We start from the raw sequence: 144,179 nt of genomic DNA on the forward strand, positions 1-144,179 counted from the left end.
AACAGGCACGAATGTGTGTTCTGACAGCTTATTCCCCCGTATACCACTAACAAGCAGATGTTGCTGCCTTGCCTGTGGGCACTGGTAGAAGTGGATGGGAGTGCTTTTTATTACTGCTGGCTTTATGGCTTTATTACTGCTTGTCTGAGACACTTTGCAGTAGTTGGGGTAGTTTCTCCACCCCAGACATCTTGGGAGGGCAGAGACCATAAAGCATCAACTGTCATTATGCTTTTCATGGGCACATGGGCTGAAAACGGGACGGGTGCCTGTGTCTGTGTAGGCCGAAATAAATGTACAAGTGCTTTTAGTATGCCAGCAGTAGCTAACCGTCCATCTTTTCTTGTGCTGGGTTACATGATATAACCAAGTATTGTAGTCAAGTATTGGCAATGCGCAGAAGAGAAGAGGCTATCAGGCAGTCCTTCTGGAGGAAGTAAGGTGATGAGGATCAGGCAAATGGGCAGTGGAAGTGATGGAGGTAACATCAGCTCTTCTGAGGGGGTATGTTAACTTGTAATTCAGAAAATAGCAGTAATTTTAGATCCTTAGAAACTGTTGGCTGATGCTGTTTCAGATGTGACCCAGTCAGCTTCTGCTGTGTACCTCTTGCTTAGACAATGCATCCTTTCTTTTTGGACATGTATTTTGTCATTGCTATCCAAGTCATGGGATGTGAATTACTGTATCCACATTCTTCGGAGACTAAAACTGGTACAGAATGCTGTGGTATGTCCCTGCTATGTTAGTTTATAGGAATATATGCTCTAATTGTAGAAGTGTGATCTTTAATGTGGAGTGACTGCAAGCCCTGCAGAATTAGCTGCCTTCTGCTCCTTAACTAATCAAGATAAAAGGTAAATTACAGGAAAAGGAATGTTTGTGTGGAGATGACCTATGCTGCTAGTGGAGAAGGAGCTGATTTTATTCAGTAGCACTTGATGTGACAAAAATTTTAGAGAATTTTGCAAGTTCAAGGCTTTGCAAAATGGGCAGATCCATAGTGTAATTTGTGTGACCAGAGAAACCTGTCAGGCAGGAGGTAGTAGCAGTGCTACTTTAGGAGAAACTGCTATTTGAAGAGATTAACTTTTCTTCTAGTCATTACTGGATGATAAGAGAAAGCTTGTCCTTCTTGGAGTGGTAAAACTGTCAGCTCAAGATCCTGTGTGTAGTGGTAAGTATGTCTCTCCCCATGGAAACACTTGTGTGTGTGTGTGTGTATGTTTTCTCCCTTCTAGTTTATTTTTGTCAGTGGAAGTTTATATCTGGAAAAAGATCTGAATTGAATTGTCAAGAAAAGAACAGCGATTTCTTGGTAAAGAAGACAACGCTTATGCTTGTATGGCTGTGATTTGTGCTTTATTCCTGGTCTAAGCTTTAGCCTTCCTCTAGATGATCTTTAAAGCAGATTTTTTTTTCTTTTCCTGTCTATAACTTTAAAATTATTATCCTACTTTTGACTTACTGAGAATGCCTTCCATTGTAAATAACTGATAATAATAGTCTACTACTATCTACAAAGTACCTTTATGGAAGAGAGAAGTACGGTGGGAGACAAAGCTGCTCATCCTGTCTGGGGCTTCTTCTGAAGTTTCTCCCAGTTTTCATTCTAAGCAGTTCTTTTTAGTCCATGTCTTTATCCTCAGCTGTAAAATAGTGCTCTTTGATAGGGCTCTTCAGATTGAGCAGAGCAAAGTGCTTATATACCACTGTACTCCAACAGCATGAATGCCACTCAGAGTGTGTCCCTGGTGTTTCCCTTAGGCTTGCTGCAGGTTGTTGGAGGCATGTAGGCAATCGAAGGACCGTAAGGACTTGGAGTATGGTCCACGGTGGCTTATTCTGTATCACTGAAGTTGACAGGTTTTTCCATCAACTGCTCCGTGTGTTTGTGTGCATTTGAGTGTATGAGAGAAAGATACCTTTAGTAATAGGTATTTACAATTGTTTTGTATTAGTCTGCTGACCCAAAACCTCTATCTGGGAAGCTCAGAAGGAAGGAAAAGAAAAAAAGAGTTTATTCTGCCTTTATCCTGAAAGAATACATAGATTTTTCTAAGTACAGAGCCATCCAGGGTTTCTCCAAGACATGTGCCAAACTTTCAGATCAATACCTTGATCTATTTTGTGGTCTCCCAAGAGATGAGACTTCATACACAAACAAACGATGAAATCACATCTAAGGCCACAGTCATTTGTAGTCCAAGTACCAAACCTTCTGAGTATTTTTCTCTAAGAAACAGGCATCAGAATTTCTTTTAATATACAATTGTCATCTTATGTTCCATAAAGTACCATATTCAATATCTATTTTTCTTCCACCTTGTGGCTTGGGTTTAGCACTTTAACAGCAGTTGCTATGGCAGAGTTAGCCATGTTTATTGGGTCATGACAAACGGGAACAGCTGAAAGGCAAATATGGTATTCTGTTTTAAGTATGAGGTGGGCCCCGAGCCAGAGATCAGCAGCTTCAGAATGTAGCTAGCCACAAAGCTGGATCCTAGGGTCCTGACGCACACTGTAGTTACTCAGGCATAATGCTTAAATTTAGCTTACGCTTTAAGTATTTTCCGCGTTACAATTTTGATTTCTTTCTGCTTGTTAAAAGGACACTGTCAGTTCATCCATGCCCATGGATTAGTTTCTTAACAGTGAAAGAAAATACTGAATGGAAGTAAATAATTATGCATTTCACACCTTGCCCTGATTGGATTTTCTGCTTGCTTTTGTTCAGTGAATGTAGGAGTAAGCGCGCAGGTTTGAGAAAACATTTGCAAGAGCTGTCTGTATTGTGAGAAATGATACAACTGCAGCAGGGACCAAAACAACAGAAACTTAACTAGGACAAACTTCTTAGTTTTATTGACGTGTAATTACTGGATCTGAAATGGTTGATGTGAAACCTGTTAGATATGCATATACACAGTCTTAAAACTGGTATTCATGCATCCACTATTGCCATCCTCCAGCATGCGGGGAGTTAATATAATTCATACCATGGCTGGGAACTTTTGCTCCTGAAGTTTCCTAGTACTGTAGAAATCCAGGCCAGAATTTGAGTGTAATCTCTCCACAGCTTTTCAAAGGATAATCCTCTCTCTACAGTGTGAAGACAGGTAAATCATGGTATATATACAGCTAGTGCTTTGAATGTGAATAAACCTCTCCTAACAATAATCTTTCTGGAAATAAAGATCTGGAAACTGTCTTGCTTACAATCCTTACCACCACCCCCCTCAAAACCAACCAAACAAAAAAAAACCAAACCCACCAAAAAACCTGAAAACAAAAACCCATTCAGAAACACAAAAAAAGCCTCCCTGAAGGTTGAGGTTTTTCTCTTGCCTGTCCATTGCATTTTAGCAATTTCTGGCTTGCACTTCCCAGAGCTTAAAAGTAACTTGCCAGAGTCTCCTCAGGTGAGGGAATGTGAGGATGTTTAAAGTCAGGACCTTCTAACCAACACTGGCCGTGTGCTGTGGGAGCTGTTAGCCAGCATACGTTTTCAGAAATGGCTTGACTTCCCATGAGCTTGCCATAGCAGTTTGTGTCGTCCCCTGTCGATCTCGCTCTTTTCTCTTCCTAGTCTGGTCTGAGTTGAACGGTTGCTTTTCTAAGGCTTTCCTGGGGAGACAGCGCTCGTGGAAGCACAGGGTGTGTGTGGTGAAGGAAGAAGGCTGGCTCTGTGAAATAGGCTAAAAATCCAGTTTCCAGCATTCTGGTCTCGTCTGCCTCCGATGTCCCAAATGGACTGCTCTTTCTCCACCAGTAATCACCCTGCCTCTCTGGTTTTTTGGGTTTTTTTTGTTTGTTTGTTTGTTTTCAGGGGGGTGGGGTTGGAACACTAACTTAACCTGTGTTTCTGAAACATCTGCTGATCCTGTATCTAAGGTACAGGATGTGCCTGTGAAAATTATAAGTAAGTGACACAATTTATTTTAATCTAGTGATTTCCCCCCCCCCCCGGTATTAAAGTGATTAAGACCTTAAAGGACCAAGGTCCTCTTAGGATGAGTGCTGTACAAATAAGCTGCAGAAGGCTGATTCCTGTCTCAAAGCCTGCACTGTTTATGACCACGCGATGAAATAGATAGTGTGTTGCAAAAAAATAAAGAGGGCTTGGAAAGTAAGCACTAGTTTCAGGATGCTACCGTTTACCAGTGATGCATGCTACTGAAAAGTCAGTTTTCTGTAACAGCTTAAAACCCAGCAGTTTTGTAATTAAAACTGTGATCATCAGAAATTATTATCTGATGCTGACGTAGGCTTCGGCCAATTTCTTTCTCTGACTGCTCTTCTTTGGAGCTCCTTTTGACTTAAATGGTAGGTACAAAAAATGTGCACCCCTCTATAGCAGTCTGCTCGCTTCAGAACATAGGTGTGGCTTGGTGGCCAGTAGAGGGGTTTTTTGTGTGTCCCAGATGTGTCCCTGTGGTTTTGCTGGCATGTGGCTTTCATACTTTCTGCATCAGGTTGTGTGTAGTGCTGCTTTGTGCCTTGTACCTCAGAGTCGGCTGCAGGAGCAGATGAAGTGCATCTATAAATAGTTCCTACAGCTCTTCAGTGGCTTATAAGTATTGCCCGCTACTACCTCAGGCATACGGGACACACTCATTTGTTCTCTTTTACGGTCTAGGGAGGGAGGGGCTGACTCTCACCTGTTCAAATATTTCCAGCTACATGTGAAAAAATGCCTATCTATAACAGATGAATCAGTGGTAGTGTAAGAAAAGCCTTTAGTGGGACTGGAGCCAGCCAGTATTTGTACGTGTTTCACATTACAGTTTGGAGCGTTAACCTGGGGAAGCGTGAGCTGGGTCACTGCATGCTCGGGGTTTATCTAGCAAATCACAGTGACAGAAGCAGTGCGATGAGCCGCTTAGAACGACATGTTCTGTCTCTTCAGCGTTCCCTGTCTGCAGTGCTGGTTTCAGTTGTATGCTTAACTGTGTCGAGAAAAAAAATCGTGATGCAAATGACTGAAGGTTTGATTATTATTTTAATGCAACAGTCCACTTCCTTGGTTCTTAAGTGGCACTTGCAGAAGGTCTTGAAATAAAATGCCTCCATTTTATTTTAATGTAAGACAGCCAAAAAAGTCTTAAAGGACCAGATCCTTTAAGATATTTAAATAGCAAACTACTGTTCAAATCAGTTGGAGCTAGAGCTAGGCTCCCAAAGTGGACCCACGAGAATACAGGACCCTCTCTTGCAAAGGGAAACAGTGGCTTGCACCAGAGAAGCGTATCCTCTCCTTTTTGGAGGGAAGTATCAAGACTCACTGTGTGTAACTCTCTGGTAATTCTTCACTGGTAGAAATAAATAATTACATTATTCTTGGGGTATTTGAAGTGGTTTACTGATATCTCTGATGGATGGAAAATGTAGGAGGATTACTTTGCTATGCTTGTATGTGGGGGGTGAAATAATGGCGTCCAAGTTTGTTATTTGTGTTGGCAGCAAGAAATGTAAGTCGTTGAGATGTGAGGATCTGTACTGAGGATAAACCTAGCAACGCATTTCTGGTTGTCAGTCAACACTTCTTCCCCTACGGTGTCACTTGTGATGTAATGCTGTTCCGCTGAAGCGGAACCCTCGCTGCACGTGATCTGTAGTTAGGTGTGACGTTACTATGCTAAGGCTGCTCAAAAAACTGCCATGGGATAGTTATTATGGGCATTAGAGCTGTTTTAGTAAGAGTGCTTTCTACTTTCTGGTAATACTAAATAGTCTGTTAACACAGAGCTTTGCTCCTTCTCAATGACTCTTGAAGAAACAGAAGTTAAATACTAGAAGGCATAATTCTGTAAGGCTTTATATATGGGATTCACACTGATTCAAATGAAACAGGAGCTGGGCATTTTGGGTGCAGAGCTGCTGAAGAACTATGGTGCACAGTGTAACCAGCCAGCAGGAATACACTAAAAATTGTGTACCTGCGGGATTGTTCAGGCTCTTCCCTGGTTTCATCACTGCATGTTAACCTGGAAACTTCTGTTATTCTTTCTGTGTTTCAGAGGTGACACAAAATAGGTGAGCAAGAGCCGATATGTCACCAGGATCACTTTTTTTGGCCTAAATAGTATCTGACTCAGGGTAGTGCAAGCAGGAATTCATTCATTCATTCTTTTGTTTCCCTGTCAGTGGATTTCTGTCATATTCTGCGCATATATATATATATATATAAGTATTTTTAATTTTCAAAGGAATGTGACTTTACTATATTGATGAGAATAATAGACTCTCTTGGGCAGTTTTTAGCTAGGACTTAGGAACTTAACAATCTGGCCATCGGGGGGAGGATAAAAGTAAAATGGCATTTTTTGTATCCAGTCAAATAAATAGCATGATGTTGATTTGATTACCTGTAGAGTTGCAGAAGAAAGCCTTATTAAATTCATCTTCCCTGCTTACTGTGTATGGATGAGGTACCAATTTCTCCATGTTGGTCCGGCAAGTTCCCTGCTCTGTAAAAAGGGTGGATTCAGATCTTGTTCTGATTGATATTTCCTGGAGGTAATAAGGGGTTCTGCTGTATAAACGTGTTTAAAAATTGAATTATTGACTCTCGCAATATGCTTTTGCAACTCTGGAGCCACGTATAATTTGACTTTAAGCTAACTTGCCAGTTAGGTACTAGAGAAGGAAACTATCTGCTGTGCAGTTAAGAAGCGGTTGTTCTCTGCCTGCACTTGTACTTTTCAGTGTAATAAAACCAACCCAAACTGGACATTCAGTTGCTTCAGTGCTTCTCTCTTGTGCAATTTTCTTTTCAAGCTAACGCAGAAACTGTATTACCAGTACTGTGGGATCTGTTGACTTCAATGGCGTTTGCTGTGAACCGGAGCAAAGGCAGGGTTTCACCATGCAACTGCGAATGCTGTAAGGGAATATTCTTAGCGATGACCTAAGGGCCTTCTAGAGCTACTGACTTCATGTTTCGGCCTTCCCATTGGCTCGTGCGCTGCTTTTTCAAATGCACAGGAAGCACCTCGTGTTCCCCATCAGCATGTAAAAGGCAACTAGTAAATACCAGGCACGGCAGAATGACGACATGCCTTGCTTTGGTGCGGGTGACAGAAAGTTAAACCTGCCGGGGTGACCCTGCGCTCAGTTTGGGATACAGATCATTACCCTGAACTGCTCATGAGTTGGTCTCCCTGGCTTGTTGGTGTCTTGTGGGGTTTCTTCTTTGAAGAAGCCTTTGCCTCAACAGCAAACGCACGGCTCGCTGCAGGGTAGGCAGTGGCATCTATTGGTTTTTTAGGGACGCTCTGGTTATGTTACCTATTGATCTGTAATGTAGCACAACTCTGCAACAAACTTGATTTCATGTAGACTGGCACAGGCTTTACTTAGTCTGCTAACACAGCTGCCATGTCACAGCATTAAAAGAAAATCCTAACAGAAATCAAAATGCATGCTACATACCCTGACAAGGTAAAGGGAAATTGGTTTGATACATCATTTGCTAGAAAAATCTGCGAGTATCTGAGGCTTTTAATTGATTTGTTCTGGTCTCTTCCTAGATATTAAACTGGCTGGCCTCTAATTCCCAGGTCTCTTTTCCTCTGGCTTTAAGGACAAAGCACTGCCTAGGCCTGTGGGGTCTCCTTCACGAATTCCTAGGGGAGTATACAAGGATTATACAAGGAAGTTCAACAAATCCTTCTGTCTGTTCCTTAAATAGCGTAGGTGGGATTTCAGCAGACTTAGCTGATTTGAATATATTTAGTTTACCTGATTAGAATTTTAATATTTCTCTACTTTTTGACTAAAACATTAACACTACAGCTTTTCCTGAAGTGTCAATGACTTCCTATTCTTATTACAATGACCTGGCTTTTCCCTTCTTTCATCCCCTTTGCAATTAGCATTAGATGCTATTTCACCCCTTAGACCCTTAGCCATCCAGCTTTTTTTTTTATACTAGTGAGACTACACCACCCAGTTGATGTTATTAGGCTAGCTTTTATAGAAGACGACTATTAAAGCGCAGTACTTCCTACTTGTTACAGCTCTTGCAGGTACACGGCACAAAGCAGGGCTTCGGTGATGTCCCAGACCCCACACCGGGTCACCCGGAAAACAGAAAGGACAAACCACGCAACGTGTGATTGTGTATTGCAGTATTTGGTTGTAGGGCTGTAAGAAGAGATGCATGCGGTGGGTTTAATCTCACTGAGCACTGGAAGGGCACGTTTACCTCGGTGATAGCAGTACTGACTAAATTAGGCCTTGTCCAAACTGAAAGCACTCCTAGCACCAAAATGTTTATACTGACAAAGGAGTTTCTCTGGAGTTTTAACAGCAGTCCCTGGTCTTAACCTTCCTGTAGACAAAGTTAACATTTTAAGCTACATACTCGTGTATTTATTTAGAGGTGTTGGTGGTTTTGCATTTTCCAGCCCAGCTATTGTAAAGACAAAACTGAGCATGAATCGGACTTGAAGAAACAGGTTATTCCTGCCCAAAGGCAGGTTGCCGTTGGGCTGCAGTCTTAAGTGGTAGAAGTAGAGCGCACGCAGCGCTTGGGAGGGGGCGGCCTGGCAATGGCAGCCAGCGTGGCTTGGAGAAGAAGGACCAAAGCGCTGCTCTGCTTGCTTACTTTGCTGCTTGTTGCGTTGTGGGTTTCTTTGGGGTTTTTTTTTTTTTTTTTTGAACAGTTGTTCCTTGCCAGACAGAGACATGGGATGGGATGGACATAATGGGGGAAACAGTATGGGATAATTCAGTTTTGCAGGCAGAATCCCAAGTGTAAGATGCTCCCCAAATACCTGTCTTTTCCTTAAATCTTGCTTCTATGCTGTCACATTACAGAGGAGTCCTTGTGCCTTTCTTAAAGGAAAGGATTAGGGCGTAGGAACTTTTGCCAGGTATAAAGGGCTTACTGTTGTGTATTTTACCTTGGTGCTTCTGGAGTGAATGGTGGCTCTGGCAACAGAAAAATTACCTTAAATTAGCACAGTCAATGCAGAAAGCCCATAACGTTGCTTTTGGATTCAAGCAATTTAGGGAAGTGGCAAGGCAAAACTGACTATTTGCATATGAGCTCAAAGAGTTAAGTGCTTTACAACACTTACTCGTTAGGTGTACTTTGAGAAATAATGGGGGAAACAGCTGTGTACTCCAAGCAAAATTTATTAGAAGTCTATTCAAGAAAAAAACCACAGAGACCTTTTGCTTGTAGGAATTCAAAGTCAGTTACCTGAAAGCCAGGTATGAAAAACCTGTATTTTTCTGAAATCGGATACAGAGTAGAAACAGTACTTTTTAAATATCACAGGCAACAGATATTTAAGTCTTCAATCATAAATGGCATCAGATAGGTATTAATCTCACAGCAAAGCTGCATGCAGATCTAGTTTAAAATCGAAAGCCTTTGAATATAAAGCTTTTGCCATGAAATCTGCAATAATAAAGGTATGCCGCACAAAGATGTTTCTTTACCTTTGTCTTAATGACATTTCTCAGTAATAAAGACATATGTACATTTAGATTTGGCTGGTAAACCATATTTTAATTAATAAAATTTTGCATAAAATGCTATCTTACAGAATTGCACTATCCAGATGTGCTTATGGTAAATAGAGCAAGAAAAGAAAAATGCATTGAAATGTTCTGTATGCGAAGAGGGCAAAGATCAAATAAGGAACTTAATTTTTTTTAAAATCAACAACCAAATGGCTCTGTACAAAAAAGCAAACATATGTACAAAATACTACAGAGACTACATACATTTTGATAATTTCAATCCTTTAACCCATGAGAAACGCAATAGAAGCTTTTGCCATCTATAAGGTGCTGAAGGAACCAAATCTGAATTTTTATTTTTATAAAGCCATAGTCATTATCATCCTGTGCCTTAACTTCATTTGCTATTTATGCTTACTTTTGCTTATGGAAAATGTATGTTTTCGGATACTTGTTTCATTCAGGAAAAAAAAACCAAAATGCCTCTAAAATGTATCGGTTTTAATACTTGTGACTCTTTCTTCTGTACTAAATTCCTAAAAAGAATGTGTAACTCAGGTTTGATTAACATACATATATATATATATATATATAGTGAAATAAATCAGTACATGATAGTTGTGAATATTTTTCAGGTGGCTATGTTAGAGAAAAAAAAACCCAACCAACCCAACAACCCTTTGCACTAACACTGTTTACTTCCTCCTTCTCAAAATTCCTGGGATGCGTAAAAACACTAACCTCTCAGATTTCATGTTGCTTACTATTACAATGTTTTGATTACAACCATTTAATGCCAGACATCAGCAGCAAGTTATTATTGTCTCTGCTTATATCATTGTCTGTCTCTTCATTAAATCCTCTTTCCTGAGGTTTTATGCCTCTTGCACTTCTTACCTTTTAACAGAAAACACTATAGCTTTATTAGGGAAAAAAGAAAAAAAGGTTTAGCCACTACCATTGCACCCGTTCAGAACACTTGCAGTTCTTCCATTTTTCACTATGCTTGCTTGAGATTTTACAATCACTGTGCATATGTTACAACATACATGTGCAGGCAAACAATTCTAATTATTATTTGTCATACATTGTAAACCAGTACAATAGGCAAACCTGTGATACGGCAAAGTGAAAGTAACAAATGCTGCCAAGCTAATAAGGATGTGGAAACTCAAACAATTTTTTAAAAGATAGTAAACAGCAACTTCCCCCTGTATTACGTGCATGCTGAAAAAATCCCATCAGACTTCGCGATAGTACCACTAATGTCCAAACCAAGAACAGTTTCTCCCCCTCCCCGCCCCCCATGGCAATGCCTCCGTGTACCTGTCATCAGGCTTCTCCTATTGTGTTTCAAGTGAAAAGACTACAGCAGGGAGTATTTTAAATGTTGAAACGATTCCTCTTGTTTCAGCAAAGCTTAGTTATTCACACCGTGGTCGTTGCCGTAATACTGCTGGAACGGTCTGGCGGATGGGATGGGATGAGGATGAACTAGATGGCCTCTATTTGAGACTGCAAGCAAGAAAACAGAAGGCCAGCGTAGCATGTTTTCTAGCAGCTTTATGCAGATGTGTTGCAGAGATGCAGCATAAATAAGTAGAAAAAAAAAATAATTCACAGCCTCTTGACATAGTTTCCAGGGAAAGTACCAAAGAATTTGGTTCTTCTCGAGGTTCCTGAAATTAGAAGCAATAGATGAAAGATGGGAATAACAACAGGAGATCACTATGTAAGCATGGCCTTTACATTTTTATGTTTAATACTGCACAAACAGAAATATCTACAGTTCTTTATAATATAAACTTCAAAAGGTTATTTTGAATTTCATTCACGAGTTGTGAGTTTTAACACATTATAACTGCAGGAAAGAAAAAGCAAATAGAGAGGCATATTTGATTAAATTGTTAGGCCTGATTAAAATCTGTGCTAAAATTTTGACTTGGTACACAGAAATAATTTAATTTTAACAGCATCAAGTCTATTGAAATAATTTGAATTTTTGAAATGCTGAGGACTAGTTAGATGATTGTTAGCCACCGTGTGCATGAGGGTTTATGGAATGGTTAAGCCACCTTATCTAGGCCTAGTTATGAAATCTCTGTTCAGTAATACTTGGTTCTTACAAGCAGTCGATGCTGTAGATGTATTCATGCGAGTAAGTCTTATGTTACCCGGTCTTTATGAAGAGAGCAGTGATACGTAGTGCATTTTGTGTCACGTGAGAATGACAACAGTGCTGTACAACCAGCTGGAGGCCCATGTCAAAGACACAAGCCCACTAATTTCAGTGGATTTTGTTTGGGATTTCTCCTGATAAAGCCAGGTTCAAGTTTATTACACTGAATACCAAAATTAATTTGTTTAAAAGACACCAAGCAAAGAGGGCAGCAAAGGGGGGGGGGAGGAGGGAAGCAACCAAATTAAAACATACCCACAAACCATCCATCATCACATTTTTCCATCACATCAATGACATCTCCCTCTCTGAGCTCCAATTCATCTTCGTTCCTAGGAGTATAGTTATATAGAGCCTGAAACCTTAAATAGGACAAACGATGCATTTTAAAAAGAAGTAAGAGTTCTTTGCACCTTTGCTCAAGTAAAGGACCTGGTTTAAACATTAACTAATAAGTAACGGTTCTTGTAAATATAGGGGGAAAGGGTTTATTTTGCCTGGTGGACTTCAGGGCTAAGTATGGATTGTAGTAAATAAATAAAACTTCATTGGAAAGGTAACTCATCAGACACTGAAGACTGGGGACTCAAGGCAAGCCTGATGGCTCCTCAACCAGTTTATTTAATCAGTTGCTTTGAACACAGAATTCTAGTTTGTGGGGTTTTGTTTGTTTGTTTGTTTTTTGTTTTGTTTTTTGTTTGTTTTGTTTTTTTTTTAATCCGCCACGGTCAGCTCCTGAAACTGTGGCTCTGCCTTTAAGCTGCAGAAAGCTGAAGCTGGTGTGCGCGTTCTCTGCCCCAGCAGAGCGAGGTGCCTGGTGCCCTTTGGGAGGAGGGTGCCCAGCAGAGCGGCTCACACGCTGCCCCTGGGACTGGGGGACCTCCCTGGGCGCCTCAGTAGCAACTGCTGAGGTGAGACTTGGCACTAGAGGAGCTCCGCATGTAAAAGAGGTGCCTGCCTCTGTGGGGAAGGTGGAGAGTAATTAATTGCTATTTGGAAACATGCAGCAGTAACCCCTTCCCTGGTTAAAACTGCCCCTGCTACGTACGTACGTACGTACGTACGTACGTGTGTGTGTGTGTGTGTGTGTGTGTGTGTCTGTCTCTCTCTTTCTCTCTCTCTAAAAAATGTCTGAGAGTGAGGGAAAGGCTTGAATCGACTCAGGGGACATAAGGATGGAAACTCAAACAGTATTCAGACACTGACTTGTACCTCCACCCTGGCCAGGGGCTGCAGATAGAAGGATCTGAGGTGGATAAATGGAAAGAGGTACGAGATTACTAAATTTATCATCTTGCATTCCTTGTCAGCTTTTAATTGTGTTTCCTGGAATTGAAAGAATGGCAATAAACTTTTAATAGGGGGAACTGAAGGTGCTCGGGCTGACAGCCCACGGGAAGATTGCTGCAAAAGCCCCCGAGTCCTGCAGAGTCAGAATCTGCCTTTTTTTTCTAAACGTCTGTGCCCCAGCTATGACGGAGTGCGTGTAAAGGAGCAGGGTACAACTGCAGAAATTGTACAAGGAAAATAGTTTTAATTTCAAAATATTGAAACAAAACATAATCATGTCTATTTTTCAGCTCATTGGCTTTAAAACCTTAATGTCACTACACTTCCCCAAATAAAAACAAAATAACTCCCCTTTGCTGTGTTGGTAGTGAACACTTCCATCAGCTCTGTATCATTCAGGCAGAGTTTGCACAGCTTAAATGAGATGTTTATTTCAGTAAAAAAAACCCCTGCTCCTGAAAGCCCCATTTGAAAGTCCTATATACGGACTGGTGCTAGGCTCAGTGTAATGATGGTCTTTCTGAACAAACCACATTTATTTTTCACATTGCTGGTTTGGAGGAACAAAAAAGACACTGTTCCAAGAAAGAAAAGGATTTTAACTTAATTTCTCATGACTGGCAGTTATCTCCTCAAATCTAATTTTATATTTTAATCATACTAACAAAATGGAACGGGACTGGTTATTTGAGCAATTACATCTGGTAATTTGTGTAGCAGGAGTAAGAACAATCTGTGCAAAAAATTAAATGGCAATAACATTTTCTGTCATGCTTGTTGTTATTCCAGGAAAGCAGAGCTATGATGATATTCCAAAACTGATTTAATGCAGCTTCCAAAGGTACAGGAGCTGCAGATGTAACCTGTCATGAATAGGATTCAAGCCAATTACTCAAATACACTAACAAGAACTTCCCAATTAGCACTCGCTGTACTTTAGAAATTTAATCTTAGTAATTTATAGAGAATGCATTTTAAAACTCTTTTGTAGTCATTTAATTCTCTCTTTGCTAATCTAGGAATTTCTTAAATATGAAAACTCTACTACCATTTACAACGCTAAAAGAATACATATTCAAGACAAAGAATGGTTGGTTGGCAATTTAAATATATTTCTATTTTTAACTTTAGGAATAAGCAACTTTAGTCATGAACTATACTGAACAAAATTAGTTAGCTAATTATTGCTTACAAAACAGAGTTAGGTGCTTCAGTATGCTCAACAAAACCAATAGGAGCTTGAGAAAAATGGTTTTAGTGAGATTGAAACCAAAACATCCAATTTTTGTTATATGTTAACTGTGGTACAGTTATTTGGTGACTTTTTGCCCCTCTCTTCTCTCTTGCCATTTTTTCAAGTGGCTGACAGGTAAACTTCTGAATAGATGCTAAGCTTTAGTTATACTTAGGAGAATTCATCTAACAGGGCATGCGCCAGAGTGCTTTGATGTTAGCGGAAGAATGGCTGCCGGTTTCAACGGCCGCTGAGGCAGGACCCAAGTGCAAGGCGGGGGGGGATCACAACAATCTTGCACCGAACTTGCATTTCAATAATCAATCAGCACTGAAACAGCCTTCCATCCTTTACGGGTTTTATCCCAAATGCTTACATTGTTTGTGAAAATAAGAGACTTGAGATCTAGGTTCCTCTGCAGTTTTCAGAAAGGCTTTCTTGTATCTAATTTTTAAATTGCATGTGTAAATTACACCAAAAAGTGTGAGCCTGTGTTCCTGTGATCAACATTATCCAGTTATTTTTTTTCTCTCTGTTCACATCCAGAACGGTTTCTGAATAATTTGTGTCAAATCAGGAAAGCAGATGAGTTGAATCAGTGTTAAATCTTTAATTGGCATTCTGCTGAGATGCAAAAATGGAGAGAGAATAAAAGAAGTCAAACTTTATTTTTACAAAATTATGATCCGTTTTAAAAGTATAAGTGATGGAGAACTGTAAGTTGGCATGTCTGCCTGAGTCTGATGTAAATTAAACAACTAAGGCTTTGCCCTCTGGGACCTTCTTGGATATCTTCCTATATCGTGTGGTTATCTGTAAATTTCTGAAATCCCTTCGTAATTGTACTTGGCAGGTTAACAAATTATTTGACGAAGTGCTGGCTCTTGCTTAAATGTTAGGTTTTGGTTTAGTAGACAAGAAGTATACTTACGGTTCCCCCCCACTGTGTATGTTTTCATGAGCAAGCACGGGGCGCTGTGGCTGAAATGAAATGATTTGAAATGTAATAAAGATGTATAGTCTGAGGTCCAAATAGTTGGATAGGGGCATGATACACAGTTGCTTGAGTGTTCATATTCTACCTTGTGTAAAACACCCCCCCCCCCCAACTCGCAATAAATTCTTAAGAGACATAGCAAGCCACAGAATCTTGACAGGTTTAAAGATCTGATTTTTGGAGGACATAATAAAAACCAAAACAAAACTGTGAACTTTATCAACAGTCCATTCTATTTATAGTGGAGTAGAAACTTGGAATAGAACCCTGCTGCCTCTTTGCTGTGAAACAGAAATAGCGTTAGAAAAATCAGATGCAACTGATGAATATTATCATTCCTTGGGTGAAGCATATTTTTACATAAGCAGAAATAAAATCTCCTATACATAATGGCAGAACTTAGAATATTCATAGACAAACAACATACCAATTTACATTAACACACACACAGTACTAACTTGGCAGGCATAACATGCTATGCTTTAATTAATTCTGTTTCATCTCAAGGGGGAGCACAAAGCCATGCAGGCTGTTGGGAGGCGAAGAGCAGAAAGAATTTTTGAAAGAATGCACGTAATTGTGTGAAAATAACAATTAACACTTTTACTTCAGAGGAAAAAGTAGTTTGTATTTCCAGTGCAAAGCTTTATGAAAGGAACTACTTTCCTTCTTAATGGAGCGTTACCCACCACTAATATCGAATAAATCTGGACGCAATGGAAATGAAACATATTAACCTCCTACAGAAACAATATCCTGCTTAGGAAGACGTTGACTTATACCAGTTAGAATCTGGCTGGGGCCAGAAACAGCACAGGAGCAGCTGCTCGGGAGAGCTCTCGATGTGAGCAGTGATCGTATTCTCTGTTGACTGAGGACGCCCTATGGTCGCGCTGTAGAGACTGACAGTCTGATACAAGTCTGGAAACCGTATCTCTTTTGGGAGTGTGGGTATCAAACACAGCTCATAGCACTTTCTTTCATGAATTGAGTAAACTGCAACCTGATCTTGAAGCCATGGGATTTATCTTATTGCTCCATGGTTCTCTCTTTCCCAGGTTTGACTATTTCAGTTTGTCTTGCTTCAGTTTACTCTTGAGGATGATGCAGTCTTCCATGAGAGAAGGCTGTGGTAAGCAACCCACAGCCTGATGCTATCAATTGAATGTTAAAATGCACTATGTTTTTTTTTTCTCTGCCCGCCTGCCCTCCCCCCCCATCTCCAGATGAAACTGAAGCAGTTAAATTTCTTTTCATCATGTTTGTATGTGTACATGCAGAAAATATTGTGAACATTCTCCATTTCATCTTTACAGCCTGTAGAGTGTAATTTTAAAAAGGTGCCCAAAGATGCAGGCAGGTAGATTACAGAGCTCTTATTCATATTAATGACAGCTAGGTGGGAAAGAGGTTTTCAAAGTCCAAAAAAAATTGTTTATACTCTTTGACTCTCTTTTCTTCCTCATTTAACTCTCCTCTGCCAGTGTAAAGAAAGACAGACAGATAATTTTTACTGAAGAATCCAACAATAAAGACTACAAATTAGACGTTTCAGCTCTTGGTAACCCCCCCCCCCCTTCAGTAACTGGCTTGTCAAGCAAGAAGGGAATATTCCGCTGGGCAGATTGCTTGGTGCTTGGATTGGAATCTGACCTTATTCTCTGCTAATCTTTCATCAGGTCTGCAACTGAGCTGAATGCCAAAGATAGTCAGAGATGCAAGACGACTCAACTGAGGTTAAGGATATTTCTTGCAAACAACAAAAGTCAATGTCCTAAACAATACTACAAATGATTTAATGCTTTGAACATATACCAAGCCAGGAAGGAATTAGGTAGGTCAGTATTATCTTCTGTTTCTGCATATTCCTCAATGCTTTAAAATGTTTTTTTTTTTCTAGTTAACTACTGTAGAAACAGAGGATAGAAAATCAAGGTGAGTGAGGATTTTTAACTCTATGTTATTGCTACAGAGAAATCTTTGATGGAATTAGAATCTGGGAAAACTAGAGTGAAGTAATCTGTGCTATGTCTGAACAGGGGGACCTTGGAGCTCGCTCACTCTTTATCCAAACGCGTTCCTCAGTAGTACCCCAGCTGACATCATCCTCCCCGTTTTCTCTCCCTAAGCTCTCACTCCCCCCCGCAGTGGTGCTGGCTAGAACGGGGACTGTCGCAAGGTCTGGCTAATTGTGCTCAAGAGATATCATGAAATGCATCACCCTGTGGGTAGCTCTTGGTGCTTAGGATTTCTAGTTTCCAACTACAACTCAGTTCACTACGCTCTCCTGTTTCCTGGGAAAAATTGTAGGACCTAATCCCCAAAACATTAAAAAGCGTGCAGTCAAGTCAGTGGTCCCAGTTGTACACCTGACTTTCATGCATGATTGATATGTGCTTGCATATAATAGTTCTGTATAGGCCTGAACATGCAAATTAGGTGTACGATTTGTGCTCTGTAGTTTTGGAATTAAAGTCATAAATGCACTAAACATTGACCAATACAGTCCTCTTGATTACACGCCATTCATTCGGAGTAACATGCAAAATTAAAATAGGGCTTAATCCCTTTTTTAGGGATCTTATTCCCACTTGGGCTTTCTCTGGGATGGTGTTGGTCCGCTACTACAAGAATCCCAGCCTTCCTATGATTGAACTGCCTCTCTTCAGTGATGAAGAAAGCACTGTCCCCTCATACCTGGTAGTAAACAGAGGCCTGCCAAAAACCCAAGACTTTGAAAGTTACACAACCCTGCATATCTTAAATTAAAATTCAAATTTTAAAAAGGGAACCACCAGAAAGACGATAACCTAAAATCAGCAGCAGCAGCATGGAGAACAGTTCATCTTGTTATCAGTTTTAAGAGCCAAATGTTAAGAAACCGATGGAGGGAATAATTTAGTCCTAAACTGAAAGTAAAACATAGCCCACAAATTCTTACTCTCTTATAGTCCAGGTTGGTTTTTCTTTTCATAATTTAGATCACCTTTGTGAGCCAAACACATGCAAACTCCAAACAATCTGACTTTGGGGCTGGGTAAAATTGTTACAGTTATGTTACTGTTATATTACAGATATGAAGGGAAAGGCTAAAGAGTAGCACAGCCTGGAATAACAGTGCTTGGATAAAGAGCACAGTGTTGAGTGAACATAACATAGTAGCAACAAAACATTTTGAAAAGAAGGACGTGGATTCAAACCCAAGAATCCAGCCTGTATACAAAAGCCTGTATACATGCAATGAAGTATAAATTTTTGACTCTTAGAAGCTGTAATTTTAATAAACTAGGAATGCTTTGAAACAAGAGAAGTAATCTAGAAAAAAAACAGGCTAAATCTAAAGAACTTTGATCTCTTACATCTTGTAGCACTGGAAATACTATGCAGTACTGCAGAGGTACAATACACCAATGAATCTGTAAAATAAGTGTTGGCACACACAGACCTGTTGGCTTTACTCAGACATAGCACAGAAGCACAACAGGAAGAAAACACAACATACTGATAGTGTTGAGACACTTGGGCAAAAGCAAAATACTGAAAGACTAGACACTGAGCTCCTTTTCTATGGAAATGCGGTTATGGCACACTGGGCGCCCGTACCATACCCTGTGTGAATAGCTGTGCCCTCTGACAGGTGAGCTGCAGGATCTCTTAGTCATCACTGGGCTACGAGGAGGTTTACCCAAAACAAATATCTCTCTCTTTAAATTAGCCTAGAAAAACCACAAAAACTGTGTCAAGTGAGAGTTTAAGAATGAAGCGTCATGGGATTTTTGTTGCTTCGCTCATACATGCAAACTGGACGTGCTTTTCTCGATAACAAAAAGCAAGTTTGTTAGAGGTGCAAATAATGGTACTATTAGTATATGGGATTTTCATTGTTGCCACTGTATCTTTTTCCCAAGGGTTTGCTGCTCCGGCACATGCCCTTACACGTTACAGTTAAAAGATTAATCACGCACAGTGTATGCAGTTGGAGTAAGCAGAGCTATTGCAGCTGTACCCACTGAAGTAGCTCAGTTAATAACATAGAAAAGCTGAACAGCATAAATACTATCCTAGAAATACCAATGACAAATGTTGCAATTCCTTGCTGTTAAACAGAACACGGACCTTAAATTTGCATTTTGAAAGCAAGTGAATATTGATGGAAAGCATTTCAAGGAAAAAACCCTGGTTTGTTAACATCACTATAAATCAGCTAAGTATTTGTCAGAATTCAGCTCCTAAGGCTGTGTGTGTGCAGCAAATGTGAATTCTCAGGGGCAGGGGTAAGTCTGGGGAATGTGAGAGGAGTGGGGTGCTGACACTGGAAACCTTTTCATTGGTATTTGTGACTGTTTGCCAGTAGCATGTGGCAAGACAGAAGAACAGCCCCCTCTTAGAAGCTGAGAGGGTGAATAACAAAAAAAAAGGATACCAAGGGAGGCCAAGGAGGCCGGCAAACATCAGCATTTCTCCTTGGGAAGTGTCTTCAGAGTTGTTCCTTTGGAGGACACATCCCTCCCACCAACATGGAGCAATGTGACACTTGCCACCCATAGCTCCTTGTAGTCTGCTGCCCAAATCCCGGGTCATGCTTTAGATTTGAGCCACATTCCAAATATACATACATATGTGTATGTATTTTTACATTAAGAAAAATTATGAAGGTATCGGTATAGACTTTCAAGAACTCTCTGAAGAATCTCCCTTCACTTGTGATATTTGAGTCCTGGAAACGTCTCATGTTCTTTCTGCTGTAGCAGTTGAGAGGAGACTTGGACAACATGCACAAATAGAACAGGATAGGAACCGTAGCAAGAAGTGACGACAGCCAAAACCTGGCTACAATTATTTTAATGCAACTCTCTATCCTGGCAATGTAGTCAGTGTTGACTGCTGAAAAAAGTTCGCTTACCCTTGGGAGGAAATACATCTTTATCTCATTTTGTGCAAAAAATCTGTTGTCACTAGGAGTGTGTCTTAATAATTTCAATAATTTTCAAATAGATAAGGCTACACTGATTAAGTTTATAAAGAAATCTGTTCCCTAGACTTAAAAAATAATCCAGGTTTGACATGGTTTGAAAACAATAATTAAGAGCTAGAACTCTATAACAACCCCCCCACACCTCTAGTTCTTCTCAGTCCTCAGGCTCTTGCGTCTGCAAGATGGAGTCATCTCCCGTGGTTAGGTAGTGTCTTGCTTCCTGCCATGCCCAAGGAAGAGCAGGACGCTGTCTGGGAGGTTCCCAGGAGCAGATCTTTTAACTCTCAAAACAGATATTCCCTCTATTTATTTTCAGCTGGGATTAACATGCCTTGCTCAAACAAGAGCAAAGAATATCAGGGTCACCTAAAAAGAATTTCAGTGTAGATGAGGAATTTCCTGAATTTTGTCCATTAGGCTAAGCAAAAAAGTACCCATCAAAAAAAGCACTGAGCAACTGATAAATTATTCAAAGTTGCAGAAACAAATGCAATACTGCGTTTTACCCCTTCTTTGAGGTGAAGCATACCTAAGCCCATGACAGATTCATGCCCTGGAAAGAAACCTTATGTCTCTTCCCTACTTCAGAAAAAAACCAACAGATCTGGTGGACCTTAAGACTTCTTGAGGTCCATTATGTCTGGGTTTTCCATGACACACACTGTAAGATGTGGTAGATTAAAAAAAAAAAAAAAAAAAAAAAAAAGGCTTTTTTTTTTTTTTTGCCATAGATGTAATGATCACTCTTTCTAGGATAGTTTCTCAAACCTTTTACATGACTTTTTGTCCTTTTCTTTAGCAAATGGACTCTGTGGAAGTCAGCACTGGAAACTGACTTTGGGTCTAAACTACACTTTGTCTATCTAGAGCAACAGGCTTTCCAGGTTTCATTTTTCTGCTGCAGAGCTGCAATGCTGACACAAAGCCTAGTCTTGAAGAGGGAAGAATCTTTGTCCAGTCCTTGACTAACAGAACTGGTATTTACAACATGACCCTCTGCAGCGGTGCTTTATTGTGAAATTTATGACTGTTCTCCCAGGCTTTGGATTGAAATTGAAAACACTTTTAAACTACAAATGTTACTTAGTTTCTATGTATTTGAATATGAGTCTGTTTCTTTCAGTTATGAGTTACTGATGTCCTGGTATGAACCTGAAATTGAGTTGAAGGCTTTCTACTTTCCTATCACTGGTATCTTCTTAAGCTATTTCATTGTATCCTAACGGTTATAGTTTTACCTTGTGCTTCATTTGAAGAAGGCTTATCTTAATACTCCATGTGCTATGTTATTTAATATTAGTAAAGGAAATACATCTGAAAAGATCAAACTCGGTGTTAGCCTTGCAGTTATTTAATATACACGAAGATTTGCCACAATCCATACTTGAGAGGTGCAGTTACCTTTAACTTTGGTGAGTCTCTCTCCTGATGATGTGAGGGCTTAGGAAGGAGAGGAGGTGAGAGGGAAGCAGTAGACAGGGATGTTGAAGGAACAGAGTGAGAAACTGGTGCCTTGGCAGAGTGAAATGGAACATTAGAAGAAAGGTGGAAAGGAGGATCAGAGTTTCCCAATGTTCCCGTAGAAAGTAGAGCTGGCTTAAGTGTTTAAGAAAAATGAGAAGTAATTGTGCTATAAAACTAGCTGTCACGGACATAAAATGCTCAATAAGGAGTCATGTAACTAACCTGAACAGTCACAAATGCGATGCTAACTTTATTCTTAGTCAGTCTACTATTCTGGAAGAAAATTCTTCCCTCAGAAATCAAAACAAGTTGCTGTTTGTGGCAGTGGATTTCATCTCTATGCTTACAAGTTTTCTCCTGTGTTTTTCAGGTCAAGTAAGGGCAGAGGCAGCCTGCAAAACCTTTCTAATTTACATTTGGCCTAAAACATATTGTCCTAAGTATCTGATTTACATGTTTGCATGTGCTAGCCAAAGCAACTGCCTGAACAGTCTGTTGAAGTAAGTGCTGGACAGAAAAGATCTGTTCTAAAACTTTGCCTAGAAACCACACAAACTGTGTAGCAATATGTAGCATTTAATGGCTAGCAGACATTTGGGATAATTCAGTGTTGTACTGTCCCAAAGAGGAACTGGGGAGGGCTTTAGGGGGAAGCATTTGTTTAACAGCCAAACATAATCTGATCTGTTATTATTAGTCACATTCTCGTAACAGACCCTACTATAAATATGTCAGCTGGCAAAGTGACACATGTGAAGTACAAACCGCTGAGTCTCTGCAGGAGGCACGTCCCTCCCTCGGAAGGCTGCTGATAGCATTTGCTTGCTGGGGCCTCTGGCTCAAAAGGGGCAGCATGTAATGGGCCAGGGAGGAAAATGGTTCACTGGTTTTTCACATCCGAAGCTCGATGGCAGCTAACAAGGACAGAAGGGAAAGGACCAGCAGAATTGGCACACCATAGACCTTACAATGGTGTATATGCCTGCTTCTGAGAAGGAACTATCCCCTAACACTGACAATTTTTATCCAATGCAATAGTATAAAACTGTGCCTGTGCACAATACAAACATGTAAATACAAGAAAAGGCAGAGAATAATTACACTGAGTAAGCTACCTAAACACAGAAGCCAGTTTTTTCAGAAATTAAAATACCTTATCAATATTTGGTGAAGCATATCCTTCATAACATACCATGGAGTCTCCTCCACTCGCTATTGGGAATTCTAAATTGTCATGTCCCAGATCCTCCTCTATATAGAGTCTTGTCAGTTCTTCTGGTGTGTCTTGCACTCCTCTGTAGAGATCTGATTCTTGAGGCTTTGACTGATCCCCTATATTAACTGCCAGATCTGCAGTACAGATTTCCTCTTCGTTTTCAGCAGTTGCAGCTAGCACTCCGGAGACAGAGCCACCTTCGTGTGGCGAAGGGATGTTACAGATAGCGCCAACATGTTCACCTTCTCTTGTGGTATCTGACAAGTCTCTAGGTACTTCGGTAACTGAAGAGTCAAGTACACCTCTTAAGTCTTTATCTTTTCCTGGTTTGGTATTGTTGCTGGTATGCTTATATGCTATGTCATGAGATGAGCTGGCTGAAGATGAGACAGAGGTAGACACAAGAGAGGGCAGAGGAAGAGCTGTAGGAGAGCTGAGAGAGATCTCTGTGTTTGGAATAAAGTGGTCATCCTTAACTCGGTGAATGCTAGTACCTGGGGAGATTGCTACAGATTGGGATGTTGTTATTGCCAAAGAATTGAGTTCTTCTAAGTCACAGAGAAAACTGTCTGGAAATGGTGGAGGAGGTAAGATGCGCACGCTTGAAGGTGAGAAACCAACAGTCCTTGAAAACCAGTCACTAGTGACAGCCTGGAGAATCTTTTGATCAGTGTGTGACCAAGAGGAGGAAAGGTGTCTGGAAAGTGGGGACAGTGCTTGGGAAGGCAACTTCAAAAATAAGAAAAACATAGGAATTTAAATAAATAAATAAGCATGATAGAGAACTAGGATACGAGTAGATTGGAAAAGAAAAATGTGTGTGCCATCATCTGGATTATAGGGTATCGTTTCAGTGTGTCACGGGTGTCTGAAATCATTACTACATGAATCAGAACAGCAGGAAAGGCATTTGAAAAATGAAACTGTATCAGGTTCTGGCTTGGGGCTTAAATGTCAAACATTAAGACAGATCTGAATCATTACATTCATGAAGGCGACCTGCATTTGCTCTGCTAAAGTTATGGTACTTACAGCGCTCTGTTGGTGAGCGTGTCATAGGTTATTAAATACAATTAATATTCATGTAATCTTCCCCAAACCATTACTGTTATTTTGAGAATAGTATTTTTCAGAAGAACACTTCAGGTGTCATTAAGTATTTCTTTTAAGCCGTTACAACTGAGGTGATTTCTAATTAGCCTAACGTTAATACTCCTACTTTTTCTTTGTACTTCTGAGTAAATGTTTAAGAAACATCTTTAATACATTGCATACTTTTATTAAGGCATGAGCAGCTACAGAATGCATTTTTCTTCAAAAGTAACCCTATTAGTTCAAAATGACACCAACATTTGTGAAAGGTACGTTCAATTCTAATTGAATGTAGGCAGTCAACAATGCTTTTAAATAGCGACAGCACAGTACACAGCAGTACGTTTTGAGTACCGTTACATAATATTGATTGAAGTATCCTTCTGGTAAAAGAAACGTCCTTTTGTAAGAATGAGAGAGTGGTGAGTCATACGTACACAGCATCAGTAGATATCCATTGCTTCAGTAAATACTGAAAATGCATTTTTGTTACTATTAATCCTCAAAACTAAAACTGAATGAAAAATATTTTGATGTCATTGTTAGAATTATCCAGAATAATTAGACGTACATCTCTCAAGTTATCTGGACTACTTTAGACTTTAAGTATTACTCTAGAATAGGAAAATAATTTCAAAAGGCTAAATTAGTGTCGCAGAATAGGAAGGTTAATTTACTTACCATCTGCTTGAGTTTTCTTGAGGGAAATAGCTTTATTTTATAGTTAGACAAACCTTTGTTACAGAGTCTTCTGTACCAAAGTAAGCAGTCTATAGACTCGTACAATGCAGTCTGCTAAAACAGAGCTAGGCTGTTACAAGCAATGCTCAGTCTCTTTCCCTCATCTTTCCTCTTGACCAAGGGCCTCTAACCTGTGGTTTTAAGGTCAATAATACTGCCGAGGAGACAGTGCCATTTTTAGTTTCCCATGGCTACAGGCTGCACTAGAGCTAAAGATACAGATGGTCTAGGACAAGTTAAAGAGAGCAAAGCTTGCTCCTGACTCGTATTGTCTATTTATTTTTATTGCCATAAGGCCAGAGAAGTTTAGCGCAATTGCTCTACCAAGAGGGAGTGATACGTGCTAAAAAACCCCAAAGGAATAGGAAAAGCGGTATCAGTAATTGTGGTAAACTCCAGGACACCTTCAGGACTGCTAAGGTCCTTCTAGGTAGTCAGGAACAAGATGTCTTCTTACATGCTATTGCCATTTCTGAATACAGTTGAATTAAGAAACAAGATGTCTGTTTAAGAGCATCAGTAGAGGCTCTTTTTTTTTTTTTTTTTTTTTTTTGACTTATGCTAGAACCAGATGGTTGCAAAAGTTTCCTATGTTGCAAAGAAGGCTTTTTCCCCTTTCCTCGCCTACAGAACTAATCTAATAACAACTAACTTAATAATAGTGGCAGGACAGTTTTGTAATCAGAATGTAAATGCTCTGAAGCATCACCTATGCTAAACAAGGGTTACAGGGGTTACACAAACACGAGCTTTAGCTGCAGGATGCCTTACAGACAAGCCTGCTCCATAGAAAATGGGGAGAGGCATCTCCAAATACAGACAGACAGCTCCGTAATATGGAGCACCTAAGTTGCCTCGTACTCTTGACCTGCCTTCAGGACCCTCGATTCCTGTAATAATAAGGAGCCCTAGCTTATGAATACCTCAGTCTGCAGCTACAGAATTTGATGCTACTTCAATTCAACCGCTTTGTTGGCATGGAAGAGAGAGGAGCTCGTTCTCTGTTGTGACACGTTGTGGAAAAGCAGACAAGACCTGTTCTAGCAACTGTCCAAAACCAGCTAATATTGTTTAGTCGTAAGCAGTATTTTCAGAGGCCACTGTTGTTTATAAATGACATCTTTTGGTAGCTGTCGCCAAAGCTGCAAATAAATGTAGAACTTATCTCAAAGTTGAAGCATCTAAATGAGCACCAGTGTGCAAGTATATGAAAGTAGAAAAGGGGGCAAAACCAACTGAAACAAATAGAGATTAATAGCAGGATAAGAAGTTTATAATTCCACACAAAACCCACTGCCTACGCTGAAGAGATAAACAACAAAGGTGAAGAGGAAGATTTAGAAAAGTTTCCATCTTGCATGTTCAAAATCATTAGTAATACATTAATGCTGATCACAGTTTGCATGCAGAAACTGTCTTAGTTTCTATCACTGCCAAAGAGGTTATGTTCCTCACGCAGGTGACTGAACTGTCACGAGTGAATGATAAATTGGAATACAGGACTCTTTTTGCAGCATCATGTAGTATGATTTGTAGTGGTTATATAGACTAGGAAGGAAAAGAATTCAGAACCTACGATAGACATCTGGTGTGAAAAGTTACAACTATAAAGGTCTGAATCCAAGCTCACTGACAATGTGATGACATTTGCCTCACTACCAAAAGAAACAATACTGTCACTATTGTCATACCACTCCAAAGAACCTCCGTTGTACCAACAACCTCCTTCTGGAGCGTGAATGGCAAAAGGTTATAGTACAGAATCATTAGCTGTTCTCCTTTACTTTGAAAGGCACACAACTGGTCTTGGCAAGCTGCGTCCCCACACAAACTGCCCGCTCTTCCCCTTTGCATGTATGGGACTGCAGGCTTTTCGGACAGCTGTGTTATGGGAATGTCTTCACGTTGCACTATGAAAAGTCTGCTAGACATATCTTTATATCTAGACATATCTTTAATGCTCAAATTCTGTCTAAGATTCCCAAATAAATTTTGTTGGCTTGATTTTTCTGCCCAAATTTTGCCTGGCCCTACTCTCAATAATGTAATAGCTAATGAAGAAAAGAGCAAAAATCCTGGCAGAATGTAATGCAATCCCGCCTATGCAGGAAAGAAAATGTAGTGTACTTAATGCATGAATTATGCATTATCTTATGTTAACAAAAAAATTACAAGTCCTTCTAAACCCCCTCTATGGGTGATAGCAAAGAAAAAAATATCCTTACCTTAGTTGAACTTAAATGGTGTATTCTGTCACTAGAATAGCTTTGGGGTATCGGAGGATCAGGGTAGTCATCAACACTTTTTGATGCATTCTTTTTGATGACTTCTACATAGGAAACAGGGAAGATGCCTTGTCTGTTGGTTCCTGGTATTTTACCTTCATACCAGTTTTGATCAACTCGCTTAAGAAGAATTACTCTGTCTCCCTGAAATGCATTATGAAAATGAGTTATCAGCAGATACATAGTAAGTTAATTTTTTGAACAGCAGACATTATTTTAACACATAGTATTATTTTCCCTGCAGTGCTGTTTCCCATCAGTCTTGAGAATCCTCTCCATTTTCACATTTCTCCTCCCATTTATAATGACCATGTATTTGGAACGTATTCCAGCAGAACGGGGGGCTGGTCACGGACTGAAAATGCTGTTCTTTTATCAGAGGGGAATCTCATGTAGTCTCCTACTCTTGCTCGAGGGATTAACATTTAAACTTCTCCTTACATCATAACCTGTTTTAATTGTTGGCCAAACTACTAGCTAACACCGTAACTCTAATATGGAACAGTGACTGCTATGCCCATTTTTCCTTAAAAGTGATAAAAATTAAACAATGAAATCCATGAAAGTGCTTTGTTATCAGTAAAACTGCACTAAGCGGAGGTAGAAAGCTAAAAAACGAGTCCACGGGAAAGGAGAGAAAGAAGTGCTTTTCCTATGTAAAAAAGATGGGCAGCGGCTTTTAGAGAGCTTAGCAACCAAAATGGAAAATGTCAACTTCTATTTAAATGTTTCTCTGTAGTGAAACTTCATGAGCTCCCCCCCCATTGTTTTACATGATGTGCTTTTTACCACATCTCATTTTGTAACAAATCCTTCCCTATTAGTTTTGCGTTCTCTTGTAATTTCTGTAATTTTGTTTCTGTAGATGATTTGTGGAGTACCCTAAAATTATCTTTACTGGGATGGAACAAAAGAAAACCAGTGCAAGTTAACTTTTAAAAACAAATGAAAACTGGGCTGTCAAGATTATGACCACCACAAGAAGTACAAAAGAGAATTTTAAAAAGAAATAAATCATCAAACTACTCCCAACCCCTAGTTCTCTAAGTTCCTATTCCTGATATGTTTTAGACCTCTTTGACGTTTACCAATCTCAAATGAGTGGAAAACACACCCATTATTTTCAGCGACGCTGGATTAGGCTCTAGGTCAGCATCAAAAAACTGTATCCTTACTCTTCTTTCAAAAGAAAAACAAACCACTGAATAACTTCTATGAACTCTTAATTCTTAAAAAAAAAAAAGTAAGAGGCAGAAATTTCCAGTGGATAAAAAGTATATACTACTTACAACTAAGTATATAATAACTGCAGTAATAAAGTTTCTCTACAGCGGTAATATTCCAGTGTCTGACAAACCTCAGAAATTAGACATTTATTTTGCTCATGTACCATAAAGTATAACCACCAGGATGTGCATAGAAAGATAACAGTCTGCTTTTTATAACGTTCTCTTATTAAATGAAATATTTGCAAGAACTCGTGGCACATTCACAACAATGTGAGCCATTTTTTCTATATTTTTCTATTTCCTGTATTTTTCTATTTCTTCTACATTAAAAACCTTACTATGATAATTGTGACAGCAACAAATAATTATTAAAAAAAGGGAATGGATAACTGAAGTGGAAACTAGAAATTTAGGTGGGCAGTTAGCAGATGTTTGCATATGCTAATCTACCACAATCCAATTTACAGGCACAACACATTTAAACTATTTGCAGGCAGCTGTGAAAGACAGCAAGCCAATAAGCTGTGATGTTAGTAGTTTCCTACCATTACATTGCTTTGTGAGTAGCAAATATTGAACGCAGAGTGCACCAAAGCACAGGATTTACCTATACATTAATTCTGTGTAGCAGTGGACACTATAATGGCATTTTGATAAAGATAGTTCTAAGCTGTACCTTTCTAAGCGATAACTCCACGTTTGTGTCTGCACTGAAATTATATTTGGCAACAGCTTCTCCAATCTCTCCAATCTGTGCAGGGGGAGGTGGCCTGGCAGGCTGTGCTTTTTCTGGGGGAGAAAGTTTCTGAAGAAAAAGAAAAAACATGGATTTTCATCACTCCCATGCAGTTTGTGGACCTATTACCCGAACTAATTCAAGGAAATAAAACAGAGAACAAACCTCGACATAAGAAATTGGGAATATTCCAACTCTTCCATGGTGCTCACCCTCATACCAGTTTTGATCAATTTTCCTGACGATATAGACAGTATCTCCTTTCTTAAAGGACAGCTCTCTGTAACAAATTTAGATCAGACGTTTACAGTTTTACATTTAACTTCTCTACCTGCATAGTTTCTGAGATCTTTACAGTTTGGAACTGAAACAGAATGTAGCAACTAAACATTTGAAGAAAAAATGTCACAGCTGTGGTACATTTACCAGTTGATTATACCATATAAAATGAAATCATTCACATTTATGAATTCCAGGTACTATCTCTAAGTTATATAGGTTTGTTTTACACTGTGATTTCAAGGAAGTATTGCTAGTTATTACCAGAGCACTTGGTATAGGGTCTGCATGCAAGTATGATGTCTTCTGGATGGAGTGTTTAGATGCTGCTTTTATGACAGGCATCTGAGGGGTATTTGGTGCTCTTTATGAAATCAGTATATAGAATATATCCCACGTCTCTGTGGCCTATTACTACCTTTTTGCAGCAGCACAGCTTGGCATGCTTCTGCTCTACACATTTTTCTTTCAAGACAGCTGTTCAGAAGCTTGAAGAACACAGGATTATCATAGAATCATAGAATCGTTAAGGTTGGAAAAGACCCTTAAGATCACCGAGTCCAACTGTTAACCTAGCACTGCCAAGTCCACCACTAAACCATGTCCTTAAGCACCACATCCACCCGTCTTTTAAATACCTCCAGGGATGGGGACTCCACCACTTCCCTGGGCAGCCTGTTCCAGTGCCTGACTACTCTTTCACTGAGGAAGTTTTTCCTAATATCCAACCTAAACCTCCCCTGGCGCAGCTTGAGGCCATTTCTTCTTTTCCTATCACTTGTTACTGGGGAGAAGAGACCGACCCCCACCTCGCTACAACCTCCTTCCAGGTAGTTGTACAGAGCCATAAGGTCTCCCCTCAGCCTCCTTTTCTCCAGACTAAACAACCCCAGCTCCCTCAGCCGCTCCTCATAAGACTTGTGCTCTAGACCCTTCACCAGCTTCATTGCCCTTCTTTGGACACGCTCCAGCACCTTGATGTCCTTGTAGTGAGAAGGATATGTTCTCACCATTTCTGATACGCAGGGCCTGTGATATGCTTAATGTTGGCTACCAAAAAAAGGAATTATCCAAATCATTAAGAACATTTTCAGATCCTGGCCTGGGAGTTCTTTGCTGTATCATCCATTTGGTTTTTCAAGAGCTAATCTGCTGTTCTTATAATTCAGGTTGTAAATTTTCTACCAGACACAGCTGATGTAATTCCAGTGGCAAAGTCTGGCCATATCTAAAGATTGTTTAAATGCCCTGGATCATCAGAACAACAGCAGGGATGAAATACAGGCACTCGACTTTGACTTCTCATATCCTAGAACAGCGTTTCCTGATCTTGTTTTTCTTGTGGACCACTGTAGTTTGTCTCGGTATGGGACATATCACATCCTGCAGAGAGCCTGTGTATGTTAAGACAGACAGGAGGATGCTGAAGCATTATACAGAATTTTGATAAGCACACTATCTATGACAGTATTTTAAGCACTGTACCGTGTGTAACCTAAATACAGTTCACAATAAACAAGGAGCGTTCAGTGGGTGACCCTCAGGACCCTCTAGAAGGCTGAAGGTGCACAGCCATTCATGTGTTCAAACAAATACAATGGAAAAGATGATAATTTAAGATGATAATTTAAGACAAAATAACTTCTCACACAGTTTGCTAATGCAGAGGCTACTGTGACAGCAAGCAGGGTTCTCTGCTTCCATGGCATTTACTGTTGAAACAGGCTAGAACAGCAGTTAGCTGCCACAAGTGCTAGAAAGAGTTTTCTTGAATTATGAATTCTTAAATGAACAAAAGTCTAGTACTTACTTAGAAGTCTGAGCTTTAAAGTCATATACAGCTCTAGCTGGCAGTTTCTGAAAAGTAGGCAAAGTGATTAATACATTCAGGTAGTATTACTATATGGTAAAAATGTTTCAGCTTTTAAAAAGGCGATCAAGATCCAAAAAGAAAAGGCCGCGTGCCTTGCAGTGGTTCTTGTAGCAACAGGAAATTCAATACACAGCTTCCTTTAAGGCATTTAGGTGTTTGGACTTAGTATTTTAAAAATAGAAACTAAATACAGCCCTAAATAATAGCTAAATACAGACCACTTTGCAATTTTATGTTTAAGAGAACTACAGATGTAAAAAAGAAGTTAACTAAAGGCCAATGTGACTTTTAGGCAACTAGATCTCTAGGTACAATGGAAATTCACATGCTTAATATTCTCTAATACTTTAGATGCGTCTTCTGTTAAACTTGTTATCTTTAGGCTAATTTCAGCTGCAAATACTGCATCACACTCTCTCTCTCTCGGGAAAAAGTACTCTGACAGCTGGAAAAGGTTGGGAATATTTTACATTTCTATAATCACATTCATACTTTTAAGCAAGCCTGAGAAACACAGGACTGGAAGTGATCTCCTGACTCATCTGTGCAGTGCTTTTGCTATCACAGGCAATCACATCACATCATATCATTCGTTTCATACATTTATCAAGTTCTATCACCAAGTATCTGCAAGCTCCATATTGTTTCAAAAATAAAACTGTGAAACAACTCCACCTCTCCTCACCTGTGTGGCTGACACTTACACTTGCACTGTTTTCAAAGCTGTCCTGAAAACATGAACTGTGATCCAACCCAAGAGCCTCACTCACCTAGTGTCTGCCTCGGATGGATGACCAGCACTAGGCACGTCAGAGGAAGGTGCAGGAGGTGATCAGCAGTGATACGTGAGGATATTTGGTGAAGTGATTTAGTCTTCCGCTGCAAGTACTTGCGCAGATGAGATTGCTAAATTTTAAAAAAATCTCTCTCTAGGATATACTAGTGACTAGAATGAGCTGATTATGCTATTTCTGAGAGATGCTACTTGTAATGATGTAAGGGTGCACATCTTTTTATAAGAGGAATAAAAAGGGACGCTCATAAGTTTTGCATTTTACCTTTCTTCCAGGCCAGATGTTCTCGACTGGGCTCCCTCCCTTCTTGTCATCTAGAGGCTAGCAAATGTAGCATACCTAGAGCATTGTCTTTGCTATGATAAAAAAGTCCCCTAAGTTATTACAGGGATCCTGTCAACTTGCATTTTGTAATACTAATACAATTTTCCTTTACAGGTCTCCTTCAAATAAGATCGCCTAAATTTAAAAGCATTTTTCTGTTCCCTGCTGTTGTTAAAAATAGTCCTTTAGACGGGAGGAGATATTCATATCATCAACTGCAGCTAAGCCCTTTTCACTCTTTGCTGATTTTGGTACAGCTGGTGCTATAACTACTAAAGCAAATAATGGAAGAAGGGGGATAATATTAAAAGAACAGTGGAGCTGATTAAATACAAAATACTTTGAAGTGTACAAAACATACTGGAAATAGAGAAGCCTTTCTTCTTGCATCTTTTTAAATTACAGTGATTTTAAGAATGGCTTGTACTATAAGTATTTTACATATTTTCAAATTGAAAGATGACTTTCAGTGTCACAAAACTCTTTAAAAGGAACACACAATATGGCTCCTGAAACTTTTTTAACCTTTATTTTGTAATGAGTAGTCTTTTTTTTGAAATCAGACTCTGAATCGAATTGCAGCAATATAACTATGTTAGTGGGGTGTGAGTGGATCTGAATCCAGATCCTGTAACCAGTTCTAACCTGTACCACCATTTAACAAGGTAGATGGCCCAGAGCAAAAACTTAAATATTAGCGATTAAAATACAGTACTCTTATGCTGCCATTATTTTGTGCAATATTTTAATAAAAATCAATGGAAAATGTTAACAATCTATGGTCTGTACATGTTGGTTAATATAAATTTACTTACTTTATGATTGAATAAAATCCCTGAAGCCTGTTTGGAGAGCATTTATAGTTTTAGATCTAGAAATATTAAGATACTGAATTATATACTCCATTTTTTTGGGATACTTTTCAGTGGTACTTTGAGTTACTGTGAAGGTTGTATACCTGCTTCCGTTTTGCTCTTCCAAAGCATTATAATAGTTTATAATTACAATCACCAACTGTTACAGAAATCAGAGATGACTCTTAGGATAAGTGGTTTTGTCTAACACACTAACAGCAGTGGTTTTGCTTTTCTAAACAAAAATAATGGTGAAATACAGATGTTCTTTGTATCAGTTTTGAAACTACTGAGGCAGTTTCTTTGTGTAACACTCTGGTTCTCAAAAGAGCCTTCCCCCCGTCCCATCTGCTATTCTTCTCTGTCCCAAACACGCACTCCAGTCAGCTTTGACAGAGCCTATCAATGACTAGTAAACTCACGTCCATATCTATTTAAACATAAATAGAAGATACAGCTTATCTTACAAAGCTTGATATTCTTTTAACTTCTTGAAGTACCTATCTCCTTAATGAAAAAGAAGGATGCTGTCCCATCTGATGATCTGATAAGTAACTGTTCCTTTGGACTGTATCATTACAGTGTCTTAAAACCAACACAAGTCTTGTCTCAGATATGTTACCAATTTTCCATATGGATATTGCTGCATTATTTATTGTTGTTTCGCTACCTCTTTGTCTGTAGTTCCTCTTCTCTCCCTTGGAGTACATCGTCCCACATCAGTAAAAGCAGAATAGCTTCCAGGAGACTCCTGGTCTACTGAAAACAGAAATTATGTGAAACTATGGTAAATTAAACAAAACCATTCAAATCTGTGATGCTGCTTGGTTTCATTTTGGGGGGTGAAGAGATATTGAAATGTATTATTTTACCTTTAATAAAAAGAAAAGCACATGATATGATGGCTAAAGTGCACCTTTAAAACAACAAAAAAAAAAAGACACTGACTCTCAAGCAAAGGCAAAGGCTGTCTCTGATCCCCAGCAGAAGAATGTATTACACAGGATCGAGAGAGCAAAATTATGCCTTACTGTTCGAAGGGATGCACCCCTACTGGACCAAATGGAAGACAGGACAGCGGTACTGGGACTTCATCATGTTGCAAGAAACTGTTTCGGAATGCCAACAAAATCAACAAATAACTACATGCACAAAACATGATTAAAGCATGCTTCAATGAGAAAATAGCAAAGAAGAATTGTTTCCTCCTAAGTGATGCAAGATGCATTTCTACTTTACCGGGGCACTTGTCAAGTAGCACAAGGGAATTTAATAGGATGTTATTTCATAAAAACAACTCTATTTTAAGAGATGGAGTACAAATCGTTACTCACCAATCTATGTGGCAGATTTTCTCTAAAGCACAGTTTACCAATGTTTATTACAGGATGGTATGTTATAGGATGGTGAATACATCTTTTCATGTTTTAGTAAAAATAAAATCAAAATCTTACACTCTTTATAGCTCTGCAAGTTGCCAATGTGAAATGAAAATATACCGGAATTATTTCAGACCAGAGGACGAAATGAATTGCCTCTTGACTTCTGAGATTTACTATTTTAGTCTCCTACAGCCACAGTGATACCTGCTAGTGGAGACATATGACTGATGTTTGTCTTCCTTTGATTTCCTTCACGCAATCTGTTCTTACCAAGCCCATACATTTCTAAAGAAGTACAAGTGGAAAGAAAAGAATTGAAAGCATCTCATCCATTATGTTGGAGTCTTACAGAAGGAAGATGTAAATGGTCTCCAGTGGGCTGTTGGCTAAGCCACAAAAACTTGAGGCTATTGATAAATACAGTGGAGGCAAAAAATGAGATAATTGTATTATTCGTGTCATTGGTTGCAAGAATGTCATCACCAACAAGTATATCGCAGTCCCAGTTCTGGACAGCTTTCTTGATATGGCATGTGTCTGTGAATGAGGATCTATGCTCACTGCAAAAACCTAAAGATATAATGCTTCCAAACCCATCTATTATTTTTTTCTTTAAACTCTAGCAAAAAGAGAAGGACATGGGAGGGAAGGAGAGAAAATGCAGCAGCTTTAGGAAGAACAATTCCTTTATTTCTATACAGCTCCTTACGCAGTCAATATTGTAGTTTTCAGTGATTTTTGCCATGACCTTGGGGTCTCTGTGTGGATGGTGGCTGTCAGAGACACACACATCCAACAAAACATGAAACTTCATTAGAAGTAGAGCTCAGCCATGACTGGTGCTGATGGAAGTCAATGGAATATTCTGCTGTACTCATTCTCCACGCTACTTTAGCAATATTAACGTCAGGCTCCTTCATAGCTGCAGAAGCCATTAGGAATCCATGTTTACTCTGCACTGTGGATTTCCTTATTTTCAAGGACTGGAAAATTCTCATCTAGCAACTGTGATATGTGACCAGTGCAATTTCCCATAACTTCAGTCTCATCATGTAGTACTGCCTGCCAGGGTTAATCATCATCAGGCCTCAAGTATGACTAATTCAATTCTGAACTGCATTTTATAGCTGTTTTTTACCACATCCTCTGTTCTCAGTGTGTTTGTTTTAAGTAGTTAAGAGGAGATGGTAACAGCTTCAATTTTGATTTCTCTTGAAATACATACTTACTAGTGTGGTACTTGCAAAAGTTACAGAAAAAGATGTGAGATTAAAGATAAATAAGATGGGTCTGATCAAATATTGAATGATTGATATATTAAAGACATTCTCTCTTACATTTATTTGTGATTTCAAGAATAGCTTTGTAACATCATTAAATTCTCAAAGATGCTCTGTCACAGAAGACTGTACGTCTAGAAGCAGGATTCTTTAACACAGAAACGTTACCATTTAAAAAGAAAAATAAATGACAGACTTGTGTAGGACATTAATGTAAATCATCTGGGATACACCTTTGTGCACTCCTGCTAAGAATCTAGTGTGCTTCTTTTAATATTGCAACGTTAAACTTTAAAAACATTTTAAGCTCAAGCAATTTTTTTTGAGAAAAAGAGAAGCAGAGCAATGAACAACTCAAAGTAGTAACTTTAAAGCCAGATTATTGTCAAGGCAGACTTTTTAAAAAGTTATCCTCACCCTGACTGTTTCATTCAAGTTTTGATTATTGAGAATTTCCCTTCTAAGAGGATATTTCGCAAAATTTCATAGATATATTAAAATTCTATGAGAAGAACTAGTTTTGCTGCCACAGAAATTGGAAATTGTATTATTTGAACAGTGGAAATGGAAACTCCCTAAAATGACCCTAGGGTCTATTCACAAAAAGTAATATAAAGCAGCAGAATTAATGTATTTTCATAAGAAAACAGAATCAACTTTCTATGATACTGGCAGAATTAACAGCATTTTTATCAGTTACATGTAACAAAACTATACAGTACAACATGTTTTAGATGCAGGTTTTTTTTTAAATAATAAAGGAAGGGCTATCTGCATATTGTTTTCTGTTTGACCACCATCTTGTGATGCATGCATTCACTTTCTGTAAGGCCTCTTCCTTGGGGAAAAAACCCACATTGCTTAATTTAATAACACCATTGTAATTTATACCACTAGTAATCTATTGGTTGAAATACACTGTTACTCCTGTTGTCCACATTACTGTATTTTGTGAATAGACAGCAAATTTATCTCTCCTCATCACCTATGTAAAAATGACATCCTTCATTAAGAAGTTTGTGGGATGAAAGCTTCTTGCAGACGACACAAATAAAAATGGAACGAGAAAGGGTGGGAAATACAGGGAGTAAGGTTGGATAAGTAAAGCACAAGGATAGAGGAAGAAAGTTAATCCACCTTGGAAACACAGTGCACTATCATTGTTGTTAGTTGCGTCCATGTCTGGAAAAGAGGCACTAAGAGGTAATCTTCCACAATCGTTCTGGTACAGTGGGCAATGGATAGCACCATCTTGAGGCAGTGGATGAAAAGGCTGGTGCATGGGACTCTTTTTCAGAGCTTTAAGAGATGAATTCCTTTCTGGAATATCTGGGAGCAGCTCAGTAATAAGTCTGTGTAATATACTGTTGTCAGGCAAGCTTCCCCTTCTTTTTTCAGCTTTAATTTGGTCACAGATGTCTTTAAGTGCAGAATCTAGTGCTTCAAATACAGATGACTTGCATTTTTTCTTTTCAGTTTGTTTTTTAGGAGCTGCACTTTTTTTCCTCCGGAAAGGCACTGGACTGACTAGGAATGCTATCTTAGAGAGGCCAGATTCTGCCTCCTGTCTCCTTGGATCCTCAGTGGTTTCTTGTTTAGCCCTTTCATGTTTTAGCATGGTGGTGAAGCGGGTGTAGGATGCCGGGCATCGCCCTTTGCAGGAGCTGATGAGATGTCGGTGGTGGTGGTGGTGGTGATGGTGGTGATGGCCTGATCCATAAAAGCTTTCAGATGATGTGAAGGAAAAGTGATCAAAGTCACTTTCACTACAAAAGGATGAACCCTCTATCTGGATAAAGTCACTGAGGTCAGAAACCACTCCATCTTGATCACTGTCTGAAAAATCCAAATGCGATCGTTGTGGCTCATCACTGGTCACTTCAATATGAATTGGCACCAGGGTTTTAGACTTGTAGCTCCGTTGTACCTGAGAGGGATGTCTGCCTTGACTTTCCTCTTCCAGCAAGGATTCGATAGAAAATCGCCTCTTTGGACATAAGCCATTTTTAGGAGGCTCCAGTGTAACGGTTGACAACATTTCATCACCTAGGTTCGGCATTGATTTTGACTTCTGAATTAATTTTTCAAATTCAGATATTCTGGTTGGCACCATGTCTCTGGGCACCTCTTCAGTAGAAGACTCCCTCCAGCCCTGAAGAATACCTTTGTGCTGTTCTTTTTCATACTGCAGTATTCTGGACTTCACAGAACAAATAACCTCAGAATTCATCAGGTCCTTGCGATTGATGCGGTGCATCTTTTTGTACATTTTTAGGAAACCCGGGGCATCGTGTGCAGATCTGTGACGAACTCTTGACCTACTACTGCCACGGCCCTCAGGAACATATGGGGAAGCCCAGTTCATTGAGCAAACTTCTTTGGAGTCCTCCTCACACAACAGAGAGCCCATGCTTTCAGACTTGGCCTGTGCATCGGGAAAGCTATCGCGGTCGTCTGTTAACAGATCATCACAGCTACGAGATTTTCTCTTTGGAGAAGCAGTTTCTTCTGTGCTGCTCCAGACTTCTGCATTTTGACGAGTCATTTGCCAGCCATTCTTGTAGCTGATTGCCCTTCTTGAATCGTTTGGAACAGCTAAATGTTGTCTGTAAGTGCTACAGTAATCTAATTCATTTGAGGTGTTGTGGTTGTGCACTGAATAACTTAAAAGGGATGGATATACTTTGCTAATATCCCCACCTTTATAATCCACAGAGCAGCATGGTAAAAAAGAGACATTGCCAGAAATTAAAAGATTCAGAAAGTTGGAATTAACATTAGTAAGTATCAGAAAGACTAGGAAAGAGACAGCAATTAATGCATCTATCAACTTAGGTCAGTACATGGGTTGCTACAGCCTGGGGCAGCAGAGCTAATAATTAAGTTGCTTTCCAGCTGTAAAAATGTACTCATGATCATTTGAACATCAAAAAGAATTCCTTATGAATTATGGAGATGTTATCCCCTCCACAACCCCCCCGCCCCGGCCAAAGCAATGCAAGAAAACAAGCATTAATATTGATTTTGAAGCAGGTCAACAGACAATAAAAGCTGCAAAGGATATAAAGATGAAGCCAAACAACAAATCTAGCCCTCAGTCAAATATTGACTTTTCCACCTGTGCACGCTGAAAGGAGCTGTTCAGAATTTTTGAGCTGGATAATGCTCACAGAGTTCACAGCAACTGCATATTCTAAGATAATTAAGATAAAGATAAGTCTATCTACAAGATCAAATGGGAAATTTCTCCCAGTCGTTCATAGCAGCATGGGTGGCCCGCTCTTTCCCTGTGCGATAGCACTGAAGGGAGCAGTGTTTTCTACAGCTTAGCGGGCAGAAGGTGGCAGCTGAGGAGCTGCTGTATGGGTGTAAAGGAAGATGTATCAGTTTACTGAGCCTAACCAGCACGTAGAAGAAACAATAACCCTTAGCTTGACTTCCATAACAAAGCCTGAGTTTTCAAAAGCAAGTTTTAAGACATGTTTTTGTGCACATGCTGGATCTAAGAAGTGTCACTATGAGACAAATTTGGAACTGTGGTGTCTCGTACTTGCACTGAACTTTCAAAAATGGTCTCAATTGGCAACATTCAGTTCAGGACACATGCTTCAAACAGCTCAATCAGCTTTCTAGAAGAACAACCTGAATCTGAATCAGAAAGTGAAACACTTAAGTTCAAAATCCATGCTGATCAAACAGCTTATAATGTGCTGCTGCTTTAACAAAATTATTAACTCCAAGAAAAAGTAACATTCTAGTAGGTTTCATAATGCTGGGAGGGAACGGAGAGACACAGCTAGGTCACCTCCCAAAAGTTAATTAGCTGTGGTAGATGTTCTCAAGGGAAGGATTTTCAAACACAGAAGTGTTTTAAGTCATGGTAAGTGCCCGCTGTCGGTGCTGTAGTCAAAGGCAAACGCAGGTAAATGGAGTTTACCGACTTCTCACAGCCTGGCCTGGAACACCAAACGGCTGAGTTTACCCACTTTTTAAATTACTGCTATAACACTGGGTTTAAAATACATTTGCTTTTCCATTGCTTCACTCTTAATATTCCTCACTGCTTTTCTTTGTCTGACGCATTCTGTTGCAGCCTGGAAATTACGTTCTTTTCAGTGGGAATTGACTTTTACAAAGGTTTATGCAGTCCCTAATACAGCTATAGGCTGATTAGAAAGTATAGCTACAAAATACAGCAGTTAAATGAATAACAATAACTTGAAACAGAAGACGATATATTGTATACGATATTACTCTGTATATTACTTCCATTGGATGTTTTACTGGAAACCTTTTGTCTTGCTAAAAAAATCCCACCCTAAACCCCAAACCCAAACCAACAACTGATTCAATTCTCTCTTTTCTGGAGAGACACGGAGACCAGTAATGGAACGGTGAGTTACTTGGAAAGAGAAGCTGATCAGATTGTACCTACTGTACATTGTATATTGCTGTACTAAATACTTCAAGGTTTTACAAAATCAAAAATCAGACTATAGATGTTTGGTTGATTAAATTAGGTCCTGATAACTGACAATGCCTAAGACATCAGCTATAGATTTGAAAGGTCTACTATTCTGGAAACACATCTTTAATCTGATACGCTATTTGTCTTGATTTACTTTCTGTACATACTGAAAACAGTTTTAAAATCACAATAATCTAAGAAGAGAGTAGTGGAGTTAATAAAATTTATGGGTTTATATATTGTGGTACAAATCAGAGTCTTCCTTTAGTCAATTTTCTTTTGTTAGAATAAGCAGTTGACACTGGAAAATCCTTGTTATGAATCCAGCTTTTCAGCTTAAAATTACACACGTAAGAACAAAGAAGTTAGCCTTTCATGAAAGGCCCAAAGCTGTTGCTTCATACGGTAAATCTCCCAGTAAAGTGCACTGAGCAACAGTAGAAATTTGCATTTACTACCAATGTATTGTACAACATATCATCAGTGGTTTTCTGCTAACAAATACGCTCTCCTCTTACCTTTTGCTCTTGATGGAGAAGAAGGAGACGAGCTAGTTAAAGGCTTTCTAAGGGTGGTATATGGGCCTTGCATATCCGTACGGCCCGGGCTAGGCCTGTTTGCGTTCTGATCGCTGTGCGCCCTCTGATGACTTACAGCAGGTTCTGACTTCCTCCTTTTCCTGTAGTCACTCGCAGTACTTGCAGAACTACAGAAATAAGCAGTATTAGCAGCAGTCTAATTCTGAGATCAGAATTCAGGAATTTAAAAAGTAAGCTCATAATTGTATTATTGGTTTATAGATTAAACAATGCCAGAACAAATACAACAAAAAAACGTAAAGGGGGAAGCACTGGTCTCAGACATCTTACAGCATATTTCACAGAGAAAAGCTGAATTTCTTCTCCACCCGATTGATTTAAAGTTTTATACAAAATGGCTATGTCATTTTCCTAGTGAAGGCTTTGAAAGAAACGCATCAAGGTTTTTAGATTATTTTTTGGTACTAGAAATTCAGCACAAAGATAGGAAAAAGACAGAGACTGAGAAGAGGTGAGGTAGCATGCTTAGGGAAACAGCACCCAAAGTGCTGCAGGCAGTAAGGTTAAATGCTAGATCGCTGCAGATGAGACAGAAGCTCAGGGGTGTTAGGGAGAAGACCCAGAATACAGCATGGCTTATTTTGAATGTAAACAGTAAGTCCTTGTAAAACAAAAGTATGATTTACACTTTGGTATCAAAATGTGAACATCTTCTCCATGCATCTCTATTTCACCAGTAGCTCACAAGGTGAATGCTAAAATCTGACTCTTCGTAACATCTGCTGGCTTCAGGTCACAAAGAAAATCCTCAGGCTGTATAATCTGTATCTACTCAAATCATATGTTGTATTTCTTACCTAGAGGGCCTGTCCAGGCCTCTGTCTGTTGAATAGTGATGATATAAGGAAGTCTGTGAAAACAAATATATGAATCTGTTATATGTCTGTAGTTGAAAAAAGGGTGACAGTTTCTGCTTATCATGTTTGATTACGATTGTTACTCTGTGACAAGTCCTATAAAAACAGATTATGATGATTAACATCCTGGGCACTCCAACATAGATACTGCAATATTTCATAAGAATAGTTATGCAGTTTTTAAAAAGCATCAATACATTTCATTTCATATTCTACTTCAGTGATATTTTTTTCTTTTAAAGTGCTACTAAATAATGATCCAAAGTCATGTTTCTCTATACCCTTTCCAAAAATAGATACAGAACAGCTGAAACGAACTTTTTTCTATAAAAACATAAAAATCTGAAAATAATTCCTTCATGCACAAGCGAGGTCTGCAGAGCTTCTCCTGCCCCCCAATTACTCCCCCAAATCCCACAATCAATTATAGCCAGAAACCTTTGTAAACCCCAGGATGTTTGTGGCCAGTTGTTGACCACCTTATATTCCTGGTAATAACGGTTCTTACCACAGAACATTAGTCGTTGCTTACGGAGTTACGGTAGTAGCTACTGCACAAACTGTAGGAGATGGAATGGAGTACTGCTCCATGATTTTATTATTAATACAAAGTCAACCTTAAATGACCACTCATAAATCAATCATTTCATACATTTCAAGCCTGCAGTCAGGTAATACCACAATTCTGGTAACAAGGTATGAATCTAGAATGAGCTGCATGGTCCCTGGGGTATTTCTTCATGGGTACAAAGCAGTGTGGTTCAAAAGTTAAACTTGTTTTAAGTTCCTGGCGTGTCATTTCAGAGCTAACCTGATGGACTGGAAATAAAACTATCCTACAGCTTCGTAAGCTGCAGGAACTGTTCTTTTCTCTATAGAAGCCTTCTAGACTTTTTCTCTGCATGGAAAAATCTTTACGTGTGTAAGTGCTTTTTTGGTTAGGTATTCTTTTTTCCCAGTGATTGGAATTGCAAGTTCATTAATAGGACTTCACCCAGATTTGTAAACTGACACATATACTTCTAGAAGGCATCTGTAGTCTAAGAATATTTAGGAACAGATTTCATGAGACTGCATACTTTAAATGACATTCTGGAGTACCTGTTGAAACTGCTGTTATAGGTGAGGCACTATAAAGACAACACGATTGTTCAGTTAGAGCTTGTTTGTCAGTAGGCTTCGCTATTTAAGACCTGCATCACATAACTAAGTGATCCCATCAGGACACGAACTGAAGTTTTGATTTCTGGATTATACTGAAATTTATTATACTGTGAGGCAGGGAGAACCACACAACCATGATACAACAGGGATCACATGTTATCTAAAACTTGAGCTAAGATCATTCCGACTTTCTCAGTAAATTTTAACTGTAGTTTAATTTAAATCACATTAAAAATCAGGTAAAAAAACTTCCAGGCTTTTGGTAAGAATGGCGGCTGAGATGTAAACAGTTAGAAGATGTTAATAATTCAAAGACTTTAAAGTTACTTTCCAGAGAAATAAGTCCTCTATAACTTATTTAAGATGATCTCTGCATAGGGTTTCAAAATGTTTAATTTTTTCTAAACAGAAATTTCTTTGCTTTGTGGACAAGTATTCAAGTATTTCTTCTGTGTTACTACTTATTACTACTATTATTCTGTTAAATACTGTTACGTTCATAAGCTCCAGTTTGGATCAGAATCACTTGCTGTATAAGCACAAAGAGATTGCAAACCTGGGATAAGTGACCTATAAAGAATAAGCTCACTGCAAAAACCAGTAACATAAACCGGAGCAGCAGAAATGGCAGAATGAGGTTCCCGATACTTCCCTCAAGTCATCCTTGGCTTAACTTGTAAAACACTGTGGCAGAACTAGCTCTAACATGGATTTCTATTAGATTAAGCATTATGAATATGAGCTGTATCCTATTCGTAGTGTTTATGCACAGATCTTGTTCCTCTTGATTTCAACAGAAATTTTGAAGGCAACAAATTTTGAAAACAACATTGGGTTGTAACACTGGCAAACGGGTATGGCAACCCTGATGTTTCTCCAAGAGAAAGCATAGGAACTGGCCTGTAATTGAAGGAATTTAGTTTCTGGCCTATTTCAAGGCTTCTTGGTGATCTCAGACAGTTCAACATGGCATGTTTTCATCCCACACACTCTCATGCACATTTCATTGCACATGTCTAGGAAAAAAGGAAATCCAAGGTTTTGGTTATAACTACTTCTCTGTTGTCTTCCAATTTATGTTGAAATGAAAAAGGCTACTGGACTAAATCATGAAACCATGACGATTGTACCACTTCATTGTTTTAGTAATTTGTGTGTTTAAAATTGCTAGTCTTTGCATCTCTTCAGAATGGAAGCAATGCAAGACTCAGGTAATACCTCTAGCTAAGAGTCACGTGCTCGCCAAGTGATGCATCTTTGCAAGATTTTAAAGTCTCTTTTTTAATATTCTGTCACCACATTAGAGGCAAAGCTGAGGCAATTTCTCTGCTGCTGCTGAAATCCCTACCCGATGGAAACTGTTAAATTGTTCCTGTCAGAGCTCAATTAGCCCAAAATCTCTGAAACGGCTTCCAAACAACAAATGTGATTCTATTGTAATGTGCTACATTGTTCTGTATGATAAATATTTTGTTTTATAATAAAACAGGAAACCAAAAGAATAGATTTCCTCTTTTTCTTATCCTCATCCTTCCAATGCTGCACTGTATCATGGCTTTTCAGGTTATGGGAACTGATGCTCAAGTTCTGGCAACATACAACTCTGCTCCAGTGATTTACGCTACGGACAAAAGAGGGGAGGTAGAAACAAAAGCTCCAAAAATGACTTTAGTGCTATGTTACAAAAAAGGGCTACATGTCATGCAGTCATTTTCAGCTGATCCAATACAACCTCCAGACACATTGGAGGAGACGTGATCTGCATCTCCTTTACGGTAGAGAACGCCATGCATGCAACCCACAGCGTGTGCACTACAGTAGGAAGTAGAAAGTGGCGTTAAAAAAAGTTATCAATGGCAATATGTTCACCTGCTAGGAATTATTATTGTGTTCACTCTTTGTAAATTAACGTGTCCTCAAGCAACACTGATCTGCAATTTGCAGTCTGTGTATGAGAGATCTTCATGCAGTCTGGGAATTAAGCTGTTACCAAGGTGAGGTAGTGGTGCGTAGCCCACGTTCTCAAGGAACAGGGACATCAGTGGTCTCAGGAGGATGGCTCTCTCAGCGGGGCAGGTCTGCTGCAGCAATGGCCTGCTGGAAGAAGACTACCAACATTACTGATCGTGTGCCCAGCTTCTCCCAGCGCTAGGTGTTGCCATCAGTGAAGGTTTGCCTCACTCATACCATGATGTATCCCTTTCCCAGGTGGCTTTCTGTGCAGTCGTGCTCCACATATGCTTTTTTCCATGATAGGAGAGTACACAAGACTGTGGAATACAATCAAGTTTTATCACAGCATCTGATTTTTGTTTGCTAAATTTGCTAAAGCCAACCTATTTTTCTGCAAACAAATGTGAAGTTTTTTCTTACAAGTTTCATTTTCCTAGCAAAACGCAGATTTCAAGGTTTGGGGTTTTTTTAGTCATCTGACGTTGCATTGTTCTTAGGTGACAAATAAACTATGTATGACACTTTAAAATAAAAACTCATTTGTGAATTCAAATGTGAAGAACCCAGCTCGTAAAGCCAATGGACATCAGAGAGAAGGGGTACTGTGAAACAACCACACCATCTACTCTAGGAAAGGAGTAAAGAACCAAACCTCCTCTCCACAGGCAGATTAAATAGAAGCCTGTGTTTTGGAGTCAGTTCCGTTACGGAGGTGTGCTGATGATCATCACATTCTCAGACAGACCATAAACCTGCTGTCAGCACTTAGGAAATTATCCCTATTTTATTCCTCAATATTTGGAATGTGTATGGGGCTCATGATGAGTGTGTTACTGTTAACCTATTCTGTCTAAACAAAACATCATGGTATTTGTTTTTTAAAATATATTCTGAAGAAGGTGTTTACTCTCCCGAGTCTTTACTGTTCATACAGTTCATATTTTCAAGGTTTTCTTTACATCCTCTGAAAGCTGGAAACTACTTTATGACAATTCTCCCATCACTATCCAACTTCAATGATTTTACGATAAATATCTAATATTATGTCTGCAATAAACCCACAGAAGCCAGCAGCAGAGTTGCTCATGCCAACAGCTAGTGTGACCACAGTTCTCCTCACATTTCTACACAACAGAGTGAGGCAAAGGCCTCAGGTCTGTGTGCTGCCCTACACTACCCACCAAACACACGTTGAGCCTGTTCTGGAAAACGTCAGAGTCTTATTCAAACCTGGCCACAACTATCGACCTCATCTTTGTTGACCAGTCACTGCCACAGCCCGGTACAGCAGAGGAAGGAATCTCTGGCTCACAGGTGATCTCTGTTAGAACTGTTGCATGAGGTGATACAAATATTGCAGATTGATTTTCATTGTGGAGTTTCTTGCACAGGTGCCAAACCCTTCCATTAGCGACTGGACCGAGGCCATCTGTCATGATACTGGCCAAACAGCCATGAGGCAGTGACTACTTTCCACCACTTGTAATGGCCCCAGGGCTATACAGACCATGACGTAAATCCCAAGGGAGGTGGTGTAGATCCCCACTGCCTCCTGTGGAAGGCGATGGGTAAATCACACATATGAAACCAAACCATAGAGAACTTCTTTATCCACAGCATTCCCCAGGCCATAAATAGTGTGTTAGTGATCAGCCCAAGACAGCAAGAAGTGCGTGTCATGCCAAAATTGACTGCTGGGTTACTATACGGCTTTTGCTTTCCGTTAAGATACTCTTATCACCTTGTATGTAACTTGCCCTTTTGCCCTTTCTTTGATGCCTTCTTTGAAATTTTTTCTATACAAAAGATACTGTACGTTGCACATTCTACAATACTAATTTTTACCACAGACATATGTTGTTATATACAGGCTGTGTGGAGTTTATACCTTCTACCCACAGCTCGGGCCACCCTGACATGGCACATAGGGGAAAGGTGAAGGCAAACAGTGGTATGGCTGGTTTTTACTGCCAGGAGTGGATACCACTGTTTGCAGCTGTCCTGTCAGCTCCCGGGCATTTATTGACCCATGATCCCTCCAAGCCACTTCTGGGTGGCCCCACAGAACACATCGCCCCCCACTCCCCCATCTCCAAAGCTCATTAGGCATCTTCCAGAATATTCAACCCTGCCCTATATGGATAAAGGCTGCCTCACAAAAACAAATATTTGAGACAACCATCCCAAACTACCAAATACAGACTTTGTTGAATATTTTGATTCAGTTCTACTTGAAAAAAGATATATATTTACAATTAAGACAATATTTCAGCTGTTTTCATGCATCAAGGCTTTAATGGTAACTGAAAATGGTTAGGAAAAGTAGGCAAAAGCTGTAACCAAACAGGCTTGTTTGCATGATAGTTCGAATACTTTATCAAGTTATTTGGAATATTCCCCCCTGAAAATATTTAATTTGCTGTAGTTTGTGAACGTGATTTATCATATTCAAAGATTTAAAACGTCTCAAAATAAAAGATAAATGTCTTTGTAAATTAATCAAAGAGAAAACCAGTATTACTTAATAGCTGCTTTACCCACACCTACTGAACATGATAATATTTCAAATAATCATGCTAGGGCTTTTAAATTGTCTTCTCTGATATATAGGGTACTCTCAAGTATGAGTGTAGACCTAGAAACTTATTGTCTTGGAGAACTGGGTCCAAATTTCACAACCATGTTTTTTTCCACATTTATAAAGCTTAAAACCAAACCAGAGTAACTTGCCAACAATTAACAATTTAAGGCCACGATTTGCATTTAATTTTTGGAGAGGCTACAGAAGATGGGAGTGAATCATGAATACGAATGAAGTAAAGCCACCATATGAAGTGATGTTGTCATTACAGGATTCGCTGACTTTTGCCCTAACACTCTAAAAATGGGGAGGGAGAGGAGAAGGAATGAAAGCCTGAATCTCTCCCACTCAGAGTAGGGCAATGACAGCCCACCACCTGATCTTGATGCATTTTATTTGGAGTAATGACAGCGACTGTCAATCCTGCAGTTATAAATTCACAACAGGATTATTAATTGCTGTATTTCCTGATTAGCAACCTTGGTCATAAATACTTAATTGGAGAAATGATAGCTTAGCCACAAAGGCTTTCACTTGACATACAGAATTTGCAGTCAGATATTTTAATAAAAACCTACTACTGTCCTGGTCTATTAATTGTGTCTGAAAGCAATGCACTTGCCCAACTCTGAAGAAGTGGGAATTTGTCAAAGAGTTAGAGACATATGGGCTGTTGTGTAATTCTGAGCGTTAATCTCTGAGAAGTTTGGGGGATAAGGACTCACAGTTCCTAGGATAACAAGATCAACATCCAAATGCACTAGTGATCTGGAAAGATACGAAGACAAAGATACAATGATTGTGAATTAGAAACGTCTCACAGCTATCAGAAGGAAACCACTACATTTTAACAAACTTAAGACACAAATGGCGAGCACTCCAACCCTTCTTCCCAAGAGAATCATCTGAACAAGAATCATTCATTTACCTCATTGGAAACACCAGAAGAACTGTCTTGAACATAGTCCAAAAGCTTTTTAGGTGGCTGCATCATAAAAGCAGAAGTGTAGAGATGAAATGGAGTAGAATCAATGGCAGCAAGGAATGAAACATGTGGAGAAGGTGACACAGTTAGAAACTAAGTGTTGACAACGTCAGATACAAAGAGTGAGACATATGGGTTGAATAGAAGGAAGAATGTGTTACAGTATTTTTTAAATTATAAGCATCTTGATAAAATGTTAGTAACTTTAGGTGGTAAAATTTACAACTGGAATGGTTGAATCAATACTAGCAGTTTTTAATACTGATGAGAGGGAAGAATGTAAAGCATCACAGTTATGTTCTGCTGGGGAAATCTCAATATACTTTATCTTATAGGAGACACTACTCTCAGGTTACCATTATCAGTAAAATATTGTTGACATATTGTTCATCAGAAGAATGTATCTGGACTGTTTCTGCCCACCTAGACGGAGGAATGACAAAACAGCTTGAATGGCTAGATAAAAGGAGATAAAAGGTAATCAGTGAAAATGTGATACATTATAGACCACTGACAACAAATTAAATCCAGATATATTTAACTTTTTTTATTTTCAGGTGGCATTCAATGGGTAATTTTTTGAAATGTTACGATTAAAAAATGAGTTTTAAAAGAATGTTTGTGGTTTGCTTTCTCTTCTGCTCTCACTGAAGTAGCTGGGAGTTCTGATTTTGGCTTATGGCTAGCTACAAAAAGGGACTAAGGTTCCTGGTCCCCAAAGTGCCCTCCAGGGCCCTGTGTCAAGTGCTCAGGCTCCTCATGTAGCCCAGTATGTCAGTAATTAGCAACTGAGGGGGGCTCCAGGGAATTGCTAGCTGACAGGGAAAGATAAGAATGGGAACGTTTTAAATCCTGATACTCTCCAGCTCAAATGCCACGTCTATGGGGGATTTCCTGCCTGTGGGCAGGTGCTTTTGGTTTTTTTTCCTCAAGCTGCCCAGGATCCTGGGGAGCTATAAGAATATTTAACTAGACCGAGGGAATGCTGGCGTTTACTTCCCTCCTTTTTCTGAGGGGATATGAACTCGCATCTTCCACCTGTCTGGGAAGTACTCTAACCACCATGTTAGACATTCTTCTGGGATGAAGACATTTGTTATCCTTTCTCCTAAAGATGTTAAGAGTGTACAGGAAAGGATTTGAGCTGCACGGAGCCAGAGAGGGTGTGTGCAAAAGCAGGAGCAGGTGCATCTCAAACCTACTCATTAAGGCACTGTGCAGGGAGGAAGTGAAACCTAGTTCTCAGTCTTGCTTCCAGGACAACGTTACCGTTTTATCCTCGTATAATATATATAAACAGCCTTTGGTGCTTACATCCAATTAAGCCTGTGATATTTGCAGAAGAATTGCAAGTGTCTAGGCAACCAAGGTGAAAAACTGAGGTATCTCTGACGTTTAGGTGTTTCAACCAAATGGAGCTTTTCAGGTTTATAATTTTAAACGTAAATGCTAACAGAGGACTAAGGTAGCATCTGTTTGCCTAAGTCCTTTTTTTGGACCTGGCTATTTGTGAAAATCAGAGCAGAACTGAAGTCTGTTTGTTCAAGCAGGTGTCCAGCTTGAAAACAGAGTAAACCCCTAGCTCTGTGTTCAGGTGCAAAATATGTATTCTGCATGTATGCATATAAGAGAGGAAAAAAAGGAAAAAAAATCACAGTATTTACTGCCATAAGCAATTTGTATACGGCTGCATGTGTTTAAATTTAGACACATTCCTTGCATACATCAAGTAAAATACGTGATTTGTAACTTAGCATCTCTAATGCAAACTGACATGTTTTTCTGTTCTGAAAGATTGTTCAAAAATAATCCAGCCAAATGCAAGAGATTTAGGGAGACTAGTAAACAGCCCTGTTTAACATGCAATTTGTCTTGCTCTCAAATATTTACACACTACTATTTGTCTAATACGTAGTCTGTATTAAAGCTATTAAAGCCACTACTCTGGCAAGTTAAGGGTTCACTTGAAAAATAATAGTTATACGCATGAGATTACTTTATTGACCTTTCTCAAAAAAAAGATCATATTAAATTTACTGGCATATGTTTGCTGAATTTGGTAATGTGTAAATTCCTCATTATAAAAATATTTTTCCTAATGTTTAAATATTAATATTCTGTCCTCACTTACCGGACGTCCAAACTCCAGTTCTGAAAAGAATTTATACCAGGGTTCGTTTTCTAAATCTATGTCATCTGGGTTTATGCGATCAGTCTGGAGCAGTTGTGAAGGAAAAGGGAAGGAAAAGGCACACACTGAGCAAAGTGCTAGAAATGCCCTGTGACTTTAACAACACACACACAAACACAAAACAAATATGGGGAAAGGAATGGAATAAAATCAAAGAATGAAGATGGTATTTAAGACAGAGAATATTCTTGTTCAAGAGCTGTCATTGACTGGTAGCTTTTTCTTTTTGTTGCTGTTCTTCCAATGACTGGAAGATGTTAAACATTTTAAAATTACTCTTTTAAAGCTAAGAGGGCTCTTTGACCACTTCTGTAAACATCACTGCATTAACTTAAGTACATTTAATGCCACTAAAGTTTCCTTGTTAAGAAGATGGTTTAAATGATTGTCATCTTCAGCATAGGCAAGAAATTACCCGTCTGATCAGCAGTAAAGACATAATTTTATCAGTATTGCTTTTGGTCTTTCTGTGTCTTCTCACAAAGCGTGTTAATTCTGGATCTTGCTGTCCTGAAACAAGTGCTGAGCAGTTTATCAACATGCATCATGCAAGCATGACTATATTAAAAAGCCACTTCAGCATATGAAATGGAACTGGTATATTTGAGATCCTATGGTCAAAAAATAGGGAATAAAAAATTATGCATTCCATAATATTAGTTTTAGCAGTATTTTGTAATGCTTTATCTCCCACAGCCTTGTTGGCATAATGAAGCATTTTTTTTCCACAGTGAAATACATTGTCTTCATCTGAAAAGTCTCACAGCAAAGGGATAAAGTAGCAATTGAAGATAGCATTAAGAAAATTTTTCAATGAACAGAAGAATAATTGACAGATTTATTCAAGTAGCATGAAAACATGACAGTGCAAAACAGTAGAGCTCCCAATGGGATACCTAATCAACTGTAAACTTGGCTGCATTAATTATTTTCTAAATAGCTCCGGCTCCTTTGTAAATCTGATGTAAGCTGTCATGCAGCACAGAATTACAGTGAACTGTTGGCTTAAAGATCTCTGAAACAGAGAAAGTCTCTTGTTCAAGATATTTCTGAATTTAAAATTTGGTCCTCCACAACTGTAATTATCAGAACTTAGACACTAATTATGGTGTGACCTAGAAAGCAATCCTCAAAGAAGACAACAGGGTCCTGCATAAAGAATGATACTGGTGATTAAGTATGTAACACTTTTTCCTCCTGAGTCAAGCTGTCACAAATACATGAGAGCAATCACATACAGCTATTTCTGTTTTCTACAAGAGATAACACTGTGCTTTTGACCATTTCAGATAATTAAACATCTTACAGCACTTTTCTTGCTGCCTCTGATGTTACTGGAACAGACTGCCAATTTTGCTCTATTGAGAGGTCAACAGCCCTTTTGAACTACCTTGGTGCTCACATACCTATGAGCTGTTCATGCAATATCTGGACACCAACTGTTGTTTTATAGATTTATCCTCACAATGTCCCTTTCAAGGAAGGGAAGTAGTATTCCTATGAACAGAGGGGGAAGTGAATGCCAGTGATGAACAACTTGCTGTGCTCCATTGCAGGGTTACGAAGTGAAGCTGCTCTGGAGTTTTGCCCTTACATTTCCACCATCCACAGCCATAATTCAGCACTACTAATGACAACTGTTTCAACTCAACTATACATACCCAAGTCTTCAGTAGAAAAACACCACTGAAATTAGTTTCATGAACTGACCAGTAAAGATTTGTGACCTTAGTAGAGACTATAACTGATTTAAGGAAAACCACGAGTCTCTTCTACAGAGAGATGAAGGCATCAGGGCAAAAAATGACAGATTCACAATGCAGAAGATAACTTCATTATATATCAACTTGATTCCCATTACAGAGAATGCTTGGTGTATTCAGAGTTTTTTGCTTACCTTAAAAAAAAAAATCCACAATTTGGATCTGGATAATCTGAGAAGACAGTACTAAACAATTGCTTTTTCATCATTTCCCCAAACTAAGTTACAGTGTGTTGAAATATTTATAGCATGTTTTCATCTTTATATTATACCAATTAATTAATTTTCACAGACAGAAATGTTAATATCAACAATTGGGTGCATCTACATAAAATAAATAAACAAATCCCTTGAAATGCATATGGTGTGGAAATTGTGGAGCTGTTGGCACTACAAATCCAGGCCTACTGACATTACTTGCTTGGGTAGCCAGTGTCACCCTTGTGAGCCTCAAAGTCCCCTGGATAGCAGCAGCCCCACACCTACACATTGATGGACGGGTGTCCCTTCCTGCAGAGAGCCAGAACACACCGTCAGACAAGCTGGGCTTCCACCCAGCTAGTCAGGGAGATAAAAATGAGAATGGGAGCTGGCTCTGCTTTTATCTTCAAATACTCTTGCAATTAGTTGAAAGCTTAAAACCCCCCACATTTCTGCTTGTCAAGAAAAAGCTAGAAATAGTCTATTTTATGTAGTTTCTAAGTTCTTGAGTTCTCCTGTAGTAGTGTGCAAAGAAAATAAGAGCATAAGAAAGTGTGTAAAGCTAACTCCATGCACACAAGTCCTACTTTTATTTACAGCTTGAACCACAGAGGGCAGCAAACAAAAAGAAACCGAGCACAAAAGTCTGCAAGTTCACTGCTGCCTGGAGGTTCTAGGGAGGACTCTGCCTTCTCTGTGCTACCAAGATCAATATACAGGCCATTGATTTCGCTTGGCTTTCAGATTCAATTTTGCTGATGGACCTTTTTCTATTATCTCCCCTTCTAAGAGACTTAAAATGAACAAATAATCCTGACTTAAGAAACTGAACTTAGCTCGATCTCACAAAGTATCTCCCAAACTGCTTGAATAGAAGGTAAAAGCAATAAAATAAATTCCCTTTTTATGACTTGTCAGTCAAACCAAGTCATGTTCCTATTCTCTATCCTTCATCTAGTCATTTAGTAACATTTTCATCACTTGTTGAAGATACTACTAAAGACCAGTAAGTCACTTCACTCTTTTTCTCATTTGCATCAGATAATCAACACTGCACTGCATCAACATACTCAAGTATAGAAGAAAACTGATGTCATTTAAAAAAATTATATCTACAGTGTTGTATACAGCTTTACCTGTGCTTGATTTGAGATACACAGGTAGACATTCACAGGTAATCATCAAAAGAGTGCATTTAAACTGGTGAGTTAAACGGTTCTTATACGATCTGCATGCTCAAATTAATATTTTGCATTTGCAAGTTCAGACACGATACTGAAGACTCTTTGGAAAAATAGACTGAGAAGTCTGTTGTAAATTTGGCTTTGGCATTTTATCAGCTCTAAAGAGTTTGCTGTTGCTTTTTCTTTTTTTCGACTACTTTTAAATAGCTGTTGTAGCTCCAAGTGCACAACCAGATTGACTTAAGTCTCTCCGTATCTGTTTCAGAAGACATATTTTTTTAATGTCATATCAAAACATACCTATATGTAGAATTTCTGATTTCTTTTTAAAACACGCTGAGAAAAGTTTTTTAGTTGACGAAGTGTTACTCAAGTGACTCAACTAACACTGGGTAGAATATTCTGACAACCAGCTTGAGATGTCAAAGGTGACCAAACTTGCATGTTCTAAAGAAAATTTCAAATTTGCCACTACAGCTAAAAAAAAAAAACAAAAAAAACCCCAAACCAACAGATGTACATCATGGTGCAAGCCCAGTCTATTTCTGGTATTTGACAAAACAATAATGTTTTTTAATTTATTCTGATCATGAAATCCTCTTGCGTATAAGTCAGTAAAAAATTTGTACACTGAACATATATAAAAAATCTAAAACTAAATTTAACCTGACAGTTTTATCGGACTAGCACATGTGTATTTTCATGCTTAGACTAAAACACCTAATGAAAATAAAGGCATCTATTGCTTGTCCCAATTTTACAGTCTTTCTTCACAGTAACACCAAGATTTTTCCTTACTTGCTTCACTGCAGAAATAGAGAAATGTACATGTATGGAGGAATTACTTCACATATACAAGGTTAAAAGTAGCAAAGAATAAAAATTTAACTTCATATTCATATGAGTAAGATTAAATTATTACACTGCAATTTACTTATTTACTGAAAGTAAAGACCAATTTTGGGAAACAAATCCATGACTCTGATGATACTAGAGAAAAAGAAGAGTGTTTTATTGAATTGCAGACATTGGAGATGGAAACATACATCAGAACAACCTATGTACCATCCTACCAGTGCTATGTTATTACAAGAAATGGTAACGTTTTATGGGCTTATTGAAATAGGAAAAAGGGAGCTGCCACATCATTGCTTGGAAGACTATTCAACAGCTTAACATCACTTACTTTTAGTTGTAACCTGAAAGGACCAATCCCAAGCCTCTCCTTTTTGTTGTTGTTATATACTCTTACAAGTAGTACAAATTACAGAAGAAAAAACATTAATTTCCTGTTTCATGACAGTAGGCTGCTACATGATACTGCAGCTTGAAATTACACTCATCTTTTTATATCCATAACAAAGATAATCATCTATCCCTAACCAATCTAGCCATTTAATGTTTATTACTAGGTCATTTTTTTAGGTTTATTATTTCTCACATTCTTTTGACCTACATATTTCCCACGTTTATGGTTTACGTTGAATCTCATTTTATTGTATTCTTCCCATGTTTCTAATTGCCACAGTAATCACAACTGGTTCCAATGTAGTACCTATGTCAATAAAGGGAATGCTGATCTTTCAAACCTCATCTGCCCTGTTTATCATCATATAAGGTAACTGTAAATATTTTTTCTCCCCCCCCCGATAATTTTGCCATCAAAACTGCAATCCTGTAGACATGGAAATGATTTAATTTCAGTAAAAAATTTTAAGATTTGAAGTGTTGGAGAAAATCCCTTTGACCTTTTTGGTTTTGGCAAAACTAATAAAGTAAGAATTTCTAGTTCAGATGGTATAAATGTCCATCTTTTATAATATTAATGAATTATATTTATTTTTATATTCCATATTTAGATTCGTATTTTCTTTCAGTATCATCAGAACAGTTTTCCAGACATTAAAAATCAGATCTTGTAAGATTATCAAGATGAAAGACTTAACTCATGCAATACTGATACAGTTGAGAATTTGGAGTTTTCATCCGAATTTTGGAACCAATGCTTTGTTTTCAGATGTCGGCTGTTCCTAGACACACACAAAAATCTTTTGACCTGCTCTGCTGATCATCCTTTAACAAGTCATGAGTTTTGCTTTCCATATCCCATTCAATGAAAAGAAGGAAAGCAAATGCTTTAGTGAAACCAAATCTTTCTCTTTTTGTAACGTGGTCCAAAGGAAGGGTCTAAATACATAAATACATAAAGCTAAACGTCATCTTTCTCAACAGCAGAAATTCCAGACTGATAAAACTGTGATAGCTCACTTCAACTATTTTTATATCAGTTAATAATCTTACACTACTGTCAGCACAACTTTCTTCTCTTGTATTCTACATTAATTCCTGTTTTCTGATCTTTTACAGCTCTGAATCGTACACAAACAAAAAATCTTTCCATTCTGTCCATGAATATTACTTCCTCAGCTTTTAAAATTTATTCTACAAAGAGATGTTTCCTTGTATTTACATCAGCTAAGTCTAAACTTCAGATGATAAAGTGTGATCTTGCCCTTGACTGATGCTGCTCAGTAAGTACAATGTGACTAAGGGTTTTCTGCATGAAAAGATTTTAAGGACCAAACAAAGCTCAAAATCCAACCGCTTGATTGAGAACATCAAAAATAAAATGCATAAGCAAGTTAAAAAAAAGGCTTCAGGAACAGTCAGCAAAGATCACTTTTTTGTCATTTCATTCATTCACTAAAGTTGAAAAATTGAAAAATTGTATCTATGATCATATTCATCAGCACTGCAATTTCTATATGAATTATTTTTTTCACATTACATTAGTAGAAAATATAGTTTTTTAGAAAAGTGACGCCATTCTGGAAACATCACTGTAATTTTCTTATTTTTAACTTGAACCTGCTGTTATTTGGCATTGGGAAGGCTGGTAAATGACCTCAGTGAGTATAATGCAGCCATAGCAATCAAAAAAGTGCTCAGAACAAATGCCATCACCTTTTAAATAAAATTATTTGTTAAGTGCAGCTTCACAATAAATTTTAAATCCCACTTAATTATATTGATTAATTAGCAGTTCATATAGAAATGCCAATTTCCTCTTTGAAAAATGCATCAGTTCTGCAAGAACTTAATTTCACAGAAACACAGCTTAGTATTTTCTAGCTAATTAAAATTATATTCTTGCAAAGACCACAAAAACACAAGGGAAAGGTGTAAGTACAGGTGTTTCACACATACTATGTATTCTGGAATTAGCAAAATAAATTCTGTGAACAAGCATGCAATACAGTAATACAGAAGCTAATAATAATCCAGTATTGATTACATAAACCCCTTCTTTAAAACTGGACTCCTTCAACCATTCCAACCTCAAAGTAAAAGGCCAAGAAAAGAAAATATTGCCATTGATACATAACAGTTTTCCTAAAATAATGAAGTATTGTGATAGCACAAAAGTGAATTAGAAAGGCTGGGTGAATGTGTCTTACAGCAAATGAAAACTTCTGTTAATGATCATTTTGCATGCATTAAGCGTAGCTTTATCAGACATCCTCGTGAAATATTCCACAATTGCAATCATTATTCAGAAAGCAGAAGTAAAGACTTCTAATTACACGTTAATGTACACTCAATAATCACAGAGTAATTGAGGCTGGGAAGGGCCTCCAGAGGTCATCCAGTCCAACCTCCTGCTAAAATGTACCAGTACTTAAAGGGGAGCTACAAAGAAGATGGAGACTCCCTTTTTACAAGGAGTCACATGCTGAGGACAGGGGGTAACGGGTACAAGTTACTCCCAGGGAGATTCTGATTGGACACGAGAGGTAAATTTTTCACAATGAGAACAGTCAATCACTGGAATAATCTCCCCAGGGAAGTGGTTGACTCCGCTACGCTGAACGTGTTTAAGACTCAGCTGGAGATGGTGCTGGGCCATCTCGTCTAGATTGTGCTAGAAAGGTTGGACCAGATGATCCTCGAGGTCCCTTCCAACCTGGTATTCTATGATTCTATGATAAAAGCAGGTCTAATCAGATCAGGTTGCTCAGGGCTTTGTCCAGGCGAGTCTTGAACACATCCAGAAATGGAGATTCCACAGCCTCTCTGGGCAACCTTGACCAGTATTTGACCAAAAACTCCTTAGGTGTGCAATTAGGCACATCCTGAAAATGCAAATAGTTTATTTTTATGCATTAATTAATCAGACATCATATGTGCTGTTAATACTATCGAAAACGAGTGCTGGAGATGCCTGCCAATTAGAAAAAGCAGTTTTCATTAATTCACAGTTCTGCTCATCATCCATTAGGTTTGCACAGTGGTGGTTTGATTTCTTGGAAATACCAGAAGATCTAAATTTAGCAAATAAGCCAAACTCCCGTTTTCAACACAAGCATCAGGAAAGAGCAAAGACAAATTGCTGTAAAATCATATTTGAAAAAGGACCTTCAATATTCATCTAAGCAGTTATAATCAGTAGTAAATAACAAAAAGATGACCTCTCACCAAACCTCTTTACAGTATTACCTGTTTTACTTATGTGTCTTACCGGTCTTTCGTGCTCAAGGATTGATGACTTTCCCGGCTCATATTCAAAAATACTTCTTGGTTCAGAACGGAACTTGCGGGTATCTACCTTTCTGTCAGGGGGATCCCAGTCATTTCTAAATAACAAATAAGAGCAGTTGAGTTAATTTACTGTCATTGCCATCTGCTTTACAGCTCCGTGCAGGAGAAACAAGCAAAACCAAATGAATTTCAGCATGGTTTCTCTTTCCAGATTTCAGCTGTGAAATGTCTGGCCTAGCATCCCAATGTTTTAACCACTGTATCATCTTAACCTGTTTACAGGAGGTATACTCAGTACAGCAGGAAAAATACTAGAGATGTCCAGCCTATGTGATCACTCATACTTCTGTTACAACTGGTAGACAAGTTTAAAAACTTCCCTGACATACCGTATCAAAATACCATGACATGCCTTCTCAAATCGCAAATTTACTATACTTGTTTTATGCACTATACTAATACAGGCAAGTGGTAGATATTTTGTCATCACACAATATGACAGTAAGTCCATATTGAAAAAGCTACAAAATTTTCTGAGACAAAAATTGAGGAATTATTTTAAAAGACAGTGTAAAAGTCTAACAGATGCTCTTTATCCTGACCTGTAGTAGAACTGCTCCTGAATATCCTTGTAAGCAGTATACTGTTTCCCTGGAAATTTGAGTAGATAAGCAAGAACATGAATTTGGCAGTTGACTTTGGGACAGAAATTTATCCATTTTCTCTGTAATTATAAATTTGCTTTCAGTTTAATAGTGCTATGCAAAGAATAAAAAGTAACCCCTACTACTATATTTTTTCAGTCATTTACCATGTTGTATTAATAGCTACCTATACATTTTGAGGGGAGGGTTAGCTAGCTACCATCACAGTGAGAGCTACCTTTTCATGGCAGGTTTTGTAGTCACTACCTACATTGCATTTGGAAAACTGTAGCTTGCACAATCTTTTTATTTAGCTCTGTGTAAAATGACACACTAGTAACTCAAAGCATGGGGGAAAGGAAAGGGGAAATCCTAGCAGCTATTGTCTGCATTTACAATAAGAAAGAGCATACACTGATTAAATTCTATCAGTTCTATCAGCCTTTCTAATGTGACTTGGTTTGATGTGACCTGACATAATAAGGCACATATCACGTGCCTTAAAAAAAATCTATGGGGTAGCTTTTGTTTACAGTATGTTTGTGAGCGCAATTTCTGGGACACAGACACCTCTATTTATAAAACGCCCTACATTTCAAGGGAAGTAGTTCTACATGGCTCTATTGTTTATTTTCACTGAGGAAAAAATTAGTTTCAGAGCAGAAAAGGTTGTATTTTTTGAGAAAGAACAGGAAAATGGAAATGTTCTGATCTGGTTGCATTATACTGCAAGTCATTGAAGAAAAAAGGATGCTACTGAAATTCTGATTCACACTCAATTCACTTGATTTACAGCATTTAGCCTGTGATCCCTTATGGACAATATTTTTGAGCCCAACTGTTAATGCAAACCATATCTTGCCTCCCAGCTATGAAACTGTGATACATGTGGACCTAAGCCTCTTATGTGAGATTTTAAGTACACAGGCTTTATAGGCAATTAAAAAAAAAGAATCTCCCAATGGCAGGAGAAGATTGATGAGCTATAGCTGTCAGCAGCAGACAAAGCATAACTAACGTGTTTGGCATCTCCTGGCCTGGAGAACATAGATTTCCACTGCCTGTCTTATCATGCAGGAGATTAAAAGGAGAAGCTAAACACCCAAATTCAGCACTGAAGCAGTTATTTTCAAGCTTGACAAAGGGAACTGCAACAGGCCTCAGTTTCTGTGACCAAGGCATTTGGCCTAGCACAGGATGATGACTCACATAACTTCAGAGATCAAAGCTACACAGATCCACATTTTGGTGCCTTGCTAACAAAATCTACACTTCTGTAGGGCTTGCTAACAAAATTCAAACCTCATGGCCTTTGGGAGGTAGCCCAACTCTAACCCCTAGCATTTCCTCTTGACAACTTGCCATCAGCAACAGGAGTAGCCAATATCAGTAATCACCAAGCAATCCCATTTTCCTCTGCAATGTGTGTATCTGCTGGATTACCTTTTGGATTGCTATAGTCATAGTCTTAACATGAAACACTTAGTATGGTCTTTTCTCATAATATTTTATTCAAACTGCTAATTATTTGAAACTGTTTAATATAATGCAATTTCTACATATCAAAATGTTTACAGTGTCCAAGCTGACAAAAATGGGCAAATTCTGTTTTGTTGCTTGAGTGTAACCAAGAGAGTTGGGCTTGTAGCCACAAATGGAACAAAAAACTACCCTTTTCATAGATAAAATATATACATACATACACACACACATATATAAATGTATAATAACATAGTATTATATTAACATGTAATATTCATGAATGTAAACACTAAAGAAAAAGCTTTTTGCTTGAGCTAACAGCTACAGATATGCTGACAAGTCTATAGAGTTTGTCTGAGGGGCACTTTGCAGAGTTTTATCAGAAGGACAAGCATTTTTTTTCTGAGTTATTAAGTATTAACCTTTTCCAGACTGGACTCTAACCACTGGGACCTAGTTTTGTGCAGCAAGTTTGAAGCTGGAAAACCATGAGAAATCTGAAATGCCCCTTTAATCTGTAATCACCTTCTTGGTCTACCAAAATGGAGATAGAGATTGAACAAATGGGGATATAAAGCACTTCTGAGCTCTCGGGAAACATAGGTTGACTGCTACACTCTTACAGTTTTGCCCTTCCTTGAATTTCAATTTACAACATCTTTTAGATCCTTTCTCTTTGCTCCTGTATACCATAAACAGCCTTTCCCACTCAGAGACTAACTTTTCAAGACAGTTGCTAGAGCATGGATTGTTCTGAAACACAACAAGTAGGACAATCCTGCTAATGAGAATGAAAATCTTAAATGCTCATGCTGGTATCACTTGTAAGAATAAGCACTTCTTTAGCACTTTGAAGAAATGGCAGCACCACGCATGATGCCCACACCACTGATGAGTACCCCATATCACCTGACTGTCCCTTGAATAAAGCCCTTGAAGTCATATTATTCTATAGCTGCTATTTTATCCTTTGTGATATCCTGTAATTGGATTACTGTACATACCAAGAACAGTTTTTGAAAACATGCTAACTTACTTTTCTGGTGTAGACCTTTCCCTCAGACGATGTGGTGGTACTGGAGGTGGCACATGTGGAGGTGGTAAAGGGGATGAGACCTTAAAGGCATCGGAGCTACTGTCAGAAGCGCTTTTAGACAACGGTCTGTACGTCTGCGTCTTTGCAGCTGGGTGTGCCTGAGCAGAGAAGGATGGACTGTAGCTCCCTAATATAAAACAAAACCAGAAATAGTCACAGCATAAGAATGAGTTTTAATAAGACACAACATGGAATGCTACAAGAACCCAGAGTTACTCAATAAAGCTGCAAGGTTACAAAAATGTGTAAATGCATTTTTAAAAGTACATTGCTGTATACCACATAACTCATTAGAATACTTTTTATATACTTCTATATAAAACTACAAACACACAGATAAAGTGCAGTATGGTTAAAATAAATTAATAATTAATTTGAGGGGGAGAGAAGTTAAGGGCTGTATATATCCATTAGAGCTGTTAATGACAGCCTGTAATTAATGCCCAGGTTCATCCGGCCTCTCAGTTCTCTATGTTCAGAAGGAAGAGAAGAGGCAGGAAATGCACAGTTTTTTCATTGTTTTAATAATTACTGTTAGTTTGGGACAACTACGGAATAGCGTATCTTGAAGAGGATCATGAGTCCAAACAGATCTCAAACAACCAACCCAGAACCAATGCTCTCAACAGTACAGAAAAAGGCAGTATGAGAGCATGCTGAATGCAACAAGCACTGAAATGGAAGAATTTTGAATAGCGTTTTGCACAAGGCACTACGGTTTTTTTGCACGTATAGCCTATTCACTCTTTCATTTTTATAAACAATTTTACCACATGGTTATAATCTTCTGAAAGACAAAACAATTATATATCTTAGATGAATATGTCTTTCTTGCAGCTAAATAACATCATCACCAGTGCCTACAGCAAAAATGAACAAGATCATAAAACAGAATCATCTTTATTAGGCACTCTTACTGCATATTTTAAAAGGTGTTTTCAGTACAACCTTTTTGTCCTCCCATGTCAGTAATTAGCATTTGTACTTTCACACAGTAGTTGCCTCTTCATTTTGATAAGGAGAGGGTGTGTTACTCACAATCACTAGTGAAAATAAATGCCATGTAATCAAGAAACTACAGTATTACAGTGTATCCCATCTACAGTAAGAGGCCCACAGCTGCAATTAATTTCCGTGGTAAGAATGAAACCAAAATTAAACTTTGTTTCATTTGGGAAAAAAAGCATGAAAAAACACCAACTGAGATCAAACAAGATGATAAAAAAATGTTTATATAAGCATTATAAAAGCAAGCGTGAATAGTTAACTACCCCTGTTACTTGCTGACATTAACAAAAGATTTTGAAGTGAGGGAATAATTCCTACCAGTACTGTACGCATACGCAGTATTATACATGTCTGTGTCGTCATCTACAAAAAGAAATAGACATGTTACAGTAGCGCAATACATGCCAGTTTATCACAGCAAAGCAGCTCTGTTTTTGCAAATACAAACAGAAGATTGGTAGGCAATCAAGTGCTGTATTTCTTTTCCTCATCTCACAGGTGTTTTCTGAAGACTCTCTCTTCCCATTACGCTTACCATAGGCTATTTTTACCATCTTATTGGGAAAATGGTATATTCTGGTCATGTCACCCATATTGTGTACTTACTGGTTAGCATTGAATTGCAAATTATAGCTTTTTTGTCTGTTGTTCTCCCTTCCCTGAGATCAATTTCTTCCTTTTGTCAGCTCTCTACTAGAGACTATTAAGTTATTGTTCCTATCACAAAAAGCAACCTCAAATATCTACTATGTGACTAGTGTTCAAAATAGATCTTGTAAGCCAAAATTTTCCTGCTTACGTTTTTTATTCTCCCACTAACATTCTGTGTGACCATACTGAATGCAAGCTCTACCTCAGACGAATAAAGTCTTCCTTCTGGAGGTGTAATGAACATAATTGCTGTTTATACAGTTTCTTGACATCCTTGGTGACAATCATGATAAAGGACGTTAATTCTAAAGCTAGTAATGTCACCAAAGCTCCATTTCAGCAAAACCAATTAAGACATTCTAGGAAAAAAATGCAATTCAGACAGAAAATGTATCCTCAAAACAGCCTGTTTACTAGCCTATGCGGTTCTAACACATGAGCTCTCAAAAAAAAAAGCAAGCTGCTATGGTAGGAGATTTACAGGTGCAAATTTCTCATCCCTCAAACTGGAGATGAGGATCGCTTCACTGAGCTCCCCAGTGACATGGAATCATACTGGTTGCATACCTATCCTAATCACTTTAATTTTTATTTCGTTTTAGTAATAAAATAAACCCATTAGAAATGTTCAGCCTTTAGCAGAGGAAAAAAAGCTCTCTGCAGTAAAATCTATCATCGAATTTACCCATTTGATTTCATTCATTATCCGACACTTGGTGAACACTTGTATTCTCACATAGCAGACAACCAAAATGCAGAAAAGTGCATTTTTTAATACCACTGAGAACCACCCAGCCAAGACAAAAGCATACTTACCAGGCTTATGAACCATATGGATTTGCTTGAACATTGTCTTGTACCAATCCTTCGGCCTGTCAACTGTCTAAATAAAATACAGTTTTTAAACAATTAACAAGAAAATAAAAATACCTGTGTGTACAGATCTGATCAGACATTTAATGTTATTCTGGACACAAAGCCTATTATGTTTTGTCCCCTATTTAATATAATAATTTTCATATCATCTATTTCAAATGGTGTATTTATGCTTTTCATCTAGGAATTCCTGTAACAAGTTTTGGAAGACACTGAAACTGAGTCAGTTTTGGACTCTGATCTTGGAGGGTACAATGGTTAGGAACATAGGAATTAGTGCCAGATCAAGAGTTTATCTTCTTAGTGCCCTATATGTGACAACGATGAAAGCTAGATACTTTACATGAAAATACAAACACCTTCGAAATTACAAGCCTGTAAGAAGAGCTTCTTTTGAACTCCTGGCAATTTCCAACTTAAATTATCTTCAAAATATAATTGTTAAATAATGCAGAAAAACTTTGGAATACTACTGAGAAAAGAACTAAGACAGCACTATATTTAAGAGTTAATGTTTGGTTTGTAAAAAAACAGTATTTCCTTTTATCAATTTTAAATTCCCTTTCTAGGCAACTCAATTTTAACTTATTTTTCTATTTTGAAAAAGTGGATACAATATACCTTTCAATAACCGCTCACTAAATTATACTTATCCTTACTTTTGTAAACTAAGCAATCCCAAAGTTTCCAAACTCTCCTCATATCAACATTTGCTTGTGCTTCTAATTATTTTTATCTCTTATCCTTCTGCACTTTCTCTTTTGCTGCAGTTTTCTTTGAGATAGGATGGTAATATTTCAGAAAAGGAGATAACACAAAGGCAAACATGTTTTCAGTATTATTCTTCTTAGGTCCTAAAATTTTACTCGTTCCACAGTAGTCAGAAAAGCAAAAGTTTTAATGCAGAGGTACAAGATTATCTTCAAACCTCATGGTGCGCAGGGATAATTCAAAAGACTCCTCTTGATGTGCATTATCTTGCACTAGCTAATACTAAATCTGCAATCACTCTGCTCACTCCTTTTTACCATGAAAAGTGAAAATCCACAAATTCTTCTCTACAAAATAACCGACAGATCTGAGTGTGTTCACCTGGCTCCATACCCTCTTTAGTGAATCACATTTTTACCCTAAATACCTATTACAGTTACTGTACATAATTAATGTGTTTTGTTAACAATGGTGAGCTCTTACCATAAGGGACTAGGCAGAAAATGCTCCTGTGTTTTGAGGAATCAATATTGAGTTCTCAGAAAATTGCTACTAAATGACATTTAAAAAAAAATTGTTTAAAAGAAGAGCTGACAGTCAACTGAAGAACTAGTCAAGGACTAGTCAAGAATAGAATAAATTCATTTTGAAATACATTTTCTCAATTTATAGTCAGTAATCCCACATACCAACATTTGTTTGAGGAATTAGCAGTATTCACAATGCACGAAGCCATTCAGATGCCATCCTGCTTTGCATACATTATAGTTGTTGCAATTAAATATTGGAACATGGTATCATCATATGTGAATGAACAATCAGCCAAATAGCACGAAGAGGACATAAGAAGTACCTGCAGTTGGTACTTAGAAGAGGTCACAATCATTGCAGTATTCTAATAATTCATCAGAAAGTATGCAATTAAAGGAGGCATTTATCACTTTCAGTGGACCTTCTGTTATTTTTTTTCCTAGCTGAAATATTACATCACTAAGTATGGAAAAGAAATCTGGTGGGACTTGATGTTTTTTTCATTTGTAGTAAATAGAGGCCTTTTCAGTCTACAGATTAATTCTGATAGTTAGACATGAAGCTATCATTTTGGATAGTCTAAAACAGCGCAGTCATACTGCTTTCCATGAATCTGGTTTCTCCTTTCCAAGGACCCTGTTGGTGGTAAACTCTGGTGGTGCCATTTGACTGAATGCTTTTCTGAGCAAACAGCGTTTTACCCTCTGTTCTCCAAAGACTTCATTTTTAATGCCTTGGAATTTCACCATCTTTGGGGCAGGGCTTGGCATGGTGGCAGAACTTAACAATGACCTGAGTTTTCAGGCTTCAGACTTGCACTTCCCAGAGCTGGCAGGAGCTAAAGTGATATGGGAGGGAACATGCTAACATGGGATGCAGGTTCTGAGAGAACGGAAAGCTTCATAGGAATCCTTCCCCTCTCAGCAGCTTTGGACAAAGAGGGTTTGCAGGAATAGAAAGAGAAGAGAACATCACTCTACTTTCCTTGGCTAAACAGCTGTCACAAACCATGTTCTGAGAGTAAAGACAGACTTGGAGGAGATAACCACGGCTTGAAAAATCTCCCTACTCCTGAAAAGCACTCCAAATCTGGAATACAGATACTCCCAAGTTCTTATTTACAAGCTTACCTTTGAGTAGCAGCGTGTTTCGGAACACTGAGTGTATATTGCTTACCACCTGTGAATCTGCATTTACTGCTTTTTTGATAGACCATTTTGATTTGCCATTTTCATAAAGACAGAAGAATAAGAAGGTTTTAAACCTTGCATGCAACGATAACTAATTTGAAAACTTCTTTCTTTCTCCAGATGGAGTGAGGCTCACCTTTTTGGGAGAAGATTCCTATTTGGATTGCTCACTGACCTTGGGGAAAGAACGAGTGATATATCCTACCTTCTAGTGTTCATGAGAAATGCAGTTATAGCACTTTTGCATGTTTCTGCATAGTAATGCACTTGTGCGAGGTGTCAAGGGGTAGCATATTTGAGTGTTTTGCTGACAACTATAACACCTTTGTTCTTACACGACTGGGGTACATGGTGCTCAAATATACTCGTGCACATTTAAAATGTAATCTCAAATCAGTATCTTGAAAACTATCTCACAGCTAAGTCCTAAGGAAGCAGAATAAGGACACAAAGTGGCACACGAGACACACACTCACACACACATGCTAGCATAATCTTTTAACTCATATCTCATTGTGAGAATCATTTCTATAATACTAAGTTTACAAGCTATAAGATATTTTGAAGCTGAAACATAACAAAAACCAGAGCAAATCCAGCTGAAAAATGTCCCAATTCAAATTACATTATGTTTTTAGGAGAAAATCTGAGAGACTTAGACCATACAATCTGAAAGTTAAATATAGGTTGGCAGATTGCCAACTCTGTTAAGCACCCTTGAGGGGGATTTCTGTTATAATCTTATATAATTGATATGCACCCTATTAGCTCAATCTAATATTAAAAAAAAGGAACAAAAATACTTTATCCTATATAAAGCATAGGGATATATTCACTTAAAAAAGGGGTAGGAAGCTAGAGCATTGCTGCAAAGAAATTCTTCATTTTTAAAAGATTCTGATCATATTAATTTTATGTCAAAAACAAAGCAAGAAATGCCAGAGTTTCCCCCCATTCTTATCAAAATTATCCCCATCTTACCACTTATTCTGAATTTTTCCTATTGCTTTTCTCCATCAGTTCCTGTTTTTCCCCCTAATTTTTCAATCCATTGAAGCAGTTCTTGGCAATTACAACACAGCCCCATATGCCAGTATTGGCAGAGAGGATACATCCAACAGCTGCTACAACCTTGCACCTCACAAAGACTTCACCTGCAAGGGCTCTGCGGCTTTCATCCTGGCTCCCACTCTTCTTACTCTTTCTCCGACTAGCACAGCACTTCTTCTCCGACCGGGAAGGCCAGTAAGCACTTCCTTTACAGACCTAGTGCAGCTGCCACTGTGCTCTCTGGACCAGCCAGAAGAGGCTGCCCTGACAGCAGAGTGGAAAGAATGCTTCAGCATAGTGAAAACAAACCTCTTCAGTTCGACATCCTGGGACCACTCAAGCAGGGACTAGTGGCAGATGATCAAAACGGGGCTAGTCACAATGAAAGGGCTTCCACGCTGTTTGTTTACATGTCACTCAAGGGCACAATGATTATATATTGCACTTCCACAAAAATACTAGTCACTTAGATTATTATCAGAACAAAACTATTCATTTCTACACTACCCTAATGACAGGAGAACCACTGTCCCCAAAATGCAGAAGAGTGAGATTTTTATATATATATACACTCACATATATATATGTATACTTGCATGCACGCATATATATAGCATGTATAAACTTTATGTTAGAAATGACAAGACAAATGCAATTACTGCATATCTCCAAAAGGCAAGAACTACAAGAGAAGCAAGAAAGAGACACAAAGTTTTGGCTGCTTCTAATTAAAACTAGAAACATGAGGTTGCCCAATTATGCTTCCATCAGCATTCTCCTTTTCCGTCAACACACAATATTATATTCATGAGCTCGCTGATTACGCACACTCTATTCCACATTATATAAGACTAGAAGAATGTGAAAAACCCATTACCAACAATCAATTCATTGTATGAGTTCATACACAGATTCCCCAGAATTTCCTACCGTTCTAATTGCTGTAGGGATTCCAGATTCATCTACCGGGCCAATCCCTGCATAATGTGGAGCTTTAATGACTGTAATTTTTTTTTCTTCTTCTGAGGATCTACAGATTGGTATTGTACTGGTGGTGGTGGTGCTGCCAACAGTCTGAACATGCTGTGAGTATGTCTCTGTGGACTCTGTAAAGATAACATGACAGAATATTGTATAACGATACAATAATCATACTTGGCATTTATAACACGTTTCCCCATTTCAGTATTCTGTACAAAGACTGACAATGATCTTAACCACATACATACACAACACTTAAAAAAAATCCTCTTAGCTGGGGCTTTGCCCTACCTACTGTTACGTTAACAGAATTATAAACTTATTTAAGGACTAGACAGGCTATTCAACTCAGATCTTCTTAGATTAGAGGTACTTTTTCTCAGCATCTTGCTCACAAAAAAAAAAAAAAAAAAAAAGAGAACACCTCACAAACCCAGCAAAATCTATTGAGAAACAGCAGCAGCAGCCTTTTTCCTATAAATCACACTCTTGCACCTTTCTATCCATTCTTTGAAATTAGTGATATAATTTCAAAACTTCCCCTCTGCTCCCAAATCTAGCAAAATATAGAAAATTGCTGTTCTGTAAGCACAGCAACAGATTCCAAACAGCCCTCCACAAAGACTTATGTGATATGTGTTTAGAAACATTAAGTTTTGATGCATGAATATGTTTAAAAAACAAATTCTGATGTGCAATTTTTGCCCCTTAAAGTTACGTTGGTATATTTAAGTGCCTCCACATATAATCCATAAAAACAGACCTCAGTAACTTGGCATCTGTAGAGCAATCTGATGATCCCCCTACAATACTTTAGGTGAACTGTGCAGGCTGTTACTGGTTTGTGGTGAGTTGCAGTATTTCTACCCCTTTCCCTCGAATCTTCCTTTATAATTAATGAAATTAACGTGTCCCTATTACCGTTTCCCTCTAAAATTCAGAGTCATTTATTTAACAAAAACCACCTCACTGCTGGGCTATGTCATACAAAAATTAGTACTGCTGCAGATGATGTACTTCTCTCTTGCATGCAGGAAAAAGAGCCCTGCTCCTTCAGGCAGCACGTTTCAGTAAATTAGTGGGCTGCTATGACAAAGCATCTTTTCTTTGCAAGAACAGGTACAATGCTTGTGAGACATTTCTACAGCAGCATAAATTAAACGTAGGGAGTAAAAATAAATATTCTAACACTACTGGTGAAGATTACAATTGCCTTTTGTGTGACATTAACATCCGTTGATTCTTCTGAAGGAAAATATTTGAATTGTAATATAAATCAGCAAAAGGAGCTCTGGTGACTGAAAGCTCTAATTTTAATTTGAATATTTCTGCTCTCTCCTACTGCAGAGAGCTGGATTTGGCATGGCTGTTTCAGCTATTTACTCAAGTTTGAAATCCTGTAAATAATCCAGTGCTACACATATATGGCGAGGGGCAACTCTGCATGGCAAACGTCTGAATATTTGGGCCTTTTTCCCAAAATGCATGACGTTAAATTTAGAAAACATTTTGGATTTGATCCTTCATTCTTCATAAGCCTCAAACTGAGGCCATCAGTGGGGTTTTTACATGAGCAAGGAGAATTAAATCAGGCTGTTATTGTGGAACACAGAACTTCAGCATCTTACAAGAGTAAAAGTCATGGGAAAACACTTTACTTATTTCAGGTATATCCAAAACAGAATTGATAGGCCTTTAGATCGACAAACTAGAAACAATCAAAGAATTTAGAATTCTGGGATGTGGAGAAACCCATGTATATGGTTTTTGTACTTATCACTATGATAGGGTTAGCAGCATTTACCTAAGCTGTAAGTCTCAGTGTGAAAACTGTCACCTAATTTCCCTGCATGCACAACAAAAATAGTAAACTCCAGGATCACATTCAAATTATTTTGCATGTATAATCTTATCTGAATATGCAAAACACTGGTAGAAAAAGCAGCAAGCAAATGATTGTTCTGGCAAAACTGGATTATACTGGCAAAGCTCCTTTCTAAGGCTGATTGTGTATTTTTAAAATAAAAATTAACAATGCCCTACAAAAAATACATATACAAATCATAGATTGACATGGCCTTAGGTATTTAAAAGCCCAGAGCTCCACCCTTTGCTGGCAGTATTTCTACTTAAGATTACAAAAGTTGTGGGGAGAACCAATGTACAAAGTTGGCCCTTGGTTTCTTAAAGAAGGCAAAACCTGAAGGGGCTGCACACACTGAGTTATTGTGATATATGCTCTGTCCTCGGTAAAGCTAGTAGAAAGGTGGCAAGAGGTTGCTCTCACACACCTAAGTAATAAAACTTAATAGTAACTCCAGTTCAGGATCACTACTGTATCTAACAATGCATGTTATTTCTTTTTGCATTTACTTCCCAAGTTAGATGAATAGACAATACCTTCATTATGGATGTGAAGCACTCTGCAATTGTTTGCAATCTTTGCCACCTGAATTGGAACATGTTGCGTAATGTATAAAGCAGATACTCTGTGTGACGCTTACCCATCATCCTGCCATGCTGCATGATAACAATGTTGGAATTGAGTGAAGCTGGTGGAGGGTAAGCTGAAGAAGGGGAAAAAGGCCTTTGAAAGTGACTCACTGGGCTGGCAGCAGTGCCAGAGTTCCCATTCACTGTGATCTGAGCCTGAGAGAAACAAAACAATATCCCATTAAGCTACACACAAAGCCCTCCGACTGCCATCCCAAACAAAGAGCGATGCAAGACTGTCAGCCACACAACAATTACCAGTTGTCAGGTACCTAGCCATAATGGCATCTGCATTCACTGAAATACAAAACTCATCACAAGGGGAGCAGAACATGTTCCTTATATACCTTGTACCTCCCCCCTTCTCTCCTTGTACGTGCTGCCTGTGAAGCATGCTGAAGTCATGGGAAGGTGACAGAAAGACCACGGTCAAGGCAACAAAGATGGCACAAACAAGGTCTGCAGAGGTCTGACAGCACTATAAAACGAAGATGGCAGTAAAAGTTCCTCTCATTGTGTGACAAAGGCTGCCTGCCACAGATCACTCACTCCAAAAGACATATTCCCTTAATGCACATGCTCAAGCCCTATTGATATTAATGGAAACTTCTGTGCAGACGGAAGGGAAAAGTCTCATTAAGAGTAGCTAGAGAGTGAGCCAAAGCTTCTTTAAAAAATAGAAGGCAGCTGGAGTGACTATGGGATGCTGATATGTAACCTATCACAAAAAAAATAAATAGCACCAATAAAGAAAACACAGCCACAAAACGAGAGAACAAAATCAAATAAATAAAATGGGAAAGCTAAGTAAACTGGCAGCATAGCAGCATCACAAGCCATTTAGGCTTTAGTCAGAAGAGGTACTTCTGCAACAATCTGCCTCCCTGCTCCCAGGTTTAAAATCCCCACATCTGGGCTGTAGCACTTTTATGGGGAGCATTGCAAGGATCAAAACAGAGGTACCAAGAAAGCATCGAATGAAACAAGAGGACAGTGAATACTTCAGCGGAAAAGGGATGGAAGCTCTCTTTAACATTTCTTTTAATGCAGAACTCTTTAAATCCGAACAAAATCAGAAGTGCTACAAGCTTTGCTCCATTTTATATAACAAAAGAGAACAACTAAAACATGCTTTAAATGTAAAACATGAGACTACCTGAAGCAGCAAAGCATAAGTAAAAACATATTAAAAGGCATATGATTTTTACATTTAAAAATGAAATGATTCATGACCTCTTGCATATGTTTGTATTTTGGAGATTACTGATTTGATTTAAAATTTTTAACGTCTCGGCCTCCAATAGCTAAGACAGCAAAACAAATTCTGGTTCCTATGCAGACATCATGTGAACTCCTAGATGCATTCAGGGGTTTCTCATTTTACGGATGCCTGTTTTCAGAACTGAGCTGAAAAGTTTGTGTTGTGGTGATGTCTCCATTAAAACTTTTGTGTTTAAATGTTCCCTCTCTCAATAAAGTCAAGAACCAAAATGTAAACTAAGTTGGCTTTTCTGACACCATCCTTCCCTCCAAAAGAACTTGGAGCTGTAAGAATACAAAAGCTACATGAGCTCAAAGATAGCATTTCAAGAGGTATGAAGCCATGTTTTCAGATGAGGTTCCTAGATGAGGCCGGCCATCCCTACCCTGCTTCAGGGGTTCACCCATTCTCTTTGCCTGTGTATTGTCTTTTTGGCAAAGCTTTTATCTAGGGAAGGCAGGATGCAACTATGTCCAGAACCTTATACCTTCTTACTCATTTACTATGGCTTTTGTTTCTCTGAAGAGAGAAGCAGAACTAGTTAAGTTCTTTGTAGACTGGAAAACTACTCCTATGAATTTCTGTAATAAGAAATTAAGATATTCCTGTGACAGGCTTTACCAAATCGCTGGGTTAGTCAGTAAGGCTCTTACACTAAGTAGTACACAGTATTATGAACACAGGATGCACAGAAGTAGCTGATGGACATCAGTCATAAATGTATATGTGGCATGCCCATATATGACATTTTCGGATTTGCTTCTGAAGGTTTTTGAGAGGATATCAGCTCAGCTATAATTTCTTAGTTCCTAATGACTTTCTCTTTGAGGAAAGTTTCCATGAAGGTGGCTATTGCGTTTATCTGATGCATCTTCCACTGATGAGAGGGCCAGCTATAAAAGATAGTTTGGGGAAGTTTCAAGTTCCAAGAGCCTTTTCCTGCCCTTGGAGTCATTTGGGAGCTATTGACATTTCAATCTCAGCATGTGATGCTTTAGTTCCAGGTGACAGAGTTTGTTCCCAGATTTTACAAGGAAGTGAAATCTTTAAGATGCCTATTTGTGAATTAGACCTTTTACTTTCCTAGACAATCTTCTTTGCTGGAAAATAAGATGATACAGAAAATAACTATTTCACCAAAATGCACATATTTCCCATGTTATTGGGAAGATAATCCTCATCTCTTTCATGCTGTTCATTTCCCTCGGCTCCTCCATTTATTTTTTTCTCCAGTATAATTTACCTGTGCTCCACTACTAGCAGAGCCACCTATTTCTGCTGCTAGGTAATTAAACTCTTGTAAAGATTTCTTCTAGGTACCAGGTTTAAACTTCCTTTAATTTGCCTGAGCATCAGAAAGAGCAGCTGAATCAGAGCAGAGAAAAGCATCTATTTAGGATTGGAGCTGCTTTCTAACTTTCGCTCTGCTGAGGTAGGCAGCAAAGGGAAAGAGGTCCCATTACAGATGTCTGAGCAGTTTTGTGCAACAACGCTGCACGGCATGCCCCTGGCCTCAAGACACTGAATTAGGGTGAAATAGTCTGGATCAATTCTCGAAACTCGAGACAGTCCCAGAACTTGGGAAAAGGCAACATCTAATGTGCACTTCCATTTCCAAGTTTCCATTAGATTCCACAATTTTAAACTACAAAACCAAAAAGAACCCATGAAAATTACTTTATAAGGGAAATGTTCATAATTGGAATAGAATCAGAAAAAAAAACGTTTCTAAAACCAGTTGTTCTCCGATTTTAACTCCAATTCTAAGCATAAGTCCAAATAAGAATTACAATTCTCATACTTCAGGTTTTCAGAGAAGCTGTAATCTGTAACTAAAAGTATGGCCAATTAACCACAGTTTTATGTTTAGCTCTGCCTTTTGCCTGGAATATTTTACAATTTTGTTGATTCAGCTCTTCCTGATGCTGTTTCTTCTTCTCAGAAGATCCGCTGTAAAACCTTTTTGCCTAAGCTCTCATTAAGGACCTCAAGATTAAACAAACATCCCGAATGTGGACATAATGTCTTTGAAAGCGTGGTTCCATCTTATGTGGGCACAGTGCCGGATAGCACAATCCTTTATTGCTTTTATTGTTCTCTCAGCAGTTTTCATCTACAAAACCAACAGGAGTCTCCTTTGAGAATGAAGATTGTTACAGGAGTAGAGCCACTAGCAGCACACGTGTGTGTGCCACCAGCTTTCCCACCATCTTCTCATTTCACGGATACATTTATAGTCATCTGGCCCTCCTCTACAGAGGATGGGAGACGAAGACTTTTCTACACTGCAGACGTGGGTCTTGCCAGCAGTTTAACGTCTGTGGAGCTCTTAGGACTGTTTGGGGATATTTGTCCTTTGGTGGGAGACTCATCCTTTCTCTTTGTCCATTAATGGTGAACAACTGTTATACTCATTCCTGCCTTATCTAAGAGAGAAAGTGGTGGTCAGACCTGAACATGACATATTCCTCTACAGGGAGACTATCCAAAAAAGGAAAGAAGGAAGGACTGTTCACTTTAGCTTACAAAAATTGTACTCAAAGAAAACAAAATACAGTTAGCTGACTATTTTAGAAGTAGGTTAGAAGAAAATATAAATGTTCCATACTTCCCATAGCTAGCAAATGGTCATGTAGTGATTGTGCCTTATTTACATGTACCAGATTATGGTATCTTTGGTTACAACTGCCAGGCTGTATGCAGATTCACAGTATTGATTATTTAAAACAAAACAACACAACAACAACAACAAAAGGTTTCAGAGCTGTGTTATAAGAGTTAGGAATGACAGCTTTTACATGCCTGTTATTAATATTATTTTTTTTAATAGCATCCAGAGCACTGACAACAGATCGTTGACTTTCCAGGTGACTACGTGCAAGTTTGGGCTCAAAATACCTTTTATAAAATATACATGAAACTTTAAAAATATATACGCTGTTTGTTCTTTTCAGACTTGAAAATGATAGCATGCTGAAGTATTTGTACAAAGTTGGAACTGTTGTGACGCAGTAAAACGCTGGTCTCAGTACATCTCTCTGTTCTGTAACTTAGCAATGAATTGCTCAATCTAAATGAAGGCTTTGTTCTGACTCATTTTAATCATGCAGATAATCTCAAAAGAAATAAGAAGTGTTGTGGATTTGACCCAAATTCCATACCTTCTTTCCACCCATATATGAGTGTACTAAGGTACAGAAAAGTGAATGTACATATAAAATGTTTAATTGCATGCTGTTTTTTCCTCGACTTAACCAAGAGAAAAGTAACAGGACACTTGGGTACTACAAGATTATTTTTGAAGTCCACTCCTATAAGAAACTGTGCTTAGGAGAGCAAAAGGTTAGTTAGAGGAGAGAAAAACAAGTTTCGTGCAGTCAGTGGTCACGGCTGGGGAAAAAACTGTGTTAAATATTGTCAACATTTACTATGAATTTACAAGTTATATTATTGAAATCTGTACCTCAGTATAAAACAAAACTGGTGGTAGCCCAGAGGCTACAAACTCCACAAACCTGTATGTTGCTAACGGTATTTTAAACAAATGTCTTCAAACTCTACAGACGGCTTGCTTTTAATGCATTTGGAACAGATATTTATTGAATTTATTTTCATTTATTTTAAGCAAAGTGTTTGATACACCTTAGCTGACCCTACAACTGTACAACAACTTAGTATCGTTTTCCTATTACCAAATCTGCTATATCAATGATTTTTTTTAAACAACTGTTGCAAAACATGCTGTCAGACTATGAACACAGAAAACTACTAACGGAATACTTGTCTGTGAAATGGGATAACAGACAAGTTTGAATTCTTTTCCCCTTTGACAACCTGTTTGAACAAAATGGAGGAGGAAAAAAGGAAGCATAATTACATGAGAAGTGGCAGCAGTGTTGGTTAAGGTGGTGCCATCTGACACAGCAGACATCTGGCTCAAGGTTGGGGAAGGTGTTTCAGAGCAGTCAGTAGTATCATAGCTACAAGTCTGCAGCTCATCTAGAATGGCTGTGGAGGACTCACTCACTGTGCAGGAGGAGCACTCACTCATGGCAGAATCTGTGCTTACAGAGGCTGTTTCATTCCTGTGGATAATACTTTCAGAAGCTAGGTATGGGCATTTATATGAAAATTGTGAAAGGGCTGGGGTTTTATAAAAGCGTGAAGGCAAAAAATCATCAAGCGTTGGCAAAGAATATGGTACTAGATGGGTGCCACTGTCTGGTGAGAAAGAGGCTCTGTTAACTGGTACCACAGGAGGAGGAAGAGGCAGTGGAGAAGCTTCTGTTGCTGTTTGTCTGTGTGTCTGTGAAGCATTTACCTCCATCACAGGGGCAGTTACTTTCTGGTTTCCAAGCTGAGATTTGAGGGAAAAAAAATAAGAAAAGAAACAGATTACCAAATGAATAAAAACCTTTTTCCTTTGCCTCTTGCTGTGTGTAGAAGAATTACAAAAGTGTAAGTTTTTCAGCAGCCTGAGGAAGTTCACATTCACATGGATTAGGAAATAAATCAACCACACTCTATATTAAAGTAGGAAAACATAAAAGAAATGAATGCATCAAATACTAGTGGAAGCAAAGCCAGAAACCATAGTGTGCAGGGGATGAATATTCATAATGTACTGCATATATTAATGACCTCAGTTGTGCATTGAGAAGATTCACACTATTTTATGCTTTACATAAATACGAGGATAGAGAACATCACATTCATTTTGTTTGTAAAAGGAAAAAAGGACCTGCAAGTCTGATCTATGTAAATGTTGCTCTCTTTTTTGTCAAATGACAGGTATAATTTTGAAATTTACTGTAATATACAGATGGGCAAGACTGCAAGCTAAATGGCAACACTAATATTGAATGTTCATGTGATCCTCAAGCAATAGGTTGTGGACTTTTTTGCCTTTTGTGACGGAATACATCTTCTCCACTGCCTCTCTAATAAAAATGTTTGAATGATCTTAGAATTTCCAAGCACCCTGGAAGCACCCTGTCAGCCTATTGGATAAGGTGTACGCATAGGAGCCTTTTCAACATTAGAGGACACAAGGATTGTTAGGGTAACTGGTATAAATCTGAGGAACAACAAAGACTGGGAGCACAAGAACTGGACAGGGATGACTTCATACTGAAACAAAACATGCTAGTTGTTTGGCTTCAGCATAATTCCTTAAAAGTATAAGGGAACGTCCTCATAAGAGTGCTTCTGAAAACTGCCACACAATGTATGAGCTTTATGTTCTGTTATTCCAAATCAGTCACAGGACACTGGGTTTAAATTAGTCCTGAAACCGGCTTTTTGCATCTGCAAATTCTTTTTGAATTAAAGATACATGGAAAACATGTTGGCATCCAATCTATGTTAAACAGCTGCACAAATCTTCTATGCTGCTTATTAGCCGCAAGCTTTCAATCAATTCCCGAAATACGTTAAAATACTGCCTACTTCAGCCAGCACTAATGGTTTCACTTTTGATAGGCCTAAGGAACTCTGGGATAGCTGCAGGGAAAGGGCATTTGGGATTTTAAATTTATGTAAAATAGAGGACAGTAAGATACGATATGCAGTAATTACTACTTTAAAAAGTAACATTTACTCACAGATACCACATTGTTACCAATAATATGGTTATTTCCTATGCTCAGAATAGGTAGATGTCTTTAATCATTCAAAAAATCTTTCAAGCCATCAGATTAAAATGCCATTTTGGCATTTTAATCCAAAATCTGAAAATATCTTCTAAAGCCCTTGTGGAAGACTTGGAACACAACTCAGATTGTGCTACTTATGAGAGGTCACTGAGGGTCCAGTTCCATAATTCTTGCTGAGATCAACTAGAATTTACACAAATAACCTTACTGAAGTCAATGGGACCATCCCTATGAATAAGCATTTCAGAAAAGAAAGAATCTTAAGCATGTGAACAGATATCCATCACTTGTTCCAAATGGTTCAAAAGGAGTCTTTGGCATTACTGGACCTCTGGGGTACATAAAAATAGCCAGAAGCTGCTGTTAAAATCTGCAGTTAAAACAGTGAAAAAACTTAGTCAAACAGCTTCAAATCTAAACCTTATTCACAGCAATGTTTAAAATCTACATCTGGGGGAAAAAAATAATCTTTCCATAGAGTAAATCTGAACAGACTACTTCTTAATCAGAAAATCAATAATTGAGTGTATGACTGTAAAAGGAGATATGAGTTTTAGAGAGAACTAATTTGCCAATGGAAACTTCAAAAGAACAATGGAATACCATTTAAAATATGCTAATGAAAAGCAATCATATGAAGATGTGAAACAGCCTATTATACAGCATAGTGTATCAGGGGTTTAAGATGTGTGCAGTTACGTACAGTAAGATATAAGAAACAGTAATTTCACCTTACAGATACATAAAGGGAAGACAGGACTGTTATTCACGACAAATATCATCATCTATGTCATAATTCAAGATCTCCAGCAAAAGACATGAACCAGGAGATCATAATGCAATTATGAGGCAGAGCCAATATGAAGCTCTGAAGTTCTTGAGACCAGATATCCTCTCAGCATCCCCAGAGGAAAAGTTACATATGACTGAGCCAACATATGTAAATTGATCTCTAAATTGTTAAAATAACAGGAAATTTTGGAGACTTGAGAAACCTAGGAAGCCTCCTGGCTTTGAACTGACAAAATTGCCTGCATGTTTGAGGAAACAAGGGATGGACAACACAAGAACAGATATTCAGGGTGCATCCAGAGAGCTAGTGAAACTGAGTTCTCAAAGAATTAAATTCATTGTGTTTGGCAAATAATAGCTGATTGCATCACATTCTTAAGAATATAAAGTTCTTATTCTTACAACATGGGTAGAAGGAATGCAGCAATTCTAGGTACTGATTCCCAACATGAAATTTCTCAGCTTTGTAGAGTAAAACTTGAATATTCTGCCTGGTTCTAGAACTCTGTCATAGGTACAACCATCACTCTGCGAAAAGGGTGGCTGAAATGGCGATTTAAAACAGCATTATTTTCGAAAACTGGTCACACCATTTAAAAAACATGGAGTGTTGGTAAACTAAACAGATACGTTTGTCTACTACTAATCCATATTTTCATCACTGTGAAAAATATGAGAAGGACAAGGCTGAATGCATTCCAGAAAACTTTTAATACCAGTTTCATTCAGTGTGCTTCAGATTAGGTTTGTAATTGTTACAGCGCAAGAAACGCTAGGAGAAGTCAGGCGGATTAAATGCCAAACAAGTATTTAATCAATTAGAATGATGAAAAACTAGTTGGACTACATAATTCTCTTGGATGTGGAGCAACGCTTGAGAGAGAGAGATAAATGTCATCACAGTCTTGAAGTGAACTGAAGGTCTCAAGCGCAGCTTCTGCTGGTCCTTAGAAATGTTTACCTTCCATCAAAAAGTAAAATGTCAGGCCTGAAGAACACAGTTACTACCCAACTCACATGAAGTAGACATGTGACCCTAGTATGGGTTTCAAAACCAGCCATTTTCAAAATCTATCATTTTAATGCAAGATCTGCGGGGAGTGATGTGAGATCACTAATGACACCAAAGTGCTGGCCTTGCTTCAACAGTCAAGACACAGATAAGGAGATTCAGGATAAGTGAATAAACTCATTTTGTTAATACATAGCAGAGTTTAGTAGTCAACAATCAAATTACACCCATACACTTACAAAAATGGGTAAAAATACCTCTATTTTTAATTGTTAAAAGCTGATGTCAAAATCTCCAAACTGATGCTGCAAGTTATATTCCTATGCCCATTTTTACTACCTAGCCCTCTTATTCTAAACTCAGTATAAGGAGGTGGAGTTCAGCCCTTGTGCAAAACCACACTAGTGATACAGAACTTAAAAGGAAAATTATGTGCTTTATTTTCTTTGCTTGCCATCTGTCCCCAAACATTGAAACCTGTCTTCTCTCCCTCCTACATCACTCAATGTGTTGTCAATACGTAACAAACAGTAATGTATTAGATAAACCGACTCAGAAACAAGGACTAAACCAAGTGTTCCCTCATCCATGGAATTCAAACAAGGCAAATGTTTTGCATCCTCAGTTTTAGAGAGCAGTATCTAGAACAAGAGGACACTTACGAACCCAGGAACAAAATGAACATAAAACCACTACGTGTTTATTTCAGAAGATGCAGCTCAGAATTCTTCATCAGTTTAGAACTTTTTCTTATAAGAAAGTTGGACATCAGGATTTACCTCCATCGGTCTCATACTAACAAATACTAATTTCTCTGTTGAAATAGATTAGGTTATTTCTCCCTTATCTGCAGTATGGTACAGAGCAGCAGCATCTCTCAAGACTGTAATAATGTAAAAAACCTAATATTGAGTAACTTGAATGCTTCTCTTTTCATATATATTTTTAAGGAGTTTAACCTTTCTCTGAGTAGGAACGTTTATAAAATGTCACTTGGTGAGTCATACCACACTTTTGCTTGCTCCTAAAGTTTCAGCAGATAAGCTCTGAAGTGCAATAGGAGCACAAATATAACATGATACATTAAAAAATACTGCAAAACTGCTGTGCATGAACTTGGACCATACAAGCTCTCTCAGCTGTATTTGCCCATGCTTTGTGACATCGTATGTGTTGCCTACACACACAGATACCCACACTTGCACAGTATTTCTCATTCACCACCTCTTAAGAAGTGATGATTGGCCAATCTTACCTCATTCTCCTCCACATACATAAGCCCAGATGCTGAGGGAGAGTTGATTGTTTTTACAGTGCCTTTCTAAATGTATTTGCTTTTTGAGAGTTTCTATATATAGGATATAGCTTAATATAATGACCTATGGATATAGCTTAATATAATGGATATAGCTTAATATAATGACCTATGATCTGCATATACAAAAGTATTGCTGGTGTACAAAGTCCTGTAGAGCTTGCAAATCTAAAACAATTTTAAAAATGAAAGTACTATCATGTGTAGTATACTGAAAATTAATTTGTCTATGTGAGAGAAATTGTGAACTTTGCAAATACCATGAGATATGGTGCTGAAGGGGATCATAATTTTTGGTATTAGCTAGAACAGTTCCAAGATTTCATCCAGAGATCTGAGTCAGAAAAGAAATCTTTTTAGACATATAGCTGTAGCCTTTATTTCTAACTGTAGGCCACTGCATCTTGGCTTTGGGACCTCACCTGATGCAGAATTTTACACCACCTCACATACTGATTTGTACTCTAGTTTTAGGTATGTATTTTAACACAGATGTAGCAAAACCCACTGGCTCCATGACTTGATTGTGATGCCAGATACACCTCTTCATACTAATGTTTAGAATTTATTTCAAAGTTGAACATCAGGGAGGATGTCAGCTGAATTTTGCAGGCAAAAGATCAATAAATGGATGCAGTTTGAAAAGCTGGCTACATTCCTTAATGATCCCTGTGATCAACTGAAATTTTTATCTTTTTATTCAAAGAAACCCAGTTGCCAAATTTCTGATCATTCTTCCCACATGCTGAAACCAAGGAGACGGCAGAAAAATAAGTGTAGAATTGCCAAACAAGTCACAGCCACTTTTCTTTTGTCAGCTCATAGTAAAACTAAAACAGATTCTAAAATAAAAAGAAGTTGCAAAATGTGTTTTGACTTTCAAAATTCTAAAATAAAAGTAGCTAGAAGATAAATCATTTTTAGTCATTCTGATTAGAGTTTGAGTATTATTCTGGATCATGAAAAAGGTATTTCCTCTAATTCTTATTAGCTGTCATAAAACTACTTTCTGTTTGAGGGAAATTTTGATTTATCTGACCATATATAATGCGTTATATTGCCAACAGGCTGAACAACTATTGTTAAGTGAAAAGAAAACAGAGGCATAAATTGTATTGGCCACACCTACACCTGTTCTACTGTCTGACCTTCCCCCTTGATGCCCATATTTAAAAGGCTTGCAAGTCTGCTTCCTATAATCTTCGTACCTACCCTATCTACCAGAAAAAGCTCTTCCTCAGTCTTCATTACTGTTTCTGACAGGATTCTTTACCGTGGCTCTTGCTTCTTGATAAAAATCACTAAGTAGCAAACTGGTTCTTCTCAAGGATAAAGAAAATTGTTTTTCTCAAAACATTCTAAATTTTATGTAGCCTAATAGAAGGGTTTAAGATGATAGTTTTGTCTCTAATCTTGAGAAGGACAAATGTGATTAATTCTGTGCTCCCATTTGTTAATAGAGTGAATTCAAAAGGAGCATTGCAAATTGTTGCCATACAATTTCACAGAGCTTTGTTCTGATCAGAATTTTTACCTGGGAGTTGAAGGGGGGAACTGACATATTACAACTTGTAAAACAATCCTGTAGCTAATTCAGATACTTGCAGCTTCCAGAGTAATGACCTGGTTGAATGTGATGCTCTTGACAGAACAACAGTCTGAGAGCAGATGTGTTACTACTATTGACAACAGGGCTGTCAACGGACTTTAAGTTTGCAAGATTGTGCTGTATTTACTTCAGAGTAGCCTCACTGATTTCAACAGAACTAGATGAACACAGATACACCATGATGGGATCCTTGCTCAGACAAAGCTCTGAGGCAGATATGCCTAGACCTATAGCAATCCCTACCTCCAACTGAAGGGCTTTCAAACTCAGATAAGCTGGTATATTGGTAGATGTACTAGAATAATTAACTTTTTAAATAGACAAATCTTAACGTGACTAGGTAAAGCAGAGTAGAAATGACAAAGTTTATTCAGAGCTCTTCTTTTGCCTAGTATGTATTTGCTGCTGCTTTATTGCTCCTAGGCTTATTTTATTTGACTCAGTAGCCTTCTGAATGGCGATAAACCCTGCTCAGATGCCTCTGGTCCTATACTTTCTCCTAGATGAGATCAGTATAGTTAACAAAGAATTTTCATCTGAGGAGGTATAGGGGAAACAGAGGGACTTAAAAATTCAGTGCCTTGTGATGCCTCATGTAGAGGTGGTTGAACAAAAGATTTTATCAACCCATTTTCTTTAAAAAGTGCTATTGCATAGGACACACAGGAGACAGCAGTGACCAGCCTTGCAGAAAGCACCGACTGAGAAAACACATTTTCTCGTGGCCCTAGCAAACTAGAAGAGCTGCATTTGTAGAAACCCCCCCAACTCAACCCTTTTCTATCCATACTTGATCCTTCCCGCACCTATGGCAGCATAACACTATAATGCAAGCCCCTCCAGGAAGAGCCACTTAAGCAGATGCATCACCTACAATTCACTAATTTCCTATTGTGCATTTGCACTCCGTAAAGTGCTCACAGAGGACCAAAGAAGTCTACCTTCCAGCTCAGCTGGGTTAAATTTTTTTTTTTTTAAATACCCTTCCAAAAACTTCAGGTTTTGTTCAGTTCTGTTTTGATCCATGTGACAGGTAGTTTTACCCAGAAAACACAAGGTCTAAGTTTGATAACGTAAGTAGAACTAAACAGAGGGTTATTAAGTGATTCATGAATGATCTAAAATAAAAGATGGAAAAATTAAATATACCACATGGCATTCTGCAGCCTGTGAAGAAGGAAGAACTGTAGACTTTTGTCCCAAATCCTTTGAAGACATCTTTGAAGTGTCTGGAGAAATACTAGGTGGATGTTCTTGGATTTCAGGCTCTGCTTTATTATCAGGGATGGGAGCTATCTGAATGGAAAGAGATGCTGTGTGTATCTCAGGCACAGGGTTACAGGCAGGTGAGACAGGCCTTTGTGGAAATACTGGCACTTCAACAGGCTTGAGCTCTTGCTGTGTATTACAATGAACACTACTCGCTGGGTCACGTGTCCGGGTTAATTTCAGGGTAGATACCCTACGTTTTTGAGACTGTTGCCTTTGGCCTTGATGGAAAGTAGTACTAACACCAGCTACTGTGCTTGTGTCTGCACTGGAGATTGAGGTCAGTGGCTTAATGATTTTTTGTGCATAGGACACACTTGTGTTAGATATTTGAGAAGACATTGTCTTCTGGACAGACTTCTCGTTAGTGTAATAGGCAGTATCTGTGGGAAGGTGTTTAGCTGGACCAGTTGTTACTGCCTGGAGATTAATTTCATTCTTGTGATTAGTTACTCTTGCTTTCCGAAAACTTTCTTTTCTAGGGGGTGGCAGAGGTGCCTTATTTGCCAAAAGCATCCACACACAGCAAAATAACATTGAAGAAGAAACAGAAAGAAAGTAAATGTTAGCAGGAGATATAACTCACTTTGACCTTTATTTTTAAATAACGGAACTACCAACTTAAGAGGCTTCATCCCAACATTGCTCAATTCATTGGGCAATTGAACTGGTCAGGTTCCCACCACCTTTTGCTGTGCAGGGCTGTACAGCTTGTGTTTAGAAACCCAGATGTTCCATTTGCTCACAGCAAACTGGGATCATTAGAGAGCCCATAATAGTCCATTTTGTTTTAAAAAAACAATTATGACACTGAATAATGTAAGTAATTGCCAAAATGTACTCCATGATCTTAGATAACAAGCTATTATTCACAGGTAACACACATACATAAAAAACACAGAGCCTCTTAAACCTGTGAATTAAAATAGTAACAGAGACAGTATTGATGCTGGTATGTTGATTTTTTTTTTGACAGATAAATATGTTTCCAAGTTAAATGGTTTTTTTTTAGTGTGCTCTAATTATATTGTTCTGCAAAACAGGCAGAAACATTGTCTACCTTATAATTAATAAACCTTTATCCTCAGATATTATTTTGATGACTGCTGCATTTTACCAAGTGTAAAATATTAATAAGTACTCTTTGAAGTCTGGGAACACCCCTAGAAAGCTTTTATTTGTGTATGACCTACTTTTATTTAGCTGGCTGTCTTGTTCATTGAAAGCAATTTCTGATAATTAACCTGGAGGCATGCATACTGTGTGGAGTATACCTTATCTATGCAGTGAAACAGTTTGTAACACCCCATATGAACAGGTGATTCGCACTATCTGGAAGACATCAAGACAATGTTCCATAGAGGTATCCCATCTATATATGCTATCACCCAGGAATAACCCACAAACAAATGCCAGAGAATGAAACTTGGTGTGTTCAGTTTTACCTGAGTTGGTGATTTTTTATCCTGTAGATTTGGCCGCACGCTCCTAAAACCTTTTGCTGTAAGAGATGAACTGCTAGCATCTCCGTTCAGTGTCTCTCTACTTCCATCGTTGTAAGATCTCCAAGCTTTTGTGAGGAAAAGAGAATCAAAGAATTTTTTTGTGATTAGTAGATCTCTAGATTGCTATCATCATAGCAACTCAGCTGTTAAACAAACTGTGGAAAAGTTTAGCTACTACACAACTGACACTGCTGCTGTTATCACCATGGGGGTTATAAGAACAGGGCTAAAGCTGCCACTTTACAAAATATTTATCTTTAAAATTTAGAAAACTCAAGCATTGACAATACTGCTGCTAGCAGTTTGATATCTCCCCACAACATCCATACAGGCTATGGATTGTAACCTTTTGAGATGTTGGTGCTTCGGCCCCTATATAAAGCAGGCTGAAGTCCCTTCACAGATTAGGTTCTTGAACTTCACAGCTGTCCTGGATTTTGAAAAACATCCCAGCTCACGTAAAGTTAGTTGGTCATGGCAGTTTCACCAAATTTCACCACAACACCCAATTCTTTGTTCCAATAATGCATTTTCAAATCTGAGTGACAGCTTGATTTTCCAACCAACCACCCATGTTTTGTCTCTATCTTCAGAGCTGAAAAGCCCTCAAGGCATTGTCCAAACATAGAGGGAGATACTATCCTGCCTCAACAAGTTACAGATTTGAAGACAAAATATTGTAAGAGGCTGGGAAAAGTAACACATTATGTGAGCAGGCTGCTGAGTGGGGTGGGCAGAACTTGCAATCCTGAGTAAGGGACTAAAAATGAAATAGCAAGTGCCACTGAAGCTAAAGGTGGCAAATTAGCAACCTGTATTCTCCCACACAATTCATTTTCTGACAACATATACCGTGTTACAGGAAATGCTGCTTTCAAATAAGACCTGAATTTGAGGTCTTAACAACTTGCAATTATTATTACAATTTCAGTGTGCTTTCCTTAAAGAATGTGGCTGTATGGAGTAATGAAATCAAATACATGTAAGATTGTTATAATTCATTCACTTACATGCTATTACTCTGATGCATAAATAACACAGTGTTTTATTTACCTGAATCTGGAGACTGAGAATCAGACCCTGAAAAAGAAACATCCAATATTAATTTCTGTTAGAAATAAAAACATGATGACAAAACTTGAAAAATATATAGGAGTCTTTTTGTTCAGTTACCTAATTCCCTCCTGTTACCTAAACACACCTTGGAATATTAGACCACAAGTAACTGCGCAATGTTTATTGCACAGGTTCTACAGAAGTTATAGTGTGCTGAGAGTTACTGTTATTTAATCACTACTATTTCAGACAGCCAATAATAAACAAACATTTGCTGTGCCTTTTTTTTTTTTTTTTTTTTCCCCAGTAATTACTGTGATATGCTACCATCTAAAATCTAGATATCAAAAGAAATAACATTCCTTTAAGATGAGCTGGAAAGGTTTAATTCAAAACCAAGAAAGATGCCTACAGATTCTGTCAGGATTTTCTCTCCCCCTTCACACCAGAATGTGTGATGCTTTCTTCATCACTTCAAAGCAAAACACAGAAACTGATACATACATACTGCCAGCACAGAACAGATTTGAAATTCTGGTGGTTTTTTTGATTACTTGTAGATATACTAGTGATTTTTCTCCTAAAGAAGCTAAAATTACAACATCTCTGGACAAATTAAAAATATTTTTAATGTACAATAATTACAGTACTAAGAGCAGTCCTTAGCACTAATTTTAAGTGCAACAAAGCAAGACATTAAAAGGCTTGTATTGCATGCTTACATGATAAAAATTTGTTAGAAGCGTTGCTAAGAAATAAGAACCCAATGTTTTCTTAGATTTCCATACACACAGTAATCGCAATAACACTTCCACTATCCTTACAAAGAATAGCAACCACATTTTTAATTTGCTTCATAAATTCTACCAGTTCTTATTCCTGGGGATTAGTCTTATATTTGAAAGGATCTACAAAACAAAGACTTTAACTTGCAATTATTTTCTGGCTCATTCTTTATTCAGCTTCCTGTATTATACTTGTTTGGTGTGAAGACTACATGTTCAGATTGGTGTAAATTAGTCTACACCACTCAAGATTCTTTACTGATTTATACCTACAACTACTTAATTCACCACTGAATCTGGGCAGCTGATACCCATTAAAATTTAATTTTGCAAAACCAGACATGAGTATTGCTAAGAAGCAGTTCTGCCTGTCTACTGAATATTCTGCATGTTTTTATTGTTTTAAACATTTTTAGGAAAACATGCTTGATAAATGATTTTTTTAAAGTTAATCTGGCTTCTGACAATCATTTTACAACAACGTTCAGATTCTTTTCCTTTGAGAAGAGTTTTTAAGGCAAGTTGTAATAAACAGTTTGTCATATGTTCATGCTATGCTATCTTGAAAAAAACCAGGGGACATGAGACCCAGAAAATGTATCAAAGGCAAAATTAATTTATAAATAACTGATTTTTCCTAAGTCCTCCTAATTATTTTCCATTAATGGCTACTAAGCATAGGCAGAGAGAAATTAAGATTACTTTTTAAAGAGCATTGTAGAAGTAACAGACCTGTCAGTGGAACAGAAAATACAGTTATCCTTCTCCTCCTTGCAGAGTAATATTGCAGGAATGCATAACACTATAGAAAAGCCATTCAGGAGCAGTATCTCACTGGTTAGTGGTTATACCTGAGGCCAATAGGTTTGGAGAACTCTGAACTCTCTTCACAGCTGTTAATGTGACAGACATTGCAGCACGTTTGCGAGCACACCCACCGCTATCTGGAAGCACAAAACAATACAGACAGCAGCCCCAGACAAAGGGAGCAAGCACATGCAACATATCACAGTGTGAGATACACCAAACATACATGAAAATCAGCGTGCAGTTAGGGAACTGCTGCAGGAACGTGTAAATTTGCAAGTTTTGCAGATTAGCAGAATACGTAAAATTTCACAAGCTTTAAACAACAATAAAACTCACAGAAAATAAGTAAAGAAAGCAATATTTAATACTTAATCCACTAGGGAAACATATACATTCTGTTACCTGAAAGACTGCTTAATTATAGCTAATTAGTAAAACAAAACAAGTAATCAAGATGAAGGATTAAGCATTCCAGAGTAATATTAATCAATAATCTGCACTGTAAAATCATTTCATTGTATGCATTAGAAAGACACCATTCATAAACTAAGCTTATGTTTGATCAGCTGACAAAGTGCTTTTGTTCAGTCTTTTGGATCCTTTAAGCTCAACAAACAAAATTACTACGGATGGAATAATTTTTTGTTGTTTTGGTGGAACATCCTTGTTCTCCCTCACCCCTTCTTTTTTATCTAATGGAAGACGAGAAAAATGTATGTCTGGAACCCAATAACATCCCGAAGGAAAGCCTAGAAATCTAAAATCACTCTGAACAACCAGGAATGGAAGAAACCTTTCTTCTGGATCTTGCATGACTCCTTTCCTTACTCTTTGCTCCTCTCTCACTTGGAGCTGTCATTCTGTTTTAGAAATACTTTGTCATTATTAGAAGATAGCTTTCCTACAACTTAGCTTTTTAGCAACTCTGTCACAGTTGTAAAAGCAAGTTAATAAATATACTTCATGATAATATTTAACTAGAATATTTTTCTGCTCTTCAATACATTAATTATTTTAATTTTCATATTTGAAATTACTGAAATTTCATACAGGGCCCCACTGAAGTCAAGAACCACAACTACGATAGAGGCCCTAACTGTTTTTATATCTGTGTCCTGTGACAGGGCGTTTTATAAAATTATGCTTAAGGAAGACCTGCAACCTATTAGTAGAAAGTATTTACTCCGATAGCAGTAATTTGAGCCACAGAGACATCTTTAACCCATGTCGGCAAGAGAATTGAGCTCCTGGTATTTCTTTGCTCATTCCAATATTCCCCCAAAATAGCAGAGCCCTCTGGCCACAGGTCTTGCAGGATATGCATTAAGTAGTTGTTAACGTTGGCAAACATCAGAGCCACTGCCCCAGGTGTAAGCGATTCCAAAGACTCATTGCCAATTCAAGTCTCAAGGCAAAAGGCCAAATGATTTCAGTCAGCAACAGTCAAAAGCAATACATTACCCACAATTAATTATTGGTGTGGTACCTGTGGAACAAAGACAATGGCTATCAAATCTACACATTTGTTTTAGTTTGCTTACATAAATACAGAATGGCAAGGGTAACTAAAATCACATTTTCCATTCTTGTATTCCCTCCCACCCCGACATACACCAGAAGTAATTCCAAGGAGATTTGATGATGTGTTAATATTGAGGTTCTGTTCTTATCCGAATATTGGCAGACTTTGACAGCATACTTAATTTGATTAATACAAGCTAACAGGCAAACAATTTTGTTATACTGTCACATCTTTTATTCAAAGTGATGCTTTATTTGTATTTTTTTCAAGAGCTACTTTCCTGAATTTCAGGATAGGGAAACTGAAGCAGGAGGAAAGGAAGACAACAAGAAAATTGACTACAAAGATTTCATTATTGTAACTTCAAGAAATTCTGCTTCAAATTAATTTGTAATGTAACATTCTTAGTATCTGTACAAAATAATGAGAATCAATTAGCACTCAATTAAGACATAACCACACAAATATACCATATTGAGTTGTGCAAAATTTCTAATAAAATACAAATGTGTGTGGGCAAGCACATATTTATGTATGATGGACTCCATTTTCCCCATCTTTGTTAAGGCCAGGCTCCCATTAAGTCAAGGGCATCATATCTGAATGAGGATCAGAAGAATCTGCACGCTGCCTCAAAAGAGGCAGTTTTCAACCTGCTTCCCTTATCTGCACGGCCTTACGCAGTTGAACTTCAAGAGACTTATTCCAGCCTGTATTCCATTTTCATAGCTCCATCAAATTTCCAGCAAGTACTAACTATATTCACCCAGATTCTTGTCCAAATAACACCAAAAAGCTTAAAGTCTAGAGAACAGAGAATTCAAAAACAGTAAGGGAGGCTGAATTAATGATCATCTGCTCATTTCACCTGCAAACTATAAGCAATTAATATTGCACAGCTGTTCCTCAAGGAAAAAAATGAGGATATGTGAAACAACCTATACAAAATGTATGCATATATAAAAAAATTAAATGTGTGCAAATATGTATACACATATGCACAATTCTCTATGTTTTTGACATGAGAAATTCTTCAGGAGTGAGAGTCCTGTCTTCCTAGGTATTGTTTTAACATTGAAGCAAAGGAGACCTGAATCAACTAAGGTCTGCAGGCAATAATAGAATATGAAGTTGGGCAATAATTCACAATAAAAGCAGCAAGTCCAGCTCCAGTCAGGACTTAGCACAGTTGGTGCCTAGATGTTCTTTTGCAAGCCCTACATACTACCATCAAATCACGAAAAGACAAATAAGCATCCTTAGCAGGTACTGCAGAAAACAAAGGAGAAAGGGGAGGTAAAGATTATCTGGTGAGACATGTTTCTGACAGTATCTTGCAGCGCAAGGGCCATACAGGAACAAACTCCTGACTGCTAAGATCAATGTTGCAGACTTACCTTTAAAGAGAGAAAAAGAAAGAACCACCCACTGACTGGAAAAGACAGGCAAGGTGGTGGCTTGCCCTCCAGCTAGGAGGACGTGTGTATTTCTGTATGTATCCTAACACTCTCTGTGGTGGGGCTCTGGATGCTCTCTTCCTCCTGTTAGCTCACCATTCAGCTCCTCTCCCTTTGGCAACTCCCCTCCTACAATTCACTTCAGCCTTTCTCCATTCCTCACTTCTTTCTCTCTCCCTCAGTTCTGTTTCTCTCCACAAATAAGTACTTCCCCTAAATCCACAATCCCAACAATTCCCCCTACAGAGAGCATCACCCTAAGTGAGCTGTATCTCTGTTTGACAAATAGCCTATTGGTCAGGTCCTGCTCCAAAGCAGAATAGAGCCAATTCAAAACACCACCACCACTTTCATTTAGGAACACAGGGTGGGTTTTTTTGAAAAGACTGTTTCAGAGAGTCAGTAAATGCAGTGGCATAAACCAAGTTGGCAAGGATGAAAGGATGGTGACCTCTTGTGAAGAGGTGAAAGAGCAGCCGGGGGCAGGAAATTTTTAATAAGCTCTTACAGCTCAAAGAAAATAAAAATGGCACCCAAACATAGTGTTTGTTGATCATTATTCTATCCACTATACTTGTGAATGGTATAATTTTCCCCTTTGTCTGCACAGTGAATTCAAGTTTACAAGACCTGCGATTCTTACACCCTATTTGCTTTCTAAACTTCTGAGGCAAATATATAGCGCTGGCTCCAACAGTCCAAGACGGACGAAGCTGCTGCCTCTCCGTGTCCCCAGCTCCAACCAGTAGTGAGTCTGGAGATGTGTTCCCAGCAGACACGTGCACAAGAGCACATGTATACACCACACGCATACGTGGCTGGCCACACAGATCACACACACACTCAGAGCACTTGCGCTAACACAGGTGGCACAATGGCCTCATCCCCCTCCCCTCTCTGGCTGAGCAGGACGAAGGTCCCCTAGTGAGAATATATACGCGCACATGTACAAGGTGGATCCTTCCAGCAACTGGGCTTGGACATCGAGTCTGCCATTCATTCCATGCCTGGACCCCAGGGCTGAGGCTCCCCTGGGATGGGCCTGGACAAGGGAGGCCCTTGTGCCTCCCTTTGTTCCTTGGGACTCCTTAATTTGGGTTTCTGCCCGCCCTTGTGCTCCTCTAGGCTTGTGGAGATGGGCCTTTGATGGCTCCTGCGATGGGCCTGGGAGCAGCCTGGCAGGGCAGGCTAGTATTTGGGCTTCCCCTCCTGCCACTGCTTCTCCAAGCTCCTTTGTGGATGTGCAGACGAGCTTTTACCACATAACCTAACATTTCTACTACCTAACCTACTATTATTTGGCTCTTTAATGCTGCTAAATTAGAACAAATAATGATTAAAAAATTAAATTTTTTGTAAAATGCCTGAAACACTCAAGCCCACCGAATTTGCTTTAGTGAGCTAAAAGCGGCTTCACAATCTATTCAGGAACTCTGCAGGGACCCAAGAATTTCTATTCTTGTCTCCCAGAAAAAAGGTAAGAGATGAGTGCATGTGATGACTTCCATTAATAATTTTAACAAACAAAATGTTTGCAGTCTTCCAGAACTGCATACTTTTTCACTCTTGGCTGCTCTTTATGCACTTCGTCTACTGCAGACAGCTAACTTGTTTAATAATTTTAAAATTAGATGCATTTACCAAGAATTCACTGTGTGAAACTCAGCCAAAATATTTAGGGATGGACACTAAGAATCTGTTTTAGCATATTAACTTGTATCCATTCATTATTCCTCAATGCAATTACCTCTCCCACAACATTAGCTATGCATGCACATATATAGTATGAACAATAAGCACATTTATCCTGTGTTTTAATCTGATGTGAGCTTCATGGGTAGCTCAGGTTTTCTGTGACTTAGTTTCTCAAAATGTCTCACCAAGTTAATGATGCTCATCAAATCTGTAAAGTACTTGAAGATTTGTTGATGAAAACCCCTATATATAGTTTAAAATATTATTCTGTTGATGATTCCTTAGTCTGGGTTTAAAAAGGCACACATTCTATTAGACTACTATTTTTAAATTATGACAGCATTTGAACACCAAGAGGAACTATGAGCCAAAGTACCTTTGGTCCTTCTGAAAACCTCCCCTATATTTTACGTCTATTTCTTTGCTTTTGCAAACATGTTTCATTGCCTTATGCTGTTGAATATTCCTTCCTAACATGTGGTACAGAATTAACATAAAATGCTAAAAAATCCCTCCCATATATGGTAGAGTATTGAAAACCAAAGCTCTTCAAAACATTTTCTCTGCAGACAAAAATATCTTTTGCAGGGCTCGCTAAGACAGACTGCCAAGTCTGCAGCCACAGGCAACACTGGATTAGAGGAGCCCATTCTAAGCAGTAGAGGTACTTTTTCTTTTTAAAGCTGCATATACACTAGCTTTGCCACTTCACCAGTTACTGGCATCAAACTAGAGTGCTCATTTATCTGTAGGAGTAATTAATGAAATGCATATTTTTAAAACAAACTAGTGGCAAGTCAATAGTGTCTGATAACCTCCAACTGCATCATGCACAAATTCCTGTTATAAAGCAGTGAAATATTACAAAAAAAACCAAAACCTGCAGCACTCATTTCATGTTCAAAGACAACACAGTGTAAAAAAAAAAAAAAGAAAAAAAAAAAGAAAAAAAGAAAAAAAGAAACAACTAGACCAGAACACTATGCAGAACAGCTTCCACCTCAGTCACTCTCTTACTTAGTAAAGCGATGCTTTATCAACAGATAGGTGCATGATGTTCACTTTTACAGCCTACTCACTGGATTTTATTTTAGTTTTTTACAGTCAGGAAACAATCTACATCAACAGAACTGATAGGAAATACTACTTTTTTGTCAGTACCTCCTTTTAGTGCAGCTGGTAACATGCACATTAATATCAAGCATACACAAGATGAAAAATGTTTTCACTGTGTAAGTGCAGAGTAGATTAAAGTTCAGCCTACAATCATGATATTCTTAGCTAACTGGAAAGGATCTCAGAGCATTCAGGTCTTTTAAGTCGGTTTTCAAGACTCCTGTGTGATCAGAAGACTCCCAATCCCCAATAGGAGTCATTCAGCCACATAGATCACTTAAATCTTATGTCTATTTCTCTTGAGAATTTCTAGCTTAAATGAAAAATCTTAGTACAACATAGAACAAAGTCATACTTCAGAGCTGCAGTAGCACAAACTGGCAATTTACTGCTCTGACACTATCCACATTTTTCAAAGTAGAAGCTATAAAATGACATATGATTTTAACTCATATGATTGCAATGCACAATGTAATCACAGTTGAGTGTACGATGATTAGCTGAATTACTTCTGAAATTACAGTTCTATGAAGGAAACAGTATTACAGTACTACCTCAGTTATATAGACTGATACGTTTAGGAAAGATGTCTTCGCTAAAAATGCAAGAGAATAGGACAGATTTCAAATAGTATTTCCATAAACGAAAAACACACCACCCTGGTTAGTGTCTGTAAAATAATTAAGAACAACCAAAACTTGGGGAAAAAACCCACAAACTCCAATGAGAAATTCCATTTCTCCTGCTTATTATATGTACAAATGCAGTGGTTTCAAGTGAGCCAATATATTTTGACTTTGTATTAAAAAAATCTGTCCAAGAACCTGGTCCTACTGAGTTCCAGTCATTGTCTGAGACAACGGGAAGCCAGGAAGCCTGATTAATGCAGTGGTCTAGATAATGGCAGCCTATACCATGGAAAAGCTAATCCCTTCGACTTAGAGTGTGCTGCTTAAACACCAAAACTGGCTTCAAAGGTCGTTCAGGTCCTCAGGTCCCAGATAACATATTTTGCTTATTTCAAGTTGTGATGTCAGTTGTCATGGTGCAGCACTACAGTCAATGATAAAACCAAACAGTTTGGAAAGGACAGATATGTCTATCCTTGTGCCACAGTTAATCTGCAAACCAGACAGTTCCCCCATGGAGTATAAAGAGTTGACTACAACTGAAAATTTACACCTGACGTGAGTGAGGCCAGGATTTCACCAGTCTGCTTTCGAGAGGCCTAGTCCCACTTCCAGCAAAAACAGCAGCACTATCTAGTGACTTCAATGATTCGGGAGCAAATATTGGCACGTTGTCACAGATCATGAAGGTAACTTCCTACAGAGTACTTCATTTGGTCAATGCATCTATCACAGCAACTTGAGAGAAAATACAAATCCCTGTAAGTACAAAACAGTTATCCTTGTCTGATTATGCAAGTGTAGCTAATAATACAGGATACTATTTATACGCCCCTTAATTTAATGACAGTAGAGAATGAAACCAAAGCATTTTTAAAGAATGTGCATTTTCTTGGGAAAATGTGATGCTTTAACACCACTTTTCCACAGCTGTTACGTCCTCGTATTTTTACATAAAACATACACATACAAAACTGATACATACAACATAAGCGCAGAAAGCTAAACATGCATATATATTTCACATATCCATATATACCCATACATAGAAAAACATGTATGTAAATTTTATATATGGAATACAAATGGACGTAATCAGACAGACTATTAAAATATCTTGCTTAATTTGAGTTCAGCACCAACTAAAGTACAATTTGTTCCTGAAAATGTAAATAAATTTGGGACATTCTCTGCTTACTGAACAACACATAAAAGTAAAGAAAAATCTCACAGAAACAGCATACCTGTGTTCATTTTGACACTGGAGGATTTGCTATAAAAGTCTTCAGATTTCCTGTGGAAAATAAAATGATCTATTAATTTGCACAAGACAAGAACGTGTGGTACAAAATGGCAGCAGGACTTCTTGGAGGGGTGGAGAACCACTGTGATACAAATGACAGTCCTATTTTAACACAGCTTTAATTAAATTGGTACTGCTTGTCCGTCCAAAGTTAAAGATGAGCCGTTGCTTCCATTATAAGCTACTCTATTTTCAAGTGTTTAGTATCTCTGCTGTAAACATTTGCTCTGGGATAAAAAACTAGTGATTAACTTTTGGTCTTGAAACTATAAACTAAAAATTAGTCCTGTACAGGAATGGGGAAATATTTTTAAAGGCTGCTTATAAGCTTTATTCAATTCTTTGTGCAAACTGAAAGATATAAAAGAGTAGGTCTCTCCAAGTATTTTTTTAAGCAGCCAAAGTCACCAGGTCTTTTTCAATGGTTTATAAGCAGATGTGGCTGTTTTCATCCAGTGATTGCATGTGTCTCTACCGACAACACTGACGCTCTTAATGTTGCTCACTGCATTGCTATGCTCAGAATCAGGGCGTGTGTCGGCATCCACAGAAATCCATTTCAAAACTCTCAAAGGAGTCAATAGGTAGGGAAACAAGCCACTACACATCAGCGTGCTTTTTAAAGGTAATAGTTTGCAACAAAATAATGTAAAATGCACGCAAAGCCTGAATCTCTTTATTTAGATATCCTAACTCTATACAGTTCTTACAAACAAGCAAATAGTAAAATCCCACAAAACCAAACTACAACTGTAGAAAAGGCATGACATCCTACATTAACAGGTGACTTTAACCTACTGATAGTATGTCACAGGACAAACTAGACAATATTTACCATCTACTGCCAGTTTACGTCAGCTTTATCTCAGGATCAGGAGCTTCAATACCTCTTCTATTCAGGCTCTTTTAGACATAAAAAGATAAATGTAGAAAAGGTTTCCAATGGCATTCTGGATACTGACCAATCTAAGCTGTATCGTTACATTTACGCTGCCCACTATAATTTGCTTTACCAAGTGGGCAGACGCACTGGATGCCAAAATACTAAGGGCTAAAAAAAGTCGTTCTCCCTCTGCACTGTTCCTACATCAAGTTCAGGATAAAACAAAAGGGAAAATCAGAATTTTTAATGTAATACAGCTTCAAAAAATAAATTAAAAATATAAACTGCCCAACTATGTTGGAGTAAGTTGGAAGGTATGCATGAGGGACCATTTTTATAATGGGAGACTAAAGATATTAATACAAGTAAACAAAATATTGAAAGAGAATTCCAGCTCAACAGGAACCCTTAATTAACTGTACCTCTGAGGTAACATGTATATTGCTGTATTCTCTTGTATTCATAATGAGGCCAGATTCTCCAGTGCTTGAAAAACTTACTATTTCTCAGAAACTATCTAAACTCTGCTGCTGTTATTCAGTCAGTTTTTTGACAAAAAAGATGCATGTTAAACTTCTTGAGAACTATGGAAATAAATATGTGGCAGTAAACAAAGTTTTACTAGATCCTTTTTATGCTGCAGCTATCAGCAAACCACCTCTGAGAATTTCTAAAAAATCTTTTAAAAATTAAGGCAAATTCTATTTTATTCATTTTTTGATAAATTGTCTTTGACTGAAATTTTGGATTTCTATAACAGCTACAGAATATTCTTAAAGCCTCAAATTCCTACAGTGTTTTCAGGCTGCTAGAGGAGACACCATTTTCAAGCCTTCTTTTAGCTTGGAACTGAATCACTGACGGTACCACATGCAAGCTACGAAATGCAACATGATATTTATTTTCAGACCCAACAAGTACAGAACTCTTGGAACATTGCAGAGCCAAAATGATTTCTAGCAGGTGGCTTTGATATATTTACATAAAGCAAGCCTAACTCTTACTCAAGTTTTAACTGACAACACTCAATTTTAGCAGTACAGCTTTGTCCTCCTAAGACTTTTTCTATCTGAACAGCTTAGGCTGTATTGCTGACACTCAGCGAGGGATTGCATACAAATCACTAACATTTCCACATTAATCTCATTTTGCTGAAGAACAAATCAGTCTTGCATACCTGAAAACTATGCATGTAAATAAAGCAATATAAATCACACTCATGCAAACACTAGGCCTTGCATTTAATACTAAAATTATTTGGAATTCTCTGCTTCTAAAGAGCTAAAGTAGCATTCAAATACTTAATGATACTGGCAGTAGGATCCAAATGAATGCCATGAACTTAACAGCCATATGCCTAAAAGCATTTTACTCAGCATTATTTCAAGCAGTCTTTAAGGGGGGGGAGGGGGGGGGGGGAAAGGCTTTTTTTGCTTTGTACTTCTGTTCCTACTTCATCGCCTCCTGAAAGTTGTTCTTTGTGAATGGGCTTGTAAGTAGCTCTAACATAGACCCCTGACAGAGGCGAGATGAATATTCTACTGGAAGCATCAGACACTCCTTACTGCCAAAAAGGATGCCCAACGATCAGCTAAGATACTCAGCTCTTAGATAACTAACTCTGCGATGGAAGGAATGCCTGTAATTATTGTGCAGACACAAAGCGCTACTGGAACGCATGAGTCTGCAAAATCAGAGACTGCTGTTCAGTAACCTAGATCAGGCAGGTTTTCTACTAAGCTCACACCTGATCTTAGCTGCTGAGGTAAAAGAACACCAAGTTTAACCACAGTAGCATGCCTAGCTTTTGCAGAGGGAGATCCAGGATTAATCTTCACGGCATTCTTCTACAACTGGCTTCATCTGGCAGAGGTAGCGCAGTAGGAAATGAATGACTGCGCTAATGCACAAAAATGGGTCTCTGTCAGGTTGAATACAGCATTGCTACAGTTTCACTAAATACATAATATATATTGCTGTGTTATTTCTTGATCACTCCCTATATTTCTTGATAACACTACAAAGATTACCTCAGCTCAGCAATACTTTGCATTGAGAGAGGCTACTGAAAAGACTTGTGGGAATCTCATTGACACCTGCTCTATTTTCTCCAAGAGACCCTGATAGCTAGTTGTGATCGCTGCTTCTGTTCCTGGTAAGTTCTGAAGTGTGGGGTGCTGCAGGGAGCCATTCTGTCACCCCTTCTGTTTCACATTTATATGGAGCTATAAAAAGGGTTAGTGAGAAGTCAAGAAAGGTTTCCCCGCCCTCAGTTTATTCATGAATACAAGATGCTTGTCTTTACTGTTAAGAAGTTTAATTCCATTATTGATCAGATGTTAGAGCACCTGCAGCCGTAAGGTAGGAGCTCTAACATCCAACCAAACATCAACTAAATAAATGTGAGCAAGTACTTTGGGAATCAAAGCCTAAATGAGTAGTAACATGCTATTACCTGCCTTCACCTCATTCAAAGAATTAAGTTAATCACTGTTACTAACCATAATCCATAACTACCTAAGGATAGAGACCATCAGAAGTTAGAATATCCTTTCCATGTAAAATTCTGGAAAGAACTGGAAGGTAAAGGAAAGGCTATTTGGGTTTGTTTTTTGTTTTTTTGGAAGCACATATAGAAACTCCAAAAATTATTGTTACAGTTTTATTAATAGCTTAATATATTGCAAATTCCTAAATGCCACACAGGAGTATCAGATCAAAGGCATCCAAGCTCATGGATAACTTTTGGGGTCTTTCTGCCTCCTGCTCTGTAGCCATGGAGTCTAGACCCATTTGAAAGCCCAGGCTTGCTAGCTGCGTAGCTAACCAGCTGGCAAACTCCAAAATGCTAGTTGCCTGCTTGCTTACAAAGGTTTTGAAAGGCTCTTAAAGCACAAGGTGCTAAATTACCTTGTTTGGTATGTTTTGAATCAGAGCATACAGACTCCATTGCTGTTTCAAAACAAGCTGGCAGTTTCCACATAGATTATTGTCTGAAAATATTTTTGACCTATTCTACTTAATATAGTCAGAGTATTAAAGAGGCTCAAAGAGAATATTTATTATTACAACCCCCCCTTCCCCACCAACAGCAGCCCCTACAGTTATATTACAGGTATTCTTGGTGCTGAGTACTGTAGGGTAAATTGTGAGTTTGACTGACTTTAACCAACTAAATATTTTCCCCCAAGGTATTCAAGATAACTTTTATAAGATGACAGAGGTCAACCAGACAGTGTTAATGGACTAATGACTTTTTTTAACATATTCTAAGTTACCTGTTATTTACTTCTTGCCATTTCACAAAAGATATTATAAAAAGCAGGTTTTAAATGCAATTTTCTGGTACAGTATTTGTATTAATTTTAAAGCTAATTCTGGTATGTGCTCTTTATAGTTACCATCCTTTGTAGTGAATTCTACCCCAAGGACCTCTGGTGAGAGAAGCAATTGGCTTACAATACAGAGTGCAGATGGATCAACAGCAGGATAGGGGTGTGTGCGTGATCTGGTTGGAAAATGATAGATTTTCATTGTCTTGGGTAGAGAGCAGAACCCAGATATTTGGAGAGGACAGGAGCTTTCCAGATTTGCGTGAGAACGAGTGTCAGACTTGCATTAATGTTGTTTGCCAGTTTCACAGTTTGAGCTAGAGACAGTAATCTACTTTAAAAAATATCTGCAAAATTAAGGAGCCAAATCAGTCAGTGATTTTACTCCAAGGATAGTTTATTCAGTCAGTTTAAACATGGCAGGTGATCTACAAACACATATTTATTACCAGAGGCAGGATTCTACATCCGAATTTGCATGTGGTAGTAAATTCTTTTAACCAAATAATGAAGAGTCTGCAGAGCATTCCTGCTCTCATCTCTGCAACAGGCCAATATACTTTATATGCCAACTCCTACATTCAGTGTAGGAGGGAAAAAAAAGTATGAAGCATTAGTTCAGGAAAACAGTGAAGAGCTTTTATTTCTCTCAGTTTTTAAAAGAGATTATTTCAGATGTTTAGCTGTAGCATGATGACTATGGCAATGGAATGCAATGAGAGCTTGACACTGCAAAATGTTTAGATTGTGGCAACAGTGACTCACATGAAGAAACAACCATCCCGAAGCTTCCTTGGGAGCAGAGGTCTCTTCTGCTGAGCCCCTAAGCAGAAGGCAGGCGTATATGCAGATGTATTGTTCATATGAAAAAATGTTTGATGGAGCACAGGTAGACAGGGCTTACAATAAACAACTGAGAAGATACTGAAGAAGGTTCCACCATGTTTCAATTTCATTAACATGCAACAACAAGACAACAAAATGGCAGGGAGCCTGTACTAAGATCAAACCCAGCAAAGCATATACTGAGCATATGCTTAAGCATATGCTTTATGTAGGCCCCACAGACCTATTTCCATGCTTAATGTTAAACATAAGCATAAATACTGTTTGCTCCAGATCACATTGCCTCACCCTATAAGGAGCTGAATATTCCAGTTTTTAATTAAAGTGTTTTCAGATAGACAATCAAAGAACAAAACACAGGCAGACAACTGCCATCATAGTTTCTGTAATTTTAACTTTTAAATTTTGCTTACAGAATTGCGAAGACATCCTTATGTTAAGTGCAGTGTCACCTACATGTGTCACTTATGCACATCATCTGCAAATGTACTGATCTGGTCATTAAACAATTGATATGTCTGAATAATTTGTACGTGGCCATAAACTTCTACTGGAACGCAACAGATAGGTTGCATCGTAGTCAGCTGCAGCAAGTGCATGATCAGGGAAATCTGTACACCCAGAAGCTCTGTTTTACTGGATCATCTGGGGAGACGCAAAATACCAGGTGACATGTCTAGGCTGCAAAGAGCATGAGTTGGTTTAAGTGACTGGGAGAAGCCGAGGAGATCTGTGTTTGCAGAGATTCTTTCAGACGTAGGAAGGGGATGGATAGTTACCCTGCTACAGCTGTCGAGAAATTTTGGTTATGAGTGATATACTAGTAGAAAAAAGGTGATTTCTGAGCAGTGTGGAAAGGCAGCAGAACAGACATGGAAGTTGGATTTATGATTTTTGCTGTGTTTGCCAAGTTGTAATTAGGAACAAAAACTTGGAGATATTCCAGCTGCCTACAGTATACTAACTTAAGTGGATATCTCACTTATGACATACCAGACACAGAAGCCTATTTCCCCTAGCAAATACAATACTAACATTGTTATTCAAGGCACTGGTAAGATCTTGTCTTGAAAAATCACAAGCAGTTCTAGTTCCCATGAGGAAGAGTTCAAAGAGCATCAGGTACAGGAGAATCCATCACAGGAGTCTATGGCTGATCATTCTCTATAAACACATCAAGGGTTTGGACATAACTGGAGGAAGTAAAGGAAAATGTTGGCACAAGAACTACTATTAACCATTTCATTTATCTTAAATAAGTTGAAAATCGTAAGGTAGTTTCTATTCATGATAGTCATTAAGGTCTGGAGCAATCATCAGGAGTGCTGTGGTCAAACTTAAAGAGACTGAACTTGAGAAGTGTATGTGAAAGCTGTGGCTGTCTGAAGGCAGGGGAATAAATCTGATGACACAGGAACTTCTTTCCAGACCTTGGACTCTGTTCCTAATGTCATTTTCCTGAGAATGCCATAAATGCAAGATTAAGAGAAACTGGTATTATCTCCTCCTTTCTCTCTGTTTCTTTGTGAAACTGAGAAAATTAACTAAACATCTGATGAGAGAGAAAAGCAAAGATATGTTTCTAAACTGAAGGTTCCTTACAGTAATCTTTGTTATTACATGCAGCATCAGTAGAAAAAGTTCAAACACTTGTTATTTAAAACAGTATCAACTTAAAAGTAAGTCTTTCTCTCTAGAGAAAAAACTTGAAGCTTAAAATTTCTCCTGTTGTAGCATGATTTTTACTAGATATGGATTCTTTTGACTAGCTATGTACTGAAAAACAAACTTAAGTCAAACTTCTGCACTTAGTTCTAAACAGGTGCTTGGTGCCATCTCAAAATACCTCTTCAGACGCTTCAGTATCAGAACATTTTCCTAAAATTATACTGCAAGTATAAGAGGATACCAACTAAATTGTTCAAGCTGACAACATTCTGTACATTTTCCTGGTTATTTTTACAGCTGCAAAAGGAAGGAGGAGGACAAACTGCTGCTTTTATATTCTGCATCTCCTTAAAGCTCTACCAGTAGAGGAAATTTTATTAATAATTCCAGTCATGCTTGTGGTGTTTGTGATTTTTTTTTTTCATTATTTTTATTGCTTAAATATAAGGGAAAAAAAGTCCCATTAACTGCTGACTGCAATTCACATTTCTTACCGTTTTCTCCAGGCATCTACTACTGTTTTTAATACTTTTCAGTACATTTTAGTACTGTTTTTAGTACATTTTTAGTACATTTCCAGGACTTTGCAAATTACTGGCCACTTGAATACTTCAAGTATTGTCTAATTTTCCATGTTTATAAAGTATGACAAACAACACACTCCTGCTCCTTTCTACTAGGTATGTAGTATGTACCAATTTGAGACTAAACATGCGTAAGTCTCCACCTAAAAAGAATTCCTTCCAATAGGTTTTTTTTTTTTTTCATAAGTCAATACCACTCCCAACAGAATCAGTGGGAGTAGTGTTCACTCATGAAAGAAAAATCCTTTTCTGTTTCCTTCTGTTGGTTTTGTCTTAAAAATAAAAATATGCTTCCTTGAACTACAGTGAGGTAATGTTACATCTAGCTAACAGAGTCAGAACAATGTGTGGGGTGATACAAGACTCCTTAACATATTCCTAGTAAGTATGCTGAAGCAGCAGGATTTGGTTTTGAACTTTTTGTAACATGCTCATAAAGACAAAAAGAATACCTATAACTTAAATGATTAACTAAGAAGATATTCACTGAAATATTTTAATCCGTATTATTTTCTAAGATAAAAGTTTGATGGGATCACACAGGGATCACCCCTACTAAGTACTTAAAACTTTTGGCCAATTTTGGCTAAGTTTGACAGAGATGCAGAGGTCTCAATAACATTGAAGGCTTACAAGTTCCACAAGGAATTCCCATGGAGAAGAGAGACCTTATCAAAGCCAAATGGGCAATATACCCTAGCATCATTAGTCATAAGTTAATTCATACAGGAAGGCAGAGTTAAGAGCTGTGTGTGGATAAATGCACATACCTTAAGACCCCAGCCACAAAACCTCCCTCTCCCCAAATTTAGTTTGCATTTTTAGACACGAGGCAATCAACAAAATAACCCCAAAAGATTTCTGCTGTCTAAAAAGGTGCAGACTTGAACCCAAGCTCTTCCATTATGAAAGCATTCATGTCAAGCTCTGCATGGATTCTCTGATTACTAATACAGTTCGAACTCACAGAACAGCCTTTGTGTGATTCAATTTCAAAGGGTGTGTCAACATTAGCAAGTAGGAGTGATTTTCTACAGCAAGAGAGTAGGTGTTGAAGCCTGACGTCCACAGAGGGGCTTGACTTCAGATCAGCTCTACGCTGGCCCTGCAGATGAGGTGCCTCAGAAGAGAAAGCATGTCAGGCACTTTCCTTGAGCCCACCTTCCCGTTTAGCTTTGTTGGTGGGTATCCAGGTCTATTCTGTGAACCCACAATGACATGAACCAAAGAGCAATAAAACGGGGAATGATCACAAGATTTTAGTTCAGATTAAGGAGCACAGCTGAGAAGCAAAAGCTAGAGCAGATTTATTCACTGTTGATCTGAACAGACATAAGGTTTCTTCAGTTCTGTTGCTCAAGGAACTACTTGTAGCCTTTCAATCTTCATATCAGACTTTAATGACAGGAAGATCAAATAACAGTTAAATGGCATTGCTTAAATACAAACCAGTAAGACTCATCAAGAGTCACAGCTGCCTTTTGGAAGAGTAAGTTCTTTCAGCTTCAGTTAATGTTAAGACTATGATACCTTGATACCTAAATGACTCGGTATTTAGAGGCTTCAAAGCAAGTCAAATGCTATAAACTTCTATCTTCCCTCCCTGCTATAAAGCCTGCCTTAGACCATGCTGTTTATCTCATTAACTCTTAGCACATTTCGCCATTTCTGAAGAATCTTAGCATTGCTTTGCATAACTGTAGTCCCATTAGAGACTTAACTGTTTACAGGAAATAAGATATTTAGCAGCAGCCATACTATGTGCTCTCAAAACAAAGGAAAACTCCTTATGTACAACACATGAAAACCAGAATAATCAGCTTTGCAAGCTTGCATTTGCATGTTTTGCTGATACTATATTTTGCCTTTTCCTAAGGGTCACAATCATCAATTTTCATTTCAAATAGCTTCACTCCCCCTTCTCCCTATAATACACACCAAAACAATGCAACTTCTACTGTTTACAACACTAGTATGTGCACTGTACTGTCAGCTGGTTTCATACCTAATCAAGTCCAACGTACTTCAATGCTCTATACAACAAAAAAGCGCTACAATTCTTCCTAGTATAAATCGCCAAAGAAAGAACTACTAACAATTATAATTGGGAGCACTGTTAACCTCACTTAATTAAGAACCGTTAATACTAGCTACCTATACCTGCTAACTGAATTTCAAACGTTCTAAAGGTTTGGTTAATTTTTAAAGATTGGATGCTTATCTTTCTCTCTCCCTCTCAATTCTTAATTGTCCACCAGCACATTTAAGATTTCTGCTTAAGCTCATCCATTACTGATCTTGGAACAAGTCAGAAACAGCATAACCTTAAAACTCACGAAGGTTAAGCAGAGTGCTGTAGGAACAATTAGGAGAGAGAGCATAAAAAAAGGCTCAGTCTTCACAGAAACGCGGGAGGAAAACAAATAATTTTTAAATTGGGAAAAAAACCCTACAGTATTTGACAGAAACAACGGGAAAGAGAACAAGCAAGCACACGAGAAAGCTGAGTGATACTGCCTGATAACTGAGGGGCTAACTGATGACTCAAAGGCAGACTACAAAGCAACTCAGAACACACTTAAGAGCATGAAGGAAAAAATATAATAGTTCTTTTCCATATGTCTTTCATGCAATCGCACCTTGAAATTATATTGTCAATGCATTTTATTAAAATATATTGAAGAGGTTCCTATTACTGATAGTCAGTTATCTGGCAATTTTAATTCCAAAGGTAGACTGCTGTAGCATTCTTGGTTCTAATCATGAAGCAGAAGCCACTGAAATAACCTGGAAAACTTGAGGATCTTGAAAAAAAATCAGGCTTTGAAAGGAAAATGGAATCTGCCTATACACCAGTAAAGAGACTATCAGGCCCTTCACTGATGGTTATCAAATCCTGTTGCTGAAAACCACTCATGGGAAAAGGTCCCATCTTCTCAGAACTGTCCAATGATCCACAAAGTAAAAAGATCAGGAAAACAAAGGATATTTATGTTCCCATTTGCTGCAAGTTAAGATCTGTCTGGAGAGGGGGTTTCATGAAATGGGCACACTATTAAACCTATTAAACTTCCAGCCATTCTCATGGCTTCACATACCAAACAAATCTAGTCACATACTTAAAAGAATCGTAATTGGACTTGCTTATTTTTATGAATTCTAACCATTTCCCTGTCATTTTAACTTTTCAGTGACATTTCAAGGACAGAACTAAACTATTTTCTCAAGCAGTCTTACATGCTCCAAGGCTTCTTTAGGCTAGGTGCCATATGGTATAGCAGATTATCCCCTATAATAGGGCATTAACATGTGGCTTCTACACCTGGCTCTGCCATTGATTTTCAACAGATCATTTCACCTTTGTGAGTTCAGCTTTCTCTTACCTTCCTTTATCACTTTTGGAGAGGAACTATCTTCACTCAGGAGTTTCCACAGACCTATCAGGATGGGATCCCAGTCTCTGCTAAGATGTAGCCCTTCCCCACTGGCTGGAGGCTGCTTCATACTAACACCAATAAACATTGATTCCTTATATTTCAGTTGGTGCCTTCATCTGTTACTTTTTCATTTTAGATTATCGGGAAAGGAGACTAATTTAGTTGTGTCTCTCTATGCCTTATAGGCTAATGGAATGATGGTCCTTGATTAGAGGTCCTTATGTACTGTGATAGCATATATAATAAGGCACAGTAAAAAATACTATAGCAAACAATGTTAAGTTAGGAGATTTCAAAGGATCAGCTAGACCAAGAGAGATTGTTTAACCAGAGAACATGAGTTCCAGATATTTGCAATGGTGGTCAAGAAAATAACAAAGGAAAACAGTAAATTATAAACAGATTTTTTAAAAAATGCTGATCAAATATAAGGAAATGTCTGAAGTTTTATTAACTATACCTGCTCACCTTTTTGATCACTGGATAACTAGCAGCTACTAAGAGAAGACATTAATGAGTTGATAATAAAATCACTGCAAAATACTACAACCACAAAATGGTGCCAATATTATCGAAATAAAAAACTTTGTTACAAATAATTTTTTAAACTAGTATTTCCCAAGATTATTACTATTACAATTCTTTAGATAAGAGTTCATCTAACCATTACCATCTAACCAGTATATGGTTTCTACTACAGAAATTGATATCCATATAACCATGTAACTGTTATATATTAGAATTTATAAAGATTGTATTTTCTGCCTGCAAGTAGCATTCATTTCTGTAAGAGCCAAGTTTAGAATTACCAGGTTTAAATTTAGTAATCAGAGGATTGATTTTCCTTCTCTCAGTTTTCTCCAGGAATTACAGATAATATATTCTTATTGATGGGATAAAATACTAAATCATTTGGTTAAATATGTTAATCACTAATCATGCTATTTCATTACTCCTTGCTCAGTTCATGCTTTTATATGCACCTATCGGAACATATTACTCCAATATCTGATTTTCCAGTGTTGGGATAAAGCATTACCATGTGACTCTCACTCTTGTTATTCTTACTGCTCTTAAATGAGGAAAAAATCACTCAATGCATTGGTTCAGCATTCCAGACAGTGCAGGTCAGAGACAAGATCATCCTTTATTAACACAAGATTAACTCTTCTCAGTTCTGACTGTATAATAACAATAGGTTGAATAATAAGTAATTCTATGAGCCATGCCATATACATTCATAATAACCTCGAGAACATTTAAATGGCATTCTCATTCAGCTCAAAGAGAACATAATTGCACTGACCACACACATTCTGCAAAGTTAAAAAAGAGCTGTCTCTAAGGAATACTTCTAAGTTTTTTTTTGAACCTAGCATAACCCTCAGTATTTCCTAGTGAGAAAATGTGCTCAGGGAAAACACATGCAGAAAGTGCCTGTACTTCTACATACAGACTCACATGCCTGTATCTTTCACCTGCAATCTACACATACACATAACTTTTAATAATCTATAATTAAAGAATTTTAATGGTGTTACATAAAACTTTTCATTGTTTAAAAAACAAAACAAAATGAAAAACAACTACAATTAATTTGTCTGTGTACAGAAAGAACAATGTTCTTCCTGTAAGGAGCTATGCCATGTTTGACCATTATCCAGCACACAGCCTTGAACCTCATTTACAACTGTTAGTTTTCCTCAACATTTGCCTTAAACATTGATCACTAACAGCTACGCATGCCAAACAAATTAACTTTGGGTCAGAAAGCCACTGTATCCTCACTGAAGTGACAGATAGACTGAAGATGAAGATTTCAGTAACTCTGGGTAACTGATTTGAAGAGACTGTGTGTCCAACTGGTCAGAATACTTTGAACATTAATAGTGCTAATCAAACTCCCCCTTCATCACAACTGTGTGCTTAGCACTTTCACAGATCAGAGGTTTGTGCCAGGCATGCAGCCAACACAGAACAAAGTTAGGAATGACCTGAGAGGTGGCTAGGCATCTGTACAGCACTGTCGAGCATGGCTACACAGTGCAATACAAGCTGCCTACCAGCCAGGCACAGGTGGGAGCTCTCCTTGCTCTTCCACAATGATGCACAACACCCATTACCACAGGAACGAAGTGGCAGGGGCACAAATCAGGATGAGCATTCAGTCTCCTACTTCATTCCCCACTACCACGCAAACTGCATCAGCAAATGGAAGAAGGATCCTGAAGAGCCTACAACTGACTCCATTCTTTACCCAAACCTACTCCTGCATCCCATGAAGAGATCCAGCTTGTGCTCTGGATTAGACCACAGACTATCAGAAACAAACAGATATAAAACTATTGAAATAACTGCATCTGCACAGAGGGAACAAACTGAAGCAGCAAAGGTAGCTTTAACTCTGCAATTTCCTATCAACAGCCTTCACAATGCTAATGTAATTCTTTCTCCTGTCACCTTCTAGATTTTCTTTCCTTCTGAAAGGAAGGGGAAATACTGGAGTCTTATTATCTGGCACCACAGAGACACCTGAATCCCTTTTCTAGAGTCACTAGGCAAACCTCTGCCTTTTTCAGCTGACGCAGTTAGGCATCTGCAGTAAGCTTTCAGCTCTCAGCCCCAGATTCTTTTCTAGCCGGTCTTACCTTTGTCTGTTCAACGAACTGAAATCCCAGTTTTCCTGCCACTGCCCTCCAAACCAAACTCCCCCTTCCCCTGTCAGAGGCAATTTGTCACAGTCTACTGCTCATATTCCCTCAGTCTTCAAGCCAGGCGGCCTTTTCCTCTTCAAAGATTGGTTTCTAGTGGGTCTGAAAGAATAGCAAACACCATCACCTTATTTTCAGCCTGCTCTAGCATTCATTGCAGCAGCAATTACATGAATAGTCCCACTCATTCCCTATACTATCCTCTGCACTCAGAAGCATTCAAGTACTCAATTCTTATTTTCTGTTCATGTGCAGTGGGAATGGATCTTCAGATATTCTGCTTTTGCCAAATCTCTACTGAGCATCTGCAAACAGATTTTTTCAGAGGCACGCAATTTTTGTAATGGGAGGTAAAAGTCACATTCCTAACAAAGTTGTGTTAAAGTTTATGACTGTATTCCACCAGAGTCCTAACCTTGCTAAACTACAGATGACCAGAATTTTTAATGTGAACAAAACCATTACATTGTAGAATCACGGCCTCTAGCTTTTGACAAGAAACTTGAAACAGGATCTTGAAACAGGAAATGACGAATTACTTCATTAAAAATAGGTACTATCAGTCCATGCCAGCTAGTTTATAACAGAGTTTAATAATGCAGTTCTAAACAAAATGCTTGAATATTTTGAAGTTTCTAAGACAAGATTTGTTTCATTAGTATCACGATGTGTTGCCTGGTTTTACTTTCTAAACCACCTAGTGAAATTTTGCAAGCGTACATCGCCAGGAGTGCTGACGCCAATAGAAATCCTTAATTGACTGAGTGGGTTTAGTACTGGTCCCATATGAAATTTTACTTTGAGGTTATCAGATTAGTTTAAATGTACCTGCAGCAGCCGCAGTTCTAATGCCACCACAAGTGCTATTCAGGGCTCATTGTTCTGCATTGTAAGCATCACTCAACTAATTCATGGAGTGCTAGCACATGAGATGGTATCTGTTTCATGAAAATGTGTAGATCAGTTACATGCCTTGCCGTAATACCAGCTATTCAACCTCATCAAGTGCAGTGTGAATAACAAAAAGAGGATAGATAACAATGGAGCATCACAGAATATTTTCCTTCATGAACTACCCCTCAGTTTACCTAATATAATTATTAAAATTATGTCCTTAGCTTAACCTGGTGTATGTAATATTTTAATGCTATTTTTACAGCATTAGGCTTTTTTTTTTTTTTTTAAATTGGCAACAGTGCCATTCCCTTAGCAGATGTTCTCAGTTCCCACACACTTAATTATAGTTTTATAACTACAGTCACCTACCATACAGTGCACTGCAGCATGTCATTCTAAAAGCCACTGTTACTTGCTCATTAAATTCCTCTACTACATAGAGCACAACTGATTTCAACTGTATGCCAACCCACACTCACATGACAAGGAGACAAGCTTCAACTTTAACATGTGTTTTACATGAATGTGTACAAGCTAACATGGTGACACACTGATTTTGTTTAGGAACGTTCAGAGAAAGAAAATATCTTTAAGGTAAATGACATTCCACGATTTTAATTAATAGACTAGTTGTTAAGTGGCATAATAAATTACAGTAATTTTTCCTCTGAAGAGCTATTTCAAATAGCCTGAAAAACAGAAATCTAACTGCAAACAAAATCTCACTATCAACAAACTAGAGAGACTGAGAAAGATGGGTAAGATTGTTACCTTTCTGTTGCTTTCACCCACGACTGTATGAAAATCAGAAATTCAGTGGTGGGAACAGTGTTTGCTTCAATACTGTCATGGCAGCCTGTCACCTCCTCCTTTCAGCTTAGCCATAAGAAAAACTATGAGATTTTTGTCAGGGAGAAGTGTTGGGGTGCTCTGGCAGTTCTCGGCTTGCACAGCAGCTTTCTGGGGTGCTTCTCAGCACTCGTAAATTACAAGGGCTCCCAAGCTGCAGCAGCAGCCCAGTGATCCTCACAATGGAGTACAGGATCTTTAGAGTTACCATTTCCAGATTTTTCTGCAGACAAAGAGTAATGCCAACAAGATCTGCAGAGGTAATTGGTAAATTTTCAATTATCTTGCAAATGGCAGTCCTATATAGGAGACTGGTAAATTTTTAAACATCTTTTAAAAATCATGGGGCTATAGGCATGAAAATATATTAACTGTTGATCTCATCAGTAAGTTCTACTTCTGCTTTTTTATGATTTCTCTATTTAATAGTCTGGCTTATAGCAACATTATTTAGAACAAAAATACATTTTTAAACTTTATTTGCACTTAAAATTGCATAAATATTTACATGAAACAGTAAGACAAATCTGTATGGCAGATGGATAGAGAAGTAAGCTTCTCCTTTCTTAAAAGACCAAACCAATCACTCAACATTTAAAGGACCAACATTAAATCAGATCTAAGGAATTTAGAGTGACTTAAATTATTGACATTTCACCTGAACTTTCTGAAGGAAAGGGAAGAGGGTTTAAAACCACACTGTACTTATTTTAAAAAATACATTTTCCCTCCAGTAAAGAAATTATGCTAACTCGTCTTGAAGTTTCCTGAAGTCATGAAATGGCTATCTGTGAAAAGCTGTCAAATTAATAAAGTTAATGAACTGAAAACACAATTGCTTTTTCATTCCTTTCAGCAGTTGTTGGTGCTGCTTACTAAACACAGCATACAAGAATCCAGAAGCCTAAAAAAAGGATTTTTTAAATGTAAAAAGCTATTTTAATATCTCCACTAAGCTGTCACCTTACAATTGGTCCCAGGTGATGTAAACGCTTCATCTGAAGGTAAGTAAACACTTGAGGTAGTAAGATGTTCTTTCCCACATTTAAGTAAAATGGAATCAGAGCACTTCCAATCAAAAAACAAGCTAATTCTAAAAGTCCACGCATAAGCAAAACATTGTATATAGGAACCGGTCTGCTTTTGAAAGGAAATTTTTGACCAAGACAGATTGATGTTCTGATTTCTTTTTCAAATAATTAAAAACGAACTGATCCACTTCTTAAGAAACTAAAAGTTTTAGAGAATAAGTGACCTGTATTATCGCTGATGCATATCTAGTTGTTTCTTCCTATTCTACACTCTTCCTGAAATTCTCTACTTCCCTTCCTTCAGTGCTATAATCCTTTTCGTACTCTGTTTTGGCCAATGTCTCTAACCCCACCGTGTCTCGCTTTCCTGACACCTTATCCTCAATCCTGAAGACTGATCTCAGATAATTTTTCTCCTCTCCACTTGCTTTAAGTGCCATCAATGGCATGGGTTCAACAGTTCCTAAATTAAGTCCTTTAATCTCAAACCTACGGCTGTGAACATCTGTCTACTTCCTGGTATTTTGGCTATAATTTCACCCCATTCTGCCCTACCCCTTGGAAGCCTCCCTCTCTTACTCAAAATCCCTTTCTTAAGCATCACCTCTGTTCGCAAAGAATGGACGCTTCTTGTTTGTAAGAATGCTAATGAACACTATGTGTATCTCTTGATGAGGTCAGAATTACCATCCAAAACCAATGTTCTATAGAAAAATGCTGTTTCATAGAAAAATTATTGTAAAAAAGAGTAGCAATTCTGGAAAATGTTTTTGAGCATAAGTTGCAAAATTGATGAGAGGTCCTGTTTTGACTTTTTTTTTCTCCCCCCCCCCCCAAGGACATGTTTGATTTTTAGGCTAGTCTAAGTTTTTATTTAGAAATAAGTTAGTCTACAGTAAACTAGCTCAGAAGAGCAACACAAACTGTTTGAAAAAGTTATCTTAATCTGGTCTTTCCATTCACAGAAATTTGACACTGACTTTCAGGTTTTGATTTGCTTAGGAAGTCAGGAAGGCTTCCTGCAATTTCAAAACAACTCCTGTAAAGCAAGGTAATGGTTTCCCATGCAACTCCACTCAGCTCTGCAGCTTTGCCCCATGATTCACCTCAATTTAAATACTGGTACAGCAACAGTACCTTGCCTTCAAGCATGTTTTAACAGGTAGCATTAGTTACCTTGAAGAAACCACGAGGCAAACACCAGATTTAAGCGAAGGCAAGTTTTGTATGTTTCTCCTACTGACTTCTGCTCTACACCTCTTACTTATAATAATTTCTACCTCCTTGAAATCAGCTGCTTCAAATTGGTTTTTATATTCATACTTCATTTTAAAAGACCTTGTACACTGTTTCCACCTGTGGTACGTTGTTTTGAATTTGGTATTTTTTTGATATAGCACAGTAATCTAATTTAACTCCTTAGTTGCTTGGGGAAGGGATGTCTGCTTTCTATGCATTGTCTAACTAATTTGTGTCTGTCATGCTGTTTTTCAGTGTAACTATTTTATTATTTCATACTAATGCGACACGTGTGCTCACTACTTTACAGAACAATGCAAAACTGGCTGTCTCAACACAACCACTACACTGAAAGACAGTACAACAGATATAAAAATTTCTAGCAAGAGTGATTTATCACATGGTAAGCCAATGCTAATGCCACAAAACAGCGAGTATTTTGAAAATCAACACTGTCACTCTGAACTAAAGCAGAAAAAAACCGAGGGGAATACATGCATTCTTAGTTTGCTTTGACAACTGCCATCAAATTTGATCCATTAGTCAGACTGTTAAAGAAAACAACACTGCTTCATAAAATTCTCACTCTGGTGCGAAGCCTCGGTATTTTAAAACACGTATTCTGTCTTATTAAAGACATTAGAACATGCATCAGATAAAGATAATAATAATTCTATCTTTTGCAATTGTTTAAAAAATTATTATGGTGGTAAAGAAGTATACTGTACAACCAAATGTATATCGTCAAACTTGTGTGTTATACACAAACATTTTGTGTACTAAATTGGACCACAGATCCATAAAAATATGAAAGGTGGGTAAAAACTGAGCAGAAGATAATGACTTGTTCCAAATTTACATAAACTATAAGTAAGTACACATTTGAAAATGAAACCACCATCAGCAGCTATTAAAAATGACTGTCCAGATGCAAAACCTGCTATAAGAAGCTCCTAAGCTACTGGTAATTGGAAGTTCAGGGGAAATACTGGTGAAAGGATCACTTCAACCCTGTCTTACACATACCTAAAACACTTGCTCCTAGACAAAATCACAGACACAGTACGTGAATAGATGGAATTGCTCCAAAGCAGCAGCATTCTTGTTTTCCATATATTGATGCTTGTTTGGAGTTAAGGCTACACCTTCCTCACAATGAAAAGTATAGAAAAGTTTGTATTTCCATTTCACCCTTCAGCATTCTAGGATGGAAGCAAGCTGTTGCACTGCAGCGACAGCAGATGGTGAATTTGTTTTTATGCTATTATTGGGAGTGGGGGAACAGGTGACTGTGGAAGTCATATTAAGTTCTCAAGTCTTTCTCAATGGTCTCCTCCTTTGTCTTTTCGTTTTAAACTTCTCTTGATTCTAGGTGAAATACAGCTGCAGGACAGATCCCCTTAATAGACTAAATAATTGTTTCACATAGCTTCAGCAGAAGGATCGTGCATAATAAATACACATACCGCCCTTAAAAAGTTGCAGCAGAGAATCTGAGAAACTTAGGGTTCTCTCCTTTATAAGTAAATGAGGGCAACAACAGCCAAGACTACCTAGAACCTATAATAATGGGAAGCAGGCATTCTCAAGAATGACTGCTTCATAAAATGCTCTCTAGTGATCAGGTCAGTGAACTTACTGTACATCCTGAGTTTTCAGAAAGTGAACCAGTCAGTCAATCAATTTAAAAAAAAAAAAAAAAAGGCACAAAATCAAGTTTTACATAAATTGTTTTAGTGAAAAGAGTCTTTACGTAAACAAAACCTTCCCCTTCCTATTGCTAGCATTTATTTAGCACCAGTTCAAGATGTTTGGATTTATTATTCATTCTCCCAGTAAGAAAGCCTGCAATTCTCAAACAAAAGTCACATTCAAGAACACTCCATTACTAGACATGGTAGTAAATGTGGCTACACCCTTTGTGGATGCCTAAGGAAAGCTATAAGCTTGATCTGTGCTCTACTGCAGGACTGCTCCGTACTGTCTTCAGCTGAGTGACATTAGCAAAAACAAAAAGTAGAGTGGAAGGTTAAGGCCTTACGAATATATCAGCAGTGAATTATTAACTAGGGCTGTGCCATCCAAAAACCACTGAATTTTTATGAAATGCACAAACTCTGAACCAGCAAATGCTTCTGAATATTAAGTGGACCAGAACTGTAGGCTTCAAGAATGAGTATCTGCTCCCTTTTGCCCTTGGCACTCCTGTTTTATATTGACTGTCCTATTGTCTCCCATGGCCTCAGTGCTGGTTGGCAAATACAATTCATCCTTCGGCTCCATCCAGCATCTTTAGAGACTGGATGATTTGCTTCAGTTCAGTAGATTTTAGAAGTACTGATACCAGATGAAGCTATGACCTAGTTAATGAGCAAGAAAGTCACAAATATGTACCTCAGTCATAACCTCCATTACAATTAAGTGGCTGTAGAAGACAGCTATTACGTACCCCATTTCTAGGGAATATCAGGCAAACCTCTTCTAAATGCCTGCATTTGGACAAAAGCTGCCCATGCATGCATAAAACTTCTCCATTTCCATAAACATATAGAACTAAATGCTGCATGTTAGATTTCTCCAAGGAGAAACCTTGCACTTAGTGTAAGCATGCGGCACCAAGTCTTCCACTTTTCTGCTAAAAAAGGAAACTGTGCTTAAACTTGATGGCCTCAAAAGTTTTGCATAAGAGTAGCCTATCAGCCTTATTTAAATGGTACCCAATGAATGCTTAAAAGAATTGACAGTAAAAAGTCAGTCATCAGAGTTAATAAATGTCTATTTGGATAATATTTGCAATAAGAAAGAGTCCTACCTGAAACTAAAATGAACCATTTTCTTTAACACTCCTATAAATATCTCTGTTTGTCCTCTAGTCACAGCTCTTTTCTCTACCTTCTAGTCTTGGAAACAGTGAAGAATGCAAATACTTCCTGCTATTTCCTTAGCTGTTATAAACCAGTGCAGTTCAACTGAGGTCAATGGTGCCCCTTTACTCTAGTTTACGATCCAACCCCTTAGTCCTCTCTCATTTATTAAAAAATGTTTCAGACAAAAAAGCCCTGTGTAAATAGACATTACATGCTACAGAATTTCATTCACCACTTATGACACTGAACGTAATACAGGCTTTCTCATTTTTTAATTTAAGCCTTAAAGACTATAGAAATACAAACTACTCCTATGCATTAATAAGTCACCTACAAGTACTCATTGAACTACATGGCTACACTTAATGTTCTTGGGTAAATAACAATGTGTAGTGGCCTGTCAACATTAATGGAGAATGATATATATTGTTGTATTACCATATAGCAAATGCAAGGTGACAGAACAACTATTACCATTAAAGAAGTTCTAATTTTCTGCATATAGAAAGCAGATAGAAGACGGATGTGTGGTATTTTGAATGCTGCTGTATGAGGAGTTGCTTGTAGAAGTACCACAAAGCAGATGCAAGCTGTTCACTGGCTCTAAAATAATTTTTGGGTTTTGTCATTTCAGGTACTCCACAATTTTGGTTTGTGATAAATAACTTATAACAAGGGATCAGCATTTGCCTTAAATTCTCATACACCAAGCATGCTCAGTGATTTAATACACGTTCTATATTCATTTTAATGTAAAAGTCTCCAAAGTATCAACTTATTCTGAGATTCAAGTGATCTGTGTCAAAAGTGTTGCAACTATCAATCACTATCAGAAAGCAATTGTCACCTTTTTTCCCCCCATGCATCAATTAAGCTTTTAGTATAGTTTACAAGAACAAAATACATTGTGCATATCAATAATTATCAAATCCATGCAAATTTCTTACGCTGGTGTAATCTTTTCCAATTACAGAAGTACCGTTTCCATACCACCAATGGTGGTATGGCTTCCCAACTTCACAACATGAACACAGACTGATTCAGAGGCGAACATTTTTGTTTGTGCTATCTCAAAGCAACAAAACATATCAATCCTTTTTCCCCACTAAATATATAATTCCACAACTAAGGATTTATATTCTGAAAGAGCAAATGATACAGTTTTTAACTGAATTCAGTGAACACAGTTGTAAAAGTCGGTACTTGAAACAGATGAGCAAGGCTCCTGCATTGCTGTGCTCTGGAAACCTAACCATCGCAGCTCATTTAAGAACTTCACCTGAACTTTTATATATACAAATTCACTCTTTTTAAGAGCTAATCATTATCAGCATATCTATACATCTGAACCAGATCTTGAGAACTTTTCTGGTAAAAACATTATTTTACTGAAGTAGCCGAGATTGATCTTGTTGCCTGTTATATAAGCATCACCACATATGCAAGTAAAAAGCTCTTTTTTTTTTTCCCCCTAAGCCTTGTTCCAAGACATGGGAGGATGAAGCGCTCCCCCGCCCCCTCCACTGATCTCAATCTCTCATCTGTGAGGATTTTTGTGCTATATATGAGCTGATAAGCTATTTAAGAAAGTTGCTATGTCAAAAAGCCTCACAACATCTACCAAGATAGAGGACTCTAAGAAACTTGAGATTTAGAGAGTCAACAGAAAAGCAGTCCTACCTTTGCCAAAACAATACTTTTGAATTTTTTCTTATATAAAGTTACGCACCACAGGACTTTGAGTTTGTAATTCATCCCCACGCTTGCGAGAAGGTTGTCAAGCCACTTGCTTCTTTCTCCAAGAATGCTAGGCTAGGTGAATATAAACCTAAATTATAGTGAACTGCCACACTCCGACACCTCTCAGCTAACTGTTTAGCAGCTCTTTCATTTCACACAGTTTTGCATGTATGACTCATACACGAAGAGGACGGACATTAACACTGATAAGTCGCTCTGTTTTCAGCCACTACTGTTTGGCTGCTGTGGAACGTTTTGCAAACCGCTGTCCCACACAGAGCAGATTTCCTTGAAGTACGACAGCAGGAAACAAATCTGGGTGTAGCTGGACAGGCACTCATTGTTTTGAGCTTCCACTGGATGTACAGTTAGCAAGCTGTTCAGAGGTCAGAGCCGTCACAGAGTCCCGCTAGCTGAGCAGGGCTACTCTATTGCGTGTTTGATTCATCTTTGCAGCTCTCGTAGCTGTTCCCAGGCAGACAGTCATGGGAAGTGTTTAATACCAGAGAAGGCAGGCGGTAGTTTTATAAGATTTATTTGCTCTGCATTGCTTTTGATGAGACTTTTTAGAAGGCATTCGAGAGGAGTCTGGAAAATTCTTCCCAGGGGAAAAAAGGTGGTAATTTTGAGACATGAACTAACTCACAGTAGCCATAAGGGACAATGTGGAGCACATGCTAATGAACCTTTCACTGTATTAATTTAGCCTGCTAAGGCTTATTTTAAACAAGTCATCTATAAAGGATCTTAGAGTAAATTAGCCATATGGTTTTAGGTACCGGACTGCACCTCAGGGTACCTGGACCCATTTCTCAACATCAGAACAAAAAAAATCAATATGAACTCTGGCAAAGTGTCATTCTGTTAAATATATGAAACAAAATATTCTGCAAGGGAGCAAGAAAAAATGCTTGCCAGAAATTTTGTGTTGAACTTTTGGCGCAAAAAGACAGGTTACCAGTCTTATAATTTTGGCTCTTTATTAAAAAAAAATAAACATTCCTTGAAACTAAGTGCAGCTGTTTTTTTATGGGTCATTAGGCACTTTGGCAATCGCACCAAAGAAATTCAAGTTCATGGAGGTCACCAGACTTGGGAAGTGGCTGTTACAGTGGAGGGGCCCCCAAATGCTGGAGGAATAGGCTGATAGGAACCTCATGAAATTCAACAAAGTCCCGCACCAGGGATGGAATAACTCCGTGCAGCACGTACAGCCTGGAGAGCAGCTCTGCAGAATAGTATTCGGGAACCATGGTGGACATCAAGCTGAATGTAAGTTGGCTGTATGCCTTTAAGAGCAATGAGGGCTACTTGCATATGGGCTACACTATCAAGAGCATCACCAGCAAGTCAAGGGAAGTGGTCATTTCCCTCATATCATGTCCTGGTGAGGCCACACCTGCAGTACTCCATCTAATTTTGACCATCCCAGCACTAGATGGATACTGAAAAACTGGACTGAGTCCAGCAGAGCCTGCCCTAACAGGCTCAGGGTATGGAGCACAGAACACATGCAGAAAGGCTGAGGGAGCTGTGGATGTTCAGTCTGAAAAAAAGAAAGCCCAGGAGATCTAACTGCTGTCTTCGACCACTTAAAGAGCTAGAGAGAACACAAGAGCCAGATTTCTTCCTGAAAAGGCCAGTGAAAGGACAAGGTGCAATAGAAATGTTGCAACACAGGGGATTATGAATCTTGTGCTTCGAAAAGTGAGCTTCATGAAAGTAGTCAAGCACTGGAACGGGCCCAGCCCTGCAGTCTCCATCCTTAGGGATAGTCAAAGCTGAGCCACACAAAGTCTTGTGCAACCTGATCTAACTTCAAGATTGGCCATGCTTTATGCAGGAGATTGGACTACGTGACCTGCAGAGGTACCACATGACCTAATTTATTCTATGATGGATATTATTCTCTTCATGGTTCTAGTGAAATATACTACTAGTGTTGAGTGTTTCACCTTTTATTTATTTTAAGACATGGAATCCAAACAGAACTTAATCTTATTAAATACACAGAAGGAAACCCATTGAAGTACAAGAGTGAAATATTTTTACTCTTGTTCTTACCTCAATTTTATATGCATGATTATAAGAATATCAGCAAGTACCCCCGCTTTAAGTGTGTAAGTCAGTTTCAATTATACTTCAGCTCTCTTCAGAGAGAAAAACCTTTTGAAAAAAATTTTTAATTTCACCAGGCATTAAGTGAACTTAACTGATATCTTCTGAGTAGTCTTTTGAAATCACGGTATTTGGGGAGATCAGCAATGAGACATACTAGTAGAAGCTGCAGGTTGGGCCTGCAGCCACATTTTAACCCTTCTGCGCATTCCATCTCTGTGCTTTGGAAATACAGGTGAGCAGCCTGTCTGAACTCAGGCAGTTCCAGAGCTTCAGGTTTGAATAGCATTACTCCACACATCAAGGAAAACACTGAGTGTTAAAAACAAGGGTGACTTTTGCTTTGTATTTAAAAAAAAAAAAGAAAAAAAAAAAAAAAAGACTGCAGGAGAGGAGGAAGTGGCATAAAATGACCTTGATGATCTCACCAAGAAAATGGCAGTCAGAAATAAACGAGCTTGGGAAGAAGGATGAGTTTAGCCATTCTCTAGAGTGCATCCCAAACAACTGCACAGCATATCGTCAACAGTGAAAGTGAACATTGCAGAGATAAGGGAGAATTGCATTTTCTCAAGCTCAGCTTTAGAATATAACTTCTGAGTTTCATCTACAAGAAACTGTACTGGGATCTGTTTATAGTGTGTTGACAAAATTTTAATATGCACAAGCTCATTTTTGGCACGAACTTGAAGTCTACTGTAGGTAAGACGGAGATTTCTTTTTTCAGAGCTGTTTTTGCATTAGCCAACAAAAGTACCTAGAGATATCCATGAAAAATCATGAAGCAAAAGAGTCAAAACCTTGATTACAGCCTATGTTTTTGATAAATGATTACTGGCTCCTGCCACCATATACAACCCTAGCTGGACCAATCTGAGCATTACAGGAGTTTTAGTATTCCAGCCTTTTTGACAGAAAGGCCATACAGATGTATCCAGTCAGAGTAAACTCAGAAAGATTCCAATTCTCCCCGTACATAAACACATTGGCCACACTTACACATTGGCAAATAGCTTCTGAGACTCACGTTCAACAGCTATAGCTAATTTATTACCTGCCAAAGCTGCCACATCTTGTAAACAGCTCACAGTGTAAATAGTAACACAGAAAGGCAAATGGCTGGGGATATAGCAACTGTCCTAGCTAGCTTTCACTATACACTTTCACTGGGTATTTGTGATGAAAGGAGCTTGGTTGATTTTTGACAGTGACTGTTTTCTCAATTTATTAATATAAGCAGCTCCCCCCCCCCCCCCAAACCCAAACGAAACCAAAAAAACCCCAACAAACCACCCAGAAATCAGTAGCTGAAAACAGATGCAAGAATTGAGTCAAGGCAAAACATGACTAAAACACAGGCCTGAAGTTGTTTTCTTCATTTTGGTAAACACATCTAGAGCACTTATTAATTATGAAGCTAATTTTGTCAAGCTTTTAAAAAAGATCATTAAGCCTGTTTTTAATGGGGGAAAAAAATATCACATTTTTTCAGTCTGCTAAAACAATGCTTCAATTAAGATTAAGGGAAAACCAAACACATCACAGGTTATCACATACATTAGAAAGCAGCAAAGACAGAAACAGGTAGTTTAATTATTTTTCCTTTTTCTCAGTAGAAGTGTCAAATTCTTTAACTCACAGTTTCTCTACCCACCAGCTGGGATCAGTTTGCTCATCAATGTCTGACCTAATTTTTTTTTTCATGGGACCTATTTGCAGCCATATGTTCAGCCTTTACATTTGAATTCTTCTCTTGTGACTAAGGTTCTCTCTTTCCTAAGAGAGAGAAAAATTAACATGCAAAGTCCATCCCAAATCTTCCTGACATCTCTATTTTTACATCTATACCTAGCTATCTAAAAATTGGTGGAAGAGCCAACTGTTTCAAGGAACTACATTCGAAGACATAAAAATGATGCATACCTATATTAATTTGCTTCTTATGACTTAAGGGTTACTCAAGTACCTTCCTAGGATTCTCAAAAGCTCACGAACGTTGACACAAATGGCAGCTAGGATAGGCACCTTTTGAACACTCCATTGTGTGCTGTCTGCATCTTTAACTAATTACATATCTTGAAATAGCAGTCCCTGTGCATTTATAGCATTTCAGAATAAAACTTTGTGAAACCTCAAGTACACTATCGGTAATTCTCTGAAGTTTTATTCTGTTCTTGGGCTGTCTTCTGAATTGTTCTCCCTAACAAGCACAATATCATACTTGACACACGTGCACTGATACATGCGCAGGGCTGTGCATGCGTCAGGAAGCATCAGCTGTCAGCCATTCCCTATGCAAGGACCAGGACCTCCAAAGTCCAGAGACTGCCCTTCTGATTCCCCAATCCCAGCCCAAGGGGAACAGTACTATGACTGAACCTTGCCAAAATTGTACTGGCCAGAGATAGGAGAACCACCTGTCTTTGCTAGGTTCCACTCACAGCAACTGAGAACCCATGCAACACCATATCACATATATTTTGTTTTTCTCTTTCAGTCCTTGCTAAGGCCTTGAGAAGCAAGTTTAGTTTCCTTCCTACAATTCTGCTGAATGTACTTTGAGATCCATTGTTGTTCCTCAATCTGGAGATGCTTTCCCCATCAAAAAAAAAAAAAAACTACTATTTCAGTAAGCATGCTACACACTTAGCAGAAAGGCAATATAAAGAACCAAAGCATATTTAACACCATTCATTCCAACTTCTCTCTTCTTCCTGGTATTATCATGTGTTGCCATTGCCATCTCACAATCATGCAAGGCTTATAACAGAACATCTTCACCTGTGCACACTATGTTTCTCTCATTCCCTTCATAACTAGGCTACAGCTAAGTCTTTACATCTCTTCCTTCGTTATGCTGACAGAGAATAATACATTATTTCAATGTAGACAAAATTCTCATACACAGCTAGTTCCCCCTACACTGAGGCTCTCTGACTTTACTCAAATTCACTATACTTCTTTTAGGTCCTATCTAAATTTCATGGTAAAAGTACCCCAGTAATCACTCCTTTGGTTACTCTCCAATTCTGACTGAAAATGTGCAAACTCCTCTATTTTTCCAGTTTTAATAACTCACACTGACATTACCAGTCACAGTGATGACAACATTTTAATTCATTTAACAGCCTGTTTCATCCGAACTGATGTTTTGTCTGTGCTTTCTTTTTTCTTTGTAAACAGAGGACACTTTTCCCACCTAACACACAAACCAGCCATGTTTTCTGATCAGCTCCTGTTGAGGGGCATACCACAGTGGACAGTGTTTGCAACCTTTGTTGTGTTTTCACACAGCTGAGCCCAATAGGGTGCTGGTGGAGCACTAAGATTCCCAGAAATCTCATCTTAAGAAAAAATAATGTTTGGAAACTCATAGTACTGGTAACATACACCTAGGTACTGTAGTTATTAACTAACCAGATGTAGGTCTGTCATATGGCAATGCAAAATCCGAAATAATTCGTCAGTACATACCAAACATTCAATTCTACCAGGATCACCAGATCACAAAACATGTCATACAACTATAAGCAAAGCACCTCTGTTTTGAATTTTTCACCGTTCCAGTCACTGGCAGCATGATTAGTTCTACTACCCAGGAAAAAAACCCTTTTTTCTATTTTCAGTCTTTTTAGATCTAGATCTCAGCACCTAATTAAAAACAAGAAGAATTTTAGGCAGGCTTTTTAGAAAGGCCTTGTGCTATGCAATTATCTTTTTAATGGAAAATTTTCAGCAGGGATCCCTTGTCCTTGGACTAGTCCTGCGAGTACTACAAATGCCTACTAATACCATGCGTATCTAATTACATGACTGTGGGTCCTATTCAGAAACATCCCCAGCCCGCATATGTGCAACTCGCTTTTTGTATGTAAACAATTGTTTCATGAGATTCATTAAACCCTTTCATTAAAATCTTTTCATCTGCATGTACTAAGAGGAAATGTTCAGATCATAGTCGAGAAAGGTATATCAGAAAGTCCCAGTCCCACACAATTTTAAAAGTATACAAAAGAAAAAGCAGGGGAGCATGTTTTTAATTTTTACTTTCTCATGAAAGAAGAAATTAAGTCAATGCAGAGAAAGGCCACAAGGCACCAGAAGCAGATTTAGTAGCCATGCTAAGATATGTATGCTTATAATTTTATAATTTTCTTTCCTTCCCAGAGTAAATACTGAATCACAGAAAAGGTATTAAATTCCAAGCACTACAGAAACTCTACAGTGCCACCTGACTGTCTCAAATAATGGAACAATTTACAACTATTGTAGCAATTTCCAGACTTTTTTGTTTCATGGCATACAATCACTTCACCAGACATTTTCCATAAGCAAGCATCAGCCAAGCAATGCAATGCTTTCTGACATGCTGGCCAAAGAGAGGTGAGCTGAAGGAAAGGCAGCAAGACACTGTTTCTGCCTCGTCTACACCATGCATGGCTCAGGCAGCACCATACCTAGGCAGATTATCTCCTTTCAAAGGCAGGGCAGCCTCAGCTCACCTTAGCGCTCCGACTACAGTCATCTTCGCTGAAATTCCACCCTTCCCTAATAGGATAGGTAGGCAAAGAGGGTACTTGAGCACTGGACAACAGAAAAGCCTGAAGCAAGTTTCCTTTGCTGTCTTAAGACAGATGAGGCTGTTACACATCTTATAAGTCTCATCTGAAGGATGCTAAGGTCCCAAAATAAACTTTGATTTCCACAGGTTCTCAAATGAGGACACTGTAGCTTCAAGGCTTTGTACGAACACTATGTCATGCTGCTATGTTACATTACGATGCCACAATGTTACAGTAAGACCACAGTACTGAGGCTGCATCTGTTCTGAAGCAACAGAGCACTGTCTCGGGCTTTATGCACCCTCCATTAGGCACCTTGTGGTCCCACTGCGGCTGCCAACTGTTCAGGCACAATATGTGGAATTTGCACACAGAATAAGAAGGCCAAGGGTGAGCTTTTCTCCCAAAGTGGTAAATAGAATCAGCAGCCTAAGAACTTCCTACTTATCAATTTTAGCACAATTAAAAAAGCTTAGAGTGAAATAAGAATAATTGTTCCATATGACAGTTTGCTAACATGAGACAATCTGCAAGAAGTTGAGAAATTAAGGCAAAGAAAAACTACTGCCTTCAGATAATTTTGTTTTCTATTAACAACTGTGTTGATGTATTTATTCCCTGTTACAGACATTGCTGTAGTGTATTTAGTAGACAGGGATGCTGTGCATACTGTGGAGGAATTCAGTTTTCTGATTCAAATATCTGAAGTTGTAATACTGGCTGATACCAGAGCTGTAGCAGGTTTCCACTCTTAGCTTTCTCATTAAAAATATTAGGGCTCTAATTCGAAGTCCTTAATATATGCTCATAAAATCCATGGTCTTCTGTGAGATATAAGCACATGCTTTTCTCTATAAGGATGGGATTATTCCCAAGCTAAAAGTAATCATACACTGTAGGAATCTGCTAGACTTAGGCCTAAGGAAAAAACGTCCTGTTAAACAGATTTCCAGCACTGATTTTGCATATTAGAAAGCAGACATCATCTTGCACACAGTTAACTGAGCACAGTTAGCTTATCTTAAAAACAGCCTAAACAATTTTTGGCTACTGTAGGAACTGGAAAAGCAGCTTTAACTCTGCAGTTTTGCAATAGAGCAAGTTCAGGGATATTTTTATGCTTTCTGCTTTGTCAAGTATTTTATACACACTATTTCTTTTCCTTAATCCATTCCAAAAATGTCCACTCCAAGTATTTTTTCCATATCTAGCCACAAGATGTTGTTTCTTTTCTAAGAATAAACAATATTTCAGTTTACAAAAATGTCAGTCAAACTCCTTGACGTGAACATATCTTTATATAGTAAAAGCATCCAAAGCTGCCTTGTCCGGTATGTGGTTACAAAGGGGCAGCCCTATTAGGTGGGAACCCATAAAGTCAGATTTCCCTACATACCTGATTGGTCATACATACAGAAATTCCTAGTGGAAGCCACAAGATTATTCTTCCTTTGCTTCTTCTCTCTTTTTTATTGTTTGCATTAAATGAGAACTCATTTATTTCTTTGACCCCTAACATACTGAACATGGTTGCTTATGCAAAAGAATCCTGTTGCTACCATATTAAATTTGCATTTCCAGCTGGAGTCAGAGGATTCAGCCATCAGAATATTAAAAGTTGTAGCATCACATGAGGTGGGGGGAAGGAGCTTGCAAATTAGCTGTCAAGTTGAATACAAAGAATAATAATTTAAGAAGCTGGCAGTTACCATTTGATACTGCATTACTGATCATGCCTTATGGTAAAGATTAAATTATGTTAATATTGAAAAACATTTGCATCTATTGCAAAATAGAAGCAATTTAAAAACCTAAAACAAGCCTAATACACCTCAGAAAGGTGCAACAGTCTTCCTCTCAGAGTAATAAAAATGTTATGCATTAAAAAGTTAGTAATTTATTGTAATTCTATTAAACATTTGGCACATGGCACAGCCTAAAGCCAGACAGTTTCTAAAGCCAGACATCATGAATGTTGTGGGCTATTTATGTGTTTATAGCTATTCTCTGCTGACAAACAAACTACTACTAGTAGTTTTAGAAATGAAACATCTAACATACATAAGAAAATGAAGGAAAATTATACCAAATACTATGTAGACTCTTTTATTAGTGTATTTTTGCCCAAAGGCTCTCAAACACAAAACCCTTTGCTACATGGTTCTGCCTCGCTTCTGTCTTTATAAAGTACATTAAAGGTTGCATTTATGGTAATAGGAAAAGACAATGGCAGATGTAGATGAGGGTGCCTGGCTCATTTCAAGAGCTGACAAAAAAAAAAAAAATTCATTTTCTTCAGACCCTCCCCCCACCTTATTTAACACACTTATTTCAAAAGTATCTGCAATACCAAGAAACTCGCAACATCAATGACAAGATGACAAAACCTCAGGGCTGAACAGGGATGGCTTGCTAAGATTTAATATTCTCTGCCTTTGATAAATTCCAAATGCCAGATTTTGTTGATACATTCAGTTTTATCCAGTCTCTTAATTTGTCCTTCCTATCCTACATATAGGAATTGCTCATTATACATTTAAATGCCATGCTCTATAGACACTTAACTGTATGTTGACTGCTGTTTCAAATTAAAAAAATGTTAGCAGTATATATTTCATGAGATGAGCAAGCATCCTGATGGCTGCAAGGCACCCCTCCTCCTTTACTCTCTGCAATGGGTTAAGTAACAACCCTTATAAAATATAGATGATGGAAAACTCAAGCCCCTGAGAGAACAAGATGACAGCATCATGTGCAGCATATAGTATTTGTGAGAACAACGCACATGAACACAGCTCATTCTGCATGTTTAGTATTTTTGTATCACATACAAGTATTTCACCAGCTGCTCAAAGAAGAGAAAACAAAACAAAAACCATTGTTCATTTTAAAAAAGGAAAACAAATGCTTACCTATAAAGTTAAGAATTGGACAATTTCTTGTGCATCAGCTTTTAAAACTATGTGGACAGGGTGGCTTGAGCTTTTATATATCTTCTTTTGGTACTGCTTTCTATAACTGATCAATGTTATGAATATCAGATATGCTTGCGAGAGAAACCAAGAGGAACAAATACACAGACCACTGAAAAACTCTTGCTGAATAAAATCAAATTCAGAACACAATAGCCAACAAGAGTAAACAGACAAATATTTGACTAAACTTTTACTAATAATAACAGAGATATAGTGCTGTCAATGAGACAGAGCACACACAGGTAAATTCTCTTTAACAAGAGATGTATGTGTGAGTGCCAACACCTGCTATCCAATTTCTTGCAGAATTCCCAGGGAGGCCAAGCATGTAAGTACAGAAACAATCAAACTGGGATACAATCTTTAAACTGGGACTCCAAGTCACCTGAAGAACCCAGATATATAATAATCATACTGCTGAGTTTAGTGTATCCAGCTTTCTAAGTGTATGTTTGTAACACACAATTGCCATGGCATAGAAACCTCAAGCTGGTATCACTCCAAACTCCTAGGTTTCTATAGCATACTACAGCACAAAAGATAATTTAATCCTAAGAGCAGCATAGCTCCAACATTTTACCCAAGCACAGCTTACTAGCTCAGGTATGGTGCCATGGTTACCTGTTGTCTGTTCTAGAAATAACACAATTCTGCACTGCTTGTTCAGGTACCTGAATCCTCATTGCACATACACTTTTCTTCCATAGGCCCTTAAGGGATTTCAGAAATGTCAAGCTTACTGTCCCATCTAGGTTCCCTATAGAATACAGCAGAGGCTGGATTTCTATATTGAAGTAAATCACGGCAGCAGCAACTTGGACCCTGGCTCTGTAATGTTTTGGAAACAGTTTGGGGAAGAGTGTCTCTGTACCCTAAACAGTCAGAGCAGCCTAAGAGGAAAAAGCATACAAATGCGTCACAACTAAATCGTAGAGCTCCTTTTTCTCTTTATATACATTTTTCCTTAAGGCTAAAGATGCAGATGTTCATTGTCTAGCCAAATTCTTTACTAAGATTGCAGAATCAAAGGCAAAGCTATGAGTTTGGACAAGTGTTTTTAAAACAAACAAAATCCACAGCTCACCCATTTTCTTGCACTGCATGACTTTTTAAAGCCAGGGAAAATTATGCATCTCCCTGCATACAGCAGAAATACCAAAATGTGTGGGAATGTAAACAAACACAGATGATTCCATGGATTCATAACAGCAAGATTTCATCTTAAGGTTTTGAATTAGGATTCCTTAAAAAAGAATAAATGAAACTAGTTTGTGTTTAACAACTATTTGCAATATTCAGTGTAGTTAACTATATTGAGATTCCACAAGGCCAAGTGCCGGGTCCTGCATTTGGGTCACAACAACCCCATGCGACACTACAGGCTTGGGGAAGTGGGGCTGGAGAGCTGCCCAGCAGAAAAGGACCTGGGGGTGCTGGTCAACAGCTGGCTGAATATGAGCCAGCAGTGTGCCCAGGTGGCCAAGAAGGCCAACAGCATCCTGGCTTGTATCAGGAATAGTGTGGCCAGCAGGACTAGGGAAGTGATTGTCCCCCTGTACTTGGCACTGGTGAGGCTGCCCCTCGAGTACTGTGTTCAGTTTTGGGCCCCTCACTACAAGAAGGACATTGAGGTGCTGGACCATGTCCAAATGAAGGGCAACGAAGTTGGTGAAGGGTCTAGAGAAGAAAGTCTTAGGAGGAGCAGCTGAGGGAGTATTACTTTGCATAAAGTACAAACTTAATTACCTAAGGTCACACATTTTATGGAATAATAAGCCCTGAGAACACATTTCAGGGAAACTCAGCTGCTACAGGTTTTATAGGAGTCATGTTCATTTCCTTCTCATTGCATCTCATGAACTTCCAAACCCAAGGACTATTTTTACAGAGTGACTTCTGGAATACCCCCCAAACACACATCCTTTATCATTACGACACTGTTCTCAAAAAGACGACACCTATGTATCCCCATCTGCAGATGGGAGAACGGAACAAACCCTTAAACCGAGAGCTTCTACAACACCGTCCTACACACACAACGGCAACAGCTCCTTGGTGAACTCATCTTGCCCTATCATCAAACAGAACATTCACAGGACAGGAGTCATCAGCCCACATCTGTATAATCACACATTTGACTAAATATTTACACCTAGAAAAATTTGAGTACCCGCCTGAATAAAAATCTCCATATGGAGAGCTTTGAGACAAGAACAATTTGTATTTCTTCAATAGTTTCATTTGCATGAATAGTCACTTCCCTTTAATAAGGTCCCATATGCAAAGTAGAATGCTCAGTAGTTTGCTAAATTTCTTGTTAAAAAAAAAAGGCTGACGGACAAATACAAATATGAGTGGTGCCTAGACAAATACCATTAGACTTTTCCTTATATGTAACAGTTGGAGAATTCATTTATTAGCATTGAAAAAGTCAATGCTCAACAGGCAAACATAGAAAGGACCAAAATTACCAGCACTTAAAATTTAAAAACTTAAATGAAATTACTGCTGGCAGTTGTCCCAGAGTTTTCTAACTTGATCAAGCATAGGTAGATCTCCCAGTCTGCAAAAGGTACATGTTTGACACAAATGCTACATGCCTTCCAGCTTTCAAGTACCAGGCTCCAACATACATGCAGCTAAACAAAACTCAACATGGACAGAGAGCAAGACTCCTGAAGTCTTTAGAAAAGGCTGATTTTTTTCCTGTGCCCGAAATAGCGTACAGCCTTCCACCTCACGCATAAAAGTTTCAGGACAATCAACTAACTCAAGTACAGCAGAAGTCTTTGCTGTCCAAAAAACAAGGCTCCAGTATTGCAAAGTTTTGTCTGCAGGAGCAGTGCAAGCTCAGCACATCGGTCTTGCTTGAAGTGTTACAGCACTTAAGCTATGGACTCTAAGAGAATCTCACATAAAACCCCATAGAACTATGCCATAGGATACATTCCTGAACATTTTGCACACTGGACATAGCTCCTTAGCTGCCAGTTTAATTTAACATTTACTTCGTTATCTATTTTTAACCCCCGGCGGCTCTTACAGCATTCCCAAATTACCCACTTAGCAATAACCAGCTGGAAGTACTGTTCAGGCTGTCCGGTTATTTGCACGCCCTGCTAAGTTTTCCATGCAACAGAGGTATTAGTGGACTTTTTCACCAGCAAGTTTGGCATCCCTCAATGCAGCCATCAAAGAACTACAAGAAAAATCAGCAGAATTCTGGTTGGAAGGTACCTCCAGAGGTCATCTGGTCACACCCACAGATAAGGGCAGGCGATTTTTCAAGTTTTGGAAAGGGAAAATCCACGTATGGATGACTGAAGGGCTGGAAAATACCAGTAGCAAGAATATTTGACCAGTTTCTTCACAACGCAACTTCACCTGGGTCTTCGAGGAGTCTCAAGGGACGCTAGCAGCTAGGCAGACGATAAAACAAGTAGAATACATAAAGATATTCCCACTGTTTGTGGAGCACCTTACCCATATTAGCTTCACTTGTCTGAAGCCTGATTGTGGCCACAATTAGATTTAAGCTTTTGTACAGAAGCAGAAGCAATACACACCTATAGAACACCTGTAAACACTGAGGTTTCTTGATACTTAGAGACATCAGCAAAAGCTCTGGTAATCCACGACAGTCAGGCAACATGCAAATTTAAGAGCCATCTAGAATAAAACAGTTGAACCATAATGGAAAGCGGGAAAGCAAGAGAAGGAGCCAAGAGATCACTGGAATACGTGTCCATGAAAGGGGCGCAGATTCTTCACCAAACGTAACTTAATACGCAGTATAAAGAACAAAATTCAAAAGCCTGAGTGTGGAACAAAAGCAAAGCGCTTACTCAGCCAATTTCTTGTTGCAGATACCCCCCACCACTGATTGTTAGACGTTTTAAGGTAAATATCTTTTTCAAATTCCTGGCTCATTAGCTTGCTTTTTACCTCCTATGCCATTTGCCAGCCATTTCTCATGTTCTCTCCTATCCATACTGGTAAGCGTAAATAGACCTGTTGAAACAAAAGCTTACTTAACATAGCTTCCTGCCTTCTCTTGAAGAATAACACAGCACAACATATGTCCTTACAAAACCACCTATAGCATTACAAATCACACTGAAAGATAAGATATCACACTGAAAGGAAAAAGATCCAGTCGCTTCTGGCTTCCTTTTCTTTCTACAGCAGAAGTGAAAAGCCTCTACAGCAAATAATCCCTTCATAGGATTAGTATGTCTGTGATAAACCTGAGTCAGTTAGAGGGAAATTACTTTCACTACATACTTTGAAATATAACTGGCTGCTTTCATTACTGGATTAAAGCCAACCTAAAGGAACCTGCAGTTTACAGAAAGGCAAAACATAGGAGGCTGGAATTTTGACTCCTAGACACCAGCATACAGTTCCTTCATGAGATCAATGTTATTTAAGTTATAAAGGCACCCACCAGAAACAGAACTCCACCACCTGTCCTTGACAGGAATTCAAAATTTGCTCATCCTTCTACAGGAGAGGGAGATTCCTCCCCATACACCTGTAAAAAGCCAGCAAACATCAAACCAATATGAACAATAGCATCAACATTTTTTTCTCCCTGGATTTTCTGCAGCCTAAATGTATTCACACAGGGTCACTGCACACTAGGTACACAACCCAGACTAGTACAGTTCAGACACCAATAAGGCTGACAATACCTTTTTAAAAATCACAGGGATCAGATTCCTTGAAGGGTTTCTATCTTCAAACTTCATTCAAAGTATCTTAACTTCCTTACTTATTAAGGATGCTGTGATTGGGAATATTCAGCACAGATTTACAAAGGGGAAATCATGCTTAACAAACCAATAGTCATCTACAATGAAATGACGGGCTAAGCGGATGAGGGGAGAACAGTCCTTGCTCTCTTGACTTTACCAAGGCTTTCGGTCTCCTATAAAAGCTTCCCACCGATGAAATGCAGACTAGGTAAGTGCTCAGGGAGATGGACTACAAAACTGGCTGAACTGCCAGGCTCAAAGGGTCAGCAGCAGCAGCAGCATGATCGCAGCAGGTCACCAGCGGCGTAGCCCATGGTCAGTCTTCACTTACGGTCTGGACAAAGCAACAGACTGCACCCTCAGCTACTCTGCAGGCAATACAAACCTGGGAAAGTCACTGGCATTACCAGTTGGTTGCCCTGCCCTTCAGAGGCACCTCAACAGGCTAGAGAAATGGGCTGAGAAGCAGCTAAGGGAGTTCAAAGGGAAGTGTAAGGTCCTGCACCTGGGGCGGGCTAGCTTCTTGCACTAGGACACACTGGGGGCCAACCAGCTGCAAAGCAGCTCTGCAGGGAAGGACCCTGGGATCCTAGTGGAAAACATGCTGAACACAAACCAGCAAGTCATCCTTGCAAAGGTGCCCTTTGCTGCATTAGGAAGAGCCCTGTCAACAGGCTAAGGGAGGTGATCCTTCCCCTCATCACTGGTCAGGCCACTGGAATACTGGGTCCAGTTCTAGGCTCCCCAGTTACATAAAAGTTAGGGACTTAGTAGAGCAAGTCCAACAAAGGGCCATGAAAATGATGAAGGAACCAAAGCATCCTTCACATGAGAGTGAGCTGGGACTCTTCAGCCTGGAGAGAAGGTTCATGGTAGGGGATCTTATGTGTATAAATACCAAATGGGGTAAGTAAAGACTGAGCCAGACTCTTCTCAGTGGTATTCAGTGATAGGGCAAGAGGCAATGGGCACAAACTGAAACACAGGAAATGAAATTTAAATGTAAGAAAAAAAAAAAACCACCAACACTTTATTCTAAGCGTAGTCAGAAATTGGCACAGGCTGCCCAGAAAGATTGTGGAGTCTCTAGCCTTGGAGATATTTGAAACCCATCTGAACACAGTCCTGGGCAACTCACACTAGTTGTATGTGCTTTGAGAGCAGGAAAGTTGGACCAGAAGATCTCCAGATGTCCCTTCCAATGTCAGCTATTCTGTAATTTGATCCTACGTTCAGCTTCTAGATAAAAAAACAAAAACCCCCAGCCCCCCCCCCCCCCGCCTCCAAACAAAACAAAAAAATCCACAAAACCCCAAACAAACAAAAAACCAAACACCATAACACTTTGGAAATAAAAATGCCATCCACTGAAGATTCCAGAGTGCTTTTCCCTTTATCTGAGACAAAAAAACAACTTAGGAAAGAGCTGATGAAGAGGCCTGTAGACATTTTGGCCAGATTTGTATATTCTTGGGGTAGCTCCGTACCCTGTTGAGACCAGGAAAGATTTAAGAATATATTTAACTTCACATAACGGGATATAAGTACAGCAGTATAATAAGAGCCTTGGTAGAGCTCTGCTGCTGTAGCACTCTCTAGGAAAGTAACAGAAGCCTACACATGCTCCACAGTTATCCCTGAGAACTCTTCAAATGCATCCAGTTGGGCAGAAGAGTTAAAGCCAACGTCTACCACGAAAAAGCACACAGCTAAAGTTTCCACCCAGAAGGCAGTGAGGAGTAACACACTTAGAACAGCGGCAAAAGCCACAGGCATTATCTATTACTGTAACAAACTCCAAGATCTCAACTAATAGCGCAGCTAAGGTAAAAATACACAGTCAATTCTGAAATGGAGACAAGAAACACATGGAGAAAGATGTCACCTCTGTTTTTTTTTTTTTTTTTTTTGCTCATCTACTAGTTTTAAACAGAGATTAAGAATCAAAATCATTGACACAAACTGAAGGGAGGCATGTAAATGGAGGCAAGTTTTTTTAAAAATCTATTGTCTTTACCTTCTTGACCTATATCACTTTTAAATGCTAAGAATTTAAAATTAATTCAGCTATAAACTGTACTGTGGTGTCAGTTGTTTAAAATGACATATTTCCATCATAACTAATGTATTACCCTGCCATTCCAGGAACAGAGGCATACTTAAAAAGATCAATATATTCTATTTCAAAGCTACCCGTATCATTTGCAAAATTATCTCAGAAATGAACTTGTAAAAAAGACTGTTGCAAACAGTTTTAAAGTTTTACAATGAGTCAGGAATTTCACATGAAAAACAGAAATGAAAAGTTAATGCACTACTCCAGAGTTGTCCCCATTGCTTATTGTAAGTTATGAACAAAACTAAGACAGATATAGGCCTCTGTTTTTAACATCAAAGTTGCTCTTTTCCCCTGAAGTTGAAGCAATCTCCTTTAAGATGACCAGGAAGTTATCCCACAAAGGTAACAGGCATTTCAACTGAGCTGTATCTCACCAGAATCAGGTCTTACTAGAATATCTAGCATATGATTGCTTCTATTCCATTAATTGCTTGAACGGATCATCCGATCATCTCAATTTATACGTAACTTGCCAACAAAGGGTATTTTGTACAGTGGCAAATGGAAATGTACAGTTTACTTAGACATTTTAGGAGTGGTAAGTCACTTTACTCTTCAGCTTTTATTTCTCTCTGTGTTTGGGAACACAATGTCTCTGTGACTGTATAGGAATACGAACCATAGTCATTTCCTATCGACTAGTTCATTGTGCAGCTGTAAGCATGTCAAGGTCATATTTCTATGTCAAGCCATAGCTATAGCCCTGAAGGTAGCATGCAGTGCTTCATTAGCCATATTGAATTGTACAGAGTATTACCAATACCTAGTTGAAGAATCTGCTTTAAATCAATGCAGTATCTGAGATACTCTCTCTAGAATACACAAGAACTGAGAAAAAAAAAAATTAAAACGTTATGGTTTGACCGTGCTAAATATTTTGTCCAATAACTTCTTTCATAACCAAAACACATACCCTTCCCAGGCTGTAATAGTTGGGTATGATTTTGGTACAGCCTTGACCCAGCCCATAGATGAGTACACCCTGGTACATACAACAATGTGCCCTCACTGTTTTTCAGATGATTGTGTATGAAAATAAGTGATAAAATTTGCATACGCACAAAGAAAAGTCACATGTAATTCCATACTTGGGTAAACATGAGGACCAGCATGCCAGAAATTATGTATGCAATTAGTATCATGTATATGAAATGGTGTGTATAATTACAGGCCACGTTTGAAAATGCATCCTGTGTCTTGACAAACATTCTGTACGCTTCCACGTTCCCTATCTACTCACCAGGACCTCAAGTGCTGGTCTTTGCAGACCACTAAGCGTGAGTGTCTTCATATTCACTAGTCCAGCTGTCATGAATTTTGCCTTCCAGCTGTCATTCTCAGATGCTCATCAGACACGCTTATTCCAGTTTAGTCTACAGAGTGTGAGTGGTTCAGCTGCTGTCCTCAGTGTGGAGTTTTTAAGCAGCAGCTGTTGGGCAGTGATGATATTAAGTCTATATTTCTAAAGGAAAAGACATTCCTGCAGAAAAAATTGACAAGCCTGCTTTCAGTTTTACAGAGGTCTTAGTTCTCACATTTTTCTGGCTGCAATGTCAGAAACTTTAACACAGACTCTTCCCACATAGAAAAGTATGTTCACAAACATGGAAAAGACAATTTCCTCTTAATTTTACATAGGCACATAGTATTTTTTTGACAGACTGTGCTGTTCCAGTATGTAATTTTCTTCTTTTTTTTTTTTTAAATGGTGAAAGAAAACTTATTACTATTATCTACTAAAGGGCACTTTCACTATAACAACTATCTCAGTGTAATTCACCTGTACATAATTCTACTTAAAGGTTCTTTTTGGACAGTATTTTTTTTTCTCCTTGGTAAAAATTGTAGATCTTTAACTTCAATTCTTTTTAAAGGCCAATACAGTATGGCATCCTCTAAGTCAGCTTTAAAAGTAAGCATATAAGGTCTGTAACTAAGCTTCCCTCAGAACTACTGTCCTGAACAGCAATATTCTTGCTGATCACAGTAATCTAAAGTTTGCTATAAAGAGAACAAGTTTCAATTGAAAGGTTAATTAGAAATGAACTGTTTCCAAAACCACTGAGAGAACTGGAGGCCTCATAACCAAACGTTCATAAGAAGGAATTAGGAAATCAATAACAAACATACTCAATAAAGAAAGTCTCTTAGGAGATTCACTTTGGTAAACATGAAAGGGAAGGGAATCTGGTTGTATAGAGTATTAGGCAACCAACAACTCCAAAAGAAGTAGCTTCCAGATGCACACAAGAAATTCTCAGATTTGAGGCATCTCCTAATGAGCCCTTCATTCCAAAACTGAAGACGGTAGACAAGCCACAGGAAACTTCCCATTTCTATGCCTGTCATGCCAGGTCCAGAGTAGCCCAGTGAATAAAATTCTTGCCATTACTAGCAAAAAGCAACAAGTTTTGCACTGACCTGTTTTAACTGAACTTAAAACACTGACAGGCTAACAATATGGGCTGCATAAAAAGAAGTGTGTCCAGCAGGTTGAGAGGGGTGGTTCTGTCCCTCTACTCTGCTCTGGTGAGACCCCCCCGGAGTACTACGTCCAGTTCTGGAGCCCTCAGCACAGGAAAGACATGGACCTGTTGCAGTGGGTCCAGAGCAGGGCCACAAAAACAATCAGAAGGATGGAACACCTCTGCTATGAGGACGGGCTGAGAGAGTTGGGCTTGTTCAGCCCGGAGAAGAAAAGACTCCAGTGAGACCTTATTGCAGCCTTTCAGTACTTAAAATGGGCTTATAAGAAAGATGGGGCCAGACTTTTTAGCAGGACCTGTTGCAATAGGACAAGGGGCAATGGTTTTAAACTAAAGGAGGGTAGATTCAGACTAGATAGAAGGAAGAAATTTTTACGATGAGGGTGGTGAAACACTGGAACAGGTTGCCTAGAGAGGTTGTAGATGTCCCATCCCTGGAAACATTCACGGTCAGGTTGGACGAGGCTCTTAGCAACCTGATTGAGTTGAAGATGTCCCTGCTTGTTGCAGGGTGGGGTGGGGTGGGTGGACTAGATGACCTTCCAACCCACATCATTCTATGATTCTATGAATAAATTCCTGTTTCTGCACCTTTTGGCTGTAAATCTTGCCTAGGGAAATATTTCATGGTTCATGGTGTCATAGTCTCAGAAGAGGTGGCAAGCTTCTGAGTAACTCCTATTTTGTATTATCCAAATACTATTCCCAGATATAATGAAAATTTCCACACACAAATCTCTAGCCCTACTACCAGCACTCATGCAGCTTCTGCATTTTCTTACTTTGTCTCCTAGATAAACTCTGAAACCCTGTTTTGAGTGGCACCACTACTAAGTTACAAAGCAGGTATCTGCTGTATCTCAGGTAGTGTTTGCCAAGTAGAAAAATATTTGTATAAAACTTAATAAAAACATTCCCATTCTGTGACAAAACACTTTTTGGAAATATCTTTCCCTCAACAGCCACAAAAAATTTCCCACGCCCATTTTTTCTTCAGCAATTACCTTATTTGACCTGGTTTCATTCTGAGGCAGTCCTAATGTTACTAGCCTAGTGCACTAGGAGAAAGTTAATACAATTAACTGGAAAGAACTCAGGAATCAGACTCAACAGGAGGAAAAGAACTACCCAAAAACTTGGGTTGGGGTTTCTTGAGCATCTGGGAACACCTAGTTAACAAAGACACGTCAGTGACTTAACACCGTCAAGCACTTTTATTCTGGCTTGCTTATAATCACCTTGTGCTAATATTACGCCTGTCCTTGTGCTAAATTAGTTACCAGATTGCATGTGTTTGGGTGATCTGAATGCAAACAGCTAGGCTGCTGTCACAAACAGACCACACAAAGCATCTACCCAGTGAGAAAACATGTAAGGGTTTGTATGCATTGGTCCATCCAAAGATAGCACTTACATTACAGCGCCCTTATTAAATTTGAAAAACTGCAGTCTCTTCTCACTCGTTACTTAAATGCTGAGCAGGGCTGCCGTTGGGATCACAAGCACTAATCAGTGTGGGTTGTTGACCAACATAGATGTTACCCAGACAAGATCTTAACAGCTAGCACTTCTGTGTCTTTCATGTGTGGATCCTCTAGTTTTTTAACTCGTTACTTTACTAGCAGGGATGAAACTACCTCATTACCTTTTTAATTATGACTAAGAGATTGAAACTAAAATGCCATCAACATGCTGCACTCACAGCCACCAGGCCACTCTCAAACAGCCTTCTCCTTCCACTGTTCCTCAACAATTTTAGAGGGACAGAAACAATTGCCTTCTATAGCTTCAGTAGTATATTAAGTACCATTAGAAAAATACAGCCAGAAAATAGTTGACCTAATTCCAACCCTTCCATTTACATTTAAGGCTTTGAAGGGGGTGCCACAGGCTACAATGCTTAATTTTATCTTCATTAGTTTGCAAAGATAATTTCTTTGGGGTTTGGAGACTAAGCACAGAAATCAACTCCCTTTGAGCAGTGCTTCTTGGTTTTTGGAAAAGGTCAGCCCTAATTTTGAAATTTCTTTTTAAAAAGAAGTCAGATTGTCCTATGATCAATGCTGACTGTTACAAATCTAGAGACACTATTCTAGAACTAAGACACGACACAAAAAATGATTGCAATTCTTCCTTCTGAAATCTTGCAACATAGGTAAAGCTTTGGCATCCATCTAGAGTATGTTACACAGCTGATGAGTAAGTCCAGACCACTGCTGGCTGAAGCATTTCCTCCATTCGACTTATCCATACCATCTTGTTCCTTCACATTTGATTTTATCTATTTGTCTCTACTAAAGATGCAATAACACAACGTAGCTTGAAAATGAGACAATTCTGAACTAGAGTGATAGTTCCAGCCCTCAATAAGAGAGCAACAGTGTTTTTTGTAAACATCCAAGGTCACATCTTGAAGTTTTAGAACAAAGTTTTATTCTCAATAGTGACTGATTTCTAGTAAATCAACAAGAAACATGTCTTAACAACAAGGGACAGAATTTAGCCAACAGGCTATAATACAAAAAGCCTAGGCTATAATTCATATTTAGTTTTCCTACCTGGGTTCTTAGATGCTTCTTGTTTGGTTCATTATTACAGACTACTACACTCAGACACTAAAGATGCAGCACGCAAGCTCTTCATGGGGAAACCCATTTCTCATCATCTCACCAATTTCCCCATACTTGCCTTCACTACAGGTGAAAAATGATACTTAAGAATGTATGAGGAGATACAACACCCTTAGGCACCTTAATCTATCAATTTAACAGGATAGTCTTCAAAATAAATTTTGATTCAGATATCTAAGAATGATAGAAAAATGATATGCTATGTAGATAAAACTTCTACTCTAGATGAAGAACAATCCACAAGGAAAAAAATCTCTGTGCAGATTTATTCAATCATGCATGCCTCCTATCTTACTACAACAGCAAATTACCCACAAACAATTTCTCCATTACTGAATACACTCAATTCATCTACCAGTGCTTAATAAATATTTGATCCTAACTAAACCTAATGATTTTCTCTGCTTCTGAGATGCTGCTGCAGATCAACAAGAGACTTTCTTTAGCACAACACTTGATTTAAAAGCAAAATTCTGAGAATCTGGTGTGAATTCTGTTTAAAGCTAAGTGAACACAGAAAAAAAATGCGTTTTCCCTATCAAGAGATTCTAAAAGGGGAAAATTAGTTAATGCAAACGGTGCTGCTTTCCGGAAGACTGCATCACATACATCCCTGTCACCAAAAAACTGCAACTGATAACCAAAAGCCACTCAGCACACTTGGGCCACTTGAAGTCTAAGTATTCATACATAAAATATTTTCTCAACATATTCTATACTTGATTACACATTTACAACTGAAGAGATAGCTTGTTACTTTAAGCTGTTTTGCCAGGTTATTTTTTTAATTAAGGAAGAAATTTTGGAGTTTGCATGTTTATTTTATCATTCACTTGGAATTTTCAGTGTTCTGTTTAATCAGGAAATTAGGGAGCTTTTCTTTTTAAAGACTTCTACCATTGCAAAAATGAAGAATTTTGAAGTTTCTTTAAAAACAAATTATTCCATAACATTTTGTTTAAATTAAATGCTTTGTTCCAGCTTTGTGAAAATTCATCTGTTTCCCTTAGGAGTAGGATGGTTACCATTAGGACTAGAAAATTCATTCAACCAAGCCAGGCACACAGGATTTAGGATGGCCAGCACTGCTTAGTGGAGGTGGCAGTGGGGAAAGAAATTCCAAGGCCTGAAGCTCTCTCTTCCATCAAAAGAAATCTTAACATACTGCTTTGAACACTTCCCAGGGATGGCTCTGGCACCCTGAAGTCAAATACATTGCAACAAGTACAGTATTCTGTCATGTATTAAGCTAATTTCACAGCTGTTCCTTTGCTATTATTTTATACCTCACACTCGGGTTCAGAACCTTTAATTTTGAACGATTACTGATGCCTTCCCCACTTGAAAGTATTCACAATTTTTCAAATTGTGGAATGGATTTATCTGTACACAGCTTATTTCCTAGCTATCAAAAAAAGAACTGCCACCTTAATTGGCACTAATTGGTGGCCCCAGCACAGAAGGGATTTGCATGCTTGCCTAGATAGTTTCCCCTGAGACACACTCCATAGTGGTATCCAAGGGAGAAGCATCGTATGCTTCTGTGACTTCTGGTGCTGCCTGAGAGAACTTTTATTTTGGGGACTCGATCCTGTACCCTTTCCAAGAGGGTATATTTCACACATTTTCCTCCAGCCAACCAAGGAAGAAAATCAGAGGCAAACATTCCTCCCTCAAGCTGAGCCCATAATTGAAAATTAGAACCTAAATCACTTATGTAAAGTAAAACTGGCAAGAATGGGTGCTTAAAACTAGTTTAAACTAAACATTCTAAATTGTTTCATCAGACACCTGGAGGAGTTCTAGTTTATTTTAATGCATGCATCTAGCAATTCCAGAAACAGCACATTTCAGCAGTATTGCCAATATCAGCTATTTAGGCAAAGGCAGTTAAAAACTTCAACATAAAAATTTAAAAAGAAATTAAAATTAAATACTGTACCTTCTGTTCATGGAGCTAACCTAACTTCTGACTAGGGGACAACTGGAATGTCTTTTCAAGCTTTGGCTAGATACTTCAAATCTAAACAAAGTTGAAATTCTCAGGTAATACCAGGAGATACAGAAGTGAGACTTCATGGGACACAAATAGACACCTGTGCATGAAATGACAAGAGATGGCAACACAGATTAAGGGCTGGATTCATTGCACTTATTTAAAATTGAATCATTTCCTTAAGAACTCCTATTTACTTGAGCAAGCCATATAGGCACTTCCAAGGAGTGATTAAGCATTTGCCAGATCAAATTTCTTTCTGACTGAGCTGCTGTTGACTACATATGGAATCCCAATTCTGGCACATTAGTGAAGAGCCTAAAGTTCAGCGGGTCCAACCCAAGTCTTGCTTAAATACATAATTTCAGGCATACAATTTTAAAAACATTTCCTCATGGGATCTTCAGTCCATTTTCAAGCAGCATCTTTGCTCATTGCAATGGCTTGAGTTACAGGCTCTAATGCTTTTGAAACTCCTACTGTGCATCTGCCCCAAGCCTGAATGCATATTATCATTAAAAGAGTCTGCATTTCTTTGAAGGGTTAATATAATAGGTTTCAAGCTCCTACATCACTTAAGTACTGCCAGAAAATTTCCTTTAGGAGAATTTAAAGTCTTGGCCTTAATTCTCCCCAAACACCTGTACTTTTCTAACAGACAGTAAAAAATATTTCCCAATGACAGCATCTACCTCCCTATTTCACTTTCCCTGATAGACTGTTGCTTTTAACAGCAACCCCCTGCATTGCTGGTTTTGCTAGTCATCTTCTGACAGGAATGCTGGACATGGGTAAACGCTAAGCCAGCTTGCATTGCATAGGAGAATCCAGATGCACTTGCTTCCTTGTGCACAGGGTATATGGTTATTTTGTGCATGTGCAGCTCAACTGTAGTAGGACTACACATCCAAGATGTGGTACAGCTTTCAGAGCTGTGAATTCTGCTATGAGCAAGAGCTCAGAACGCAAGCATAACCACTTAAATTCTTATGGGAAGGTGTTTTGCTAATAAATGGTAACAATCTGAAAAAAATTCTCTAATAAAAAGGAATTCATAAGGTAGAAGCTATTACAACATCAGTAGAGCTGCTGCACTTGACACATGAAATAAGGTATTAAAATAAAAAAAATTACAGTAATTATTAGTACTTACAAAACCAAGATGAGGAAGGGAGACATATAATTAATTTTTAGCCTTTAAGACACAGGAGCTAACAAAAAAAAAAAAATCAATCTTTAATTTTATGAGACATTTTTTAAAAGAATGGCTGAGACCATCTCTTGGACAACAGTTTAAGTGTAGGTGTTTATATGCTGGAATATGTAAGAAAACAGGCCTCCCCTAGGATATTCACAAGGTAGGTGCCTACACTAGAGTTGCAATTTTTTTTTATTTGTTCCCCAAAACTGAAAATTAAAGCTAGTTTTTACTAAAAAATAACCAAAAAACAAACCTCCAAAACAACTACTAACAGCCTGATTCCACAATGAACTCTGAGCCTGTCCCCTCTTGTGAGATGCACCTGAAATGCTGATGGGATACAAATCAGCATGGATACAGTCGTGTGCAGAACTTAAAGAAACAAGCAGGAACAACACTGGAGGAATTCCCTTCACCATCTTTAGTACCGTATTGTGGTTTAACAAAATCAATACTGCCAAACTGCTTCTACTTTGCTGGTTTTCAGATGTTTTACATTATTAATACATTTTCAGTACATATTTTCTTTTGTCATTGCTCATGTTAAGTCTTTCACCTCCTGCAGAACATGCCAGATTTCCTACTTACTGCATCCAAAGTCTCTAAACTCACCAGGATGGAAGTCTGCAGCAAACACTACGATTGATATCAATAAGCAAATTCAGCATGCATAGTACGAGTCTAAAAAGTTTTAATTTTCGGTATCTGACATTACTTTAAAGATGATTTGTAAAGTCAATATATGAACTCACTTTAATGTTTAATGAACATGCTAGAGTATAATAAAATTTGAGATGTACCCGATTTATGTAAGGGATTCCAAAAAGCCCACATAAGCTATTGATATTTTATATTCTAGGAACGCTCTTGATTTTTTAAAACTCCAATGCAAGATTATCAAACCAATAATTTGGACCTGTTTGTTCTCCAATTTTTGATGCACAATAAAATTTAATTTGGGGTTTGAAATGTACTGCTTTTTTTTTTTTTTTTTTTAAATTTCATATTTAACCCATTCTGCTTTTTAGGGTGGTAGAAGGCATGGTAGTGATTTTTTTTTTTTTTTTTTTTTTTTTTGAGAAAACAATGGCTAACCTACTATTGCATTAGTAAGCTATATATCAAGAAACCGTACAGCTAAAGACTGCTTTTGCATAACTATTTCATGATTTGCTACAAAAGCCAGCTAAAACTTTGTTGTTAAGGAAGCAGCATAAGAACAACCACATTTATGACTAAATAGCAGCCTTGTAACTAACCTAATACATGGGGTAGTATTCAGTTGCCTTGACAGAAGAATAAATGGATACTTATCTCTGCTCAGGGGACTGGGAAAGCTGACAATCATGTTACCTAGTGTGATGAACATCCTGTTGCTTACCACATGTCTACTAATTTTTAATGTGCAGTGATGTAAAATGACTGTCTAGACTAGGTTTTCTTCCATCGTATTAGATCACTCGGAGTTCACCTGAGCAGCTTAAAGAAGGCACTTCATATTAAACACAATCACTTTGATCGTTCTTAATTTACAACTACAGCATTAAAAACCCAGCACTTCAA

At 38.3% G+C, this 144,179-nt stretch overlaps 1 protein-coding gene across 1 annotated transcript; it reads right to left on the bottom strand.

Annotated features, from left to right (window-relative positions):
• Positions 1-9,126: 9,126 nt before the first annotated feature.
• SORBS2 (sorbin and SH3 domain containing 2) lies at positions 9,127-88,068 on the bottom strand (the record flags this gene model as incomplete). Its single annotated transcript, XM_082316096.1, has 20 exons — positions 9,127-11,156; positions 11,912-12,018; positions 15,112-15,161; positions 26,891-27,094; positions 28,856-28,984; positions 29,081-29,195; positions 31,005-31,051; positions 33,710-33,795; positions 36,839-38,401; positions 40,688-40,875; positions 41,566-41,618; positions 58,166-58,280; positions 61,348-61,534; positions 62,734-62,778; positions 63,883-63,949; positions 68,355-68,530; positions 70,910-71,054; positions 85,256-85,380; positions 86,369-86,395; positions 88,008-88,068. 20 exons carry the CDS (start codon positions 88,066-88,068, stop codon positions 11,095-11,097), a joined length of 3,552 nt encoding a protein of 1,183 aa, XP_082172222.1. The 3' UTR covers positions 9,127-11,094.
• Positions 88,069-144,179: the final 56,111 nt, after the last annotated feature.

This window comes from Platalea leucorodia, assembly GCF_965183815.1.
Source record: "Platalea leucorodia genome assembly, chromosome: 6".
Classification (NCBI taxonomy): Eukaryota; Metazoa; Chordata; class Aves; order Pelecaniformes; family Threskiornithidae; genus Platalea; species Platalea leucorodia.